A 144,179-nucleotide genomic window follows, 5' to 3' on the forward strand; every position below is an offset into this window, starting at 1 on the left:
AACACATAGTACTCGTATTTCATAGCGACGCAATTTCCGTGTGAATTCGTCAATGTGTGGGAGTGAGGGATGCAGTAAAGAAAGATTAGTGGATCGGAAATGAGATTGTCGTATCCCAAAAGAAAATCCTGTCGTTTCCATAGAAACGTTACTCGATTTAGAAGGAAATGTCTTAGAACACATAGTACTCGTATTTCATAGCGACGCAATTTCCGTGTGAATTCGTCAATGTGTGGGAGTGGGGGATGCAGTAAAGAAGGATTAGTGGATCGGAATTGAGATTGTCGTATCCCAAAAGAAAATCCTGTCGTTTCCATAGAAACGTTACTCGATTTAGAAGGAAATGTCTTAGAACACATAGTACTCGTATTTCATAGCGACGCAATTTCCGTGTGAATTCGTCAATGTGTGGGAGTGAGGGATGCAGTAAAGAAGGATTAGTGGATCGGAAATGAGATTGTCGTATCCCAAAAGAAAATCCTGTCGTTTCCATAGAAACGTTACTCGATTTAGAAGGAAATGGCTTAGAACACATAGTACTCGTATTTCATAGCGACGCAATTTCCGTGTGAATTCGTTAATGTGTGGGAGTGAGGAATGCAGTAAAGAAGGATTAGTGGATCAGAAATGTGATTGTCGTATCCCAAAAGAAAATCCTGTCGTTTCCATAGAAACGTTACTCGATTTAGAAGGAAATGTCTTAGAATACATAGTACTCGTATTTCATAGCGACGCAATTACCGTGTGAATTCGTCAATGTGTGGGAGTGAGGGATGCAGTAAAGAAGGATTAGTGGATCGGAAATGAGATTGTCGTATCTCAAAAGAAAATCCTGTCGTTTCCATAGAAACGTTACTCGATTTAGAAGGAAATGTCTTAGAATACATAGTACTCGTATTTCATAGCGACGCAATTTCCGTGTGAATTCGTCAATGTGTGGGAGTGAGGGATGCAGTAAAGAAGGATTAGTGGATCGGAAATGAGATTGTCGTATCCCAAAAGAAAATCCTGTCGTTTTCATAGAATCGTTACTCGATTTAGAAGGAAATGTCTTACAACACATAGTACTCGTATTTCATAGCGACGCAATGTCCGTGTGAATTCTTCAATGTGTGGGAGTGAGGGATGCAGTAATGTAGGATTAGTGGATCGGAAATGTGATTGTCGTATTCCAAGAGAAAATCCTGTCGTTTCCATAGAAACGTTACTCGATTTAGAAGGAAATGTCTTAGAACACATAGTACTCGTATTTCATAGCGACGCAATTTCCGTGTGAATTCGTCAATGTGTGGGAGTGAGGGATGCAGTAAAGAAAGATTAGTGGATCGGAAATGAGATTGTCGTATCCCAAAAGAAAATCCTGTCGTTTCCATAGAAACGTTACTCGATTTAGAAGGAAATGTCTTAGAACACATAGTACTCGTATTTCATAGCGACGCAATTTCCGTGTGAATTCGTCAATGTGTAGGAGTGAGGGATGCAGTAAAGAAGGTTTAGTGGGTCGGAAATAAGATTGTCGTATCCCAAAAGAAAATCCTGTCGTTTCCATAGAAACGTTACTCGATTTAGAAGGAAATGTCTTAGAACACATAGTACTCGTATTTCATAGCGACGCAATTTCCGTGTGAATTCGTCAATGTGTGGGAGTGAGGGATGCAGTAAAGAAGGATTAGTGGATCGGAAATGAGATTGTCGTATCCCAAAAGAAAATCCTGTCGTTTCCATAGAAACGTTACTCGATTTAGAAGGAAATGTCTTAGAACACATAGTACTCGTATTTCATAGCGACGCAATTTCCGTGTGAATTCGTCAATGTGTGGGAGTGAGGGATGCAGTAAGGAAGGATTAGTGGATCGGAAATGAGATTGTCGTATCCCAAAAGAAAATCCTGTCGTTTCCATAGAAACGTTACTCGATTTAGAAGGAGAAGTCATAGAACCCATAGTAATTCATAGCGACGCAATTTCCGTGTGAATTCGTCAATGTTTGGGAGTGAGGGATGCAGTAAAGAAGGATTAGTGGATCGGAAATGAGATTGTCGGATCCCAAAAAAATGTCCTGTCGTTTCCATAGAAACGTTACTTGACTTAGAAGGAGAAGTCATAGAACCCACAGTAATTCATAGCGACGCAATTTCCGTGTGAATTCGTCAATGTGTGTTAGTGAGGGATGAAGTAAAGTAGGATTAGTGGATCGGAAATGTGATTGTCGTATCCCAAAAGAAAATCCTGTCGTTTCCATAGAAACGTTACTCGATTTAGAAGGAAATGTCTTAGAATACATAGTACTCGTATTTCATAGCGACGCAATTTCCGTGTGAATTCCTCAATGTGTGGGAGTGAGGCATGCAGTAAAGAAGGATTAGTGGATCGGAAATGAGATTGTCGTATCCCAAAAGAAAATCCTGTCGTTTCCATAGAAACGTTAATCGATTTAGAAGGAAATGTCTTAGAACACATAGTACTCGTATTTCATAGCGACGCAATTTCCGTGTGAATTCGTCAATGTGTGGGAGTGAGGGATGCAGTAAAGAAGGGTTAGTGGATCGGAAATGAGATTGTCGTATCCCAAAAGAAAATCCTGTCGTTTCCATAGAAACGTTACTCGATTTGGAAGGAATTGTCTTAGAACACATAGTACTCGTATTTCATAGCGACGCAATTTCCGTGTGAATTCGTCAATGTGTGGGAGTGAGGGATGCAGTAAAGAAGGATTAGTGGATCGGAAATGAGATTGTCGTATCTCAAAAGAAAATCCTGTCGTTTCCATAGAAACGTGACTCGATTTAGAAGGAAATGTCTTAGAACACATAGTACTCGTATTTCATAGCGACGCAATTTCCGTGTGAATTCGTCAATGTGTGGGAGTGAGGGATGCAGTAAAGAAGGATTAGTGGATCGGAAATGAGATTGTCGTATCTCAAAAGAAAGTCCTGTCGTTTCCAAAGAAACGTTACTCGATTTAGAAGGAAATGTCTTAGAACACATAGTACTCGTATTTCATAGCGACGCAGTTTCCGTGTGAATTCGTCAATGTGTGGGAGTGAGGGATGCAGTAAAGAAGGATTAGTGGAACCGAAATGAGATTGTCGTATCCCAAAAGAAAATCCTGTCGTTTCCATAGAAACGTTACTCGATTTAGAAGGAAATGTCTTCTATCACATAGCATTTCATAGCGACGCAATTTCCGTGTGAATTCGTCAATGTTTGGGAGTGAGGGATGCAGTAAAGAGGGATTAGTGGATCGGAAATGTGATTGTCGTATCCCAAAAGAAAATCCTGTCGTTTCCACAGAAACGGTACTCGATTTAGAAGGAAATGTCTTAGAACACATAGTAATTCATAGCGACGCAATTTCCGTGTGAATTCGTCGATGTTTGGGAGTGAGGGATGCAGTAAAAAAGGATTAGTGGATCGGAAATGAGATTGTCGGATCCCAAAAAAATGTCCTGTCGTTTCCATAGAAACGTTACTTGATTTAGAAGGAGAAGTCATAGAACCCACAGTAACTCATAGCGACGCAATTTCCGTGTGAATTCGTCAATGTGTGGGAGTGAGGGATGCAGTAAAGTAGGATTAGTGGATCGGAAATGTGATTGTCGTATCCCAAAAGAAAATCCTGTCTTTTAAATAGAAACGTTACTCGATTTAGAAGGAAATGTCTTAGAACACATAGTACTCGTATTTCATAGCGACGGAATTTCCGTGTGAATTCGTCAATGTGTGGGAGTGAGGGATGCAGTAAAGAAGGATTAGTGGAACCGAAATGAGATTGTCGTATCCCAAAAGAAAATCCTGTCGTTTCCATAGAAACGTTACTCGATTTGGAAGGAAATGTCTTCTATCACATAGCATTTCATAGCGACGCAATTTCCGTGTGAATTCGTCAATGTGTGGGAGTGAGGGATGCAGTAAAGAAGGATTAGTGGATCGGAAATGAGATTGTCGTATCCCAAAAGAAAATCCTGTCGTTTCCATAGAAACGTTACTCGATTTAGAAGGAAATGTCTTAGAACACATAGAATTTCATAGCGACGCTATTTCCGTGTGAATTCGTCAATGTTTGGGAGTGAGGGATGCAGTACAGAAGGATTAGTGGATCGGAAATGTGATTGTCGTATCCCAAAAGAAAATCCTGTCGTTTCCATAGAAACGTTACTCGATTTAGAAGGAAATGTCTTAGAACCCATAGTATTCGTATTTCATAGCGACGGAATTTCCGTGTGAATTCGTCAATGTGTGGGAGTGAGGGATGCAGTAAAGAGGGATTAGTGGATCGGAAATGAGATTGTCGTATCCCAAAAGAAAATCCTGTCGTTTCCATAGAAACGTTACTCGATTTAGAAGGAAATGTCTTAGAACACATAGTACTCGTATTTCATAGCGACGCAATTTCCGTGTGAATTCGTCAATGTGTGGGAGTGAGGGATGCAGTAAAGAAGGATTAGTGGATCGGAAATGAGATTGTCGTATCTCAAAAGAAAGTCCTGTCGTTTCCATAGAAACGTTACTCGATTTAGAAGGAATTGTCTTAGAACACATAGTACTCGTATTTCATAGCGACGCAATTTCCGTGTGAATTCGTCTATGTGTGGGAGTGAGGGATGCAGTAAAGAAGGATTAGTGGATCGGAAATGAGATTGTCGTATCCCAAAGGAAATTCCTGTCGTTTCCATAGAAACGTTACTCGATTTAGAAGGAGAAGTCATAGGACCCATAGTAATTCATAGCGACGCAATTTCCGTATGAATTCGTCAATGTTTGGGAGTGAGGGTTGCAGTAAAGAAGGATTAGTGGATCGGAAATGAGACTGTCGTATCCCAAAAAAATGTCCTGTGTTTTCCATAGAAACGTTACTTGATTTAGAAGGAGAAGTCATACGACCCACAGTAATTCATAGCGACGCAATTTCCGTGTGAATTCGTCAATGTTTGGGAGTGAGGGATGCAGTAAAGAAGGATTAGTGGATCGGAAATGTGATTATTGTATCCTAAAAGAAAATCCTGTCGTTTCCATAGAAACGTTACTCGATTTAGAAGGAAATGTCTTAGAACAAATAGTATTTCATAGCGACGAAGTTTCCGTGTGAATTCGTCAATGTTTGGGAGTGAGGGATGCAGTAAAGAAGTATTAGTGGATCGGAAATGTGATTGTTGTATCCTAAAAGAAAATCCTGTCGTTTCCATAGAAACGTTACTCGATTTAGAAGGCGAAGTCATAGAACCCATAGTAATTCATAGCGACGCAATTTCCGTGTGAATTCGTCGATGTTTGGGAGTGAGGGATGCAGTAAAGAAGGATTAGTGGATCGGAAATGAGATTGTCGGATCCCAAAAAAATGTCCTGTCGTTTCCATAGAAACGTTACTTGATTTAGAAGGAGAAGTCATAGAACCCACAGTAATTCATAGCGACGCAATTTCCGTGTGAATTCGTCAATGTGTGGGAGTGAGGGATGCAGTAAAGTAGGATTAGTGGATCGGAAATGTGATTGTCGTATCCCAAAAGAAAATCCTGACTTTTAAATAGAAACGTTACTCGATTTAGAAGGAAATGTCTTAGAACACATAGTACTCGTATTTCATAGCGACGGAATTTCCGTGTGAATTCGTCAATGTGTGGGAGTGAGGGATGCAGTAAAGAAGGATTAGTGGAACCGAAATGAGATTGTCGTATCCCAAAAGAAAATCCTGTCGTTTCCATAGAAACGTTACTCGATTTAGAAGGAAATGTCTTCTATCACATAGCATTTCATAGCGACGCAATTTCCGTGTGAATTCGTCAATGTTTGGGAGTGAGGGATGCAGTAAAAAAGGATTAGTGAATCGGAAATGTGATTGTCGTATCCCAAAAGAAAATCCTGTCGTTTCCATAGAAACGTTACTCGATTTAGAAGGAAATGTCTTAGAACACATAGTACTCGTATTTCATAGCGACGGAATTTCCGTGTGAATTCGTCAATGTGTGGGAGTGAGGGATGCAGTAAAGAAGGATTAGTGGATCGGAAATGAGATTGTCGTATCCTAAAAGAAAATCCTGTCGTTTCCATAGAAACGTTACTCGATTTAGAAGGAAATGTCTTAGAACAAATAGAATTTCATAGCGACGCAATTTCCGTGTGAATTCGTCAATGTTTGGGAGTGAGGGATGCAGTAAAGAAGGATTAGTGGATAGGAAATGTGATTATTATATCCCAAAAGAAAATCCTGTCGTTTCCATAGAAACGTTACTCGATTTAGCAGGAAATGTCTTAGAACACATAGTACTCGTATTTCATAGCGACGGAATTTCCGTGTGAATTCGTCAATGTGAGGGAGTGAGGGATGCAGTAAAGAAGGATTAGTGGAACCGAAATGAGATTGTCGTATCCCAAAAGAAAATCCTGTCGTTTCCATAGAAACGTTACTCGATTTAGAAGGAAATGTCTTAGAACACATAGTACTCGTATTTCATAGCGACGGAATTTCCGTGTGAATTCGTCAATGTGTGGGAGTGAGGGATGCAGTAAAGAAGGATTAGTGGATCGGAAATGAGATTGTCGTATCCTAAAAGAAAATCCTGTCGTTTCCATAGAAACGTTACTCGATTTAGAAGGAAATGTCGTAGAACAAATAGAATTTCATAGCGACGCAATTTCCGTGTGAATTCGTCAATGTTTGGGAGTGAGGGATGCAGTAAAGAAGGATTAGTGGATCGGAAATGTGATTATTATATCCCAAAAGAAAATCCTGTCGTTTCCATAGAAACGTTACTCGATTTAGCAGGAAATGTCTTAGAACACATAGTACTCGTATTTCATAGCGACGGAATTTCCGTGTGAATTCGTCAATGTGTGGGAGTGAGGGATGCAGTAAAGAAGGATTAGTGGAACCGAAATGAGATTGTCGTATCCCAAAAGAAAATCCTGTCGTTTCCATAGAAACGTTACTCGATTTAGAAGGAAATGTCTTCTATCACATAGCATTTCATAGCGACGCAATTTCCGTGTGAATTCGTCAATGTTTGGGAGTGAGGGATGCAGTAAAGAAGGATTAGTGAATCGGAAATGTGATTGTCGTATCCCAAAAGAAAATCCTGTCGTTTCCATAGAAACGTTACTCGATTTAGAAGGAAATGTCTTAGAACACATAGTACTCGTATTTCATAGTGACGGAATTTCCGTGTGAATTCGTCAATGTGTGGGAGTGAGGGATGCAGTAAAGAAGGATTAGTGGATCGGAAATGAGATTGTCGTATCCCAAAAGAAAATCCTGTCGTTTCCATAGAAACGTTACTCGATTTAGAAGGAAATGTCTTAGAACAAATAGTATTTCATAGCGACGAAGTTTCCGTGTGAATTCGTCAATGTTTGGGAGTGAGGGATGCAGTAAAGAAGGATTAGTGGATCGGAAATGTGATTGTCGTATCCTAAAAGAAAATCATGTCGTTTCTATAGAAACGTTACTCGATTTAGAAGGAAATGTCTTCTATCACATAGTATTTCATAGCGACGCAATTTCCGTGTGAATTCGTCAATGTTTGGGACTGAGGGATGCAGTAAAGAAGGATTAGTGGATCGGAAATGTGATTGTCGTATCCCAAAAGAATATCCTGTCGTTTCCATAGAAACGTTACTCGATTTAGAAGGAAATGTTTTAGAACACATAGTACTCGTAATGCATAGCGACGGAATTTCCGTGTGAATTCGTCATTGTGTGGGAGTGAGCGATGCAGTAAAGAAGGATTAGTGGATCGGAAATGAGATTGTCGTATCCCAAAAGAAAATCCTGTCGTTTCCATAGAAACGTTACTCGATTTAGAAGGAAATGTCTTAGAACACTTACTATTTCATAGCGACGCAATTTCCGTGTGAGTACGTCAATGTTTGGGAGTGAGGGATGCAGTAAAGAAGGATTTGTGGATCGGAAATGTGATTGTCGTATCCCAAAAGAAAATCCTGTCGTTTCCATAGAAACGTTACTCGATTTAGAAGGAAATGTCTTAGAACACATAGTACTCGTATTTCATAGCGACGCAATTTCCGTGTGAGTTCGTCAATGTGTGGGAGTGAGGGATGGAGTAAAGAAGGATTAGTGGATCGGAAATGAGATTGTCGTATCCCAAAAGAAAATCCTGTCGTTTCCATAGAAACGTTACTCGATTTAGAAGGAAATGTCTTAGAAGACATAGTATTTCATAGCGACGCAATTTCCGTGTGAATTCGTCAATGTTTGGGAGTGAGGGATGCAGTAAAGAAGGATTAGTGGATCGGAAATGTGATTGTCGTATCCTAGAAGAAAATCTTGTCGTTTCCATAGAAACGTTACTCGATTTAGACGGAAATGTCTTAGAACACATATTACTCGTATTTCATAGCGACGGAATTTCCGTGTGAACTCGTCAATGTGTGGGAGTGAGGGATGCAGTAAAGAAGGATTAGTGGATCGGAAATGAGATTGTCGTATCCCAAAAGAAAATCCTGTCGTTTCCATAGAAACGTTACTCGATTTAGAAGGAAATGTCTAAGAACACATATAATTTCATAGCGACGCTATTTCCGTGTGAATTCGTCAATGTTTGGGAGTGAGGGATGCAGTACAGAAGGATTAGTGGATCGGAAATGTGATTGTCGTATCCCAAAAGAAAATCCTGTCGTTTCCATAGAAACGTTACTCGATTTAGAAGGAAATGTCTTAGAACACATAGTATTCGTATTTCATTGCGACGGAATTTCCGTGTGAAATCGTCAATGTGTGGGAGTGAGGGATGCAGTAAAGAGGGATTAGTGAATCGGAAATGTGATTGTCGTATCCCAAAAGAAAATCCTGTCGTTTCCATAGAAACGGTACTCGATTTAGAAGGAAATGTCTTAGAACACATAGTATTACATAGCGACGCAATTTCCGTGTGAATTCGTCAATGTTTGGGAGTGAGGGATGCAGTAAAGAAGGATTAGTGGATCGGAAATGTGATTGTCGTATCCCAAAAGAAAATCCTGTCGTTTCCATAGAAACGTTACTCGATGTAGAAGGAAATTTCTTAGAACACATAGTATTTCATAGCGACGCAATTTCCGTGTGAATTCGTCAATGTTTGGGAGTGAGGGATGCATAAAAGGAGGATTAGTGGATCGGAAATGAGATTGTCGTATCCCAAAAGAAAATCCTGTCGTTTCCATAGATACGTTACTCGATTTGGAAGGAAATGTCTTAGAACACATAGTATTTCATAGCGACGCAATTTCCGTGTGAATTCGTCAATGTTTGGGAGTGAGGGATGCAGTAAAGAAGGATTAGTGGATCGGAAATGTGATTGTCGTATCCCAAAAGAAAATCCAGTCGTTTCCATAGAAACTTTACTCGATTTAGAAGGAAATGTCTTAGAACACATAGTACTCGCATTTCATAGCGACACAATTTCCGTGTGAGTACGTCAATGTGTGGGAGTGAGGGATGGGGTAAAGAAGGATTAGTGTATCGGAAATGTGATTGTCGTATCCCAAAAGAAAATCCTGTCGTTTCCATAGAAACGTTACTCGATTTTGAAGGAAATGTCTTAGAACACATAGTATTTCATAGCGACGCAATTTCCGTGTGAATTCGTCGATGTTTGGGAGTGAGGGATGCAGTAAAGAAGGATTAGTGGATCGGAAATGTGATTGTCGTATCCTAAAAGAAAATCCTGTCGTTTCCATAAAAACGTTACTCGATTTAGAAGGAAATGTCTTAAAAAAAATAGTACTCGTATTTCATAGCGACGGAATTTCCGTGTGAATTCGTCAATGTGTGGGAGTGAGGGATGCAGTAAAGAAGGATTAGTGGATCGGAAATGAGATTGTCGTATCTCAAAAGAAAATCCTGTCGTTTCCACGGAAACGTTACTCGATTGAGAAGGAAATGTCTTAGAACACATAGTATTTCATAGCGACGCAATTTCCGTGTGAATTCATCAATGTTTGGGAGTGAAGGATGCAGTAAAGAAGGATTAGTGGATCGGAAATGTGATTGTCGTATCCCAAAAGAAAATCCTGTCGTTTCCATAGAAACGATACTCGATTTAGAAGGAAATGTCTTAGAACACATAGTACTCGTATTTCATAGCGACGGAATTTCCGTGTGAATTCGTCAATGTGTGGGAGTGAGGGATGCAGTAAAGAAGGATTAGTGGATCGGAAATGAGATTGTCGTATCCCAAAAGAAAATCCTGTCGTTTCCATAGAAACGTTACTCGATTTAGAAGGAAATGTCTTAGAACAAATAGTATTTCATAGCGACGCAATTTCCGTGTGAATTCGTCAATGTGTGGGAGTGAGGGATGCAGTAAAGAAGGATTAGTGGATCAGAAATGAGATTGTCGTATCCCAAAAGAAAATCCTGTCGTTTACATAGAAACGTTACTCGATTTAGAAGGAAATGTCTTAGAACACATAGTACTCGTATTTCATAGCGACGGAATTTCCGTGTGAATTCGTCAATGTGTGGGAGTGAGGGATGCAGTAAAGAAGGATTAGTGGATCGGAAATGTGATTGTCGTATCCCAAAAGAAAATCCTGTCGTTTCCATAGAAACGTTACTCGATTTAGAAGGAAATGTCTTAGAACACATAGTACTCGTATTTCATAGCGACGGAATTACCGTGTGAATTCGTCAATGTGTGCGAGTGAGGGATGCAGTAAAGAAGGATTAGTGGATCGGAAATGTGATTGTCGTTTCCCAAAAGAATATCCTGTCGTTTCCATAGAAACGTTACTCGATTTAGAAGGAAATGTCTTAGAACACATAGTATTTCATAGCGACGCAATTTCCGTGTGAATTCGTCAATGTTTGGGAGTGAGGGATGCAGTAAAGAAGGATTAGTGGATCGGAAATGTGATTGTCGTATCCCAAAAGAAAATTCTGTCGTTTCCATAAAAACGTTACCCGATTTAGAAGGAAATGTCTTAGAACACATAGTACTCGTATTTCATAGCGACGGAATTTCCGTGTGAATTCGTCAATGTTTGGGAGTGAGGGATGCAGTAAAGAAGGATTAGTGGATCGGAAATGAGATTGTCGTATCCCAAAAGAAAATCCTGTCGTTTCCATAGAAACGTTACCCGATTTGGAAGGAAATGTCTTAGAACACATAGTATTTCATAGCGACGCAATTTCCGTGTGATTTCGTCAATGTTTGGGAGTGAGGGATGCAGTAAAGAAGGATTAGTGGATCGGAAATGTGATTGTCGTATTCCAAAAGAAAATCCTGTCGTTTCCATAGAAACGTTACTCGATTTAGAAGGAAATGTCTTAGAACACATAGTACTCGTATTTCATAGCAACGGAATTTCCGTGTGAATTCGTCAATGTGTGGGAGTGAGGGATGCAGTAAAGAAGGATTAGTGGATCAGAAATGAGATTGTCGTATCCCAAAAGAAAATCCTGTCGTTTCCATAGAAACGTTACTCGATTTAGAAGGAAATGTCTTAGAACACATAGTACTCGTATTTCATAGCGACGGAATTTCCGTGTGAATTCGTCAATGTGTGGGAGTGAGGGATGCAGTAAAGAAGGATTAGTGGATCGGAAATGTGACTGTCGTATCCCAAAAGAAAATCCTGTCGTTTCCATAGAAACGTTACTCGATTTAGAAGGAAATGTCTTAGAACACATAGTACTCGTATTTCATAGCGACGGAATTACCGTGTGAATTCGTCAATGTGTGCGAGTGAGAGATGCAGTAAAGAAGGATTAGTGGATCGGAAATGTGATTGTCGTTTCCCAAAAGAATATCCTGTCGTTTCCATAGAAACGTTACTCGATTTAGAAGGAAATGTCTTAGAACACATAGTATTTCATAGCGACGCAATTTCCGTGTGAATTCGTCAATGTTTGGGAGTGAGGGATGCAGTAAAGAAGGATTAGTGGATCGGAAAAGTGATTGTCGTATCCCAAAAGAAAATTCTGTCGTTTCCATAAAAACGTTACCCGATTTAGAAGGAAATGTCTTAGAACACATAGTACTCGTATTTCATAGCGACGGAATTTCCGTGTGAATTCGTCAATGTGTGGGAGTGAGGGATGCAGTAAAGAAGGATTAGTTGATCGGAAATGAGATTGTCGTATCCCAAAAGAAAATCCTGTCGTTTCCATAGAAACGCTACTCGATTTAGAAGGAAATGTCTTAGAACAAATAGCATTTCATAGCGACGCAATTTCCGTGTGAATTCGTCAATGTGTGGGAGTGAGGGATGCAGTAAAGAAGGATTAGTGGATGGGATATGTGATTGTCGTATCCCAAAAGAAAATCCTGTCGTTTCCATAGAAACGTTACTCGATTTAGAAGGAAATGTCTTAGAACACATAGTATTTCATAGCGACTCAATTTCCGTGTGAATTCGTCAATGTGTGGGAGTGAGGGATGCAGTAAAGAAGGATTAGTGGATCTGAAATGTGATTGTCGTATCCCAAAAGAAAATCCTGTCGTTTCCATAGAAACGTTACTCGATTTAGAAGGAAATGTATTAGAACACATAGTATTTCATAGCGACGCAATTTCCGTGTGAATTCGCCAATGTTTGGGAGTGAGGGATGCAGTAAAGAAGGATTAGTGGATCGGAAATGTGATTGTCGTATCCCAAAAGAAAATCCTGTCGTTTCCATAGAAACGTTACTCGATTTCGAAGGAAATGTATTAGAACACATAGTATTTCATAGCGACGCAATTTCCGTGTGAATTCGTCAATGTTTGGGAAAGAGGGATGGAGTAAAGAAGGATTAGTGGATCGGAAATGTGATTGTCGTATCCCAAAAGAAAATCCTGTCGTTTCCATAGAAACGTTACTCGATTTCGAAGGAAATGTCTTAGAACACATAGTATTTCATAGCGACGCAATTTCCGTGTGAATTCGTCAATGTTTGGGAGTGAGGGATGCAGTAAAGAAGGATTAGTGGATCGGAAATGAGATTGTCGTATCCCAAAAGAAAATCCTGTCGTTTCCATAGAAACGTTACTCGATTTAGAAGGAAATGTCTTAGAACAAATAGTATTCCATAGCGACGCTATTTCCGTGTGAATTCGTCAATGTTTGGGAGTGTGGGATGCAGTAAAGAAGGATTAGTGGATCGGAAATGTGATTGTCGTATTCCAAAAGAAAATTCTGTCGTTTCCATAGAAACGTTACTCGATTTAGAAGGAAATGTCTTAGAACACATAGTACTCGTATTTCATAGCAACACAATTTCCGTGTGAGTACGTCAATGTGTGGGAGTGAGGGATGGAGTAAAGAAGGATTAGTGGATTGGAAATGTGATTGTCGTATCCCAAAAGAAAATCCTGTCGTTTCCATAGAAACGTTACTCGATTTAGAAGGAAATGTCTTAGAACACATAGTACTCGTATTTCATAGCAACGGAATTTCCGTGTGAATTCGTCAATGCGTGGGAGATCGGGATGCAGTAAAGAAGGATTAGTGGATCGGAAATGAGATTGTCGTATCCCAAAAGAAAATCCTGTCGTTTCCATAGAAACGTTACTCGATTTAGAAGGAAATGTCTTAGAACACATAGTACTCGTATTACATAGCGACGGAATTTCCGTGTGAATTCGTCAATGTGTGGGAGTGAGGGATGCAGTAAAGAAGGATTAGTGGATCGGAAATGTGATTGTCGTATCCCAAAAGAAAAAACCTTTCGTTTCTATAGAAACGTTACTCGATTTAGAAGGAAATGTCTTAGAACACATAGTACTCGTATTTCATAGCGACACAGTTTCCGTGTGAGTACGTCAATGTGTGGGAGTGAGGGATGGAGTAAAGAAGGATTAGTGGATCGGAAATGAGATTGTCGTATCCCAAAAGAAAATCCTGTCGCTTCCATAGAAACGTTACTCGATTTAGAAGGAAATGTCTTAGAACACATAGTATTTCATAGCGACGCAATTTCCGTGTGAATTCGTCAACGTTTGGGAGTGAGGGATGCAGTAAAGAAGGATTAGTGGATCGGAAATGTGATTGTCGTATCCCAAAAGAAAATCCTGTCGTTTCCATAGAAACGTTTCTCGATTTAGAAGGAAATGTCTTAGAACACATAGTACTCGTATTTCATAGCGACACAATTTCCGTGTGAGTACGTCAATGTGTGGGAGTGAGGGATGGAGTAAAGAAGGATTAGTGGATCGGAAATGTGATTGTCGTATCCCAAAAGAAAATCCTGTCGTTTCCATAGAAACGTTACTCGATTTAGAAGGAAATGTCTTAGAACACATAGTATTTCGTAGCGACGCTATTTCCGTGTGAATTCGTCAATGTTTGGGAGTGAGGGATGCAGTAAAGAAGGATTAGTGGATCGGAAATGAGATTGTCGTATCCCAAAAGAAAATCCTGTCGTTTCCATAGAAACGTTACTCGATTTAGAAGGAAATGTCTTAGAACACATAGTACTCGTATTTCATAACGACGGAATTTCCGTGTGAATTCGTCAGTGTGTCGGAGTGAGGGATGCAGTAAAGAAGGATTAGTGGATCGGAAATGAGATTGTCGTTTCAAAAAGAAAATCCTGTCGCTTCCATATAAAACGTTACTCGATTTAGAAGGAAATGTCTTAGAACACATAGTATTTCATAGCGACGCAATTTCCGTGTGAATTCGTCAATGTTTGGGAGTGAGGGATGCAGTAAAGAAGGATTAGTGGATCGGAAATGTGATTGTCGTATCCCAAAAGAAAATCCTGTCGTTTCCATAGAAACGTTACTCGATTTAGAAGGAAATGTCTTAGGACACATAGTACTCGTATTTCATAGCGACGGAATTTCCGTGTGAATTCGTCAAAGTGTGGGAGTGAGGGATGCAGTAAAGAAGGATTAGTGGATCGGAAATGTGATTGTCGTATCCCAAAAGAAAATTCTGTCGTTTCCATAAAAACGTTACCCGATTTAGAAGGAAATGTCTTAGAACACATAGTACTCGTATTTCATAGCGACGGAATTTCCGTGTGAATTCGTCAATGTGTGGGAGTGAGGGATGCAGTAAAGAAGGATTAGTTGATCGGAAATGAGATTGTCGTATCCCAAAAGAAAATCCTGTCGTTTCCATAGAAACGCTACTCGATTTAGAAGGAAATGTCTTAGAACAAATAGCATTTCATAGCGACGCAATTTCCGTGTGAATTCGTCAATGTGTGGGAGTGAGGGATGCAGTAAAGAAGGATTAGTGGATGGGATATGTGATTGTCGTATCCCAAAAGAAAATCCTGTCGTTTCCATAGAAACGTTACTCGATTTAGAAGGAAATGTCTTAGAACACATAGTATTTCGTAGCGACGCTATTTCCGTGTGAATTCGTCAATGTTTGGGAGTGAGGGATGCAGTAAAGAAGGATTAGTGGATGGGAAATGAGATTGTCGTATCCCAAAAGAAAATCCTGTCGTTTCCATAGAAACGTTACTCGATTTAGAAGGAAATGTCTTAGAACACATAGTACTCGTATTTCATAACGACGGAATTTCCGTGTGAATTCGTCAGTGTGTCGGAGTGAGGGATGCAGTAAAGAAGGATTAGTGGATCGGAAATGAGATTGTCGTTTCAAAAAGAAAATCCTTTCGCTTCCATATAAAACGTTACTCGATTTAGAAGGAAATGTCTTAGAACACATAGTATTTCATAGCGACGCAATTTCCGTGTGAATTCGTCAATGTTTGGGAGTGAGGGATGCAGTAAAGAAGGATTAGTGGATCGGAAATGTGATTGTCGTATCCCAAAAGAAAATCCTGTCGTTTCCATAGAAACGTTACTCGATTTAGAAGGAAATGTCTTAGGACACATAGTACTCGTATTTCATAGCGACGCAATTTCCGTGTGAATTCGTCAATGTTTGGGAGTGAGGGATGCAGTAAAGAAGGATTAGTGGATCGGAAATGTGATTGTCGTATCCCAAAAGAAAATTCTGTCGTTTCCATAAAAACGTTACCCGATTTAGAAGGAAATGTCTTAGAACACATAGTACTCGTATTTCATAGCGACGGAATTTCCGTGTGAATTCGTCAATGTGTGGGAGTGAGGGATGCAGTAAAGAAGGATTAGTTGATCGGAAATGAGATTGTCGTATCCCAAAAGAAAATCCTGTCGTTTCCATAGAAACGCTACTCGATTTAGAAGGAAATGTCTTAGAACAAATAGCATTTCATAGCGACGCAATTTCCGTGTGAATTCGTCAATGTGTGGGAGTGAGGGATGCAGTAAAGAAGGATTAGTGGATGGGATATGTGATTGTCGTATCCCAAAAGAAAATCCTGTCGTTTCCATAGAAACGTTACTCGATTTAGAAGGAAATGTCTTAGAACACATAGTATTTCATAGCGACTCAATTTCCGTGTGAATTCGTCAATGTGTGGGAGTGAGGGATGCAGTAAAGAAGGATTAGTGGATCTGAAATGTGATTGTCGTATCCCAAAAGAAAATCCTGTCGTTTCCATAGAAACGTTACTCGATTTAGAAGGAAATGTATTAGAACACATAGTATTTCATAGCGACGCAATTTCCGTGTGAATTCGCCAATGTTTGGGAGTGAGGGATGCAGTAAAGAAGGATTAGTGGATCGGAAATGTGATTGTCGTATCCCAAAAGAAAATCCTGTCGTTTCCATAGAAACGTTACTCGATTTCGAAGGAAATGTCTTAGAACACATAGTATTTCATAGCGACGCAATTTCCGTGTGAATTCGTCAATGTTTGGGAAAGAGGGATGGAGTAAAGAAGGATTAGTGGATCGGAAATGTGATTGTCGTATCCCAAAAGAAAATCCTGTCGTTTCCATAGAAACGTTACTCGATTTCGAAGGAAATGTCTTAGAACACATAGTATTTCATAGCGACGCAATTTCCGTGTGAATTCGTCAATGTTTGGGAGTGAGGGATGCAGTAAAGAAGGATTAGTGGATCGGAAATGAGATTGTCGTATCCCAAAAGAAAATCCTGTCGTTTCCATAGAAACGTTACTCGATTTAGAAGGAAATGTCTTAGAACAAATAGTATTCCATAGCGACGCTATTTCCGTGTGAATTCGTCAATGTTTGGGAGTGTGGGATGCAGTAAAGAAGGATTAGTGGATCGGAAATGTGATTGTCGTATTCCAAAAGAAAATTCTGTCGTTTCCATAGAAACGTTACTCGATTTAGAAGGAAATGTCTTAGAACACATAGTACTCGTATTTCATAGCAACACAATTTCCGTGTGAGTACGTCAATGTGTGGGAGTGAGGGATGGAGTAAAGAAGGATTAGTGGATTGGAAATGTGATTGTCGTATCCCAAAAGAAAATCCTGTCGTTTCCATAGAAACGTTACTCGATTTAGAAGGAAATGTCTTAGAACACATAGTACTCGTATTTCATAGCAACGGAATTTCCGTGTGAATTCGTCAATGCGTGGGAGATCGGGATGCAGTAAAGAAGGATTAGTGGATCGGAAATGAGATTGTCGTATCCCAAAAGAAAATCCTGTCGTTTCCATAGAAACGTTACTCGATTTAGAAGGAAATGTCTTAGAACACATAGTACTCGTATTACATAGCGACGGAATTTCCGTGTGAATTCGTCAATGTGTGGGAGTGAGGGATGCAGTAAAGAAGGATTAGTGGATCGGAAATGTGATTGTCGTATCCCAAAAGAAAAAACCTTTCGTTTCTATAGAAACGTTACTCGATTTAGAAGGAAATGTCTTAGAACACATAGTACTCGTATTTCATAGCGACACAGTTTCCGTGTGAGTACGTCAATGTGTGGGAGTGAGGGATGGAGTAAAGAAGGATTAGTGGATCGGAAATGAGATTGTCGTATCCCAAAAGAAAATCCTGTCGCTTCCATAGAAACGTTACTCGATTTAGAAGGAAATGTCTTAGAACACATAGTATTTCATAGCGACGCAATTTCCGTGTGAATTCGTCAACGTTTGGGAGTGAGGGATGCAGTAAAGAAGGATTAGTGGATCGGAAATGTGATTGTCGTATCCCAAAAGAAAATCCTGTCGTTTCCATAGAAACGTTTCTCGATTTAGAAGGAAATGTCTTAGAACACATAGTACTCGTATTTCATAGCGACACAATTTCCGTGTGAGTACGTCAATGTGTGGGAGTGAGGGATGGAGTAAAGAAGGATTAGTGGATCGGAAATGTGATTGTCGTATCCCAAAAGAAAATCCTGTCGTTTCCATAGAAACGTTACTCGATTTAGAAGGAAATGTCTTAGAACACATAGTATTTCGTAGCGACGCTATTTCCGTGTGAATTCGTCAATGTTTGGGAGTGAGGGATGCAGTAAAGAAGGATTAGTGGATCGGAAATGAGATTGTCGTATCCCAAAAGAAAATCCTGTCGTTTCCATAGAAACGTTACTCGATTTAGAAGGAAATGTCTTAGAACACATAGTACTCGTATTTCATAACGACGGAATTTCCGTGTGAATTCGTCAGTGTGTCGGAGTGAGGGATGCAGTAAAGAAGGATTAGTGGATCGGAAATGAGATTGTCGTTTCAAAAAGAAAATCCTGTCGCTTCCATATAAAACGTTACTCGATTTAGAAGGAAATGTCTTAGAACACATAGTATTTCATAGCGACGCAATTTCCGTGTGAATTCGTCAATGTTTGGGAGTGAGGGATGCAGTAAAGAAGGGTTAGTGGATCGGAAATGTGATTGTCGTATCCCAAAAGAAAATCCTGTCGTTTCCATAGAAACGTTACTCGATTTAGAAGGAAATGTCTTAGGACACATAGTACTCGTATTTCATAGCGACGGAATTTCCGTGTGAATTCGTCAAAGTGTGGGAGTGAGGGATGCAGTAAAGAAGGATTAGTGGATCGGAAATGTGATTGTCGTATCCCAAAAGAAAATTATGTCGTTTCCATAGAAACGTTACTCGATTTAGAAGGAAATGTCTTAGAACACATAGTATTTCATAGCGACGCAATTTCCGTGTGAATCCGTCAATGTTTGGGAGTGAGGGATGCAGTAAAGAAGGATTAGTGGATCGGAAATGTGATTGTCGTATTCCAAAAGAAAATCCTGTCGTTTCCATAGAAACGTTACTCGATTTAGAAGGAAATGTCTTAGAACACATAGTATTTCATAGCGACGCAATTTCTGTGTGAATTCGTCAAAGTTTGGGAGTGAGGGATGGAGTAAAGAAGGATTAGTGGATCGGAAATGTGATTGTCGTATCCCAAAAGAAAATCCTGTCGTTTCCATAGAAACGTTACTCGATTTAGAAGGAAATGTCTTAGAACACATAGTATTTCATAGCGACGCAATTTCTGTGTGAATTCGTCAATGTTTGGGAGTGAGGGATGCAGTAAAGAAGGATTAGTGGATCGGAAATGAGATTGTCGTATCCCAAAAGAAAATCCTGTCGTTTCCATAGAAACGTTACTCGATTTAGAAGGAAATGTCTTAGAACACATAGTATTTCATAGCGACGCAATTTCCGTGTGAATTCGTCAATGTTTGGGAGTGAGGGATGCAGTAAAGAAGGATTAGTGGATCGGAAATGTGATTGTCGTATCCCAAAAGAAAATCCTGTCGTTTCCATAGAAACGTTACTCGATTTAGAAGGAAATGTCTTAGAACACATAGTACTCGTATTTCATAGCACCACAATTTCCGTGTGAGTACGTCAATGTGTGGGAGTGAGGGATGGAGTAAAGAAGGATTAGCGGATCGGAAATGTGATTGTCGTATCCCAAAAGAAAATCCTGTCGTTGCCATAGAAACGTTACTCGATTTAGAAGGAAATGTCTTAGAACACATAGTACTCGTATTTCATAGCGACACAATTTCCGTGTGAAATCGTCAATGTGTGGGAGTGAGGGATGCAGTAAAGAAGGATTAGTGGATCGGAAATGTGATTGTCGTATCCCAAAAGAAAATCCTGTCGTTTCCATAGAAACGTTACTCGATTTAGAAGGAAATGTCTTACAACACGTAGTACACGTATTTCATAGCGACGGAATTTCCGTGTGAATTCTTCAATGTGTGGGAGTGAGGGATGCAGTAAAGAAGGATTAGTGGATCGGAAATGAGATTGTCGTATCCCAAAAGAAAATCCTGTCGTTTCCATAGAAACGTTACTCGATTTAGAAGGAAATGTCTTAGAACACATAGTATTTCATAGCGACGCAATTTCCGTGTGAATTCGTCAATGTTTGGGAGTGAGGGATGCAGTAAAGAAGGATTAGTGGATCGGAAATGTGATTGTCGTATCCCTAAAGAAAATCCTGTCGTTTCCATAGAAACGTTACTCGATTTAGAAGGAAATGTCTTAGAACACATAGTACTCGTATTTCATAGCGACACAATTTCCATGTGAGTACGTCAATGTGTGGGAGTGAGGGATGGAGTAAAGAAGGATTAGTGAATCGGAAATGTGATTGTCGTATCCCAAAAGAAAATCCTGTCGTTTCCAGAGAAACGTTACTCGATTTAGAAGGAAATGTCTTAGAACACATAGTACTCGTATTTCAAAGCGACACAATTTCCGTGTGAAATCGTCAATGTGTGGGAGTGAGGGATGCAGTAAAGAAGGATTAGTGGATCGGAAATGTGATTTTCGTATCCCAAAAGAAAATCCAGTCGTTTCCATAGAAACGTTACTCGATTTAGAAGGAAATGTCTTAGAACACATAGTACACGTATTTCATAGCGACGGAATTTCCGTGTGAATTCGTCAATATGTGGGAGTGAGGGATGCAGTAAAGAAGGATTAGTGGATCGGAAATGAGATTGTCGTATCCCATAAGAAAATCCTGTCGTTTCCATAGAAACGTTACTCGATTTAGAAGGAAATGTCTTAGAACACATAGTACTCGTATTTCATAGCGACGGAATTACCGAGTGAATTCGTCAATGTGTGGGAGTGAGGGATGCAGTAAAGAAGGATTAGTGGATCGGAAATGTGATTGTCGTTTCCCAAAAGAAAATCCTGTCGTTTCCATAGAAACGATACTCGATTTAGAAGGAAATGTCTTAGAACACATAGTACTCGTATTTCATAGCGACACAATTTCCGTGTGAGTACGTCAATGTGTGGGAGTGAGGGATGGAGTAAAGAAGGATTAGTGGATCGGAAATGAGATTGTCGTATCCCAAAAGGAAATCCTGTCGTTTCCTAAGAAACGTTTCTCGTTTTAGAAGGAAATGTCTTAGAACACATAGTATTTCATAGCGACGCAATTTCCGTGTGAATTCGTCAATGTTTGGGAGTGAGGGATGCAGTAAAGAAGGATTAGTGGATCGGAAATGTGATTGTCGTATCCCAAAAGAGAATCCTGTCGTTTCCATAGAAACGATACTCGATTTAGAAGGAAATGTCTTAGAACACATAGTACTCGTATTTCATAGCGACGGAATTTCCGTGTGAATTCGTCAGTGTGTCGGAGTGAGGGATGCAGTAAAGAAGGATTAGTGGATCGGAAATGAGATTGTCGTTTCAAAAAGAAAATCCTGTCGCTTCCATATAAAACGTTACTCGATTTAGAAGGAAATGTCTTAGAACACATAGTATTTCATAGCGACGCAATTTCCGTGTGAATTCGTCAATGTTTGGGAGTGAGGGATGCAGTAAAGAAGGATTAGTGGATCGGAAATGTGATTGTCGTATCCCAAAAGAAAATCCTGTCGTTTCCATAGAAACGTTACTCGATTTAGAAGGAAATGTCTTAGGTCACATAGTACTCGTATTTCATAGCGACGGAATTTCCGTGTGAATTCGTCAAAGTGTGGGAGTGAGGGATGCAGTAAACAAGGATTAGTGGATCGGAAATGTGATTGTCGTATCCCAAAAGAAAATTATGTCGTTTCCATAGAAACGTTACTCGATTTAGAAGGAAATGTCTTAGAACACATAGTATTTCATAGCGACGCAATTTCCGTGTGAATCCGTCAATGTTTGGGAGTGAGGGATGCAGTAAAGAAGGATTAGTGGATCGGAAATGTGATTGTCGTATTCCAAAAGAAAATCCTGTCGTTTCCATAGAAACGTTACTCGATGTAGAAGGAAATGTCTTAGAACACATAGTATTTCATAGCGACGCAATTTCCGTGTGAATTCGTCAAAGTTTGGGAGTGAGGGATGGAGTAAAGAAGGATTAGTGGATCGGAAATGTGATTGTCGTATCCCAAAAGAAAATCCTGTCGTTTCCATAGAAACGTTACTCGATTTAGAAGGAAATGTCTTAGAACACATAGTATTTCATAGCGACGCAATTTCTGTGTGAATTCGTCAATGTTTGGGAGTGAGGGATGCAGTAAAGAAGGATTAGTGGATCGGAAATGAGATTGTCGTATCCCAAAAGAAAATCCTGTCGTTTCCATAGAAACGTTACTCGATTTAGAAGGAAATGTCTTAGAACACATAGTATTTCATAGCGACGCAATTTCCGTGTGAATTCGTCAATGTTTGGGAGTGAGGGATGCAGTAAAGAAGGATTAGTGGATCGGAAATGTGATTGTCGTATCCCAAAAGAAAATCCTGTCGTTTCCATAGAAACGTTACTCGATTTAGAAGGAAATGTCTTAGAACACATAGTACTCGTATTTCATAGCACCACAATTTCCGTGTGAGTACGTCAATGTGTGGGAGTGAGGGATGGAGTAAAGAAGGATTAGCGGATCGGAAATGTGATTGTCGTATCCCAAAAGAAAATCCTGTCGTTGCCATAGAAACGTTACTCGATTTAGAAGGAAATGTCTTAGAACACATAGTACTCGTATTTCATAGCGACACAATTTCCGTGTGAAATCGTCAATGTGTGGGAGTGAGGGATGCAGTAAAGAAGGATTAGTGGATCGGAAATGTGATTGTCGTATCCCAAAAGAAAATCCTGTCGTTTCCATAGAAACGTTACTCGATTTAGAAGGAAATGTCTTACAACACATAGTACACGTATTTCATAGCGACGGAATTTCCGTGTGAATTCTTCAATGTGTGGGAGTGAGGGATGCAGTAAAGAAGGATTAGTGGATCGGAAATGAGATTGTCGTATCCCAAAAGAAAATCCTGTCGTTTCCATAGAAACGTTACTCGATTTAGAAGGAAATGTCTTAGAACACATAGTATTTCATAGCGACGCAATTTCCGTGTGAATTCGTCAATGTTTGGGAGTGAGGGATGCAGTAAAGAAGGATTAGTGGATCGGAAATGTGATTGTCGTATCCCTAAAGAAAATCCTGTCGTTTCCATAGAAACGTTACTCGATTTAGAAGGAAATGTCTTAGAACACATAGTACTCGTATTTCATAGCGACACAATTTCCATGTGAGTACGTCAATGTGTGGGAGTGAGGGATGGAGTAAAGAAGGATTAGTGAATCGGAAATGTGATTGTCGTATCCCAAAAGAAAATCCTGTCGTTTCCAGAGAAACGTTACTCGATTTAGAAGGAAATGTCTTAGAACACATAGTACTCGTATTTCAAAGCGACACAATTTCCGTGTGAAATCGTCAATGTGTGGGAGTGAGGGATGCAGTAAAGAAGGATTAGTGGATCGGAAATGTGATTGTCGTATCAAAAAAGAAAATCCAGTCGTTTCCATAGAAACGTTACTCGATTTAGAAGGAAATGTCTTAGAACACATAGTACACGTATTTCATAGCGACGGAATTTCCGTGTGAATTCGTCAATATGTGGGAGTGAGGGATGCAGTAAAGAAGGATTAGTGGATCGGAAATGAGATTGTCGTATCCCAAAAGAAAATCCTGTCGTTTCCATAGAAACGTTACTCGATTTAGAAGGAAATGTCTTAGAACACATAGTACTCGTATTTCATAGCGACGGAATTACCGAGTGAATTCGTCAATGTGTGGGAGAGAGGGATGCAGTAAAGAAGGATTAGTGGATCGGAAATGTGATTGTCGTTTCCCAAAAGAAAATCCTGTCGTTTCCATAGAAACGATACTCGATTTAGAAGGAAATGTCTTAGAACACATAGTACTCGTATTTCATAGCGACACAATTTCCGTGTGAGTACGTCAATGTGTGGGAGTGAGGGATGGAGTAAAGAAGGATTAGTGGATCGGAAATGAGATTGTCGTATCTCAAAAGAAAATCCTGTCGTTTCCATAGAAACGTTACTCGATTTAGAAGGAAATGTCTTAGAACACATAGTATTTCATAGCGACGCAATTTCCGTGTGAATTCGTCAACGTTTGGGAGTGAGGGATGCAGTAAAGAAGGATTAGTGGATCGGAAATGTGATTGTCGTATCCCAAAAGAAAATCCTGTCGTTTCCATAGAAACGTTTCTCGATTTAGAAGGAAATGTCTTAGAACACATAGTACTCGTATTTCATAGCGACACAATTTCCGTGTGAGTACGTCAATGTGTGGGAGTGAGGGATGGAGTAAAGAAGGATTAGTGGATCGGAAATGTGATTGTCGTATCCCAAAAGAAAATCCTGTCGTTTCCATAGAAACGTTACTCGATTTAGAAGGAAATGTCTTAGAACACATAGTATTTCGTAGCGACGCTATTTCCGTGTGAATTCGTCAATGTTTGGGAGTGAGGGATGCAGTAAAGAAGGATTAGTGGATCGGAAATGAGATTGTCGTATCCCAAAAGAAAATCCTGTCGTTTCCATAGAAACGTTACTCGATTTAGAAGGAAATGTCTTAGAACACATAGTACTCGTATTTCATAGCGACGGAATTTCCGTGTGAATTCGTCAATGTGTGGGAGTGAGGGATGCAGTAAAAAAGGATTAGTGGATCGGAAATGAGATTGTCGTATCCCAAAAGGAAATCCTGTCGTTTCCTAAGAAACGTTTCTCGTTTTAGAAGGAAATGTCTTAGAACACATAGTATTTCATAGCGTCGCAATTTCCGTGTGAATTCGTCAATGTTTGGGAGTGAGGGATGCAGTAAAGAAGGATTAGTGGATCGGAAATGTGATTGTCGTATCCCAAAAGAAAATCCTGTCGTTTCCATAGAAACGATACTCGATTTAGAAGGAAATGTCTTAGAACACATAGTACTCGTATTTCATAGCGACGGAATTTCCGTGTGAATTCGTCAGTGTGTCGGAGTGAGGGATGCAGTAAAGAAGGATTAGTGGATCGGAAATGAGATTGTCGTTTCAAAAAGAAAATCCTGTCGCTTCCATATAAAACGTTACTCGATTTAGAAGGAAATGTCTTAGAACACATAGTATTTCATAGCGACGCAATTTCCGTGTGAATTCGTCAATGTTTGGGAGTGAGGGATGCAGTAAAGAAGGATTAGTGGATCGGAAATGTGATTGTCGTATCCCAAAAGAAAATCCTGTCGTTTCCATAGAAACGTTACTCGATTTAGAAGGAAATGTCTTAGGACACATAGTACTCGTATTTCATAGCGACGGAATTTCCGTGTGAATTCGTCAAAGTGTGGGAGTGAGGGATGCAGTAAAGAAGGATTAGTGGATCGGAAATGTGATTGTCGTATCCCAAAAGAAAATTATGTCGTTTCCATAGAAACGTTACTCGATTTAGAAGGAAATGTCTTAGAACACATAGTATTTCATAGCGACGCAATTTCCGTGTGAATCCGTCAATGTTTGGGAGTGAGGGATGCAGTAAAGAAGGATTAGTGGATCGGAAATGTGATTGTCGTATTCCAAAAGAAAATCCTGTCGTTTCCATAGAAACGTTACTCGATTTAGAAGGAAATGTCTTAGAACACATAGTATTTCATAGCGACGCAATTTCCGTGTGAATTCGTCAAAGTTTGTTAGTGAGGGATGGAGTAAAGAAGGATTAGTGGATCGGAAATGTGATTGTCGTATCCCAAAAGAAAATCCTGTCGTTTCCATAGAAACGTTACTCGATTTAGAAGGAAATGTCTTAGAACACATAGTATTTCATAGCGACGCAATTTCTGTGTGAATTCGTCAATGTTTGGGAGTGAGGGATGCAGTAAAGAAGGATTAGTGGATCGGAAATGAGATTGTCGTATCCCAAAAGAAAATCCTGTCGTTTCCATAGAAACGTTACTCGATTTAGAAGGAAATGTCTTAGAACACATAGTATTTCATAGCGACGCAATTTCCGTGTGAATTCGTCAATGTTTGGGAGTGAGGGATGCAGTAAAGAAGGATTAGTGGATCGGAAATGTGATTGTCGTATCCCAAAAGAAAATCCTGTCGTTTCCATAGAAACGTTACTCGATTTAGAAGGAAATGTCTTAGAACACATAGTACTCGTATTTCATAGCACCACAATTTCCGTGTGAGTACGTCAATGTGTGGGAGTGAGGGATGGAGTAAAGAAGGATTAGCGGATCGGAAATGTGATTGTCGTATCCCAAAAGAAAATCCTGTCGTTGCCATAGAAACGTTACTCGATTTAGAAGGAAATGTCTTAGAACACATAGTACTCGTATTACATAGCGACACAATTTCCGTGTGAAATCGTCAATGTGTGGGAGTGAGGGATGCAGTAAAGAAGGATTAGTGGATCGGAAATGTGATTGTCGTATCCCAAAAGAAAATCCTGTCGTTTCCATAGAAACGTTACTCGATTTAGAAGGAAATGTCTTACAACACATAGTACACGTATTTCATAGCGACGGAATTTCCGTGTGAATTCTTCAATGTGTGGGAGTGAGGGATGCAGTAAAGAAGGATTAGTGGATCGGAAATGAGATTGTCGTATCCCAAAAGAAAATCCTGTCGTTTCCATAGAAACGTTACTCGATTTAGAAGGAAATGTCTTAGAACACATAGTATTTCATAGCGACGCAATTTCCGTGTGAATTCGTCAATGTTTGGGAGTGAGGGATGCAGTAAAGAAGGATTAGTGGATCGGAAATGTGATTGTCGTATCCCTAAAGAAAATCCTGTCGTTTCCATAGAAACGTTACTCGATTTAGAAGGAAATGTCTTAGAACACATAGTACTCGTATTTCATAGCGACACAATTTCCATGTGAGTACGTCAATGTGTGGGAGTGAGGGATGGAGTAAAGAAGGATTAGTGAATCGGAAATGTGATTGTCGTATCCCAAAAGAAAATCCTGTCGTTTCCAGAGAAACGTTACTCGATTTAGAAGGAAATGTCTTAGAACACATAGTACTCGTATTTCAAAGCGACACAATTTCCGTGTGAAATCGTCAATGTGTGGGAGTGAGGGATGCAGTAAAGAAGGATTAGTGGATCGGAAATGTGATTGTCGTATCCCAAAAGAAAATCCAGTCGTTTCCATAGAAACGTTACTCGATTTAGAAGGAAATGTCTTAGAACACATAGTACACGTATTTCATAGCGACGGAATTTCCGTGTGAATTCGTCAATATGTGGGAGTGAGGGATGCAGTAAAGAAGGATTAGTGGATCGGAAATGAGATTGTCGTATCCCAAAAGAAAATCCTGTCGTTTCCATAGAAACGTTACTCGATTTAGAAGGAAATGTCTTAGAACACATAGTACTCGTATTTCATAGCGACGGAATTACCGAGTGAATTCGTCAATGTGTGGGAGTGAGGGATGCAGTAAAGAAGGATTAGTGGATCGGAAATGTGATTGTCGTTTCCCAAAAGAAAATCCTGTCGTTTCCATAGGAACGATACTCGATTTAGAAGGAAATGTCTTAGAACACATAGTACTCGTATTTCATAGCGACACAATTTCCGTGTGAGTACGTCAATGTGTGGGAGTGAGGGATGGAGTAAAGAAGGATTAGTGGATCGGAAATGAGATTGTCGTATCTCAAAAGAAAATCCTGTCGTTTCCATAGAAACGTTACTCGATTTAGAAGGAAATGTCTTAGAACACATTGTATTTCATTGCGATGCAATTTCCGTGTGAATTCCTCAATGTTTGGGAGTGAGGGATGCAGTAAAGAAGGATTAGTGGATCGGAAATGTGATTGTCGTATCCCAAAAGACAATCCTGTCGTTTCCATAGAAACGTTACTCGATTTAGAAGGAATTGTCTTAGAAACATAGTAGTCGTATTTCATAGCGACGGAATTTCCGTGTGAATTCGTCAATGTGTGGGGGTGAGGGATGCAGTAAAGAAGGATTAGTGGATCGGAAATGAGATTGTCGTATCCCAGAAGAAAATCCTGTCGTTTCCATAGAAACGTTACTCCATTTAGAAGGATATGTCTTAGAACACATAGTTCTCGTATTTCATAGCGACGCAATTTCCGTGCGAATTCGTCAATGTTTGGGAGTGAGAAATGCAGTAAAGAAGGATTAGTTAATCGGAAATGTGATTGTCGCATCCCAAAAGAAAATCCTGTCGTTTCCATAGAAACGTTACTCGATTTAGAAGGAAATGTCTTAGAACACATAGTATTTCGTAGCGACGCTATTTCCGTGTGAATTCGTCAATGTTTGGGAGTGAGGGATGCAGTAAAGAAAGATTAGTGGATCGGAAATGAGATTGTCGTATCCCAAAGGAAAATCCTGTCGTTTCCGTAGAAACGTTACTCGATTTAGAAGGAAATGTCTTAGAACACATAGTACTCGTATTTCATAGCGACGGAATTTCCGTGTGAATTCGTCAATGTGTGGGAGTGAGGGATACAGTAAAAAAGGATTAGTGGATCGGAAATGAGATTGTCGTATCCCAAAAGGAAATCCTGTCGTTTCCTAAGAAACGTTTCTCGTTTTAGAAGGAAATGTCTTAGAACACATAGTATTTCATAGCGACGCAATTTCCGTGTGAATTCGTCAATGTTTGGGAGTGAGGGATGCAGTAAAGAAGGATTAGTGGATCGGAAATGTGATTGTCGTATCCCAAAAGAAAATCCTGTCGTTTCCATAGAAACGATACTCGATTTAGAAGGAAATGTCTTAGAACACATAGTACTCGTATTTCATAGCGACGGAATTTCCGTGTGAATTCGTCAGTGTGTCGGAGTGAGGGATGCAGTAAAGAAGGATTAGTGGATCGGAAATGAGATTGTCGTTTCAAAAAGAAAATCTTGTCGCTTCCATAGAAACGTTACTCGATTTAGAAGGAAATGTCTTAGAACACATAGTATTTCATAGCGACGCAATTTCCGTGTGAATTCGTCAATGTTTGGGAGTGAGGGATGCAGTAAAGAAGGATTAGTGGACCGGAAATGTGATTGTCGTATCCCAAAAGAAAATCCTGTCGTTTCCATAGAAACGTTACTCGATTTAGAAGGAAATGTCTTAGGACACATAGTACTCGTATTTCATAGCGACGGAATTTCCGTGTGAATTCGTCAAAGTGTGGGAGTGAGGGATGCAGTAAAGAAGGATTAGTGGATCGGAAATGTGATTGTCGTATCCCAAAAGAAAATTATGTCGTTTCCATAGAAACGTTACTCGATTTAGAAGGAAATGTCTTAGAACACATAGTATTTCATAGCGACGCAATTTCCGTGTGAATCCGTCAATGTTTGGGAGTGAGGGATGCAGTAAAGAAGGATTAGTGGATCGGAAATGTGATTGTCGTATTCCAAAAGAAAATCCTGTCGTTTCCATAGAAACGTTACTCGATTTAGAAGGAAATGTCTTAGAACACATAGTTTTTCATAGCGACGCAATTTCCGTGTGAATTCGCCAAAGTTTGGGAGTGAGGGACGGAGTAAAGAAGGATTAGTGGATCGGAAATGTGATTGTCGTATCCCAAAAGAAAATCCTGTCGTTTCCATAGAAACGTTACTCGATTTAGAAGGAAATGTCTTAGAACACATAGTATTTCATAGCGACGCAATTTCTGTGTGAATTCGTCAATGTTTGGGAGTGAGGGATGCAGTCAAGAAGGATTAGTGGATCGGAAATGAGATTGTCGTATCCCAAAAGAAAATCCTGTAGTTTCCATAGAAACGTTACTCGATTTAGAAGGAAATGTCTTAGAACACATAGTATTTCATAGCGACGCAATTTCCGTGTGAATTCGTCAATGTTTGGGAGTGAGGGATGCGGTAAAGAAGGATTAGTGGATCGGAAATGTGATTGTCGTATCCCAAAAGAAAATCGTGTCGTTTCCATAGAAACGTTACTCGATTTAGAAGGAAATGTCTTAGAACACATAGTACTCGTATTTCATAGCACCACAATTTCCGTGTGAGTACGTCAATGTGTGGGAGTGAGGGATGGAGTAAAGAAGGATTAGCGGATCGGAAATGTGATTGTCGTATCCCAAAAGAAAATCCTGTCGTTGCCATTGAAACGTTACTCGATTTAGAAGGAAATGTCTTAGAACACATAGTACTCGTATTTCATAGCGACACAATTTCCGTGTGAAATCGTCAATGTGTGGGAGTGAGGGATGCAGTAAAGAAGGATTAGTGGATCGGAAATGTGATTGTCGTATCCCTAAAGAAAATCCTGTCGTTTCCATAGAAACGTTACTCGATTTAGAGGGAAATGTCTTAGAACACATAGTACACGTATTTCATAGCGACGGAATTTCCGTGTGAATTCTTCAATGTGTGGGAGTGAGGGATGCAGTAAAGAAGGATTAGTGGATCGGAAATGAGATTGTCGTATCCCAAAAAAAAATCCTGTCGTTTCCATAGACACGTTACTCGATTTAGAAGGAAATGTCTTAGAACACATAGTACTCGTATTTCATAGCGACACAATTTCCGTGTGAGTACGTCAATGTGTGGGAGTGAGGGATGGAGTAAAGAAGGATTAGTGGATCGGAAATGTGATTGTCGTATCCCAAAAGAAAATCCTGTCGTTTCCAGAGAAACGTTACTCGATTTAGAAGGAAATGTCTTAGAACACATAGTACTCGTATTTCAAAGCGACACAATTTCCGTGTGAAATCGTCAATGTGTGGGAGTGAGGGATGCAGTAAAGAAGGATTAGTGGATCGGAAATGTGATTGTCGTATCCCAAAAGAAAATCCTGTCGCTTCCATAATAACGTTACTCGATTTAGAAGGAAATGTCTTAGAACACATAGTACACGTATTTCATAGCGACGGAATTTCCGTGTGAATTCGTCAATATGTGGGAGTGAGGGATGCAGTAAAGAAGGATTAGTGGATCGGAAATGAGATTGTCGTATCCCAAAAGAAAATCCTGTCGTTTCCATAGAAACTTTACTCGATTTAGAAGGAAATGTCTTTGAACACATAGTATTTCATAGCGACGCAATTTCCGTGTGAATTCGTCAATGTTTGGGAGTGAGGGATGCAGTAAAGAAGGATTAGTGGATCGGAAATGTGATTGTCGTATCCCAAAAGAAAATCCTGTCGTTTCCATAGAAACGTTACTCGATTTAGAAGGAAATGTCTTAGAACACATAGTACTCGTATTTCATAGCGACACAATTTCCGTGTGAGTACGTCAATGTGTGGGAGTGAGGGATGGAGTAAAGAAGGATTAGTGGATCGGAAATGTGATTGTCGTATCCCAAAAGAAAATCCTGTCGTTTCCAGAGAAACGTTACTCGATTTAGAAGGAAATGTCTTAGAACACATAGTACTCGTATTTCAAAGCGACACAATTTCCGTGTGAAATCGTCAATGTGTGGGAGTGAGGGATGCAGTAAAGAAGGATTAGTGGATCGGAAATGTGATTGTCGTATCCCAAAAGAAAATCCTGTCGTTTCCATAGAAACGTTACTCGATTTAGAAGGAAATGTCTTAGAACACATAGTACACGTATTTCATAGCGACGGAATTTCCGTGTGAATTCGTCAATATGTGGGAGTGAGGGATGCAGTAAAGAAGGATTAGTGGATCGGAAATGAGATTGTCGTATCCCAAAAGAAAATCCTGTCGTTTCCATAGAAACGTTACTCGATTTAGAATGAAATGTCTTAGAACACATAGTATCTCATAGCGACGCAATTTCCGTGTGAATTCGTCAATGTTTGGGAGTGAGGGATGCAGTAAAGAAGGATTAGTGGTTCGGAAATGAGATTGTCGTATCCCAAAAGAAAATCCTGTCGTTTCCATAGAAACGTTACTTGATTTAGAAGGAAATGTCTTAGAACACATAGTATTTAATAGCGACGCAATTTCCGTGTGAATTCGTCAAAGTTTGGGAGTGAGGGATGCAGTAAAGGAGGATTAGTGGATCGGAAATGTGATTGTCGTATCCCAAAAGAAAGTCCTGTCGTTTCCATAGAAACGTTACTCGATTTAGCAGGAAATGTCTTAGAACACATAGTACTCGTATTTCATAGCGACACAATTTCCGTGTGAGTACGTCAATGTGTGGGAGTGAGGGATGGAGTAAAGAAGGATTAGTGGATCGGAAATGAGATTGTCGTATCTCAAAAGAGAATCCTGTCGTTTCCATAGAAACGTTACTCGATTTAGAAGGAAATGTCTTAGAACACATAGTATTTCATTGCGACGCAATTTCCGTGTGAATTCGTCAATGTTTGGGAGTGAGGGATGCAGTAAAGAAGGATTAGTGGATCGGAAATGTGATTGTCGTATCCCAAAAGAAAATCGTGTCGTTTCCATAGAAACGTTACTCGATTTAGGAGGAATTGTCTTAGAACACATAGTAGTCGTATTTCATAGCGACGGAATTTCCGTGTGAATTCGTCAATGTGTGGGGGTGAGGGATGCAGTAAAGAAGGATTAGTGGATCGGAAATGAGATTGTCGTATCCCAAAAGAAAATCCTGTCGTTTCCATAGAAACGTTACTCCATTTAGAAGGATATGTCTTAGAACACAAAGTTCTCGTATTTCATAGCGACGCAGTTTCCGTGTGAATTCGTCAATGTTTGGGAGTGAGAAATGCAGTAAAGAAGGATTAGTGGATCGGAAATGTGATTGTCGCATCCCAAAAGAAAATCCTGTCGTTTCCATAGAAACGTTACTCGATTTAGAAGGAAATGTCTTAGAACACATAGTATTTCAGAGCGACGCAATTTCCGTGTGAATTCGTCAATGTGTGGGAGTGAGGGATGCAGTAAAGAAGGATTAGTGGATCGGAAATGAGATTGTCGTATCCCAAAAGAAAATCCTTTCGTTTCCATAGAAACGTTACTCGACTTGGAAGGTAATGTCTTAGAACACATAGTATTTCATAGCGACGCAATTTCCGTGTGAATTCGTCAATGTTTGGGAGTCAGGGATGCAGTAAAGAAGGATTAGTAGATCGGAAATGTGATTGTCGAATCCCAAAAGAAAATCCTGTCGTTTCCATAGGAACGTTACTCGATTTAGAAGGAAATGTCTTAGAACACATAGTAATCGTTTTTCATAGCGACGGAATTTCCGTGTGAATTCGTCAATGTGTGGGAGTGAGGGATGCAGTAAAGAAGGATTAGTGGATCGGAAATGAGATTGTCGTATCGCCAATGAAAATCCTGTCGTTTCCATAGAAACGTTACTCGATTTAGATGGAAATGTCTTAGAACTCATAGTACTCGTATTTCATAGCGACGGAATTTCCGTGTGAGTTCGTCAATGTGTGGGAGTGATTGATACAGTAAAGAAGGACTAGTGGATCGGAAATGTGATTGTCGTATCCCAAAAGAAAATCCTGTCGTTTCCATAGAAACGTTACTCGATTTAGAAGGAAATGTCTTAGAACACATAGTACTCGTATTTCATAGCGACGCAATTTCCGTGTGAATTCGTCAATGTGTGGGAGTGAGGGATGCAGTAAAGAAGGATTAGTGGATCGGAAATGAGATTGTCGTACCCCAAAAGAAAATCCTGTCGTTTCCATAGAAACGTTACTCGATTTAGAAGGAAATGTCTTAGAACACATAGTATTTCATAGCAACGCAATATCCGTGTGAATTCGTCAATGTTTGGGAGTGAGGGATGCAGTAAAGAAGGATTAGTGGATCGGAAATGTGATTGTCGTATCCCAAAAGAAAATCCTGTCGTTTCCATAGAAACGTTACGCGATTTAGAAGGAATTGTCTTAGAACACATAGTAGTCGTATTTCATAGCGACGGAATTTCCGTGTGAATTCGACAATGTGTGGGGGTGAGGGATGCAGTAAAGAAGGATTAGTGGATCGGAATTGAGATTGTCGTATCCCAAAAGAAAATCCTGTCGTTTCCATAGGAACGTTACTCGATTTAGAATGAAATGTCTTAGAACACATAGTAATCGTTTTTCATAGCGACGGAATTTCCGTGTGAATTCGTCAATGTGTGGGAGTGAGGGATGCAGTAAAGAAGGATTAGTGGATCGGAAATGAGATTGTCGAATCCCAAAAGAAAATCCTGTCGTTTCCATAGAAACGTTACTCGATTTAGAAGGAAATGTCTTGGAACACATAGTATTTCATAGCGACGCAATTTCCGTGTGAATTCGTCAATGTTTGGGAGTGAGGGATGCAGTAAAGAAGGATTAGTGGATCGGAAATGTGATTGTCGTATCCCAAAAGAAAATCCTGTCGTTTCCATAGAAACGTTACTCGATTTAGAAGGAAATGTCTTAGAACACATAGTATTTCATAGCGACGTAATTTCCATGTGAATTCGTCAATGTGTGTTAGTGAGGGATGCAGTAAAGAAGGATTAGTGGATCGGAAATGAGATTGTCGTATCCCAAAAGAAAATCCTGTCGTTTCCATAGAAACGTTACTCGATTTGGAAGGAAATGTCTTGGAACACATAGTATTTCATAGCGACGGAATTTCCGTGTGAATTCGTCAATGTTTGGGAGTGAGGGATGCAGTAAAGAAGGATTAGTGTATCGGAAATGTGATTGTCGTATCCCAAAAGAAAATCCTGTCGTTTCCATAGAAACGTTACTCGATTTAGAAGTAAATGTCTTAGAACACATAGTACTCGTATTTCATTGCGACGGAATTTTAGTTTGAATTCGTCAATGTGTGGGAGTGAGGGATGCAGTAAAGAAGGATTAGTGGATCGGAAATGAGATTGTCGTATCCCAAAAGAAAATCCTGTCGTTTCCATAGAAACGTTACTCGATTTAGAAGGAAATGTCTTAGAACTCATAGTACTCGTTTTTCATAGCGACGGAATTTCCGTGTGAATTCGTCAATGTGTGGGAGTGAGGGATGCAGTAGAGAAGGATTAGTGGATCGGAAATGTGATTGTCGTATCCCAAAAGAAAATCCTGTCGTTTCCATAGAAACGTTACTCGATTTAGAAGGAAATGTCTTAGAACACATTGTATTTCATAGCGACGCAATTTCCGTGTGAATTCGTCAATGTTTGGGAGTGAGGAATGCAGTAAAGAAGGATTAGTGGATCGGAAATGAGATTGTCGTATCCCAAACAAAAGTCCTGTCGTTTCCATAGAAACGTTACTTGATTAGAAGGAGAAGTCATAAAACCCATAGTAATTCATAGCGACGGAATTTCCGTGTGAATTCGTCAATGTGTGGGAGTGAGGGATGCAGTAAAGAAGGATTAGTGGTTCGGAAATGTGATTGTCGTATCCCAAAAGAAAATCCTGTCGTTTCCATAGAAACGTTACTCCATTTAGACGGAAATGGCTTAGAACACATAGTACTCTTATTTCATAGCGACGGAATTTCCGTGTGAATTCGTCAATGTTTGGGAGTGAGGGATGCAGTAATGAAGGATTAGTGGATCGGAAATGTGATTGTCGTATCCCAAAAGAAAATCCTGTCGTTTCGATAGTAACGTTACTCGATTTAGAACGGAAATGTCTTAGAACACATAGTACTCGTATTTCATAGCGACGCAATTTCCGTGTGAATTCGTCAATGTGTGGGAGTGAGGGATGCAGTAAAGAACGATTAGTGGATCGGAAATGAGATTGTCGTCTCCCAAAAGAAAATCCTGTCGTTTCCATAGAAACGTTACTCGATTTAGAAGGAAATGTCTTAGAACACATAGTATTTCATAGCGACGCAATTTCCGTGTGAATTCGTCAATGTGTGGGAGTGAGGGAAATGAGATTGTCGTCTCCCAAAAGAAAATCCTGTCGTTTCCATAGAAACGTTACTCGATTTAGAAGGAAATGTCTTAGAACACATAGTATTTCATAGCGACGCAATTTCCGTGTGAATTCGTCAATGTGTGGGAGTGAGGGATGCAGTAAAGAAGGATTAGTGGATCGGAAATGAGATTGTCGTATCCCAAAAGAAAATCCTGTCGTTTCCATAGGAACGTTACTCGATTAGGAAGGAAATGTCTTAGAACACATAGTACTCGTTTTTCATAGCGACGGAATTTCGGTGTGAATACGTCAATGTGTGGGAGTGAGGGATGCAGTAAAGAAGGATTAGTGGATCGGAAATGAGATTGTCGTATCCCAAAAGAAAATCCTGTCGTTTCCATAGAAACGTTACTCGATTTAGAAGGAAATGTCTTGGAACACATAGTATTTCATAGCGACGCAATTTCCGTGTGAATTCGTCAATGTTTGGGAGTGAGGGATGCAGTAAAGAAGGATTAGTGGATCGGAAATGTGATTGTCGTATCCCAAAAGAAAATCCTGTCGTTTCCATAGAAACGTTACTCGATTTAGAAGGAAATGTCTTAGAACACATAGTATTTCATAGCGACGCAATTTCCGTGTGAATTCGTCAATGTGTGGGAGTGAGGGATGCAGTAAAGAAGGATTAGTGGATCGGAAATGAGATTGTCGTATCCCAAAAGAAAATCCTGTCGTTTCCATAGAAACGTTACTCGATTTGGAAGGAAATGTCTTGGAACACATAGTACTCTTATTTCATAGCGACGGAATTTCCGTGTGAATTCGTCAATGTTTGGGAGTGAGGGATGCAGTAAAGAAGGATTAGTGGATCGGAAATGTGATTGTCGTATCCCAAAAGAAAATCCTGTCGTTTCCATAGAAACGTTACTCGATTTAGAAGGAAATGTCTTAGAACACATAGTATTTCATAGCGACGCAGTTTCCGTGTGAATTCGTCAATGTTTGGGAGTGAGGGATGCAGTAAAGAAGGATTAGTGGATCGGAAATGTGATTGTCGAATCCCAAAAGAAAATCCTGTCGTTTCCATAGGAACGTTACTCGATTTAGAAGGAAATGTCTTAGAACACATAGTATTTCATAGCGACGCAATTTCCGTGTGAATTCGTCAATGTTTGGGAGTGAGGGATGCAGTAAAGAAGGATTAGTGGTTCGGAAATGTGATTGTCGTATCCCAAAAGAAAATCCTGTCGTTTCCATAGAAACGTTACTCGATTTAGAAGGAAATGTCTTAGAACACATAGTACCCGTATTTCATAGCGACGGAATTTCCGTGTGAATTCGTCAATGTTTGGGAGTGAGGGATGCAGTAAAGAAGGATTAGTGGATCGGAAATGTGATTGTCGTATCCCAAAAGAAAATCCTGTCGTTTCCATAGGAACGTTACTCGATTTAGAAGGAAATGTCTTAGAACACATAGTACTCGTATTTCATAGCGACGCAATTTCCGTGTGAATTCGTCAATGTTTGGGAGTGAGGGATGCAGTAAAGAAGGGTTAGTGGATCGGAAATGAGATTGTCGTATCCCAAAAGAAAATCCTGTCGTTTCCGTAGAAACGTTACTCGATTTAGAAGGAAATGTCTTAGAACACATAGTATTTCATAACGACGCAATTTCCGTGTGAATTCGTCAATGTTTGGGAGTGAGGAATGCAGTAAAGAAGGATTAGTGGATCGGAAATGAGATTGTCGTATCCCAAACAAAAGTCCTGTCGTTTCCATAGAAACGTTACTTGATTTAGAAGGAGAAGTCATAAAACCCATAGTAATTCATAGCGACGGAATTTCCGTGTGAATTCGTCAATGTGTGGGAGTGAGGGATGCAGTAAAGAAGGATTAGTGGTTCGGAAATGTGATTGTCGTATCCCAATAGAAAATCCTGTCGTTTCCATAGAAACGTTACTCGATTTAGACGGAAATGTCTTAGAACACATAGTACTCTTATTTCATAGCGACGGAATTTCCGTGTGAATTCGTCAATGTTTGGGAGTGAGGGATGCAGTAAAGAAGGATTAGTGGATCGGAAATGTGATTGTCGTATCCCAAAAGAAAATCCTGTCGTTTCCATAGAAACGTTACTCGATTTAGAAGGAAATGTCTTAGAACACATAGTTTTTCATAGCGACGCAGTTACCGTGTGAATTCGTCAATGTTTGGGAGTGAGGGATGCAGTAAAGAAGGATTAGTGGATCGGAAATGTGATTGTCGAATCCCAAAAGAAAATCCTGTCGTTTCCATAGGAACGTTACTCGATTTAGAAGGAAATGTCTTAGAACACATAGTATTTCATAGCGACGCAATTTCCGTGTGAATTCGTCAATGTTTGGGAGTGAGGGATGCAGTAAAGAAGGATTAGTGGTTCGGAAATGTGATTGTCGTATCCCAAAAGAAAATCCTGTCGTTTCCATAGAAACGTTACTCGATTTAGAAGGAAATGTCTTAGAACACATAGTATTTCATAGCGACGCAGTTTCCGTGTGAATTCGTCAATGTTTGGGAGTGAGGGATGCAGTAAAGAAGGATTAGTGGATCGGAAATGTGATTGTCGAATCCCAAAAGAAAATCCTGTCGTTTCCATAGGAACGTTACTCGATTTAGAAGGAAATGTCTTAGAACACATAGTACCCGTATTACATAGCGACGCAATTTCCGTGTGAATTCGTCAATGTGTGGTAGTGAGGGATGCAGTAAAGAAGGATTAGTGGATCGGAAATGTGATTGTCGTATCCCAAAAGAAAATCCTGTCGTTTCCATAGAAACGTTACTCGATTTAGAAGGAAATGTCTTGGAACACATAGTACTCGTATTTCATAGCGACGCAATTTCCGTGTGAATTCGTCAATGTGTGGGAGTGAGGGATGCAGTAAAGAAGGATTAGTGGATCGGAAATGAGATTGTCGTATCCCAAAAGAAAATCCTGTCGTTTCCATAGAAACGTTACTCGATTTAGAAGGAAATGTCTTAGAACACATAGTATTTCATAGCGACGCAGTTTCCGTGTGAATTCGTCAATGTTTGGGAGTGAGGGATGCAGTAAAGAAGGATTAGTGGATCGGAAATGTGATTGTCGAATCCCAAAAGAAAATCCTGTCGTTTCCATAGGAACGTTACTCGATTTAGAAGGAAATGTCTTAGAACACATAGTACTCGTTTTTCATAGCGACGGAATTTCCGTGTGAATTCGTCAATGTGTGGGAGTGAGGGATGCAGTAAAGAAGAATTAGTGGATCGGAAATGAGATTGTCGTATCCCAAAAGAAAATCCTGTCGTTTCCATAGAAACGTTACTCGATTTAGAAGGAAATGTCTTAGAACTCATAGTACTCGTATTTCATAGCGACGGAATTTCCGTGTGAATTCGTCAATGTGTGGGAGTGAGGGATACAGTAAAGAAGGACTAGTGGATCGGAAATGTGATTGTCGTATCCCAAAAGAAAATCCTGTCGTTTCCATAGAAACGTTACTCGATTTAGAAGGAAATGTCTTAGAACACATAGTACTCGTATTTCATAGCGACGCAATTTCCGTGTGAAATCGTCAACGTGTGGGAGTGAGGGATGCAGTAAAGAAGGATTAGTGGATCGGAAATGAGATTGACGTATCAAAAAAGAAAATCCTGTCGTTTCCATAGAAACGTTACTCGATTTAGAAGGAAATGTCTTAGAACACATAGTATTTCATAGCGACGCATTTTCCGTGTGAATTCGTCAATGTTTGGGAGTGAGGGATGCAGTAAAGAAGGATTAGTGGATCGGAAATGTGATTGTCGTATCCCAAAAGAAAATCCTGTCGTTTACATAGAATCGTTACTCGATTTAGAAGGAACTGTCTTAGAACACATAGTACTCGTATTTCATAGCGACGGAATTTCCGTGTGATTTCGTCAATGTTTGGGAGTGAGGGATGCAGTAAAGAAGGATTAGTGGATCGGAAATGAGATTGTCGTATCCCAAAAGAAATACCTGTCGTTTCCATAGAAACGTTACTCGATTTAGAAGGAAATGTCTTGGAACACATAGTATTTCATAGCGACGCAATTTCCGTGTGAATTCGTCAATGTTTGGGAGTGAGGGATGCAGTAAAGAAGGATTAGTGGATCGGAAATGAGATTGTCGTATCCCAAAAGAAAATCCTGTCGTTTCCATAGAAACGTTACTCGATTTGGAAGGAAATGTCTTGGAACACATAGTATTTCATAGCGACGGAATCTCCGTGTGATTTCGTCATTGTTTGGGAGTGAGGGATGCAGTAAAGAAGGATTAGTGGATCGGAAATGTGATTGTCGTATACCAAAAGAAAATCCTGTCGTTTCCATAGAAACGTTACTCGATTTAGAAGTAAATGTCTTAGAACACATAGTACTCGTATTTCATTGCGACGGAATTTCCGTGTGAATTCGTCAATGTGAGGGAGTGAGGGATGCAGTAAAGAAGGATTAGTGGATCGGAAATGAGATTGTCGTATCCCAAAAGAAAATCCTGTCGTTTCCATAGAAACGTTACTCGATTTAGAAAGAAATGTCCTAGAACTCATAGTACTCGTATTTCATATCGACGCAATTTCCGTGTGAATTCGTCAATGTGTGGGAGTGAGGGATGCAGTAAAGAAGGATTAGTGGATCGGAAATGAGATTGTCGTATCCCAAAAGAAAATCCTGTCGTTTCCATAGAAACGTTACTCGATTTAGAAGGAAATGTCTTAGAACACATAGTATTTCATAGCGACGCAGTTTCCGTGTGAATTCGTCAATGTTTGGGAGTGAGGGATGCAGTAAAGAAGGATTAGTGGATCGGAAATGTGATTGTCGAATCCCAAAAGAAAATCCTGTCGTTTCCATAGGAACGTTACTCGATTTAGAAGGAAATGTCTTAGAACACATAGTACTCGTATTTCATAGCGACGCAATTTCCGTGTGAATTCGTCAATGTGTGGTAGTGAGGGATGCAGTAAAGAAGGATTAGTGGATCGGAAATGTGATTGTCGTATCCCAAAAGAAAATCCTGTCGTTTCCATAGAAACGTTACTCGATTTAGAAGGAAATGTCTTAGAACACATAGTACTCGTATTTCATAGCGACGCAATTTCCGTGTGAAATCGTCAATGTGTGGGAGTGAGGGATGCAGTAAAGAAGGATTAGTGGATCGGAAATGAGATTGTCGTATCAAAAAAAAAATCCTGTCGTTTCCATAGAAACGTTACTCGATTTAGAAGGAAATGTCTTAGAACACATAGTATTTCATAGCGACGCAATTTCCGTGTGAATTCGTCAATGTTTGGGAGTGAGGGATGCAGTAAAGAAGGATTAGTGGATCGGAAATGTGATTGTCGTATACCAAAAGAAAATCCTGTCGTTTCCATAGAAGCGTTACTCGATTTAGAAGGAACTGTCTTAGAACACATAGTACTCGTATTTCATAGCGACGGAATTTCGGTGTGATTTCGTCAATGTGTGGGAGTGAGGGATGCAGTAAAGAAGGATTAGTGGATCGGAAATGAGATTGTCGTATCCCAAAAGAAATACCTGTCGTTTCCATAGAAACGTTACTCGATTTAGAAGGAAATGTCTTGGAACACATAGTATTTCATAGCGACGCAATTTCCGTGTGAATTCGTTAATGTTTGGGAGTGAGGGATGCAGTAAAGAAGGATTAGTGGATCGGAAATGAGATTGTCGTATCCCAAAAGAAAATCCTGTCGTTTCCATAGAAACGTTACTCGATTTGGAAGGAAATGTCTTGGAACACATAGTATTTCATAGCGACGGAATTTCCGTGTGAATTCGTCAATGTTTGGGAGTGAGGGATGCAGTAAAGAAGGATTAGTGGATCGGAAATGTGATTAACGTATACCAAAAGAAAATCCTGTCGTTTCCATAGAAACGTTACTCGATTTAGAAGTAAATGTCTTAGAACACATAGTACTCGTATTTCATTGCGACGGAATTTCCGTGTGAATTCGTCAATGTGAGGGAGTGAGGGATGCAGTAAAGAAGGATTAGTGGATCGGAAATGAGATTGTCGTATCCCAAAAGAAAATCCTGTCGTTTCCATAGAAACGTTACTCGATTTAGAAAGAAATGTCCTAGAACTCATAGTACTCGTATTTCATAGCGACGGAATTTCCGTGTGAATTCGTCAATGTGTGGGAGTGAGGGATGCAGTAAAGAAGGATTAGTGGATCGGAAATGTGATTGTCGTATCCCAAAAGAAAATCCTGTCGTTTCCATAGAATCGTTACTCGATTTAGAAGGAAATGTCTTAGAACACATAGTACCCGTATTTCATAGCGACGGAATTTCCGTGTGAATTCGTCAATGTATGGGAGTGAGGTATGCAGTAAAGAAGGTTTAGTGGATCGGAAATGAGATTGTCGTATCCCAAAAGAAAATCCTGTCGTTTCGATAGAAACGTTACTCGATTTAGAAGGAAATGTCTTAGAACACATAGTACCCGAATTTCATAGCGACGGAATTTCCGTGTGAATTCGTCAATGTTTGGGAGTGAGGGATGCAGTAAAGAAGGATTAGTGGATCGGAAATGTGATTGTCGTATCCCAAAAGAAAATCCTGTCGTTTCCATAGAAACGTTACTCGATTTAGAAGGAAATGTCTTAGAACACATAGTACCCGTATTTCATAGCGACGGAATTTCCGTGTGAATTCGTCAATGTTTGGGAGTGAGGGATGCAGTAAAGAAGGATTAGTGGATCGGAAATGAGATTGTCGTCTCCCAAAAGAAAATCCTGTCGTATCCATAGAAACGTTACTCGATTTAGAAGGAAATGTCTTAGAACACATAGTATTTCATAGCGACGCAATTTCCGTGTGAATTCGTCAATGTGTGGGAGTGAGGGATGCAGTAAAGAAGCATTAGTGGATCGGAAATGAGAATGTCGTATCCCAAAAAAAAGTCCTGTCGTTTCCATAGAAAAGTTACTTGATTTCGAAGGAGAAGTCATAGAACCCTAAGTAATTCATAGCGACGAAATTTCCGTGTGAATTCGTCAATGTGTGGGAGTGAGGGATGCAGTAAAGAAGGATTAGTGGTTCGGAAATGTGATTGTCGAATCCCAAAAGAAAATCCTGTCGTTTCCATAGGAACGTTACTCGATTTAGAAGGAAATGTCTTAGAACACATAGTATTTCATAGCGACGCAATTTCCGTGTGAATTCGTCAATGTTTGGGAGTGAGGGATGCAGTAAAGAAGGATTAGTGGATCGGAAATGTGATTGTCGAATCCCAAAAGAAAATCCTGTCGTTTCCATAGGAACGTTACTCGATTTAGAAGGAAATGTCTTAGAACACATAGTATTTCATAGCGACGCAATTTCCGTGTGAATTCGTCAATGTTTGGGAGTGAGGGATGCAGTAAAGAAGGATTAGTGGTTCGGAAATGTGATTGTCGTATCCCAAAAGAAAATCCTGTCGTTTCCATAGAAACGTTACTCGATTTAGAAGGAAATGTCTTAGAACACATAGTACCCGTATTTCATAGCGACGGAATTTCCGTGTGAATTCGTCAATGTTTGGGAGTGAGGGATGCAGTAAAGAAGGATTAGTGGATCGGAAATGTGATTGTCGTATCCCAAAAGAAAATCCTGTCGTTTCCATAGAAACGTTACTCGATTTAGAAGGAAATGTCTTAGAACACATAGTACTCGTATTTCATAGCGACGCAATTTCCGTGTGAATTCGTCAATGTTTGGGAGTGAGGGATGCAGTAAAGAAGGGTTAGTGGATCGGAAATGAGATTGTCGTATCCCAAAAGAAAATCCTGTCGTTTCCGTAGAAACGTTACTCGATTTAGAAGGAAATGTCTTAGAACACATAGTATTTCATAACGACGCAATTTCCGTGTGAATTCGTCAATGTTTGGGAGTGAGGAATGCAGTAAAGAAGGATTAGTGGATCGGAAATGAGATTGTCGTATCCCAAACAGAAGTCCTGTCGTTTCCATAGAAACGTTACTTGATTTAGAAGGAGAAGTCATAAAACCCATAGTAATTCATAGCGACGGAATTTCCGTGTGAATTCGTCAATGTGTGGGAGTGAGGGATGCAGTAAAGAAGGATTAGTGGTTCGGAAATGTGATTGTCGTATCCCAATAGAAAATCCTGTCGTTTCCATAGAAACGTTACTCGATTTAGACGGAAATGTCTTAGAACACATAGTACTCTTATTTCATAGCGACGGAATTTCCGTGTGAATTCGTCAATGTTTGGGAGTGAGGGATGCAGTAAAGAAGGATTAGTGGATCGGAAATGTGATTGTCGTATCCCAAAAGAAAATCCTGTCGTTTCCATAGAAACGTTACTCGATTTAGAAGGAAATGTCTTAGAACACATAGTTTTTCATAGCGACGCAGTTTCCGTGTGAATTCGTCAATGTTTGGGAGTGAGGGATGCAGTAAAGAAGGATTAGTGGATCGGAAATGTGATTGTCGAATCCCAAAAGAAAATCCTGTCGTTTCCATAGGAACGTTACTCGATTTAGAAGGAAATGTCTTAGAACACATAGTATTTCATAGCGACGCAATTTCCGTGTGAATTCGTCAATGTTTGGGAGTGAGGGATGCAGTAAAGAAGGATTAGTGGTTCGGAAATGTGATTGTCGTATCCCAAAAGAAAATCCTGTCGTTTCCATAGAAACGTTACTCGATTTAGAAGGAAATGTCTTAGAACACATAGTATTTCATAGCGACGCAGTTTCCGTGTGAATTCGTCAATGTTTGGGAGTGAGGGATGCAGTAAAGAAGGATTAGTGGATCGGAAATGTGATTGTCGAATCCCAAAAGAAAATCCTGTCGTTTCCATAGGAACGTTACTCGATTTAGAAGGAAATGTCTTAGAACACATAGTACTCGTATTACATAGCGACGCAATTTCCGTGTGAATTCGTCAATGTGTGGTAGTGAGGGATGCAGTAAAGAAGGATTAGTGGATCGGAAATGTGATTGTCGTATCCCAAAAGAAAATCCTGTCGTTTCCATAGAAACGTTACTCGATTTAGAAGGAAATGTCTTAGAACACATAGTACTCGTATTTCATAGCGACGCAATTTCCGTGTGAATTCGTCAATGTGTGGGAGTGAGGGATGCAGTAAAGAAGGATTAGTGGATCGGAAATGAGATTGTCGTATCCCAAAAGAAAATCCTGTCGTTTCCATAGAAACGTTACTCGATTTAGAAGGAAATGTCTTAGAACACATAGTATTTCATAGCGACGCAGTTTCCGTGTGAATTCGTCAATGTTTGGGAGTGAGGGATGCAGTAAAGAAGGATTAGTGGATCGGAAATGTGATTGTCGAATCCCAAAAGAAAATCCTGTCGTTTCCATAGGAACGTTACTCGATTTAGAAGGAAATGTCTTAGAACACATAGTACTCGTTTTTCATAGCGACGGAATTTCCGTGTGAATTCGTCAATGTGTGGGAGTGAGGGATGCAGTAAAGAAGAATTAGTGGATCGGAAATGAGATTGTCGTATCCCAAAAGAAAATCCTGTCGTTTCCATAGAAACGTTACTCGATTTAGAAGGAAATGTCTTAGAACTCATAGTACTCGTATTTCATAGCGACGGAATTTCCGTGTGAATTCGTCAATGTGTGGGAGTGAGGGATACAGTAAAGAAGGACTAGTGGATCGGAAATGTGATTGTCGTATCCCAAAAGAAAATCCTGTCGTTTCCATAGAAACGTTACTCGATTTAGAAGGAAATGTCTAAGAACACATAGTACTCGTATTTCATAGCGACGCAATTTCCGTGTGAAATCGTCAATGTGTGGGAGTGAGGGATGCAGTAAAGAAGGATTAGTGGATCGGAAATGAGATTGACGTATCAAAAAAGAAAATCCTGTCGTTTCCATAGAAACGTTACTCGATTTAGAAGGAAATGTCTTAGAACACATAGTATTTCATAGCGACGCATTTTCCGTGTGAATTCGTCAATGTTTGGGAGTGAGGGATGCAGTAAAGAAGGATTAGTGGATCGGAAATGTGATTGTCGTATCCCAAAAGAAAATCCTGTCGTTTCCATAGAAGCGTTACTCGATTTAGAAGGAACTGTCTTAGAACACATAGTACTCGTATTTCATAGCGACGGAATTTCCGTGTGATTTCGTCAATGTTTGGGAGTGAGGGATGCAGTAAAGAAGGATTAGTGGATCGGAAATGAGATTGTCGTATCCCAAAAGAAATACCTGTCGTTTCCATAGAAACGTTACTCGATTTAGAAGGAAATGTCTTGGAACACATAGTATTTCATAGCGACGCAATTTCCGTGTGAATTCGTCAATGTTTGGGAGTGAGGGATGCAGTAAAGAAGGATTAGTGGATCGGAAATGAGATTGTCGTATCCCAAAAGAAAATCCTGTCGTTTCCATAGAAACGTTACTCGATTTGGAAGGAAATGTCTTGGAACACATAGTATTTCATAGCGACGGAATTTCCGTGTGATTTCGTCAATGTTTGGGAGTGAGGGATGCAGTAAAGAAGGATTAGTGGATCGGAAATGTGATTGTCGTATACCAAAAGAAAATCCTGTCGTTTCCATAGAAACGTTACTCGATTTAGAAGTAAATGTCTTAGAACACATAGTACTCGTATTTCATTGCGACGGAATTTCCGTGTGAATTCGTCAATGTGAGGGAGTGAGGGATGCAGTAAAGACGGATTAGTGGATCGGAAATGAGATTGTCGTATCCCAAAAGAAAATCCTGTCGTTTCCATAGAAACGTTACTCGATTTAGAAAGAAATGTCCTAGAACTCATAGTACTCGTATTTCATATCGACGCAATTTCCGTGTGAATTCGTCAATGTGTGGGAGTGAGGGATGCAGTAAAGAAGGATTAGTGGATCGGAAATGAGATTGTCGTATCCCAAAAGAAAATCCTGTCGTTTCCATAGAAACGTTACTCGATTTAGAAGGAAATGTCTTAGAACACATAGTATTTCATAGCGACGCAGTTTCCGTGTGAATTCGTCAATGTTTGGGAGTGAGGGATGCAGTAAAGAAGGATTAGTGGATCGGAAATGTGATTGTCGTATACCAAAAGAAAATCCTGTCGTTTCCATAGAAGCGTTACTCGATTTAGAAGGAACTGTCTTAGAACACATAGTACTCGTATTTCATAGCGACGGAATTTCGGTGTGATTTCGTCAATGTGTGGGAGTGAGGGATGCAGTAAAGAAGGATTAGTGGATCGGAAATGAGATTGTCGTATCCCAAAAGAAATACCTGTCGTTTCCATAGAAACGTTACTCGATTTAGAAGGAAATGTCTTGGAACACATAGTATTTCATAGCGACGCAATTTCCGTGTGAATTCGTTAATGTTTGGGAGTGAGTTATGCAGTAAAGAAGGATTAGTGGATCGGAAATGAGATTGTCGTATCCCAAAAGAAAATCCTGTCGTTTCCATAGAAACGTTACTCGATTTGGAAGGAAATGTCTTGGAACACATAGTATTTCATAGCGACGGAATTTCCGTGTGAATTCGTCAATGTTTGGGAGTGAGGGATGCAGTAAAGAAGGATTAGTGGATCGGAAATGTGATTAACGTATACCAAAAGAAAATCCTGTCGTTTCCATAGAAACGTTACTCGATTTAGAAGTAAATGTCTTAGAACACATAGTACTCGTATTTCATTGCGACGGAATTTCCGTGTGAATTCGTCAATGTGAGGGAGTGAGGGATGCAGTAAAGAAGGGTTAGTGGATCGGAAATGAGATTGTCGTATCCCAAAAGAAAATCCTGTCGTTTCCATAGAAACGTTACTCGATTTAGAAAGAAATGTCCTAGAACTCATAGTACTCGTATTTCATAGCGACGGAATTTCCGTGTGAATTCGTCAATGTGTGGGAGTGAGGGATGCAGTAAAGAAGGATTAGTGGATCGGAAATGTGATTGTCGTATCCCAAAAGAAAATCCTGTCGTTTCCATAGAATCGTTACTCGATTTAGAAGGAAATGTCTTAGAACACATAGTACCCGTATTTCATAGCGACGGAATTTCCGTGTGAATTCGTCAATGTATGGGAGTGAGGTATGCAGTAAAGAAGGTTTAGTGGATCGGAAATGAGATTGTCGTATCCCAAAAGAAAATCCTGTCGTTTCGATAGAAACGTTACTCGATTTAGAAGGAAATGTCTTAGAACACATAGTACCCGAATTTCATAGCGACGGAATTTCCGTGTGAATTCGTCAATGTTTGGGAGTGAGGGATGCAGTAAAGAAGGATTAGTGGATCGGAAATGTGATTGTCGTATCCCAAAAGAAAATCCTGTCGTTTCCATAGAAACGTTACTCGATTTAGAAGGAAATGTCTTAGAACACATAGTACCCGTATTTCATAGCGACGGAATTTCCGTGTGAATTCGTCAATGTTTGGGAGTGAGGGATGCAGTAAAGAAGGATTAGTGGATCGGAAATGAGATTGTCGTCTCCCAAAAGAAAATCCTGTCGTATCCATAGAAACGTTACTCGATTTAGAAGGAAATGTCTTAGAACACATAGTATTTCATAGCGACGCAATTTCCGTGTGAATTCGTCAATGTGTGGGAGTGAGGGATGCAGTAAAGAAGCATTAGTGGATCGGAAATGAGAATGTCGTATCCCAAAAAAAAGTCCTGTCGTTTCCATAGAAAAGTTACTTGATTTCGAAGGAGAAGTCATAGAACCCTAAGTAATTCATAGCGACGAAATTTCCGTGTGAATTCGTCAATGTGTGGGAGTGAGGGATGCGGTAAAGAAGGATTAGTGGATCGGAAATGAGTTTGTCGTATCCCAAAAGAAAATCCCGTCGTTTCCATAGAAACGTTACTCGATTTGGAAGGAAATGTCTTGGAACACATAGTATTTCATAGCGACGGAATTTCCGTGTGAATTCGTCAATGTTTGGGAGTGAGGGATGCAGTAAAGAAGGATTAGTGGATCGGAAATGTGATTAACGTATACCAAAAGAAAATCCTGTCGTTTCCATAGAAACGTTACTCGATTTAGAAGTAAATGTCTTAGAACACATAGTACTCGTATTTCATTGCGACGGAATTTCCGTGTGAATTCGTCAATGTGAGGGAGTGAGGGATGCAGTAAAGAAGGATTAGTGGATCGGAAATGAGATTGTCGTATCCCAAAAGAAAATCCTGTCGTTTCCATAGAAACGTTACTCGATTTAGAAAGAAATGTCCTAGAACTCATAGTACTCGTATTTCATAGCGACGGAATTTCCGTGTGAATTCGTCAATGTGTGGGAGTGAGGGATGCAGTAAAGAAGGATTAGTGGATCGGAAATGTGATTGTCGTATCCCAAAAGAAAATCCTGTCGTTTCCATAGAATCGTTACTCGATTTAGAAGGAAATGTCTTAGAACACATAGTACCCGTATTTCATAGCGACGGAATTTCCGTGTGAATTCGTCAATGTATGGGAGTGAGGTATGCAGTAAAGAAGGTTTAGTGGATCGGAAATGAGATTGTCGTATCCCAAAAGAAAATCCTGTCGTTTCGATAGAAACGTTACTCGATTTAGAAGGAAATGTCTTAGAACACATAGTACCCGAATTTCATAGCGACGGAATTTCCGTGTGAATTCGTCAATGTTTGGGAGTGAGGGATGCAGTAAAGAAGGATTAGTGGATCGGAAATGTGATTGTCGTATCCCAAAAGAAAATCCTGTCGTTTCCATAGAAACGTTACTCGATTTAGAAGGAAATGTCTTAGAACACATAGTACCCGTATTTCATAGCGACGGAATTTCCGTGTGAATTCGTCAATGTTTGGGAGTGAGGGATGCAGTAAAGAAGGATTAGTGGATCGGAAATGAGATTGTCGTCTCCCAAAAGAAAATCCTGTCGTATCCATAGAAACGTTACTCGATTTAGAAGGAAATGTCTTAGAACACATAGTATTTCATAGCGACGCAATTTCCGTGTGAATTCGTCAATGTGTGGGAGTGAGGGATGCAGTAAAGAAGCATTAGTGGATCGGAAATGAGAATGTCGTATCCCAAAAAAAAGTCCTGTCGTTTCCATAGAAAAGTTACTTGATTTCGAAGGAGAAGTCATAGAACCCTAAGTAATTCATAGCGACGAAATTTCCGTGTGAATTCGTCAATGTGTGGGAGTGAGGGATGCAGTAAAGAAGGATTAGTGGTTCGGAAATGTGATTGTCGAATCCCAAAAGAAAATCCTGTCGTTTCCATAGGAACGTTACTCGATTTAGAAGGAAATGTCTTAGAACACATAGTATTTCATAGCGACGCAATTTCCGTGTGAATTCGTCAATGTTTGGGAGTGAGGGATGCAGTAAAGAAGGATTAGTGGATCGGAAATGTGATTGTCGAATCCCAAAAGAAAATCCTGTCGTTTCCATAGGAACGTTACTCGATTTAGAAGGAAATGTCTTAGAACACATAGTATTTCATAGCGACGCAATTTCCGTGTGAATTCGTCAATGTTTGGGAGTGAGGGATGCAGTAAAGAAGGATTAGTGGTTCGGAAATGTGATTGTCGTATCCCAAAAGAAAATCCTGTCGTTTCCATAGAAACGTTACTCGATTTAGAAGGAAATGTCTTAGAACACATAGTACCCGTATTTCATAGCGACGGAATTTCCGTGTGAATTCGTCAATGTTTGGGAGTGAGGGATGCAGTAAAGAAGGATTAGTGGATCGGAAATGTGATTGTCGTATCCCAAAAGAAAATCCTGTCGTTTCCATAGAAACGTTACTCGATTTAGAAGGAAATGTCTTAGAACACATAGTACTCGTATTTCATAGCGACGCAATTTCCGTGTGAATTCGTCAATGTTTGGGAGTGAGGGATGCAGTAAAGAAGGGTTAGTGGATCGGAAATGAGATTGTCGTATCCCAAAAGAAAATCCTGTCGTTTCCGTAGAAACGTTACTCGATTTAGAAGGAAATGTCTTAGAACACATAGTATTTCATAACGACGCAATTTCCGTGTGAATTCGTCAATGTTTGGGAGTGAGGAATGCAGTAAAGAAGGATTAGTGGATCGGAAATGAGATTGTCGTATCCCAAACAAAAGTCCTGTCGTTTCCATAGAAACGTTACTTGATTTAGAAGGAGAAGTCATAAAACCCATAGTAATTCATAGCGACGGAATTTCCGTGTGAATTCGTCAATGTGTGGGAGTGAGGGATGCAGTAAAGAAGGATTAGTGGTTCGGAAATGTGATTGTCGTATCCCAATAGAAAATCCTGTCGTTTCCATAGAAACGTTACTCGATTTAGACGGAAATGTCTTAGAACACATAGTACTCTTATTTCATAGCGACGGAATTTCCGTGTGAATTCGTCAATGTTTGGGAGTGAGGGATGCAGTAAAGAAGGATTAGTGGATCGGAAATGTGATTGTCGTATCCCAAAAGAAAATCCTGTCGTTTCCATAGAAACGTTACTCGATTTAGAAGGAAATGTCTTAGAACACATAGTTTTTCATAGCGACGCAGTTTCCGTGTGAATTCGTCAATGTTTGGGAGTGAGGGATGCAGTAAAGAAGGATTAGTGGATCGGAAATGTGATTGTCGAATCCCAAAAGAAAATCCTGTCGTTTCCATAGGAACGTTACTCGATTTAGAAGGAAATGTCTTAGAACACATAGTATTTCATAGCGACGCAATTTCCGTGTGAATTCGTCAATGTTTGGGAGTGAGGGATGCAGTAAAGAAGGATTAGTGGATCGGAAATGTGATTGTCGTATCCCAAAAGAAAATCCTGTCGTTTCCATAGAAACGTTACTCGATTTAGAAGGAAATGTCTTAGAACACATAGTATTTCATAGCGACGCAGTTTCCGTGTGAATTCGTCAATGTTTGGGAGTGAGGGATGCAGTAAAGAAGGATTAGTGGATCGGAAATGTGATTGTCGAATCCCAAAAGAAAATCCTGTCGTTTCCATAGGAACGTTACTCGATTTAGAAGGAAATGTCTTAGAACACATAGTACTCGTATTACATAGCGACGCAATTTCCGTGTGAATTCGTCAATGTGTGGTAGTGAGGGATGCAGTAAAGAAGGATTAGTGGATCGGAAATGTGATTGTCGTATCCCAAAAGAAAATCCTGTCGTTTCCATAGAAACGTTACTCGATTTAGAAGGAAATGTCTTAGAACACATAGTACTCGTATTTCATAGCGACGCAATTTCCGTGTGAATTCGTCAATGTGTGGGAGTGAGGGATGCAGTAAAGAAGGATTAGTGGATCGGAAATGAGATTGTCGTATCCCAAAAGAAAATCCTGTCGTTTCCATAGAAACGTTACTCGATTTAGAAGGAAATGTCTTAGAACACATAGTATTTCATTGCGACGCAGTTTCCGTGTGAATTCGTCAATGTTTGGGAGTGAGGGATGCAGTAAAGAAGGATTAGTGGATCGGAAATGTGATTGTCGAATCCCAAAAGAAAATCCTGGCGTTTCCATAGGAACGTTACTCGATTTAGAAGGAAATGTCTTAGAACACATAGTACTCGTTTTTCATAGCGACGGAATTTCCGTGTGAATTCGTCAATGTGTGGGAGTGAGGGATGCAGTAAAGAAGAATTAGTGGATCGGAAATGAGATTGTCGTATCCCAAAAGAAAATCCTGTCGTTTCCATAGAAACGTTACTCGATTTAGAAGGAAATGTCTTAGAACTCATAGTACTCGTATTTCATAGCGACGGAATTTCCGTGTGAATTCGTCAATGTGTGGGAGTGAGGGATACAGTAAAGAAGGACTAGTGGATCGGAAATGTGATTGTCGTATCCCAAAAGAAAATCCTGTCGTTTCCATAGAAACGTTACTCGATTTAGAAGGAAATGTCTAAGAACACATAGTACTCGTATTTCATAGCGACGCAATTTCCGTGTGAAATCGTCAATGTGTGGGAGTGAGGGATGCAGTAAAGAAGGATTAGTGGATCGGAAATGAGATTGACGTATCAAAAAAGAAAATCCTGTCGTTTCCATAGAAACGTTACTCGATTTAGAAGGAAATGTCTTAGAACACATAGTATTTCATAGCGACGCATTTTCCGTGTGAATTCGTCAATGTTTGGGAGTGAGGGATGCAGTAAAGAAGGATTAGTGGATCGGAAATGTGATTGTCGTATCCCAAAAGAAAATCCTGTCGTTTCCATAGAAGCGTTACTCGATTTAGAAGGAACTGTCTTAGAACACATAGTACTCGTATTTCATAGCGACGGAATTTCCGTGTGATTTCGTCAATGTTTGGGAGTGAGGGATGCAGTAAAGAAGGATTAGTGGATCGGAAATGAGATTGTCGTATCCCAAAAGAAATACCTGTCGTTTCCATAGAAACGTTACTCGATTTAGAAGGAAATGTCTTGGAACACATAGTATTTCATAGCGACGCAATTTCCGTGTGAATTCGTCAATGTTTGGGAGTGAGGGATGCAGTAAAGAAGGATTAGTGGATCGGAAATGAGATTGTCGTATCCCAAAAGAAAATCCTGTCGTTTCCATAGAAACGTTACTCGATTTGGAAGGAAATGTCTTGGAACACATAGTATTTCATAGCGACGGAATTTCCGTGTGATTTCGTCAATGTTTGGGAGTGAGGGATGCAGTAAAGAAGGATTAGTGGATCGGAAATGTGATTGTCGTATACCAAAAGAAAATCCTGTCGTTTCCATAGAAACGTTACTCGATTTAGAAGTAAATGTCTTAGAACACATAGTACTCGTATTTCATTGCGACGGAATTTCCGTGTGAATTCGTCAATGTGAGGGAGTGAGGGATGCAGTAAAGACGGATTAGTGGATCGGAAATGAGATTGTCGTATCCCAAAAGAAAATCCTGTCGTTTCCATAGAAACGTTACTCGATTTAGAAAGAAATGTCCTAGAACTCATAGTACTCGTATTTCATATCGACGCAATTTCCGTGTGAATTCGTCAATGTGTGGGAGTGAGGGATGCAGTAAAGAAGGATTAGTGGATCGGAAATGAGATTGTCGTATCCCAAAAGAAAATCCTGTCGTTTCCATAGAAACGTTACTCGATTTAGAAGGAAATGTCTTAGAACACATAGTATTTCATAGCGACGCAGTTTCCGTGTGAATTCGTCAATGTTTGGGAGTGAGGGATGCAGTAAAGAAGGATTAGTGGATCGGAAATGTGATTGTCGTATACCAAAAGAAAATCCTGTCGTTTCCATAGAAGCGTTACTCGATTTAGAAGGAACTGTCTTAGAACACATAGTACTCGTATTTCATAGCGACGGAATTTCGGTGTGATTTCGTCAATGTGTGGGAGTGAGGGATGCAGTAAAGAAGGATTAGTGGATCGGAAATGAGATTGTCGTATCCCAAAAGAAATACCTGTCGTTTCCATAGAAACGTTACTCGATTTAGAAGGAAATGTCTTGGAACACATAGTATTTCATAGCGACGCAATTTCCGTGTGAATTCGTTAATGTTTGGGAGTGAGGGATGCAGTAAAGAAGGATTAGTGGATCGGAAATGAGATTGTCGTATCCCAAAAGAAAATCCTGTCGTTTCCATAGAAACGTTACTCGATTTGGAAGGAAATGTCTTGGAACACATAGTATTTCATAGCGACGGAATTTCCGTGTGAATTCGTCAATGTTTGGGAGTGAGGGATGCAGTAAAGAAGGATTAGTGGATCGGAAATGTGATTAACGTATACCAAAAGAAAATCCTGTCGTTTCCATAGAAACGTTACTCGATTTAGAAGTAAATGTCTTAGAACACATAGTACTCGTATTTCATTGCGACGGAATTTCCGTGTGAATTCGTCAATGTGAGGGAGTGAGGGATGCAGTAAAGAAGGATTAGTGGATCGGAAATGAGATTGTCGTATCCCAAAAGAAAATCCTGTCGTTTCCATAGAAACGTTACTCGATTTAGAAAGAAATGTCCTAGAACTCATAGTACTCGTATTTCATAGCGACGGAATTTCCGTGTGAATTCGTCAATGTGTGGGAGTGAGGGATGCAGTAAAGAAGGATTAGTGGATCGGAAATGTGATTGTCGTATCCCAAAAGAAAATCCTGTCGTTTCCATAGAATCGTTACTCGATTTAGAAGGAAATGTCTTAGAACACATAGTACCCGTATTTCATAGCGACGGAATTTCCGTGTGAATTCGTCAATGTATGGGAGTGAGGTATGCAGTAAAGAAGGTTTAGTGGATCGGAAATGAGATTGTCGTATCCCAAAAGAAAATCCTGTCGTTTCGATAGAAACGTTACTCGATTTAGAAGGAAATGTCTTAGAACACATAGTACCCGAATTTCATAGCGACGGAATTTCCGTGTGAATTCGTCAATGTTTGGGAGTGAGGGATGCAGTAAAGAAGGATTAGTGGATCGGAAATGTGATTGTCGTATCCCAAAAGAAAATCCTGTCGTTTCCATAGAAACGTTACTCGATTTAGAAGGAAATGTCTTAGAACACATAGTACCCGTATTTCATAGCGACGGAATTTCCGTGTGAATTCGTCAATGTTTGGGAGTGAGGGATGCAGTAAAGAAGGATTAGTGGATCGGAAATGAGATTGTCGTCTCCCAAAAGAAAATCCTGTCGTATCCATAGAAACGTTACTCGATTTAGAAGGAAATGTCTTAGAACACATAGTATTTCATAGCGACGCAATTTCCGTGTGAATTCGTCAATGTGTGGGAGTGAGGGATGCAGTAAAGAAGCATTAGTGGATCGGAAATGAGAATGTCGTATCCCAAAAAAAAGTCCTGTCGTTTCCATAGAAAAGTTACTTGATTTCGAAGGAGAAGTCATAGAACCCTAAGTAATTCATAGCGACGAAATTTCCGTGTGAATTCGTCAATGTGTGGGAGTGAGGGATGCAGTAAAGAAGGATTAGTGGATCGGAAATGAGTTTGTCGTATCCCAAAAGAAAATCCCGTCGTTTCCATAGAAACGTTACTCGATTTAGAAGGAAATGTCTTAGAACACATAGTATCTTATAGCGACGCAATTTCCGTGTGAATTTGTCAGTGTTTGGGAGTGAGGGATGCAGTAAAGAAGGATTAGTGGATCGGAAACGTGATTGTCGTATCCCAAAAGAAAATCCTGTCGTTTCCATAGAAACGTTACTCGATTTAGAAGGAAATGTCTTAGAACACGTAGTATTTCATAGCGACGCAATTTCCGTGTGAATTCGTCAATGTTGGGGGGTGAGGGATGGAGTAAAGAAGGATTAGTGGATCGGAAATGTGATTGTCGTATCCCAAAAGAAAATCCTGTCGTTTCCATAGAAACGTTACTCGATTTAGAAGTAAATGTCTTAGAACACATAGTACTCGTATTTCATTGCGACGGAATTTCCGTGTGCATTCGTCAATGTGTGGGAGTGAGGGATGCAGTAAAGAAGGATTAGTGGATCGCAAATGAGATTGTCGTATCCCAAAAGAAAATCCTGTCGTTTCCATAGAAACGTTACTCGATTTAGAAGGAAATGTCTTAGAACTCATAGTACTCGTATTTCATGGCGACGGAATTTCCGTGTGATTTCGTCAATGTGTGGGAGTGGGGGATGCAGTAAAGAAGGATTAGTGGATCGGAAATGTGATTGTCGTATCCCAAAAGAAAATCCTGTCGTTTCCATAGAAACGTTACTCGATTTAGAAGGAAATGTCTTAGAACACATAGTACCCGTATTTCATAGCGACGGAATTTCCGTGTGAATTCGTCAATGTTTGGGAGTGAGGGATGCAGTAAAGAAGGATTAGTGGATCGGAAATGTGATTGTCGTATCCCAAAAGAAAATCCTGTCGTTTCCATAGAAACGTTACTCGATTTAGAAGGAAATGTCTTAGAACACATAGTACTCGTATTTCATAGCGACGGAATTTCCGTGTGAATTCATCAATGTGTGGGAGTGAGGGATGCAGTAAAGAAGGATTAGTGGATCGGAAATGTGATTGTCGTATCCCAAAAGAAAATTATGTCGTTTCCATAGAAACGTTACTCGATTTAGAAGGAAATGTCTTAGAACACATTGTATTTCATAGCGATGCAATTTCCGTGTGAATTCGTCAATGTTTGGGAGTGAGGGATGCAGTAAAGAAGGATTAGTGGATCGGAAATGAGATTGTCGTATCCCAAAAGAAAATCCTGTCGTTTCCATAGAAACGGTACTCGATTTAGAAGGAAATGTCTTAGAACACATAGTATTTCATAGCGACGCAATTTCCGTGTGAATTCGTCAATGTGTGGGAGTGAGGGATGCAGTAAAGAAGCATTAGTGGATCGGAAATGAGATTGTCGTATCCCAAAAAAAAGTCCTGTCGTTTCCATAGAAAAGTTACTTGATTTCGAAGGAGAAGTCATAGAACCCTAAGTAATTCATAGCGACGAAATTTCCGTGTGAATTCGTCAATGTGTGGGAGTGAGGGATGCAGTAAAGAAGGATTAGTGGATCGGGAATGAGTTTGTCGTATCCCAAAAGAAAATCCCGTCGTTTCCATAGAAACGTTACTCGATTTAGAAGGAAATGTCTTAGAACACATAGTACTCGTATTTCATAGCGACGGAATTTCCGTGTGAATTCGTCAATGTTTGGGAGTGAGGGATGCAGTAAAGAAGGATTAGTGGATCGGAAATGTGATTGTCGTATACCAAAAGAAAATCCTGTCGTTTCCATAGAAACGTTACTCGATTTAGAAGTAAATGTCTTAGAACACATAGTACTCGTATTTCATTGCGACGGAATTTCCGTGTGAATTCGTCAATGTGAGGGAGTGAGGGATGCAGTAAAGAAGGATTAGTGGATCGGAAATGAGATTGTCGTATCCCAAAAGAAAATCCTGTCGTTTCCATAGAAACGTTACTCGATTTAGAAAGAAATGTCCTAGAACTCATAGTACTCGTATTTCATAGCGACGGAATTTCCGTGTGAATTCGTCAATGTGTGGGAGTGAGGGATGCAGTAAAGGAGGATTAGTGGATCGGAAATGTGATTGTCGTATCCCAAAAGAAAATCCTGTCGTTTCCATAGAATCGTTACTCGATTTAGAAGGAAATGTCTTAGAACACATAGTACCCGTATTTCATAGCGACGGAATTTCCGTGTGAATTCGTCAATGTATGGGAGTGAGGTATGCAGTAAAGAAGGTTTAGTGGATCGGAAATGAGATTGTCGTATCCCAAAAGAAAATCCTGTCGTTTCGATAGAAACGTTACTCGATTTAGAAGGAAATGTCTTAGAACACACAGTACCCGTATTTCATAGCGACGGAATTTCCGTGTGAATTCGTCAATGTTTGGGAGTGAGGGATGCAGTAAAGAAGGATTAGTGGATCGGAAATGAGATTGTCGTCTCCCAAAAGAAAATCCTGTCGTATCCATAGAAACGTTACTCGATTTAGAAGGAAATGTCTTAGAACACATAGTATTTCATAGCGACGCAATTTCCGTGTGAATTCGTCAATGTGTGGGAGTGAGGGATGCAGTAAAGAAGCATTAGTGGATCGGAAATGAGAATGTCGTATCCCAAAAAAAAGTCCTGTCGTTTCCATAGAAAAGTTACTTGATTTCGAAGGAGAAGTCATAGAACCCTAAGTAATTCATAGCGACGAAATTTCCGTGTGAATTCGTCAATGTGTGGGAGTGAGGGATGCAGTAAAGAAGGATTAGAGGATCGGAAATGAGTTTGTCGTATCCCAAAAGAAAATCCCGTCGTTTCCATAGAAACGTTACTCGATTTAGAAGGAAATGTCTTAGAACACATAGTATCTTATAGCGACGCAATTTCCGTGTGAATTTGTCAATGTTTGGGAGTGAGGGATGCAGTAAAGAAGGATTAGTGGATCGGAAACGTGATTGTCGTATCCCAAAAGAAAATCCTGTCGTTTCCATAGAAACGTTACTCGATTTAGAAGGAAATGTCTTAGAACACATAGTATTTCATAGCGACGCAATTTCCGTGTGAATTCGTCAATGTTGGATGGTGAGGGATGGAGTAAAGAAGGATTAGTGGATCGGAAATGTGATTGTCGTATCCCAAAAGAAAATCCTGTCGTTTCCATAGAAACGTTACTCGATATAGAAGTAAATGTCTTAGAACACATAGTACTCGTATTTCATTGCGACGGAATTTCCGTGTGCATTCGTCAATGTGTGGGAGTGAGGGATGCAGTAAAGAAGGATTAGTGGATCGCAAATGAGATTGTCGTATCCCAAAAGAAAATCCTGTCGTTTCCATAGAAACGTTACTCGATTTAGAAGGAAATGTCTTAGAACTCATAGTACTCGTATTTCATGGCGACGGAATTTCCGTGTGATTTCGTCAATGTGTGGGAGTGGGGGATGCAGTAAAGAAGGATTAGTGGATCGGAAATGTGATTGTCGTATCCCAAAAGAAAATCCTGTCGTTTCCATAGAAACGTTACTCGATTTAGAAGGAAATGTCTTAGAACACATAGTACCCGTATTTCATAGCGACGGAATTTCCGTGTGAATTCGTCAATGTTTGGGAGTGAGGGATGCAGTAAAGAAGGATTAGTGGATCGGAAATGTGATTGTCGTATCCCAAAAGAAAATCCTGTCGATTCCATAGAAACGTTACTCGATTTAGAAGGAAATGTCTTAGAACACATAGTACTCGTATTTCATAGCGACGGAATTTCCGTGTGAATTCATCAATGTGTGGGAGTGAGGGATGCAGTAAAGAAGGATTAGTGGATCGGAAATGTGATTGTCGTATCCCAAAAGAAAATTATGTCGTTTCCATAGAAACGTTACTCGATTTAGAAGGAAATGTCTTAGAACACATTGTATTTCATAGCGATGCAATTTCCGTGTGGATTCGTCAATGTTTGGGAGTGAGGGATGCAGTAAAGATGGATTAGTGGATCGGAAATCAGATTGTCGTCTCCCAAAAGAAAATCCTGTCGTTTCCATAGAAACGTTACTCGATTTAGAAGGAAATGTCTTAGAACACATAGTATTTCATAGCGACGCAATTTCCGTGTGAATTCGTCAATGTGTGGGAGTGAGGGATGCAGTAAAGAAGCATTAGTGGATCGGAAATGAGATTGTCGTATCCCAAAAAAAGTCCTGTCGTTTCCATAGAAAAGTTACTTGATTTCGAAGGAGAAGTCATAGAACCCTAAGTAATTCATAGCGACGAAATTTCCGTGTGAATTCGTCAATGTGTGGGAGTGAGGGATGCAGTAAAGAAGGATTAGTGGATCGGGAATGAGTTTGTCGTATCCCAAAAGAAAATCCCGTCGTTTCCATAGAAACGTTACTCGATTTAGAAGGAAATGTCTTAGAACACATAGTACTCGTATTTCATAGCGACGGAATTTCCGTGTGAATTCGTCAATGTTTGGGAGTGAGGGATGCAGTAAAGAAGGATTAGTGGATCGGAAATGTGATTGTCGTATACCAAAAGAAAATCCTGTCGTTTCCATAGAAACGTTACTCGATTTAGAAGTAAATGTCTTAGAACACATAGTACTCGTATTTCATTGCGACGGAATTTCCGTGTGAATTCGTCAATGTGAGGGAGTGAGGGATGCAGTAAAGAAGGATTAGTGGATCGGAAATGAGATTGTCGTATCCCAAAAGAAAATCCTGTCGTTTCCATAGAAACGTTACTCGATTTAGAAAGAAATGTCCTAGAACTCATAGTACTCGTATTTCATAGCGACGGAATTTCCGTGTGAATTCGTCAATGTGTGGGAGTGAGGGATGCAGTAAAGAAGGATTAGTGGATCGGAAATGTGATTGTCGTATCCCAAAAGAAAATCCTGTCGTTTCCATAGAATCGTTACTCGATTTAGAAGGAAATGTCTTAGAACACATAGTACCCGTATTTCATAGCGACGGAATTTCCGTGTGAATTCGTCAATGTATGGGAGTGAGGTATGCAGTAAAGAAGGTTTAGTGGATCGGAAATGAGATTGTCGTATCCCAAAAGAAAATCCTGTCGTTTCGATAGAAACGTTACTCGATTTAGAAGGAAATGTCTTAGAACACATAGTACCCGTATTTCATAGCGACGGAATTTCCGTGTGAATTCCTCAATGTTTGGGAGTGAGGGATGCAGTAAAGAAGGATTAGTGGATCGGAAATGTGATTGTCGTATCCCAAAAGAAAATCCTGTCGTTTCCATAGAAACGTTACTCGATTTAGAAGGAAATGTCTTAGAACACATAGTACCCGTATTTCACAGCGACGGAATTTCCGTGTGAATTCGTCAATGTTTGGGAGTGAGGGATGCAGTAAAGAAGGATTAGTGGATCGCAAATGAGATTGTCGTCTCCCAAAAGAAAATCCTGTCGTTTCCATAGAAACGTTACTCGATTTAGAAGGAAATGTCTTAGAACACATAGTATTTCATAGCGACGCAATTTCCGTGTGAATTCGTCAATGTGTGGGAGTGAGGGATGCAGTAAAGAAGCATTAGTGGATCGGAAATGAGATTGTCGTATCCCAAAAAAAAGTCCTGTCGTTTCCATAGAAAAGTTACTTGATTTCGAAGGAGAAGTCATAGAACCCTAAGTAATTCATAGCGACGAAATTTCCGTGTGAATTCGTCAATGTGTGGGAGTGAGGGATGCAGTAAAGAAGGATTAGTGGATCGGAAATGAGTTTGTCGTATCCCAAAAGAAAATCCCGTCGTTTCCATAGAAACGTTACTCGATTTAGAAGGAAATGTCTTAGAACACATAGTATCTTATAGCGACGCAATTTCCGTGTGAATTTGTCAATGTTTGGGAGTGAGGGATGCAGTAAAGAAGGATTAGTGGATCGGAAACGTGATTGTCGTATCCCAAAAGAAAATCCTGTCGTTTCCATAGAAACGTTACTCGATTTAGAAGGAAATGTCTTAGAACACATAGTATTTCATAGCGACGCAATTTCCGTGTGAATTCGTCAATGTTGGGGGGTGAGGGATGGAGTAAAGAAGGATTAGTGGATCGGAAATGTGATTGTCGTATCCCAAAAGAAAATCCTGTCGTTTCCATAGAAACATTACTCGATTTAGAAGTAAATGTCTTAGAACACATAGTACTCGTATTTCATTGCGACGGAATTTCCGAGTGCATTCGTCAATGTGTGGGAGTGAGGGATGCAGTAAAGAAGGATTAGTGGATCGGAAATGAGATTGTCGTATCCCAAAAGAAAATCCTGTCGTTTCCATAGAAACGTTACTCGATTTAGAAGGAAATGTCTTAGAACTCATAGTACTCGTATTTCATGGCGACGGAATTTCCGTGTGATTTCGTCAATGTGTGGGAGTGGGGGATGCAGTAAAGAAGGATTAGTGGATCGGAAATGTGATTGTGTATCCCAAAAGAAAATCCTGTCGTTTCCATAGAAACGTTACTCGATTTAGAAGGAAATGTCTTAGAACACATAGTACCCGTATCTCATAGCGACGGAATTTCCGTGTGAATTCGTCAATGTTTGGGAGTGGGGGATGCAGTAAAGAAGGATTAGTGGATCGGAAATGAGATTGTCGTCTCCCAAAAGAAAATCCTGTCGTTTCCATAGAAACGATACTCGATTTAGAAGGAAATGTCTTAGAACACATAGTACTCGTATTTCATAGAGACGGAATTTCCGTGTGAATTCGTCAATGTGTGGGAGTGAGGGATGCAGTAAAGAAGGATTAGTGGATCGGAAATGAGATTGTCGTTTCAAAAAGAAAATCCTGTCGTTTCCATAGAAACGTTACTCGATTTAGAAGGAAATGTCTTAGAACAAATAGTATTTCATAGCGACGCAATTTCCGTGTGAATTCGTCAATGTTTGGGAGTGAGGGATGCAGTAAAGAAGGATTAGTGGATCGGAAATGTGATTGTCGTATACCAAAAGAAAATCCTGTCGTTTCCATAGAAACGTTACTCGATTTAGAAGGAAATGTCTTAGAACACATAGTACTCGTATTTCATAGCGACGGAATTTCCGTGTGAATTCATCAATGTGTGGGAGTGAGGGATGCAGTAAAGAAGGATTAGTGGATCGGAAATGTGATTGTCGTATCCCAAAAGAAAATTATGTCGTTTCCATAGAAACGTTACTCGATTTAGAAGGAAATGACTTAGAACACATAGTATTTCATAGCGACGCAATTTCCGTGTGAATTCGTCAATGTTTGGGAGTGCGGGATGCAGTAAAGAAGGATTAGTGGATCGGAAATGTGATTGTTGTATCCCAAAAGAAAATCGAGTCGTTTCCATAGAAACGTTACTCGATTTAGAAGGAAATGTCTTAGAACTCATAGTATTTCATAGCGACGCAATTTCCGTGTGAATTCGTCAATGTTTGGGAGTGAGGGATGGAGTAAAGAAGGATTAGTGGATCGGAAATGTGATTGTCGTATCCCAAAAGAAAATCCTGTCGTTACCATAGAAACGTTACTTGATTTAGAAAGAAATGTATTAGAAAAGATAGTATTTCATAGCGACGCAATTTCCGTGTGAATTCGTCAATGTTTGGGAGTGAGGGATGCAGTAAAGAAGGATTAGTGTATCGGAAATGAGATTGTCGTATCCCAAAAGAAAATCCTGTCGTTTCCATAGAAACGTTACTCGATTTAGAAGGAAATGTTTTAGAACACATAGTATTTCATAGCGACGCAATTTCCGTGTGAATTCGTCAATGTTTGGGAGTGAGGGATGCAGTAAAGAAGGATTAGTGGATCGGAAATGTGATTGTCGTATCCCAAAAGAAAATCCTGTCGTTTCCATAGAAACGTTACTCGATTTAGAAGGAAATGTCTTAGAACACATAGTACTCGTATTTCTTAGCGACACAATTTCCGTGTGAGTACGTCAATGTGTGGGAGTGAGGGATGGAGTAAAGAAGGATTAGTGGATCGGAAATGAGATTGTCGTATCCCAAAAGAAAATCCTGTCGTTTCCATAGAAACGTTACTCGATTTAGAAGGAAATGTCTTAGAACACATAGTACTCGTATTTCATAGCGACGGAATTACCGTGTGAATTCGTCAATGTGTGGGAGTGAGGTATGCAGTAAAGAAGGATTAGTGGATCGGAAATGTAATCGTCGTTTCCCAAAAGAAAATCCTGTCGTTTCCATAGAAACGTTACTCGATGTAGAATGAAATGTCTTAGAACACATAGTATTTCATAGCGGCGCAATTTCCTTGTGAATTCGTCAATGTTTGGGAGTGAGGGATGCAGTAAAGAAGGATTAGTGGTTCGGAAATGAGATTGTCGTATCCCAAAAGAAAATCCTGTCGTTTCCATAGAAACGTTACTTGACTTAGAAGGAAATGTCTTAGAACACATAGTATTTCATAGCGACGCAATTTCCGTGTGAATTCGTCAATGTTTGGGAGTGAGGGATGCAGTAAAAGAGGATTAGTGGATCGGAAATGTGATTGTCGTATCCCAAAAGAAAATCATGTCGTTTCCATAGAAACGTTACTCGATTTAGAAGGAAATGTCTTAGAACACATAGTACTCGTATTTCATAGCATCACAATTTCCGTGTGAGTACGTCAGTGTGTGGGAGTGAGGGATGGAGTAAAGAAGGATTAGTGGATCGGAAATGAGATTGTCGTATCCCAAAAGAAAATCCTGTCGTTTCCATAGAAACGTTACTCGATTTAGAAGGAAATGTCTTAGAACACATAGTATTTCATTGCGACGCAATTTCCGTGTAAATTCGTCAATGTTTGTTAGTGAGGGATGCAGTAAAGAAGGATTAGTGGATCGGAGATGTGATTGTCGTATCCCAAAAGAAAATCCTGTCGTTTCCATAGAAACGTTACTCGATTTAGAAGGAATTGTCTTAGAACACATAGTACTCGTATTTCATAGCGACGGAATTTCCGTGTGAATTCGTCAATGTGTGGGAGTGAGGGATGCAGTAAAGAAGGATTAGTGGATCGGAAATGAGATTGTCGTATCCGAAAAGAAAATCCTGTCGTTTCCATAGAAACGTTACTCGATTTAGAAGGAAATGTCGTAGAACACATAGTACTCGTATTTCATATCGACGCAATTCCCGTGTGAATTCGTCAATGTTTGGGAGTGAGGGATGCAGTAAAGAAGGATTAGTGGATCGGAAATGGGATTGTCGTATCCCAAAAGAAAATCCTGTCGTTTCCATAGAAACGTTACTCGATTTAGAAGGAAATGTCTTAGAACACATAGTATTTCATAGCGACGCAATTTCCGTGTTAATTCGTCAATGTGTGGGAGTGAGGGATGCAGTAAAGATGGATTAGTGGATCGGAAATGAGATTGTCGTATCCCAAAAGAAAATCCTATCGTTTCCATAGAAACGTTACTCGATTTGGAAGGAAATGTCTTAGAACACATAGTATTTCATAGCGACGCAATTTCCGTGTGAATTCGTCAATGTTTGGGAGTGAGGGATGCAGTAAAGAAGGATTAGTGGATCGGAAATGTGCTTGTCGAATCCCAAAAGAAAATCCTGTCGTTTCCATAGGAACGTTACTCGAATTAGAAGGAAATGTCTTAGAACACATAGTACTCGTTTTTCATGGCGACGGAATTTCCGTGTGAATTCGTCAATGTGTGGGATTGAGGGATGCAGTAAAGGAGGATTAGTGGTTCGGAAATGAGATTGTCGTATCCCAAAAGAAAATCCTGTCGTTTCCATAGAAACGTTACTCGATTTAGAAGGAAATGTCTTAGAACACATAGTACTCGTTTTTCATGGCGACGGAATTTCCGTGTGAATTCGTCAATGTGTGGGAGTGAGGGATGCAGTAAAGAAGGATTAGTGGATCGGAAATGAGATTGTCGTATCCCAAAAGAAAATCCTGTCGTTTCCATAGAAACGTTACTCGATTTAGAAGGAAATGTCTTAGAACACATAGTACTCGTATTTCATAGGGACGGAATTTCCGTGTGAATTCGTCAATGTGTGGGAGTGAGGGATACAGTAAAGAAGGACTAGTGGATCGGAAATGTGATTGTCGTATCCCAAAAGAAAATCCTGTCCTTTCCATAGAAACGTTACTCGATTTAGAAGGAAATGTCTTAGAACACATAGTATTACATAGCGACGCAATTTCCGTGTGAATTCGTCATTGTTTGGGAGTGAGGGATGCAGTAAAGAAGGATTAGTGGATCGGAAATGTGATTGTCGTATCCCAAAAGAAAATCCTGTCGTTTCCATAGAAGCGTTACTCGATTTAGAAGGAACTGTCTTAGAACACATAGCGACGGAATTTCCGTGTGAATTCGTCAATGTGTGGGAGTGAGGGATGCAGTAAAGAAGGATTAGTGGATCGGAAATGAGATTGTCGTATCCCAAAAGAAAATCCTGTCATTTCCATAGAAACGTTACTCGATTTGGAAGGGAATGTCTTGGAACACATAGTATTTCATAGCGACGGAATTTCCGTGTGAATTCGTTAATGTTTGGGAGTGAGGGATGCAGTAAACAAGGATTAGTGGATCGGAAATGTGATTGTCGTATCCCAAAAGAAAATCCTGTCGTTTCCATAGAAACGTTACTCGATTTAGAAGTAAATGTCTTAGAACACATAGTACTCGTATTTCATTGCGACGGAATTTCCGTGTGAATTCGTCAATGTGTGGGAGTGAGGGATGCAGTAAAGAAGGATTAGTGGATCGGAAATGAGATTGTCGTATCCCAAAAGAAAATCCTGTCGTTTCCATAGAAACGTTACTCGATTTAGAAGGAAATGTCTTAGAACACACAGTACCCGTATTTCATAGCGACGGAATTTCCGTGTGAATTCGTCAATGTAAGGGTGTGAGGTATGCAGTAAAGAAGGTTTAGTGGATCGGAAATGTGATTGTCGTATCCCAAAAGAAAATCCTGTCATTTCGATAGAAACGTTACTCGATTTAGAAGGAAATGTCTTAGAACACATAGTACCCGTATTTCATAGCGACGGAATTTCCGTGTGAATTCGTCAATGTTTGGGAGTGAGGGATGCAGTAAAGAAGGATTAGTGGATCGGAAATGTGATTGTCGTATCCCAAAAGAAAATCCTGTCGTTTCCATAGAAACGTTACTCTATTTAGAAGGAAATGTCTTAGAACACATAGTACTCGTATTTCATAGGGACTCAATTTCCGTGTGAATTCGTCAATGTTTGGGAGTGTGGGATGCAGTAAAGAAGGGTTAGTGGATCGGAAACGAGATTGTCGTATCCCAAAAGAAAATCCTGTCGTTTCCATAGAAAAGTTACTCGATTTAGAAGGAAATGTCTTAGAACACATAGTATTTCATAGCGACGCAATTTCCGTGTGAATTCGTCAATGTTTGGGAGTGAGGGATGCCGTAAAGAAGGATTAGTGGATCGGAAATGAGATTGTCGCATCCCAAACAAAAGTCCTGTCGTTTCCATAGAAACGTTACTTGATTTAGAAGGAGAAGTCATAGAACCCATAGTAATTCATAGCGACGGAATTTCCGTGTGAATTCGTCAATGTGTGGGAGTGAGGGATGCAGTAAAGAAGGATTAGTGGTTCGGAAATGTGATTGTCGTATCCCAAAAGAAAATCCCGTCGTTTCCATAGAAACGTTACTCGATTTAGAAGGAAATGTCTTAGAACACATAGTACTCGTATTTCATAGCGACGGAATTACCGTGTGAATTCGTCAATGTGTGGGAGTGAGGGATGCAGTAAAGAAGGATAGTGAATCGGAAATGTAATCGTCGTTTCCCAAAAGAAAATCCTGTCGTTTCCATGGAAACGTTACTCGATGTAGAATGAAATGTCTTAGAACACATAGTATTTCATAGCGGCGCAATTTCCTTGTGAATTCGTCAATGTTCGGGAGTGAGGGATGCAGTAAAGAAGGATTAGTGGTTCGGAAATGAGATTGTCGTATCCCAAAAGAAAATCCTGTCGTTTCCATAGAAACGTTACTTGACTTAGAAGGAAATGTCTTAGAACACATAGTATTTCATAGCGACGCAATTTCCGTGTGAATTCGTCAATGTGTGGGAGTGAGGGATGCAGTAAAGAAGGATTAGTGGATCGGAAATGAGATTGTCGTATCCCAAAAGAAAATCCTATCGTTTCCATAGAAACGTTACTCGATTTGGAAGGAAATGTCTTAGAACACATAGTATTTCATAGCGACGCAATTTCCGTGTGAATTCGTCAATGTTTGGGAGTGAGGGATGCAGTAAAGAAGGATTAGTGGATCGGAAATGTGCTTGTCGAATCCCAAAAGAAAATCCTGTCGTTTCCATAGGAACGTTACTCGAATTAGAAGGAAATGTCTTAGAACACATAGTACTCGTTTTTCATGGCGACGGAATTTCCGTGTGAATTCGTCAATGTGTGGGATTGAGGGATGCAGTAAAGGAGGATTAGTGGTTCGGAAATGAGATTGTCGTATCCCAAAAGAAAATCCTGTCGTTTCCATAGAAACGTTACTCGATTTAGAAGGAAATGTCTTAGAACACATAGTACTCGTTTTTCATGGCGACGGAATTTCCGTGTGAATTCGTCAATGTGTGGGAGTGAGGGATGCAGTAAAGAAGGATTAGTGGATCGGAAATGAGATTGTCGTATCCCAAAAGAAAATCCTGTCGTTTCCATAGAAACGTTACTCGATTTAGAAGGAAATGTCTTAGAACACATAGTACTCGTATTTCATAGCGACGGAATTTCCGTGTGAATTCGTCAATGTGTGGGAGTGAGGGATACAGTAAAGAAGGACTAGTGGATCGGAAATGTGATTGTCGTATCCCAAAAGAAAATCCTGTCGTTTCCATAGAAACGTTACTCGATTTAGAAGGAAATGTCTTAGAACACATAGTATTACATAGCGACGCAATTTCCGTGTGAATTCGTCATTGTTTGGGAGTGAGGGATGCAGTAAAGAAGGATTAGTGGATCGGAAATGTGATTGTCGTATCCCAAAAGAAAATCCTGTCGTTTCCATAGAAGCGTTACTCGATTTAGAAGGAACTGTCTTAGAACACATAGCGACGGAATTTCCGTGTGAATTCGTCAATGTGTGGGAGTGAGGGATGCAGTAAAGAAGGATTAGTGGATCGGAAATGAGATTGTCGTATCCCAAAAGAAAATCCTGTCATTTCCATAGAAACGTTACTCGATTTGGAAGGGAATGTCTTGGAACACATAGTATTTCATAGCGACGGAATTTCCGTGTGAATTCGTTAATGTTTGGGAGTGAGGGATGCAGTAAACAAGGATTAGTGGATCGGAAATGTGATTGTCGTATCCCAAAAGAAAATCCTGTCGTTTCCATAGAAACGTTACTCGATTTAGAAGTAAATGTCTTAGAACACATAGTACTCGTATTTCATTGCGACGGAATTTCCGTGTGAATTCGTCAATGTGTGGGAGTGAGGGATGCAGTAAAGAAGGATTAGTGGATCGGAAATGAGATTGTCGTATCCCAAAAGAAAATCCTGTCGTTTCCATAGAAACGTTACTCGATTTAGAAGGAAATGTCTTAGAACACACAGTACCCGTATTTCATAGCGACGGAATTTCCGTGTGAATTCGTCAATGTAAGGGTGTGAGGTATGCAGTAAAGAAGGTTTAGTGGATCGGAAATGTGATTGTCGTATCCCAAAAGAAAATCCTGTCATTTCGATAGAAACGTTACTCGATTTAGAAGGAAATGTCTTAGAACACATAGTACCCGTATTTCATAGCGACGGAATTTCCGTGTGAATTCGTCAATGTTTGGGAGTGAGGGATGCAGTAAAGAAGGATTAGTGGATCGGAAATGTGATTGTCGTATCCCAAAAGAAAATCCTGTCGTTTCCATAGAAACGTTACTCTATTTAGAAGGAAATGTCTTAGAACACATAGTACTCGTATTTCATAGGGACTCAATTTCCGTGTGAATTCGTCAATGTTTGGGAGTGTGGGATGCAGTAAAGAAGGGTTAGTGGATCGGAAACGAGATTGTCGTATCCCAATAGAAAATCCTGTCGTTTCCATAGAAATGTTACTCGATTTAGAAGGAAATGTCTTAGAACACATAGTATTTCATAGCGACGCAATTTCCGTGTGAATTCGTCAATGTTTGGGAGTGAGGGATGCAGTAAAGAAGGATTAGTGGATCGGAAATGAGATTGTCGCATCCCAAACAAAAGTCCTGTCGTTTCCATAGAAACGTTACTTGATTTAGAAGGAGAAGTCATAGAACCCATAGTAATTCATAGCGACGGAATTTCCGTGTGAATTCGTCAATGTGTGGGAGTGAGGGATGCAGTAAAGAAGGATTAGTGGTTCGGAAATGTGATTGTCGTATCCCAAAAGAAAATCCCGTCGTTTCCATAGAAACGTTACTCGATTTAGAAGGAAATGTCTTAGAACACATAGTACTCGTATTTCATAGCGACGGAATTTCCGTGTGAATTCGTCAATGTTTGGGAGTGAGGGATGCAGTAAAGAAGGATTAGTGGATCGGAAATGTGATTGTCGTATCCCAAAAGAAAATCCTGTCGTTTCGATAGAAACGTTACTCGATTTAGAAGGAAATGTCTTAGAACACATAGTACTCGTATTTCATAGCGACGCAATTTCCGTGTGAATTCGTCAATGTGTGGGAGTGAGGGATGCAGTAAAGAAGGATTAGTGGATCGGAAATGAGATTGTCGTATCCCAAAAAAAAGTCCTGTCGTTTCCATAGGAACGTTACTTTATTTCGAAGGAGAAGTCATAGAACCCATAGTAATTCATAGCGACGAAATTTCCGTGTGAATTCGTCAATGTGTGGGAGTGAGGGATGCAGTAAAGATGGATTAGTGGATCGGAAATGAGTTTGTCGTATCCCAAAAGAAAATCCCGTCGTTTCCATAGAAACGTTACTCGATTTAGAAGGAAATGTCTTAGAACACATAGTACTCGTATTTCATAGCGACGGAATTTCCGTGTGAATTCGTCAATGTTTGGGACTGAGGGATGCAGTAAAGAAGGATTAGTGGATCGGAAATGTGAATGTCGTATCCCAAAAGAAAATCCTGTCGTTTCCATAGAAACGTTACTCGATTTAGAAGGAAATGTCTTAGAACACATAGTACTCGTATTCCATAGCGACGGAATTTCCGTGTGAATTCGCCAATGATTGGGAGTGAGGGATGCAGTAAAGAAGGATTAGTGGATCGGAAATGTGAATGTCGTATCCCAAAAGAAAATCCTGTCCTTTCCATAGAAACGTTACTCGATTTAGAAGGAAATGTCTTAGAACATATAGTACTCGTATTTCATAGCGACGGAATTTCCGTGTGAATTCGTCAATGTTTGGGAGTGTGGGATGCAGTAAAGAAGGATTAGTGGATCGGAAATGAGATTGTCGTATCCCAAAAGAAAATCCTGTCGTTTCCATAGAAACGTTACTCCATTTAGAAGGAAATGTCTTAGAACACATAGTACCCGTATTTCATAGCGACGGAATTTCCGTGTGAAATCGTCAATGTTTGGGAGTGAGGGATGCAGTAAAGAAGGATTAGTGGATCGGAAATGTGATTGTCGTATCCCAAAAGAAAATCTTGTCGTTCCGATAGAAACGTTACTCGATTTAGAAGGAAATGTCTTAGAACACATAGTACTCGTATTTCATAGCGACGCAATTTCCGTGTGAATTCGTCAATGTGTGGGAGTGAGGGATGCAGTAAAGAAGGATTAGTGGATCGGAAACGAGATTGTCGTCTCCCAAAAGAAAATCCTGTCGTTTTCATAGAAACGTTACTCGATTTAGAAGGAAATGTCTTAGAACACATAGTATTTCATAGCGACGCAATTTCCGTGTGAATTCGTCAATGTGTGGGAGTGAGGGATGCAGTAAAGAAGGATTAGTGGATCGGAAATGAGATTGTCGTATCCCAAAAAAAAGTCCTGTCGTTTCCATAGAAACGTTACTTTATTTCGAAGGAGAAGTCATAGAACCCATAGTAATTCATAGCGACGAAATTTCCGTGTGAATTCGTCAATGTGTGGGAGTGAGGGATGCAGTAAAGATGGATTAGTGGATCGGAAATGAGTTTGTCGTATCCCAAAAGAAAATCCCGTCGTTTCCATAGAAACGTTACTCGATTTAGAAGGAAATGTCTTAGAACACATAGTACTCGTATTTCATAGCGACGGAATTTCCGTGTGAATTCGTCAATGTTTGGGAGTGAGGGATGCAGTAAAGAGGGATTAGTGGATCGGAAATGTGAATGTCGTATCCCAAAAGAAAATCCTGTCGTTTCCATAGAAACGTTACTCGATTTAGAAGGAAATGTCTTAGAACACATAGTACTCGTATTCCATAGCGACGGAATTTCCGTGTGAATTCGCCAATGTTTGGGAGTGAGGGATGCAGTAAAGAAGGATTAGTGGATCGGAAATGTGAATGTCGTATCCCAAAAGAAAATCCTGTCGTTTCCATAGAAACGTTACTCGATTTAGAAGGAAATGTCTTAGAACATATAGTACTCGTATTTCATAGCGACGGAGTTTCCGTGTGAATTCGTCAATGTTTGGGAGTGTTGGATGCAGTAAAGAAGGATTAGTGGATCGGAAATGAGATTGTCGTATCCCAAATGAAAATCCTGTCGTTTCCATAGAAACGTTACTCGATTTAGAAGGAAATGGCTTAGAACACATAGTACTCGTATTTCATAGCGACGGAATTTCCGTGTGAATTCGTCAATGTGTGGGAGTGAGGGATGCAGTAAAGAAGGATTAGTGGATCGGAAATGAGATTGTCGTATCCCAAAAGAAAATCCTGTCGTTTCCATAGAAACGTTACTCGATTTAGAAGGAAATGTCTTAGAACACATAGTACTCGTATTTCATAGCAACGCAATTTCCGTGTGAATTCGTCAATGTTTGGGAGTGAGGGATGCAGTAAAGAAGGATTAGTGGATCGGAAATGGGATTGTCGTATCCCAAAAGAAAATCCTGTCGTTTCCATAGAAACGTTACTCGATTTAGAAGGAGATGTCTCAGAACACATAGTATTTCATAGCGACGCAATTTCCGTGTGAATTCGTCAATGTGTGGGAGTGAGGGATGCAGTAAAGAAGGATTAGTGGATCGGAAATGAGATTGTCGTATCCCAAAAGAAAATCCTGTCGTTTCCATAGAAACGTTACTCGATTTGGAAGGAAATGTCTTAGAACACATAGTATTTCATAGCGACGCAATTTCCGTGTGAATTCGTCAATGTTTGGGAGTGAGGGATGCAGTAAAGAAGGATTAGTGGATCGGAAATGTGATTGTCGAATCCCAAAGAAAATCCTGTCGTTTCCATAGGAACGTTACTCGATTTAGAAGGAAATGTCTTAGAACACATAGTACTCGTTTTTCATAGCGACGGAATTTCCGTGTGAATTTGTCAATGTGTGGGAGTGAGGGATGCAGTAAAGAAGGATTAGTTGATCGGAAATGAGATTGTCGTATCTTAAAAGAAAATCCTGTCGTTTCCATAGAAACGTTACTCGATTTAGAAGGAAATGTCTTAGAACACATAGTACTCGTATTTCATAGCGACGGAATTTCCGTGTGAATTCGTCAATGTGTGGGAGTGAGGGATCCAGTAAAGAAGGACTAGTGGATCGGAAATGTGATTGTCGTATCCCAAAAGAAAATCCTGTCGTTTCCATAGAAACGTTACTCGATTTAGAAGGAAATGTCTTAGAACACATAGTACTCGTAATTCATAGCGACGTAATTTCCGAATGAATTCGTCAATGTATGGGAGTGAGGGATGCAGTAAAGAAGGATTAGTGGATCGGAAATGTGATTGTCGTATCCCAAAAGAAAATCCTGTCGTTTCCATTGAAGCGTTACTCGATTTAGAAGGAACTGTCTTAGAACACATAGCGACGGAATTTCCGTGTGAATTCGTCAATGTGTAAGAGTGAGGGATGCAGTAAAGAAGGATTAGTGGATCGGAAATGAGATTGTCGTATCCCAAAAGAAAATCCTGTCGTTTCCATAGATACGTTACTCGATTTAGAAGGAAATGTCTTGGAACACATAGTATTTCATAGCGACGCAATTTCCGTGTGAATTCGTCAATGTTTCGGAGTGAGGGATGCAGTAAAGAAGGATTAGTGGATCGGATATGTGATTGTCGTATCCCAAAAGAAAATCCTGTCGTTTCCATAGAAACGTTACTCGATTTAGAAGGAAATGTCTTAGAACACATAGTATTTCATAGCGACGCAATTTCCGTGTGAATTCGTCAATGTGTGGGAGTGAGGGATGCAGTAAAGAAGGATTAGTGGATCGGAAATGAGATTGTCGTATCCCAAAAGAAAATCCTGTCGTTTCCATAGAAACGTTACTCGATTTGGAAGGGAATGTCTTGGAACACATAGTATTTCATAGCGACGGAATTTCCGTGTGAATTCGTCAATGTAAGGGTGTGTGGTATGCAGTAAAGAAGGTTTAGTGGATCGGAAATGTGATTGTCGTATCCCAAAAGAAAATCCTGTCGTTTCGATAGAAACGTTAATCGATTTAGAAGGAAATGTCTTAGAACACATAGTACCCGTATTTCATAGCGACGGAATTTCCGTGTGAATTCGTCAATGTTTGGGAGTGAGGGATGCAGTAAAGAAGAATTAGTGGATCGGAAATGTGATTGTCGTATCCCAAAAGAAAATCCTGTCGTTTCCATAGAAACGTTACTCGATTTAGAAGGAAATGTCTTAGAACACATAGTACTTGTATTTCATAGGGACGCAATTTCCGTGTGAATTCGTCAATGTTTGGGAGTGAGGGATGCAGTAAAGAAGGGTTAGTGGATCGGAAATGTGATTGTCGTATCCCAAAAGAAAATCCTGTCGTTTCCATAGAAACGTTACTCGATTTAGAAGGAAATGTCTTAGAACACATAGTAATTCATAGCGACGCAATTTCCGTGTGAATTCGTCAATGTTTGGGAGTGAGGGATGCAGTAAAGAAGGATTAGTGGATCGGAAATGAGATTGTCGTATCCCAAACAAAAGTCCTGTCGTTTCCATAGAAACGTTACTTGACTTAGAAGGAGAAGTCATAGAACCCATAGTAATTCATAGCGACGGAATTTCCGTGTGAATTCGTCAATGTGTGGGAGTGAGGGATGCAGTAAAGAAGGATTAGTGGTTCGGAAATGTGATTGTCGTATCCCAAAAGAAAATCCCGTCGTTTCCATAGAAACGTTACTCGATTTAGAAGGAAATGTCTTAGAACACACAGTACTCGTATTTCATAGCGACGGAATTTCCGTGTGAATTCGTCAATGTTTGGGAGTGAGGGATGCAGTAAAGAAGGATTAGTGGATCGGAAATGTGATTGTCGTATCCCAAAAGAAAATCCTGTCGTTTCGATAGAAACGTTACTCGATTTAGAAGGAAATGTCCTAGAACACATAGTACTCCAATTTCATAGCGACGCAATTTCCGTGTGAATTCGTCAATGTGTCGGAGTGAGGGATGCAGTAAAGATGGATTAGTGGATCGGAAATGAGATTGTCGTATCCCAAAAAAAAGTCCTGTCGTTTCCATAGAAACGTTACTTGATTTCGAAGGAGAAGTCATAGAACCCATAGTAATTCATAGCGACGAAATTTCCGTGTGAATTCGTCAATGTGTGGGAGTGAGGGATGCAGTATAGAAGGATTAGTGGATCGGAAATGAGTTTGTCGTATCCCAAAAGAAAATCCCGTCGTTTCCATAGAAACGTTACTCGATTTATAAGGAAATGTCTTAGAAGACATAGTACTCGTATTTCATAGCGACGGAATTTCCGTGTGAATTCGTCAATGTTTGGGAGTGAGGGATGCAGTAAAGAAGGATTAGTGGATCGGAAATGTGAATGCCGTATCCCAAAAGAAAATCCTGTCGTTTCCATAGAAACGTTACTCGATTTAGAAGGAAATGTCTTAAAACACATAGTACTCGTATTTCATAGCGACGGAATTTCCGTGTGTATTCGTCAATGTTTGGGAGTGTGGGATGCAGTAAAGAAGGATTAGTGGATCGGAAATGTGATTGTCGTATCCCAGAAGAAAATTCTGTCGTTTCCATAGAAACGTTACTCGATTTAGAAGGAAATGTCTTAGAACACATAGTACTCGTAATTCATAGCGACGCAATTTCCGTGTGAATTCGTCAATGTTTGGGAGTGAGGGATGCAGTAAAGAAGGATTAGAGGATCGGAAATGAGATTGTCGTATCCCAAAAGAAAATCCTGTCGTTTCCATAGAAACGTTACTCGATTTAGAAGGAAATGTCATAGAACACATAGTACTCGTATTTCATAGCGACGCAATTTCCGTGTGAATTCGTCAATGTGTGGGAGTGAGGGATGCAGAAAAGAAGGATTAGTGGATCGGAAATGAGATTGTCGCATCCCAAAAGAAAATCCTGTCGTTTCCATAGAAACGTTACTCGATTTAGAAAGAAGTGTCTTAGAACACATAGTACTCGTATTTCATAGCGACGCAATTTCCGTGTGAATTCGTCAATGTGTGGGAGTGAGGGATGCAGTAAAGAAGGATTAGTGGATCGGAATTGACATTGTCGTATCCCAAGAGAAAATCCTGTCGTTTCGATAGAAACGTTACTCGATTTAGAAGGAAATGTCTTAGAACACATAGTACTCGTATTTCATAGCGACGGAATTTCCGTGTGAATTCGTCAATGTTTGGGAGTGTGGGATGCAGTAAAGAAGGATTAGTGGATCGGAAATGAGATTGTCGTATCCCAAAAGAAAATCCTGTCGTTTCCATAGAAACGTTACTCGATTTAGAAGGAAATGTCTTAGAACACATAGTACTCGTATTTCATAGCGACGCAATTTCCGTGTGAATTCGTCAATGTGTGGGAGTGAGGGATGCAGTAAAGAAGGATTAGTGGATCGGAAATGTGATTGTCGTATCCCAAAAGAAAATCCTGTCGTTTCCATAGAAACGTTACTCGATTTAGAAGGAAATGTCTTAGAACACATAGTACTCGTATTTCATAGCGACGCAATTTCCGTGTGAATTCGTCAATGTTTGGGAGTGAGGGATGCAGTAAAGAAGGATCAGAGGATCGGAAATGAGATTGTCGTATCCCAAAAGAAAATCCTGTCGTTTCCATAGAAACGTTACTCGATTTAGAAGGAAATGTCTTAGAACACATAGTATTTCATAGCGACGCAATTTCCGTGTGAATTCGTCAATGTTTGGGAGTGAGGGATGCAGTAAAGAAGGATTAGTGGATCGGAAATGAGATTGTCGTATCCCAAACAAAAGTCCTGTCGTTTCCATAGAAACGATACTTGATTTAGAAGGAGAAGTCATAGAACCCATAGTAATTCACAGCGACGGAATTTCCGTGTTAATTCGTCAATGTGTGGGAGTGAGGGATGCAGTAAAGAAGGATTAGTGGTTCGGAAATGTGATTGTCGTATCCCAAAAGAAAATCCCGTCGTTTCCATAGAAACGTTACTCGATTTAGAAGGAAATGTCTTAGAACACATAGTACTCGTAATTCATAGCGACGGAATTTCCGTGTGAATTCGTCAATGTTTGGGTCTGAGGGATGCAGTAAAGAAGGATTAGTGGATCGGAAATGTGATTGTCGTATCCCAAAAGAAAATCCTGTCGTTTCGATAGAAACGTTACTCGATTTAGAAGGAAATGTCTTAGAACACATAGTACTCGTATTTCATAGCGACGCAATTTCCGCGTGAATTCGTCAATGTGTGGGAGTGAGGGATGCAGTAAAGAAGGATTAGTGGATCGGAAATGAGATTGTCGTCTCCCAAAAGAAAATCCTGTCGTTTCCATAGAAACGTTACTCGATTTAGAAGGAAATGTCTTAGAACACATAGTATTTCATAGCGACGCAATTTCCGTGTGAATTCGTCAATGTGTGGGAGTGAGGGATGCAGTAAAGAAGGATTAGTGGATCGGAAATGAGATTGTCGTATCCCAAAAAAAAGTCCTGTCGTTTCAATAGAAACGTTACTTGATTTCGAAGGAGAAGTCATAGAACCCATAGTAATTCATAGCGACGAAATTTCCGTGTGAATTCGTCAATGTGTGGGAGTGAGGGATGCAGTAAAGAAGAAATAGTGGATCGGAAATGAGTTTGTCGTATCCCAAAAGAAAATCCCGTCGTTTCCATAGAAACGTTACTCGATTTAGAAGGAAATGTCTTAGAACACATAGTACTCGTATTTCATAGCGACGGAATTTCCGTGTGAATTCGTCAATGTTTGGGAGTGAGGGATGCAGTAAAGAAAGATTAGTGGATCGGAAATGTGAATGTCGTATCCCAAAAGAAAATCCTGTCGTTTCCATAGAAACGTTACTCGATTTATAAGGAAATGTCTTAGAACACATAGTACTCGTATTCCATAGCGACGGAATTTCCGTGTGAATTCGCCAATGTTTGGGAGTGAGGGATGCAGTAAAGAAGGATTAGTGGATCGGAAATGTGAATGTCGTATCCCAAAAGAAAATCCTGTCGTTTCCATAGAAACGTTACTCGATTTAGAAGGAAATGTCTTACAACACATAGTACTCGTATTTCATAGCGACGGAATTTCCGTGTGAATTCGTCAATGTTTGGGAGTGTGGGATGCAGTAAAGAAGGATTAGTGGATCGGAAATGAGATTGTCGTATCCCAAAAGAAAATCCTGTCGTTTCCATAGAAACGTTACTCGATTTAGAAGGAAATGTCTTAGAACACATAGTACTCGTATTTCATAGCGACGCAATTTCCGTGTGAATTCGTCAATGTGTGGGAGTGAGGGATGCAGTAAAGAAGGATTAGTGGATCGGAAATGTGATTGTCGTATCCCAAAAGAAAATCCTGTCGTTTCCATAGAAACGTTACTCGATTTAGAAGGAAATGTCTTAGAACACATAGTACTCGTATTTCATAGCGACGCAATTTCCGTGTGAATTCGTCAATGTTTGGGAGTGAGGGATGCAGTAAAGAAGGATCAGAGGATCGGAAATGAGATTGTCGTATCCCAAAAGAAAATCCTGTCGTTTCCATAGAAACGTTACTCGATTTAGAAGGAAATGTCTTAGAACACATAGTATTTCATAGCGACGCAATTTCCGTGTGAATTCGTCAATGTTTGGGAGTGAGGGATGCAGTAAAGAAGGATTAGTGGATCGGAAATGAGATTGTCGTATCCCAAACAAAAGTCCTGTCGTTTCCATAGAAACGATACTTGATTTAGAAGGAGAAGTCATAGAACCCATAGTAATTCACAGCGACGGAATTTCCGTGTTAATTCGTCAATGTGTGGGAGTGAGGGATGCAGTAAAGAAGGATTAGTGGTTCGGAAATGTGATTGTCGTATCCCAAAAGAAAATCCCGTCGTTTCCATAGAAACGTTACTCGATTTAGAAGGAAATGTCTTAGAACAAATAGTACTCGTAATTCATAGCGACGGAATTTCCGTGTGAATTCGTCAATGTTTGGGAGTGAGGGATGCAGTAAAGAAGGATTAGTGGATCGGAAATGTGATTGTCGTATCCCAAAAGAAAATCCTGTCGTTTCGATAGAAACGTTACTCGATTTAGAAGGAAATGTCTTAGAACACATAGTACTCGTATTTCATAGCGACGCAATTTCCGCGTGAATTCGTCAATGTGTGGGAGTGAGGGATGCAGTAAAGAAGGATTAGTGGATCGGAAATGAGATTGTCGTCTCCCAAAAGAAAATCCTGTCGTTTCCATAGAAACGTTACTCGATTTAGAAGGAAATGTCTTAGAACACATAGTATTTCATAGCGACGCAATTTCCGTGTGAATTCGTCAATGTGTGGGAGTGAGGGATGCAGTAAAGAAGGATTAGTGGATCGGAAATGAGATTGTCGTATCCCAAAAAAAAGTCCTGTCGTTTCCATAGAAACGTTACTTGATTTCGAAGGAGAAGTCATAGAACGCATAGTAATTCATTGCGACGAAATTTCCGTGTGAATTCGTCAATGTGTGGGAGTAAGGGATGCAGTAAAGAAGGAGTAGTAGATCGGAAATGAGTTTGTCGTATCCCAAAAGAAAATCCCGTCGTTTCCATAGAAACGTTACTCGATTTAGAAGGAAATGTCTTAGAACACATAGTACACGTATTTCATAGCGACGGAATTTCCGTGTGAATTCGTCAATGTGTGGGAGTGAGGGATGCAGTAAAGAAGGATTAGTGGATCGGAAATGTGAATGTCGTATCCCAAAAGAAAATCCTGTCGTTTCCATAGAAACGTTACTCGATTTAGAAGGAAATGTCTTAGAACACATAGTACTCGTATTTCATAGCGACTGAATTTCCGTGTGAATTCGTCAATGTGTGGGAGTGAGTGATGCAGTAAAGAAGGATTTGTGGATCGGAAATGTGATTGTCGTATCCCAAAAGAAAATCCTGTCGTTTCCATAGAAACGTTACTCGATTTAGAAGGAAATGTCATAGAACACATAGTACTCGTATTTCATAGCGACGCAATTTCCGTGTGAATTCGTCAATGTTTGGGAGTGGGGGATGCAGTAAAGAAAGATTAGTGGATCGGAAATGAGATTGTCGTATTCCAAAAGAAAATGCTGTCGTTTCCATAGAAACGTTACTCGATTTAGAAGGAAATGTCTTAGAACACATAGTACTCGTATTTCATAGCGACGCAATTTCCGTGTGAATTCGTCAATGTGTGGGAGTGAGGGATGCAGTAAAGAAGGATTAGTGGATCGGGAATGAGATTGTCGTATCCCAAAAGAAAATCCTGTCGTTTCCATAGAAACGTTACTCGATTTAGAAAGAAGTGTCTTAGAACACATAGTACTAGTATTTCATAGCGACGCAATTTCCGTGTGAATTCGTCAATGTGTGGGAGTGAGGGATGCAGTAAAGAAGGATTAGTGGATCGGAATTGAGATTGTCGTATCCCAAGAGAAAATCCTGTCGTTTCCATAGAAACGTTACTCGATTTAGAGAGAAGTGTCTTAGAACACATAGTACTCGTATTTCATAGCGACGCAATTTCCGTGTGAATTCGTCAATGTGTGGGAGTGAGGGATGCAGTAAAGAAGGATTAATGGATCGGAAATGAGATTGTCGTATCCCAAAAGAAAATCCTGTCGTTTCCATAGAAACGTTACTCGATTTAGAAGGAAATGTCTTAGAACACATAGTACTCGTATTTCATAGCGACGCAATTTCCGTGTGAATTCGTCAATGTGTGGGAGTGAGGGAGGCAGTAATGAAGGATTAGTGAATCGGAAATGAGATTGCCGTATCCCAAAAGAAAATCCTGTCGTTTCCATAGAAACGTTACTCGATTTAGAAGGAAATGTCTTAGAACACATAGTACTCGTATTTCATAGCGACGCAATTTCCGTGTGAATTCGTCAATGTTTGTGAGTGAGGGATGCAGTAAAGAAGGATTAGTGGATCGGAAGTGAGATTGTCGTATCCCAAAAGAAAATCCTGTCGTTTCCATAGAAACGTTACTCGATTTAGAAGGAAATGTCTTAGAACACATAGTACTCGTATTTCATAGCGACGGAATTCCCGTGTGAATTCATCAATGTTTGGGAGTGAGGGATGCAGTAAAGAAGGATTAGTGGATCGGAAATGTGAATGTCGTATCCCAAAAGAAAATCCTGTCGTTTCCATAGAAACGTTACTCGATTTAGAAGGAAATGTCTTAGAACACATAGTACTCGTATTTCATAGCGACGCAATTTCCGTGTGAATTCGTCAATGTGTGGGAGTGAGGGATGCAGTAAAGAAGGATTAGTGGATCGGAAATGAGATTGTCGTATCCCAAAAAAAAGTCCTGTCGTTTCCATAGGAACGTTACTTTATTTCGAAGGAGAAGTCATAGAACCCATAGTAATTCATAGCGACGAAATTTCCGTGTGAATTCGTCAATGTGTGGGAGTGAGGGATGCAGTAAAGATGGATTAGTGGATCGGAAATGAGTTTGTCGTATCCCAAAAGAAAATCCCGTCGTTTCCATAGAAACGTTACTCGATTTAGAAGGAAATGTCTTAGAACACATAGTACTCGTATTTCATAGCGACGGAATTTCCGTGTGAATTCGTCAATGTTTGGGAGTGAGGGATGCAGCAAAATAGGATTAGTGGATCGGAAATGTGAATGTCGTATCCCAAAAGAAAATCCTGTCGTTTCCATAGAAACGTTACTCGATTTAGAAGGAAATGTCTTAGAACACATAGTACTCGTATTCCATAGCGTCGGAATTTCCGTGTGAATTCGAAAATGTTTGGGAGTGAGGGATGCAGTAAAGAAGGATTAGTGGATCGGAAATGTGAATGTCGTATCCCAAAAGAAAATCCTGTCGTTTCCATAGAAACGTTACTCGATTTAGAAGGAAATGTCTTGGAACATATAGTACTCGTATTTCATAGCGACGGAATTTCCGTGTGAATTCGTCAATGTTTGGGAGTGTGGGATGCAGTAAAGAAGGATTAGTGGATCGGAAATGAGATTGTCGTATCCCAAAAGAAAATCCTGTCGTTTCCATAGAAACGTTACTCGATTTAGAAGGAAATGTCTTAGAACACATAGTACCCGTATTTCATAGCGACGGAATTTCCGTGTGAATTCGTCAATGTTTGGGAGTGAGGAATGCAGTAAAGAAGGATTAGTGGATCGGAAATGTGATTGTCGTATCCCAAAAGAAAATCTTGTCGTTTCGATAGAAACGTTACTCGATTTAGAAGGAAATGTCTTAGAACACATAGTACTCGTATTTCATAGCGACGCAATTTCCGTGTGAATTCGTCAATGTGTGGGAGTGAGGGATGCAGTAAAGAAGGATTAGTGGATCGGAAACGAGATTGTCGTCTCCCAAAAGAAAATCCTGTCGTTTTCATAGAAACGTTACTCGATTTAGAAGGAAATGTCTTAGAACACATAGTATTTCATAGCGACGCAATTTCCGTGTGAATTCGTCAATGTGTGGGAGTGAGGGATGCAGTAAAGAAGGATCAGTGGATCGGAAATGTGATTATTATATCCCAAAAGAAAATCCTGTCGTTTCCATAGAAACGTTACTCGATTTAGCAGGAAATGTCTTAGAACACATAGTACTCGTATTTCATAGCGACGGAACTTCCGTGTGAATTCGTCAATGTGTGGGAGTGAGGGATGCAGTAAAGAAGGATTAGTGGAACCGAAATGAGATTGTCGTATCCCAAAAGAAAATCCTGTCGTTTCCATAGAAACGTTACTCGATTTAGAAGGAAATGTCTTCTATCACATAGCATTTCATAGCGACGCAATTTCCGTGTGAATTCGTCAATGTTTGGGAGTGAGGGATGCAGTAAAGAAGGATTAGTGAATCGGAAATGTGATTGTCGTATCCCAAAAGAAAATCCTGTCGTTTCCATAGAAACGTTACTCGATTTAGAAGGAAATGTCTTAGAACACATAGTACTCGTATTTCATAGTGACGGAATTTCCGTGTGAATTCGTCAATGTGTGGGAGTGAGGGATGCAGTAAAGAGGGTTAGTGGATCGGAAATGAGATTGTCGTATCCCAAAAAAAAGTCCTGTCGTTTCCATAGAAACGTTACTTTATTTCGAAGGAGAAGTCATAGAACCCATAGTAATTCATAGCGACGAAATTTCCGTGTGAATTCGTCAATGTGTGGGAGTGAGGGATGCAGTAAAGATGGATTAGTGGATCGGAAATGAGTTTGTCGTATCCCAAAAGAAAATCCCGTCGTTTCCATAGAAACGTTACTCGATTTAGAAGGAAATGTCTTAGAACACATAGTACTCGTATTTCATAGCGACGGAATTTCCGTGTGAATTCGTCAATGTTTGGGAGTGAGGGATGCAGTAAAGAAGGATTAGTGGATCGGAAATGTGAATGTCGTATCCCAAAAGAAAATCCTGTCGTTTCCATAGCAACGTTACTCGATTTAGAAGGAAATGTCTTAGAACACATAGTACTCGTATTCCATAGCGACGGAATTTCCGTGTGAATTCGCCAATGTTTGGGAGTGAGGGATGCAGTAAAGAAGGATTAGTGGATCGGAAATGTGAATGTCGTATCCCAGAAGAAAATCCTGTCGTTTCCATAGAAACGTTACTCGATTTAGAAGGAAATGTCTTAGAACATATAGTACTCGTATTTCATAGCGACGGAGTTTCCGTGTGAATTCGTCAATGTTTGGGAGTGTGGGATGCAGTAAAGAAGGATTAGTGGATCGGAAATGAGATTGTCGTATCCCAAAAGAAAATCCTGTCGTTTCCATAGAAACGTTACTCGATTTAGAAGGAAATGGCTTAGAACACATAGTACTCGTATTTCATAGCGACGAAATTTCCGTGTGAATTCGTCAATGTGTGGGAGTGAGGGATGCAGTAAAGAAGGATTAGTGGATCGGAAATGAGATTGTCGTATCCCAAAAGAAAATCCTGTCGTTTCCATAGAAACGTTACTCGATTTAGAAGGAAATGTCTTAGAAAACATAGTACTCGTAATTCATAGCGACGCAATTTCCGAATGAATTCGTCAATGTATGGGAGTGAGGGATGCAGTAAAGAAGGATTAGTGGATCGGAAATGAGATTGTCGTATCTCAAAAGAAAATCCTGTCGTTTCCATAGAAACGTTACTCGATTTAGAAGGAAATGTCATAGAACACATAGTATTTCATAGCGACGCAATTTCCGTGTGAATTCGTCAATGTTTGGGAGTGAGGGATGCAGTAAAGAAGGATTAGTGGATCGGAAATGTGATTGTCGTATCCCAAAAGAAAATCCTGTCTTTTCCATTGAAGCGTTACTCGATTTAGAAGGAACTGTCTTAGAACACATAGCGACGGAATTTCCGTGTTAATTCGTCAATGTGTAAGAGTGAGGGATGCAGTAAAGAAGGATTAGTGGATCGGAAATGAGATTGTCGTATCCCAAAAGAAAATCCTGTCGTTTCCATAGAAACGTTACTCGATTTAGAAGGAAATGTCTTGGAACACATAGTATTTCATAGAGACGCAATTTCCGTGTGAATTCGTCAATGTTTCGGAGTGAGGGATGCAGTAAAGAAGGATTAGTGGATCGGATATGTGATTGTCGTATCCCAAAAGAAAATCCTGTCGTTTCCATAGAAACGTTACTCGATTTAGAAGGAAATGTCTTAGAACACATAGTATTTCATAGCGACGCAATTTCCGTGTGAATTCGTCAATGTGTGGGAGTGAGGTATGCAGTAAAGAAGGATTAGTGGATCGGAAATGAGATTGTCGTATCCCAAAAGAAAATCCTGTCGTTTCCATAGAAACGTTACTCGATTTGGAAGGGAAAGTCTTGGAACACATAGTATTTCATAGCGACGGAATTTCCGTGTGAATTCGTCAATGTAAGGGTGTGTGGTATGCAGTAAAGAAGGTTTAGTGGATCGGAAATGTGATTGTCGTATCCCAAAAGAAAATCCTGTCGTTTCGATAGAAACGTTACTCGATTTAGAAGGAAATCTCTTAGAACACATAGTACCCGTATTTCATAGCGACGGAATTTCCGTGTGAATTCGTCAATGTTTGGGAGTGAGGGATGCAGTAAAGAAGGATTAGTGGATCGGAAATGTGATTGTCGTATCCCAAAAGAAAATCATGTCGTTTCCATAGAAACGTTACTCGATTTAGAAGGAAGTGTCTTAGAACACATAGTACTCGTATTTCATAGGGACGCAATTTCCGTGTGAATTCGTCAATGTTTGGGAGTGAGGGATGCAGTAAAGAAGGGTTAGTGGATCGGAAATGTGATTGTCGTATCCCAAAAGAAAATCCTGTCGTTTCCATAGAAACGTTACTCGATTTAGAAGGAAATGTCTTAGAACACATAGTAATTCATAGCGACGCAATTTCCGTGTGAATTCGTCAATGTTAGGGAGTGAGGGATGCAGTAAAGAAGGATTAGTGGATCGGAAATGAGATTGTCGTATCCCAAACAAAAGTCCTGTCGTTTCCATAGAAACGTTACTTGATTTAGAAGGAGAAGTCATAGAACCCATAGTAATTCATAGCGACGGAATTTCCGTGTGAATTCGTCAATGTGTGGGAGTGAGGGATGCAGTAACGAAGGATTAGTGGTTCGGAAATGTGATTGTCGTATCCCAAAAGAAAATCCCGTCGTTTCCATAGAAACGTTACTCGATTTAGAAGGAAATGTCTTAGAACACATAGTACTCGTATTTCATAGCGACGGAATTTCCGTGTGAATTCGTCAATGTTTGGGAGTGAGGGATGCAGTAAAGAAGGATTAGTGGATCGGAAATGTGATTGTCGTATCCCAAAAGAAAATCCTGTCGTTTCGATAGAAACGTTACTCGATTTAGAAGGAAATGTCCTAGAACACATAGTACTCCAATTTCATAGCGACGCAATTTCCGTGTGAATTCGTCAATGTGTGGGAGTGAAGGATGCAGTAAAGAAGGATTAGTGGATCGGAAATGAGATTGTCGTCTCCCAAAAGAAAATCCTGTCGTTTCCATAGAAACGTTACTCGATTTAGAAGGAAATGTCTTAGAACACATAGTATTTCATAGCGACGCAATTTCCGTGTGAATTCGTCAATGTGTGGGAGTGAGGGATGCAGTAAAGAAGGATTAGTGGATCGGAAATGAGTTTGTCGTATCCCAAAAGAAAATCCCGTCGTTTCCATAGAAACGTTACTCGATTTATAAGGAAATGTCTTAGAAGACATAGTACTCGTATTTCATAGCGACGGAATTTCCGTGTGAATTCGTCAATGTTTGGGAGTGAGGGATGCAGTAAAGAAGGATTTGTGGATCGGAAATGTGAATGCCGTATCCCAAAAGAAAATCCTGTCGTTTCCATAGGAACGTTACTCGATTTAGAAGGAAATGTCTTAGAACACATAGTACTCGTATTTCATAGCGACGGAATTTCCGTGTGTATTCGTCAATGTTTGGGAGTGTGGGATGCAGTAAAGAAGGATTAGTGGATCGGAAATGTGATTGTCGTATCCCAAAAGAAAATTCTGTCGTTTCCATAGATACGTTACTCGATTTAGAAGGAAATGTCTTAGAACACATAGTACTCGTAATTCATAGCGACGCAATTTCCGTGTGAATTCGTCAATGTTTGGGAGTGAGGGATGCAGTAAAGAAGGATTAGAGGATCGGAAATGAGATTGTCGTATCCCAAAAGAAAATCCTGTCGTTTCCATAGAAACGTTACTCGATTTAGAAGGAAATGTCTTAGAACACATAGTACTCGTATTTCATAGCGACGGAATTTCCGTGTGAATTCGTCAATGTGTGGGAGTGAGGGATCCAGTAAAAAAGGACTAGTGGATCGGAAATGTGATTGTCGTATCCCAAAAGAAAATCCTGTCGTTTCCATAGAAACGTTACTCGATTTAGAAGGAGATGTCTTAGAACACATAGTACTCGTAATTCATAGCGACGCAATTTCCGAATGAATTCGTCAATGTATGGGAGTGAGGGATGCAGTAAAGAAGGATTAGTGGATCGGAAATGAGATTGTCGTATCTCAAAAGAAAATCCTGTCGTTTCCATAGAAACGTTACTCGATTTAGAAGGAAATGTCTTAGAACACATAGTATTTCATAGCGACGCAATTTCCGTGTGAATTCGTCAATGTTTGGGAGTGAGGGATGCAGTAAAGAAGGATTAGTGGATCGGAAATGTGATTGTCGTATCCCAAAAGAAAATCCTGTCTTTTCCATTGAAGCGTTACTCGATTTAGAAGGAACTGTCTTAGAACACATAGCGACGGAATTTCCGTGTTAATTCGTCAATGTGTAAGAGTGAGGGATGCAGTAAAGAAGGATTAGTGGATCGGAAATGAGATTGTCGTATCCCAAAAGAAAATCCTGTCGTTTCCATAGAAACGTTACTCGATTTAGAAGGAAATGTCTTGGAACACATAGTATTTCATAGAGACGCAATTTCCGTGTGAATTCGTCAATGTTTCGGAGTGAGGGATGCAGTAAAGAAGGATTAGTGGATCGGATATGTGATTGTCGTATCCCAAAAGAAAATCCTGTCGTTTCCATAGAAACGTTACTCGATTTAGAAGGAAATGTCTTAGAACACATAGTATTTCATAGCGACGCAATTTCCGTGTGAATTCGTCAATGTGTGGGAGTGAGGTATGCAGTAAAGAAGGATTAGTGGATCGGAAATGAGATTGTCGTATCCCAAAAGAAAATCCTGTCGTTTCCATAGAAACGTTACTCGATTTGGAAGGGAAAGTCTTGGAACACATAGTATTTCATAGCGACGGAATTTCCGTGTGAATTCGTCAATGTAAGGGTGTGTGGTATGCAGTAAAGAAGGTTTAGTGGATCGGAAATGTGATTGTCGTATCCCAAAAGAAAATCCTGTCGTTTCGATAGAAACGTTACTCGATTTAGAAGGAAATCTCTTATAACACATAGTACCCGTATTTCATAGCGACGGAATTTCCGTGTGAATTCGTCAATGTTTGGGAGTGAGGGATGCAGTAAAGAAGGATTAGTGGATCGGAAATGTGATTGTCGTATCCCAAAAGAAAATCATGTCGTTTCCATAGAAACGTTACTCGATTTAGAAGGAAGTGTCTTAGAACACATAGTACTCGTATTTCATAGGGACGCAATTTCCGTGTGAATTCGTCAATGTTTGGGAGTGAGGGATGCAGTAAAGAAGGGTTAGTGGATCGGAAATGTGATTGTCGTATCCCAAAAGAAAATCCTGTCGTTTCCATAGAAACGTTACTCGATTTAGAAGGAAATGTCTTAGAACACATAGTAATTCATAGCGACGCAATTTCCGTGTGAATTCGTCAATGTTTGGGAGTGAGGGATGCAGTAAAGAAGGATTAGTGGATCGGAAATGAGATTGTCGTATCCCAAACAAAAGTCCTGTCGTTTCCATAGAAACGTTACTTGATTTAGAAGGAGAAGTCATAGAACCCATAGTAATTCATAGCGACGGAATTTCCGTGTGAATTCGTCAATGTGTGGGAGTGAGGGATGCAGTAACGAAGGATTAGTGGTTCGGAAATGTGATTGTCGTATCCCAAAAGAAAATCCCGTCGTTTCCATAGAAACGTTACTCGATTTAGAAGGAAATGTCTTAGAACACATAGTACTCGTATTTCATAGCGACGGAATTTCCGTGTGAATTCGTCAATGTTTGGGAGTGAGGGATGCAGTAAAGAAGGATTAGTGGATCGGAAATGTGATTGTCGTATCCCAAAAGAAAATCCTGTCGTTTCGATAGAAACGTTACTCGATTTAGAAGGAAATGTCCTAGAACACATAGTACTCCAATTTCATAGCGACGCAATTTCCGTGTGAATTCGTCAATGTGTGGGAGTGAGGGATGCAGTAAAGAAGGATTAGTGGATCGGAAATGAGATTGTCGTCTCCCAAAAGAAAATCCTGTCGTTTCCATAGAAACGTTACTCGATTTAGAAGGAAATATCTTAGAACACATAGTATTTCATAGCGACGCAATTTCCGTGTGAATTCGTCAATGTGTGGGAGTGAGGGATGCAGTAAAGATGGATTAGTGGATCGGAAATGAGATTGTCGTATCCCAAAAAAAAGTCCTGTCGTTTCCATAGAAACGTTACTTGATTTCGAAGGAGAAGTGATAGAACCCATAGTAATTCATAGCGACGAAATTTCCGTGTGAATTCGTCAATGTGTGGGAGTGAGGGATGCAGTAAAGAAGGATTAGTGGATCGGAAATGAGTTTGTCGTATCCCAAAAGAAAATCCCGTCGTTTCCATAGAAACGTTACTCGATTTATAAGGAAATGTCTTAGAACACATAGTACTCGTATTTCATAGCGACGGAATTTCCGTGTGAATTCGTCAATGTTTGGGAGTGAGGGATGCAGTAAAGAAGGATTAGTGGATCGGAAATGTGAATGTCGTATCCCAAAAGAAAATCCTGTCGTTTCCATAGAAACGTTACTCGATTTAGAAGGAAATGTCTTAGAACACATAGTACTCGTATTCCATAGCGACGGAATTTCCGTGTGAATTCGTCAATGTTTGGGAGTGAGGGATGCAGTAAAGAAGGATTAGTGGATCGGAAATGTGAATGTCGTATCCCAAAAGAAAATCCTGTCGTTTCCATAGAAACGTTACTCGATTTAGAAGGAAATGTCTTACAACACATAGTACTCGTATTTCATAGCGACGGAATTTCCGTGTGAATTCGTCAATGTTTGGGAGTGTGGGATGCAGTGAAGCAGGATTAGTGGATCGGAAATGAGATTGTCGTATCCCAAAAGAAAATCCTGTCGTTTCCATAGAAACGTTACTCGATTTAGAACGAAATGTCTTAGAACACATAGTACTCGTATTTCATAGCGATGGAATTTCCGTGTGAATTCGTCAATGTTTGGGAGTGAGGGATGCAGTAAAGAAGGATTAGTGGATCGGAAATGTGATTGTCGTATCCCAAAAGAAAATCCTGTCGTTTCGATAGAAACGTTACTCGATTTAGAAGGAAATGTCCTAGAACACATAGTACTCCAATTTCATAGCGACGCAATTTCCGTGTGAATTCGTCAATGTGTGGGCGTGAGGGATGCAGTAAAGAAGGATTAGAGGATCGGAAATGAGATTGTCGTCTCCCAAAAGAAAATCCTGTCGTTTCCATAGAAACGTTACTCGATTTAGAAGGAAATGTCTTAGAACACATAGTTTTTCATAGCGACGCAATTTCCGTGTGAATTCGTCAATGTGTGGGAGTGAGGGATGCAGTAAAGATGGATTAGTGGATCGGAAATGAGATTGTCGTATCCCAAAAAAAAGTCCTGTCGTTTCCATAGAAACGTTACTTGATTTCGAAGGAGAAGTCATAGAACCCATAGTAATTCATAGCGACGAAATTTCCGTGTGAATTCGTCAATGTGTGGGAGTGAGGGATGCAGTAAAGAAGGATTAGTGGATCGGAAATGAGTTTGTCGTATCCCAAAAGAAAATCCCGTCGTTTCCATAGAAACGTTACTCGATTTATAAGGAAATGTCTTAGAAGACATAGTACTCGTATTTCATAGCGACGGAATTTCCGTGTGAATTCCTCAATGTTTGGGAGTGAGGGATGCAGTAAAGAAGGATTAGTGGATCGGAAATGTGAATGCCGTATCCCAAAAGAAAATCCTGTCGTTTCCATAGAAACGTTACTCGATTTAGAAGGAAATGTCTTAGAACACATAGTACTCGTATTTCATAGCGACGGAATTTCCGTGTGTATTCGTCAATGTTTGGGAGTGTGGGATGCAGTAAAGAAGGATTAGTGGATCGGAAATGTGATTGTCGTATCCCAAAAGAAATTTCTGTCGTTTCCATAGAAACGTTACTCGATTTAGAAGGAAATGTCTTAGAACACATAGTACTCGTAATTCATAGCGACGCAATTTCCGTGTGAATTCGTCAATGTTTGGGAGTGAGGGATGCAGTAAAGAAGGATTAGAGGATCGGAAATGAGATTGTCGTATCCCAAAAGAAAATCCTGTCGTTTCCATAGAAACGTTACTCGATTTAGAAGGAAATGTCATAGAACACGTAGTACTCGTATTTCATAGCGACGCAATTTCCGTGTGAATTCGTCAATGTTTGGGAGTGAGGGATGCAGTAAAGAAAGATTAGTGGATCGGAAATGAGATTGTCGTATTCCAAAAGAAAATGCTGTCGTTTCCATAGAAACGTTACTCGATTTAGAAGGAAATGTCTTAGAACACATAGTACTCGTATTTCATAGCGACGCAATTTCCGTGTTAATTCGTCAATGTGTGGGAGTGAGGGATGCAGAAAAGAAGGATTAGTGGATCGGAAATGAGATTGTCGTATCCCAAAAGAAAATCCTGTCGTTTCCATAGAAACGTTACTCGATTTAGAAAGAAGTGTCTTAGAACACATAGTACTCGTATTTCATAGCGACGCAATTTCCGTGTGAATTCGTCAATGTGTGGGAGTGAGGGATGCAGTAAAGAAGGATTAGTGGATCGGAATTGAGATTGTCGTATCCCAAGAGAAAATCCTGTCGTTTCGATAGAAACGTTACTCGATTTAGAAGGAAATGTCTTAGAACACATAGTACTCGTATTTCATAGCGACGCAATTTCCGTGTGAATTCGTCAATGTGTGGGAGTGAGGGATGCAGTAAAGAAGGATTAGTGGATCGGAAATAAGATTGTCGTCTCCCAAAAGAAAATCCTGTCGTTTCCATAGAAACGATACTCGATTATGAAGGAAATGTCTTAGAACACATAGTATTTCATAGCGACGCAATTTCCGTGTGAATTCGTCAATGTGTGGGAGTGAGAGATGCAGTAAAGAAGGATTAGTGGATCGGAAATGAGATTGTCGTATCCCAAAAAAAAGTCCTGTCGTTTCCATAGAAACGTTACTTGATTTCGAAGGAGAAGTCATAGAACCCATAGTAATTCATAGCGACGAAATTTCCGTGTGAATTCGTCAATGTGTGGGAGTGAGGGATGCAGTAAAGAAGAAATAGTGGATCGGAAATGAGTTTGTCGTATCCCAAAAGAAAATCCCGTCGTTTCCATAGAAACGTTACTCGATTTAGAAGGAAATGTCTTAGAACACATAGTACTCGTATTTCATAGCGACGGAATTTCCGTGTGAATTCGTCAATGTTTGGGAGTGAGGGATGCAGTAAAGAAGGATTAGTGGATCGGAAATGTGAATGTCGTATCCCAAAAGAAAATCCTGTCGTTTCCATAGAAACGTTACTCGATTTAGAAGGAAATGTCTTAGAACACATAGTACTCGTATTCCATAGCGACGGAATTTCCGTGTGAATTCGCCAATGTTTGGGAGTGAGGGATGCAGTAAAGAAGGATTAGTGGATCGGAAATGTGAATGTCGTATCCCAAAAGAAAATCCTGTCGTTTCCATAGAAACGTTACTCGATTTAGAAGGAAATGTCTTACAACACATAGTACTCGTATTTCATAGCGACGGAATTTCCGTGTGAATTCGTCAATGTTTGGGAGTGTGGGATGCAGTAAAGAAGGATTAGTGGATCGGAAATGAGATTGTCGTATCCCAAAAGAAAATCCTGTCGTTTCCATAGAAGCGTTACTCGATTTAGAAGGAAATGTCTTAGAACACATAGTACTCGTATTTCATAGCGACTGAATTTCCGTGTGAATTCGTCAATGTGTGGGAGTGAGGGATGCAGTAAAGAAGGATTAGTGGATCGGAAATGTGATTGTCGTATCCCAAAAGAAAATCCTGTCGTTTCCATAGAAACGTTACTCGATTTAGAAGGAAATGTCTTAGAACACATAGTACTCGTATTTCATAGCGACGCAATTTCCGTGTGAATTCGTCAATGTTTGGGAGTGAGGGATGCAGTAAAGAAGGATTAGAGGATCGGAAATGAGATTGTCGTATCCCAAAAGAAAATCCTGTCGTTTCCATAGAAACGTTACTCGATTTAGAAGGAAATGTCTTAGAACACATAGTATTTCATAGCGACGCAATTTCCGTGTGAATTCGTCAATGTTTGGGAGTGAGGGATGCAGTAAAGAAGGATTAGTGGATCGGAATTGAGATTGTCGTATCCCAAGAGAAAATCCTGTCGTTTCGATAGAAACGTTACTCGATTTAGAAGGAAATGTCTTAGAACACATAGTACTCGTATTTCATAGCGACGCAATTTCCGTGTGAATTCGTCAATGTGTGGGAGTGAGGGATGCAGTAAAGAAGGATTAGTGGATCGGATATAAGATTGTCGTCTCCCAAATGAAAATCCTGTCGTTTCCATAGAAACGTTACTCGATTATGAAGGAAATGTCTTAGAACACATAGTATTTCATAGCGACGCAATTTCCGTGTGAATTCGTCAATGTGTGGGAGTGAGAGATGCAGTAAAGAAGGATTAGTGGATCGGAAATGTGAATGTCGTATCCCAAAAAAAAGTCCTGTCGTTTCCATAGAAACGTTACTTGATTTCGAAGGAGAAGTCATAGATTCCATAGTAATTCATAGCGACGAAATTTCCGTGTGAATTCGTCAATGTGTGGGAGTGAGGGATGCAGTAAAGAAGAAATAGTGGATCGGAAATGAGTTTGTCGTATCCCAAAAGAAAATCCCGTCGTTTCCATAGAAACGTTACTCGATTTAGAAGGAAATGTCTTAGAACACATAGTACTCGTATTTCATAGCGACGGAATTTCCGTGTGAATTCGTCAATGTTTGGGAGTGAGGGATGCAGTAAAGAAGGATTAGTGGATCGGAAATGTGAATGTCGTATCCCAAAAGAAAATCCTGTCGTTTCCATAGAAACGTTACTCGATTTAGAAGGAAATGTCTTAGAACACATAGTACTCGTATTCCATAGCGACGGAATTTCCGTGTGAATTCGCCAATGTTTGGGAGTGAGGGATGCAGTAAAGAACGATTAGTGGATCGGAAATGAGAATGTCGTATCCCAAAAGAAAATCCTGTCGTTTCCATAGAAACGTTACTCGATTTAGAAGGAAATGTCTTACAACACATAGTACTCGTATTTCATAGCGACGGAATTTCCGTGTGAATTCGTCAATGTTTGGGAGTGTGGGATGCAGTAAAGAAGGATTAGTGGATCGGAAATGAGATTGTCGTATCCCAAAAGAAAATCCTGTCGTTTCCATAGAAACGTTACTCGATTTAGAAGGAAATGTCTTAGAACACATAGTACTCGTAATTCATAGCGACGCAATTTCCGAATGAATTCGTCAATGTATGGGAGTGAGGGATGCAGTAAGGAAGGATTAGTGGATCGGAAATGAGATTGTCGTATCTCAAAAGAAAATCCTGTCGTTTCCATAGAAACGTTACTCGATTTAGAAGGAAATGTCTTAGAACACATAGTATTTCATAGCGACGCAATTTCCGTGTGAATTCGTCAATGTTTGGGAGTGAGGGATGCAGTAAAGAAGGATTAGTGGATCGGAAATGAGATTGTCGTCTCCCAAAAGAAAATCCTGTCGTTTCCATAGAAACGTTACTCGATTTAGAAGGAAATGTATTAGAACACATAGTATTTCATAGCGACGCAATTTCCGTGTGAATTCGTCAATGTTTGGGAGTGAGGGATGCAGTAAAGAAGGATTAGTGGATCGGAAATGAGTTTGTCGTATCCCAAAAGAAAATCCCGTCGTTTCCATAGAAACGTTACTCGATTTATAAGGAAATGTCTTAGAAGACATAGTACTCGTATTTCATAGCGACGGAATTTCCGTGTGAATTCGTCAATGTTTGGGAGTGAGGGATGCAGTAAAGAAGGATTAGTGGATCGGAAATGTGAATGCCGTATCCCAAAAGAAAATCCTGTCGTTTCCATAGAAACGTTACTCGATTTAGAAGGAAATGTCTTAGAACACATAGTACTCGTATTTCATAGCGACGGAATTTCCGTGTGTATTCGTCAATGTTTGGGAGTGTGGGATGCAGTAAAGAAGGATTAGTGGATCGGAAATGTGATTGTCGTATCCCAAAAGAAAATTCTGTCGTTTCCATAGAAACGTTACTCGATTTAGAAGGAAATGTCTTAGAACACATAGTACTCGTAATTCATAGCGACGCAATTTCCGTGTGAATTCGTCAATGTTTGGGAGTGAGGGATGCAGTAAAGAAGGATTAGAGGATCGGAAATGAGATTGTCGTATCCCAAAAGAAAATCCTGTCGTTTCCATAGAAACGTTACTCGATTTAGAAGGAAATGTCATAGAACACGTAGTACTCGTATTTCATAGCGACTCAATTTCCGTGTGAATTCGTCAATGTTTGGGAGTGAGGGATGCAGTAAAGGAAGATTAGTGTATCGGAAATGAGATTGTCGTATTCCAAAAGAAAATGCTGTCGTTTCCATAGAAACGTTACTCGATTTAGAAGGAAATGTCTTAGAACACATAGTACTCGTATTTCATAGCGACGCAATTTCCGTGTTAATTCGTCAATGTGTGGGAGTGAGGGATGCAGAAAAGAAGGATTAGTGGATCGGAAATGAGATTGTCGTATCCCAAAAGAAAATCCTGTCGTTTCCATAGAAACGTTACTCGATTTAGAAAGAAGTGTCTTAGAACACATAGTACTCGTATTTCATAGCGACGCAATTTCCGTGTGAATTCGTCAATGTGTGGGAGTGAGGGATGCAGTAAAGAAGGATTAGTGGATCGGAATTGAGATTGTCGTATCCCAAGAGAAAATCCTGTCGTTTCGATAGAAACGTTACTCGATTTAGAAGGAAATGTCTTAGAACACATAGTACTCGTATTTCATAGCGTCGCAATTTCCGTGTGAATTCGTCAATGTGTGGGAGTGAGGGATGCAGTAAAGAAGGATTAGTGGATCGGAAATAAGATTGTCGTCTCCCAAAAGAAAATCCTGTCGTTTCCATAGAAACGATACTCGATTATGAAGGAAATGTCTTAGAACACATAGTATTTCATAGCGACGCAATTTCCGTGTGAATTCGTCAATGTGTGGGAGTGAGAGATGCAGTAAAGAAGGATTAGTGGATCGGAAATGAGATTGTCGTATCCCAAAAAAAAGTCCTGTCGTTTCCATAGAAACGTTACTTGATTTCGAAGGAGAAGTCATAGAACCCATAGTAATTCATAGCGACGAAATTTCCGTGTGAATTCGTCAATGTGTGGGAGTGAGGGATGCAGTAAAGAAGAAATAGTGGATCGGAAATGAGTTGGTCGTATCCCAAAAGAAAATCCCATCGTTTCCATAGAAACGTTACTCGATTTAGAAGGAAATGTCTTAGAACACATAGTACTCGTATTTCATAGCGACGGAATTTCCGTGTGAATTCGTCAATGTTTGGGAGTGAGGGATGCAGTAAAGAAGGATTAGTGGATCGGAAATGTGAATGTCGTATCCCAAAAGAAAATCCTGTCGTTTCCATAGAAACGTTACTCGATTTAGAAGGAAATGTCTTAGAACACATAGTACTCGTATTCCATAGCGACGGAATTTCCGTGTGAATTCGCCAATGTTTGGGAGTGAGGGATGCAGTAAAGAAGGATTAGTGGATCGGAAATGTGAATGTCGTATCCCAAAAGAAAATCCTGTCGTTTCCATAGAAACGTTACTCGATTTAGAAGGAAATGTCTTACAACACATAGTACCCGTATTTCATAGCGACGGAATTTCCGTGTGAATTCGTCAATGTTTGGGAGTGTGGGATGCAGTAAAGAAGGATTAGTGGATCGGAAATGAGATTGTCGTATCCCAAAAGAAAATCCTGTCGTTTCCATAGAAACGTTACTCGATTTAGAAGGAAATGTCTTAGAACACATAGTACTCGTATTTCATAGCGACTGAATTTCCGTGTGAATTCGTCAATGTGTGGGAGTGAGGGATGCAGTAAAGAAGGATTAGTGGATCGGAAATGTGATTGTCGTATCCCAAAAGAAAATCCTGTCGTTTCCATAGAAACGTTACTCGATTTAGAAGGAAATGTCTTAGAACACATAGTACTCGTATTTCATAGCGACGCAATTTCCGTGTGAATTCGTCAATGTTTGGGAGTGAGGGATGCAGTAAAGAAGGATTAGAGGATCGGAAATGAGATTGTCGTATCCCAAAAGAAAATCCTGTCGTTTCCATAGAAACGTTACTCGATTTAGAAGGAAATGTCTTAGAACACATAGTATTTCATAGCGACGCAATTTCCGTGTGAATTCGTCAATGTTTGGGAGTGAGGGATGCAGTAAAGAAGGATTAGTGGATCGGAATTGAGATTGTCGTATCCCAAGAGAAAATCCTGTCGTTTCGATAGAAACGTTACTCGATTTAGAAGGAAATGTCTTAGAACACATAGTACTCGTATTTCATAGCGACGCAATTTCCGTGTGAATTCGTCAATGTGTGGGAGTGAGGGATGCAGTAAAGAAGGATTAGTGGATCGGAAATAAGATTGTCGTCTCCCAAAAGAAAATCCTGTCGTTTCCATAGAAACGTTACTCGATTATGAAGGAAATGTCTTAGAACACATAGTATTTCATAGCGACGCAATTTCCGTGTGAATTCGTCAATGTGTGGGAGTGAGAGATGCAGTAAAGAAGGATTAGTGGATCGGAAATGTGAATGTCGTATCCCAAAAAAAGTCCAGTCGTTTCCATAGAAACGTTACTTGATTTCGAAGGAGAAGTCATAGATTCCATAGTAATTCATAGCGACGAAATTTCCGTGTAAATTCGTCAATGTGTGGGAGTGAGGGATGCAGTAAAGGAGAAATAGTGGATCGGAAATGAGTTTGTCGTATCCAAAAAGAAAATCCCGTCGTTTCCATAGAAACGTTACTCGATTTAGAAGGAAATGTCTTAGAACACATAGTACTCGTATTTCATAGCGACGGAATTTCCGTGTGAATTCGTCAATGTTTGGGAGTGAGGGATGCAGTAAAGAAGGATTAGTGGATCGGAAATGTGAATGTCGTATCCCAAAAGAAAATCCTGTCGTTTCCATAGAAACGTTACTCGATTTAGAAGGAAATGTCTTAGAACACATAGTACTCGTATTCCACAGCGACGGAATTTCCGTGTGAATTCGCCAATGTTTGGGAGTGAGGGATGCAGTAAAGAAGGATTAGTGGATCGGAAATGTGAATGTCGTATGCCAAAAGAAAATCCTGTCGTTTCCATAGAAACGTTACTCGATTTAGAAGGAAATGTCTTACAACACATAGTACTCGTATTTCATAGCGACGGAATTTCCGTGTGAATTCGTCAATGTTTGGGAGTGTGGGATGCAGTAAAGAAGGATTAGTGGATCGGAAATGAGATTGTCGTATCCCAAAAGAAAATCCTGTCGTTTCCATAGAAACGTTACTCGATTTAGAAGGAAATGTCTTAGAACACATAGTACTCGTAATTCATAGCGACGCAATTTCCGAATGAATTCGTCAATGTATGGGAGTGAGGGATGCAGTAAAGAAGGATTAGTGGATCGGAAATGAGATTGTCGTATCTCAAAAGAAAATCCTGTCGTTTCCATAGAAACGTTACTCGATTTAGAAGGAAATGTCTTAGAACACATAGTATTTCATAGCGACGCAATTTCCGTGTGAATTCGTCAATGTTTGGGAGTGAGGGATGCAGTAAAGAAGGATTAGTGGACCGGAAATGTGATTGTCGTATCCCAAAAGAAAATCCTGTCTTTTCCATTGAAGCGTTACTCGATTTAGGAGGAACTGTCTTAGAACACATAGCGACGGAATTTCCGTGTGAATTCGTCAATGTGTAAGAGTGAGGGATGCAGTAAAGAAGGATTAGTGGATCGGAAATGAGATTGTCGTATCCCAAAAGAAAATCCTGTCGTTTCCATAGAAACGTTACTCGATTTAGAAGGAAATGTCTTGGAACACATAGTATTTCATAGCGACGCAATTTCCGTGTGAATTCGTCAATGTTTCGGAGTGAGGGATGCAGTAAAGAAGGATTAGTGGATCGGATATGTGATTGTCGTATCCCAAAAGAAAATCCTGTCGTTTCCATAGAAACGTTACTCGATTTAGAAGGAAATGTCTTAGAACACATAGTATTTCATAGCGACGCAATTTCCGTGTGAATTCGTCAATGTGTGGGAGTGAGGGATGCAGTAAAGAAGGATTAGTGGATCGGAAATGAGATTGTCGTATCCCAAAAGAAAATCCTGTCGTTTCCATAGAAACGTTACTCGATTTGGAAGGGAATGTCTTGGAACACATAGTATTTCATAGCGACGGAATTTCCGTGTGAACTCGTCAATGTAAGGGTGTGTGGTATGCAGTAAAGAAGGTTTAGTGGATCGGAAATGTGATTGTCGTATCCCAAAAGAAAATCCTGTCGTTTCGATAGAAACGTTACTCGATTTAGAAGGAAATCTCTTAGAACACATAGTACCCGTATTTCATAGCGACGGAATTTCCGTGTGAATCCGTCAATGTTTGGGAGTGAGGGATGCAGTAAAGAAGGTTTAGTGGATCGGAATGTGATTGTCGTATCCCAAAAGAAAATCATGTCGTTTCCATAGAAACGTTACTCGATTTAGAAGGAAATGTCTTAGAACACATAGTACTCGTATTTCATAGGGACGCAGTTTCCGTGTGAAATCGTCAATGTTTGGGAGTGAGGGATGCAGTAAAGATGGGTTAGTGGATCGGAAATGTGATTGTCGTATCCCAAAAGAAAATCCTGTCGTTTCCATAGAAACGTTACTCGATTTAGAAGGAAATGTCTTAGAACACATAGTAATTCATAGCGACGCAATTTACGTGTGAATTCGTCAATGTTTGGGAGTGAGGGATGCAGTAAAGAAGGATTAGTGGATCGGAAATGAGAGTGTCGTATCCCAAACAAAAGTCCTGTCGTTTCCATAGAAACGTTACTTGATTTAGAAGGAGAAGTCATAGAACCCATAGTAATTCATAGCGACGGAATTTCCGTGTGAATTCGTCAATGTGTGGGAGTGAGGGATGCAGTAAAGAAGGATTAGTGGTTCGGAAATGTGATTGTCGTATCCCAAAAGAAAATCCCGTCGTTTCCATAGAAACGTTACTCGATTTAGAAGGAAATGTCTTAGAACACATAGTACTCGTATTTCATAGCGACGGAATTTCCGTGTGAATTCGTCAATGTTTGGGAGTGAGGGATGCAGTAAAGAAGGATTAGTGGATCGGAAATGTGATTGTCGTATCGCAAAAGAAAATCCTGTCGTTTCGATAGAAACGTTACTCGATTTACAAGGAAATGTCCTAGAACACATAGTACTCCAATTTCATAGCGACGCAATTTCCGTGTGAATTCGTCAATGTGTGGGAGTGAGGGATGCAGTAAAGAAGGATTAGTGGATCGGAAATGAGATTGTCGTCTCCCAAAAGAAAATCCTGTCGTTTCCATAGAAACGTTACTCGATTTAGAAGGAAATGTCTTAGAACACATAGTATTTCATAGCGACGCAATTTCCGTGTGAATTCGTCAATGTGTGGGAGTGAGGGATGCAGTAAAGATGGATTAGTGGATCGGAAATGAGATTGTCGCATCCCAAAAAAAAGTCCTGTCGTTTCCATAGAAACGTTACTTGATTTCGAAGGAGAAGTCATAGAACCCATAGTAATTCATAGCGACGAAATTTCCGTGTGAATTCGTCAATGTGTGGGAGTGAGGGATGCAGTAAAGAAGGATTAGTGGATCGGAAATGAGTTTGTCGTATCCCAATAGAAAATCCCGTCGTTTCCATAGAAACGTTACTCGATTTATAAGGAAATGTCTTAGAAGACATAGTACTCGTATTTCATAGCGACGGAATTTCCGTGTGAATTCGTCAATGTTTGGGAGTGAGGGATGCAGTAAAGAAGGATTAGTGGATCGGAAATGTGAATGCCGTATCCCAAAAGAAAATCCTGTCGTTTCCATAGAAACGTTACTCGATTTAGAAGGAAATGTCTTAGAACACATAGTACTCGTATTTCATAGCGACGGAATTTCCGTGTGTATTCGTCAATGTTTGGGAGTGTGGGATGCAGTAAAGAAGGATTAGTGGATCGGAAATGTGATTGTCGTATCATAAAAGAAAATTCTGTCGTTTCCATAGAAACGTTACTCCATTTAGAAGGAAATGTCTTAGAACACATAGTACTCGTATTTCATAGCGACGGAATTTCCGTGCGAATTCGTCAATGTTTGGGAGTGAGGGATGCTATAAAGAAGGATTAGTGGATCGGAAATGTGAATGTCGTATCCCAAAAGAAAATCCTGTCGTTTCCATAGAAACGTTACTCGATTTAGAAGGAAATGTCTTAGAACACATAGTACTCGTATTCCATAGCGACGGAATTTCCGTGTGAATTCGCCAATGTTGGGGAGTGAGGGATGCAGTAACGAAGGATTAGTGGATCGGAAATGTGAATGTCGTATCCCAAAAGAAAATCCTGTCGTTTCCATAGAAACGTTACTCGATTTAGAAGGAAATGTCTTACAACACATAGTACTCGTATTTCATAGCGACGGAATTTCCGTGTGAATTCGTCAATGTTTGGAAGTGTGGGATGCAGTAAAGAAGGATTAGTGGATCGGAAATGAGATCGTCGTATCCCAAAAGAAAATCCTGTCGTTTCCATAGAAACGTTACTCGATTTAGAAGGAAATGTCTTAGAACACATAGTACTCGTATTTCATAGCGACTGAATTTCCGTGTGAATTCGTCAATGTGTGGGAGTGAGGGATGCAGTAAAGAAGGATTAGTGGATCGGAAATGTGATTGTCGTATCCCAAAAGAAAATCCTGTCGTTTCCATAGATACGTTACTCGATTTAGAAGGAAATGTCTTAGAACACATAGTACTCGTATTTCATAGCGACGCAATTTCCGTGTGAATTCGTCAATGTTTGGGAGTGAGGGATGCAGTAAAGAAGGATTAGAGGATCGGAAATGAGATTGTCGTATCCCAAAAGAAAATCCTGTCGTTTCCATAGAAACGTTACTCGATTTAGAAGGAAATGTCTTAGAACACATAGTATTTCATAGCGACGCAATTTCCGTGTGAATTCGTCAATGTTTGGGAGTGAGGGATGCAGTAAAGAAGGATTAGTGGATCGGAAATGAGATTGTCGAATCCCAAACAAAAGTCCTGTCGTTTCCATAGAAACGTTACTTGATTTAGAAGGAGAAGTCATAGAACCCATAGTAATTCATAGCGACGGAATTTCCGTGTGAATTCGTCAATGTGTGGGAGTGAGGGATGCAGTAAAGAAGGATTAGTGGTTCGGAAATGTGATTGTCGTATCCCAAAAGAAAATCCCGTCGTTTCCATAGAAACATTACTCGATTTAGAAGGAAATGTCTTAGAACACATAGTACTCGTATTTCATAGCGACGGAATTTCCGTGTGAATTCGTCAATGTTTGGGAGTGAGGGATGCAGTAAAGAAGGATTAGTGGATCGGAAAAGTGATTGTCGTATCCCAAAAGAAAATCCTGTCGTTTCGATAGAAACGTTACTCGATTTAGAAGGAAATGTCTTAGAACACATAGTACTCGTATTTCATAGCGACGCAATTTCCGTGTGAATTCGTCAATGTGTGGGAGTGAGGGATGCAGTAAAGAAGGATTAGTGGATCGGAAATGAGATTGTCGTATCCCAAAAAAAAGTCCTGTCGTTTCCATAGAAACGTTACTTGATTTCGAAGGAGAAGTCATAGAACCCATAGTAATTCATAGCGACGAAATTTCCGTGTGAATTCGTCAATGTGTGGAAGTAAGGGATGCAGTAAAGAAGGAGTAGTAGATCGGAAATGAGTTTGTCGTATCCCAAAAGAAAATCCCGTCGTTTCCATAGAAACGTTACTCGATTTAGAAGGAAATGTCTTAGAACACATAGTACACGTATTTCATAGCGACGGAATTTCCGTGTGAATTCGTCAATGTGTGGGAGTGAGGGATGCAGTAAAGAAGGATTAGTGGATCGGAAATGTGAATGTCGTATCCCAAAAGAAAATCCTGTCGTTTCCATAGAAACGTTACTCGATTTAGAAGGAAATGTCTTAGAACACATAGTACTCGTATTCCATAGCGACGGAATTTCCGTGTGAATTCGCCAATGTTTGGGAGTGAGGGATGCAGTAAAGAAGGATTAGTGGATCGGAAATGTGAATGTCGTATCCCAAAAGAAAACCCTGTGGTTTCCATAGAAACGTTACTCGATTTAGAAGGAAATGTCTTAGAACACATAGTACTCGTATTTCATAGCGACGGAATTTCCGTGTGAATTCGTCAATGTTTGGGAGTGTGGGATGCAGTAAAGAAGGATTAGTGGATCGGAAATGAGATTGTCGTATCCCAAAAGAAAATCCTGTCGTTTCCATAGAAACGTTACTCGATTTAGAAGGAAATGTCTTAGAACACATAGTACTCGTATTTCATAGCGACTGAATTTCCGTGTGAATTCGTCAATGTGTGGGAGTGAGGGATGCAGTAAAGAAGGATTAGTGGATCGGAAATGAGTTTGTCGTATCCCAAAAGAAAATCCTGTCGTTTCCATAGAAACGTTACTCGATTTAGAAGGAAATGTCTTAGAACACTCAGTACTCGTATTTCATAGCGACGCAATTTCCGTGTGAATTCGTCAATGTTTGGGAGTGAGGGATGCAGTAAAGAAGGATTAGAGGATCGGAAATGATATTGTCGTATCCCAAAATAAAATCCTGTCGTTTCCATAGAAACGTTACTCGATTTAGAAGGAAATGTCATAGAACACATAGTACTCGTATTTCATAGCGACGCAATTTCCGTGTGAATTCGTCAATGTTTGGGAGTGGGTAATGCAGTAAAGAAAGATTAGTGGATCGGAAATGAGATTGTCGTATTCCAAAAGAAAATGCTGTCGTTTCCATAGAAACGTTACTCGATTTAGAAGGAAATGTCTTAGAACACATAGTACTCGTATATCATAGCGACGCAATTTCCGTGTGAATTCGTCAATGTGTGGGAGTGAGGGATGCAGTGAAGAAGGATTAGTGGATCGGAAATGAGATTGTCGTATCCCAAAAGAAAATCCTGTCGTTTCCATAGAAACGTTACTCGATTTAGAAAGAAGTGTCTTAGAACACATAGTACTAGTATTTCATAGCGACGCAATTTCCGTGTGAATTCGTCAATGTGTGGGAGTGAGGGATGCAGTAAAGAAGGATTAGTGGATCGGAATTGAGATTGTCGTATCCCAAGAGAAAATCCTGTCGTTTCCATAGAAACGTTACTCGATTTAGAAAGAAGTGTCTTAGAACACATAGTACTCGTATTTCATAGCGACGCAATTTCCGTGTGAATTCGTCAATGTGTGGGAGTGAGGGATGCAGTAAAGAAGGATTAGTGGATCGGAAATGAGATTGTCGTATCCCAAAAGAAAATCCTGTCGTTTCCATAGAAACGTTACTCGATTTAGAAGGAAATGTCTTAGAACACATAGTACTCGTATTTCATAGCGACGCAATTTCCGTGTGAATTCGTCAATGTTTGTGAGTGAGGGATGCAGTAAAGAAGGATTAGTGGATCGGAAATGAGATTGTCGTATCCCAAAAGAAAATCCTGTCGTTTCCATAGAAACGTTACTCGATTTAGAAGGAAATGTCTTAGAACACATTGTACTCGTATTTCATAGCGACGGAATTCCCGTGTGAATTCATCAATGTTTTGGAGTGAGGGATGCAGTAAAGAAGGATTAGTGGATCGGAAATGTGAATGTCGTATCCCAAAAGAAAATCCTGTCGTTTCCATAGAAACGTTACTCGATTTAGAAGGAAATGTCTTAGAACACATAGTACTCGTATTTCATAGCGACGAAATTTCCGTGTGAATTCGAAAATGTTTGGGACTGTGGGATGCAGTAAAGAAGGATTAGTGGATCGGAAATGAGATTGTCGTATCCCAAAAGAAAATCCTGTCGTTTCCATAGAAACGTTACTCCAATTAGAAGGAAATGTCTTAGAACACATAGTACTCGTATTTCATAGCGACGGAATCTCCGTGTGAATTCGTCTATGTGTGGGAGTGAGGGATGCAGTAAAGAAGGATTAGTGGATCGGAAATGTGATTGTCGTATCCCAAAAGAAAATCCTGTCGTTTCCATAGAAACGTTACTCGATTTAGAAGGAAATGTCTTAGAACACATAGTACTCGTATTTCATAGCGACGCAATTTCCGTGTGAATTCGTCAATGTGTGGGAGTGGGGGATGCAGTAAAGAAGGATTAGTGGATCGGAAATGTGATTGTCGTATCCCAAAAGAAAATCCTGTCGTTTCCATAGAAACGTTACTCGATTTAGAAGGAAATGTCTTACAACACATAGTACTCGTATTTCATAGCGACGGAATTCCCGTGTGAATTCGTCAATGTTTGGGAGTGAGGGATGCAGTAAAGATGGATTAGTGGATCGGAAATGTGATTGTCGTATCCCAAAAGAAAATCCTGTCGTTTCCATAGAAACGTTACTCGATTTAGAAGGAAATGTCTTAGAACACATAGTACTCGTATTTCATAGCGACGCAATTTCCGTGTGAATTCGTCAATGTGTGGGAGTGAGGGATGCAGTAAAGAAGGAGTAGTGGATCGGAATTGAGATTGTCGTATCCCAAAAGAAAATCCTGTCGTTTCCATAGAAACGTTACTCGATTTAGAAAGAAGTGTCTTAGAACACATAGTACTCGTATTTCATAGCGACGCAATTTCCGTGTGAATTCGTCAATGTGTGGGAGTGAGGGATGCAGTAAAGAAGGATTAGTGGATCGGAAATGTGATTATCGTATCCTAAAGGAAAATCGTGTCGTTTCCATAGAAACTTTACTCGATTTAGAAGGAAATGTCTTAGAACACATAGTACTCGTATTTCATAGCGACGCAATTTCCGTGTGAATTCGTCAATGTTTGGGAGTGAGGGATGCAGTAAAGAAGGATTGGAGGATCGGAAATGAGATTGTCGTATCCCAAAAGAAAATCCTGTCACTTCCATAGAAACGTTACTCGATTTAGAAAGAAATGTCATAGAACACATAGTACTCGTATTTCATAGCGACGCAATTTCCGTGTGAATTCGTCAATGTTTGGGAGTGAGGGATGCAGTAAAGAAGGATTTGCGGATCGGAAATGAGATTGTCGTATCCCAAAAGAAAATCCTGTCGTTTCCATAGAAACGTTACTCGATTTAGAAGGAAATGTCTTAGAACACATAGTACTCGTATTTCATAGCGACGCAATTTCCGTGTGAATTCGTCTATGTGTGGGAGTGAGGGATGCAGTAAAGAAGGATTAGTGGATCGGAAATGAGATTGTCGTATCCCAAAAGAAAATCCTGTCGATTCCATAGAAACGTTACTCGATTAACAAGGAAATGTCTTAGAACACATAGTACTCGTATTTCATAGCGACGGAATTTCCGTGTGAAATCGTCAATGTGTGGGAGTGAGGGATGCAGTAAAGAAGGATTAGTGGATCGGAAATGTGATTGTCGTATCCCAAAAGAAAATCCTGTCGTTTCCATAGAAACGTTACTCGATTTAGAAGGAAATGTCTTAGAACACATAGTACTCGTATTTCATAGCGACGCAATTTCCGTGTGAATTAGTCAATGTTTGGGAGTGTGGGATGTAGTAAAGAAGGATTAGTGGATCGGAAATGAGATTGTCGTATCCCAAAAGAAAATCCCGTCGTTTCCATAGAAACGTTACTCGATTTAGAAGGAAATGTCTTAGAACACATAGTACTCGTATTTCATAGCGACTGAATTTCCGTCAGAATTCGTCAAAGTGTGGGAGTGAGGGATGCAGTAAAGAAGGATTAGTGGATCGGAAATGTGATTGTCGTATCCCAAAAGAAAATCCTGTCGTTTCCATAGAAACGTTACTCGATTTAGAAGGAAATGTCTTAGAACACATAGTACTCGTATTTCATAGCGACGCAATTTCCGTGTGAATTCATCAATGTTTGGGAGTGAGGGATGCAGTAAAGAGGGATTAGAGGATCGGAAATGAGATTGTCGTATCCCAAAAGAAAATCCTGTCGTTTCCATAGAAACGTTACTCGATTTAGAAGGAAATGTCATAGAACACATAGTACTCGTATTTCATAGCGACGCAATTTCCGTGTGAATTCGTCAATGTGTGGGAGTGAGGGATGCAGTAAAGAAGGATTAGTGGATCGGAAATGAGATTGTCGTATCCCAAAAGAAAATCCTGTCGTTTCCATAGAAACGTTACTCGATTTAGAAAGAAGTGTCTTAGAACACATAGTACCCGTATTTCATAGCGACACAATTTCCGTGTGAATTCGTCTATGTGTGGGAGTGAGGGATGCAGTAAAGAAGGATTAGTGGATCGGAAATGAGATTGTCGTATCCCAAAAGAAAATCCTGTCGATTCCATAGAAACGTTACTCGATTAACAAGGAAATGTCTTAGAACACATAGTACTCGTATTTCATAGCGACGGAATTTCCGTGTGAAATCGTCAATGTGTGGGAGTGAGGGATGCAGTAAAGAAAGATTAGTGGATCGGAAATGTGATTGTCGTATCCCAAAAGAAAATCCTGTCGTTTCCATAGAAACGTTACTCGATTTAGAAGGAAATGTCTTAGAACACATAGTACTCGTATTTCATAGCGACGCAATTTCCGTGTGAATTCGTCTATGTGTGGGAGTGAGGGATGCAGTAAAGAAGGATTAGTGGATCGGAAATGAGATTGTCGTATCCCAAAAGAAAATCCTGTCGATTCAATAGAAACGTTACTCGATTAACAAGGAAATGTCTTAGAACACATAGTACTCGTATTTCATAGCGACGGAATTTCCGTGTGAAATCGTCAATGTGTGGGAGTGAGGGATGCAGTAAAGAAGGATTAGTGGATCGGAAATGTGATTGTCGTATCCCAAAAGAAAATCCTGTCGTTTCCATAGAAACGTTACTCGATTTAGAAGGAAATGTCTTAGAACACATAGTACTCGTATTTCATAGCGACGCAATTTCCGTGTGAATTAGTCAATGTTTGGGAGTGTGGGATGTAGTAAAGAAGGATTAGTGGATCGGAAATGAGATTGTCGTATCCCAAAAGAAAATCCCGTCGTTTCCATAGAAACGTTACTCGATTTAGAAGGAAATGTCTTAGAACACATAGTACTCGTATTTCATAGCGACTGAATTTCCGTCAGAATTCGTCAAAGTGTGGGAGTGAGGGATGCAGTAAAGAAGGATTAGTGGATCGGAAATGTGATTGTCGTATCCCAAAAGAAAATCCTGTCGTTTCCATAGAAACGTTACTCGATTTAGAAGGAAATGTCTTAGAACACATAGTACTCGTATTTCATAGCGACGCAATTTCCGTGTGAATTCATCAATGTTTGGGAGTGAGGGATGCAGTAAAGAGGGATTAGAGGATCGGAAATGAGATTGTCGTATCCCAAAAGAAAATCCTGTCGTTTCCATAGAAACGTTACTCGATTTAGAAGGAAATGTCATAGAACACATAGTACTCGTATTTCATAGCGACGCAATTTCCGTGTGAATTCGTCAATGTGTGGGAGTGAGGGATGCAGTAAAGAAGGATTAGTGGATCGGAAATGAGATTGTCGTATCCCAAAAGAAAATCCTGTCGTTTCCATAGAAACGTTACTCGATTTAGAAAGAAGTGTCTTAGAACACATAGTACTCGTATTTCATAGCGACACAATTTCCGTGTGAATTCGTCATTGTGTGGGAGTGAGGGATGCAGTAAAGAAGGATTAGTGGATCGGAATTGAGATTGTCGTATCCCAAGAGAAAATCCTGTCGTTTCCATAGTAACGTTACTCGATTTAGAAAGAAGTGTCTTAGGACACATAGTACTCGTATTTCATAGCGACGCAATTTCCGTGTGAATTCGTCAATGTGTGGGAGTGAGGGATGCAGTAAAGAAGGATTAGTGGATCGGAAATGAGATTGTCGTATCCCAAAAGAAAATCCTGTCGTTTCCATAGAAACGTTACTCGATTTTGAAGGAAATGTCTTAGAACACATAGTACTCGTATTCCATAGCGACGGAATTTCCGTGTGAATTCGCCAATGTTTGGGAGTGAGGGATGCAGTAAAGAAGGATTAGTGGATCGGAAATGTGAATGTCGTATCCCAAAAGAAAATCCTGTCGTTTCCATAGAAACGTTACTCGATTTAGAAGGAAATGTCATAGAACACATAGTACTCGTATTTCATAGCGACGGAATTTCCGTGTGAATTCGTCAATGTTTGGGAGTGTGGGATGCAGTAAAGAAGGATTAGTGGATCGGAAATGAGATTGTCGTATCCCAAAAGAAAATCCTGTCGTTTCCATAGAAACGTTACTCGATTTAGAAGGAAATGTCTTAGAACACATAGTACTCGTATTTCATAGCGACTGAATTTCCGTGTGAATTCGTCAATGTGTGGGAGTGAGGGATGCAGTAAAGAAGGATTAGTGGATCGGAAATGAGTTTGTCGTATCCCAAAAGAAAATCCTGTCGTTTCCATAGAAACGTTACTCGATTTAGAAGGAAATGTCTTAGAACACACAGTACTCGTATTTCATAGCGACGCAATTTCCGTGTGAATTCGTCAATGTTTGGGAGTGAGGGATGCAGTAAAGAAGGATTAGAGGATCGGAAATGATATTGTCGTATCCCAAAATAAAATCCTGTCGTTTCCATAGAAACGTTACTCGATTTAGAAGGAAATGTCATAGAACACATAGTACTCGTATTTCATAGCGACGCAATTTCCGTGTGAATTCGTCAATGTTTGGGAGTGGGTAATGCAGTAAAGAAAGATTAGTGGATCGGAAATGAGATTGTCGTATTCCAAAAGAAAATGCTGTCGTTTCCATAGAAACGTTACTCGATTTAGAAGGAAATGTCTTAGAACACATAGTACTCGTATATCATAGCGACGCAATTTCCGTGTGAATTCGTCAATGTGTGGGAGTGAGGGATGCAGTGAAGAAGGATTAGTGGATCGGAAATGAGATTGTCGTATCCCAAAAGAAAATCCTGTCGTTTCCATAGAAACGTTACTCGATTTAGAAAGAAGTGTCTTAGAACACATAGTACTAGTATTTCATAGCGACGCAATTTCCGTGTGAATTCGTCAATGTGTGGGAGTGAGGGATGCAGTAAAGAAGGATTAGTGGATCGGAATTGAGATTGTCGTATCCCAAGAGAAAATCCTGTCGTTTCCATAGAAACGTTACTCGATTTAGAAAGAAGTGTCTTAGAACACATAGTACTCGTATTTCATAGCGACGCAATTTCCGTGTGAATTCGTCAATGTGTGGGAGTGAGGGATGCAGTAAAGAAGGATTAGTGGATCGGAAATGAGATTGTCGTATCCCAAAAGAAAATCCTGTCGTTTCCATAGAAACGTTACTCGATTTAGAAGGAAATGTCTTAGAACACATAGTACTCGTATTTCATAGCGACGCAATTTCCGTGTGAATTCGTCAATGTTTGTGAGTGAGGGATGCAGTAAAGAAGGATTAGTGGATCGGAAATGAGATTGTCGTATCCCAAAAGAAAATCCTGTCGTTTCCATAGAAACGTTACTCGATTTAGAAGGAAATGTCTTAGAACACATTGTACTCGTATTTCATAGCGACGGAATTCCCGTGTGAATTCATCAATGTTTTGGAGTGAGGGATGCAGTAAAGAAGGATTAGTGGATCGGAAATGTGAATGTCGTATCCCAAAAGAAAATCCTGTCGTTTCCATAGAAACGTTACTCGATTTAGAAGGAAATGTCTTAGAACACATAGTACTCGTATTTCATAGCGACGAAATTTCCGTGTGAATTCGAAAATGTTTGGGACTGTGGGATGCAGTAAAGAAGGATTAGTGGATCGGAAATGAGATTGTCGTATCAAAAAAGAAAATCCTGTCGTTTCCATAGAAACGTTACTCCAATTAGAAGGAAATGTCTTAGAACACATAGTACTCGTATTTCATAGCGACGGAATCTCCGTGTGAATTCGTCTATGTGTGGGAGTGAGGGATGCAGTAAAGAAGGATTAGTGGATCGGAAATGTGATTGTCGTATCCCAAAAGAAAATCCTGTCGTTTCCATAGAAACGTTACTCGATTTAGAAGGAAATGTCTTAGAACACATAGTACTCGTATTTCATAGCGACGCAATTTCCGTGTGAATTCGTCAATGTGTGGGAGTGGGGGATGCAGTAAAGAAGGATTAGTGGATCGGAAATGTGATTGTCGTATCCCAAAAGAAAATCCTGTCGTTTCCATAGAAACGTTACTCGATTTAGAAGGAAATGTCTTACAACACATAGTACTCGTATTTCATAGCGACGGAATTCCCGTGTGAATTCGTCAATGTTTGGGAGTGAGGGATGCAGTAAAGATGGATTAGTGGATCGGAAATGTGATTGTCGTATCCCAAAAGAAAATCCTGTCGTTTCCATAGAAACGTTACTCGATTTAGAAGGAAATGTCTTAGAACACATAGTACTCGTATTTCATAGCGACGCAATTTCCGTGTGAATTCGTCAATGTGTGGGAGTGAGGGATGCAGTAAAGAAGGAGTAGTGGATCGGAATTGAGATTGTCGTATCCCAAAAGAAAATCCTGTCGTTTCCATAGAAACGTTACTCGATTTAGAAAGAAGTGTCTTAGAACACATAGTACTCGTATTTCATAGCGACGCAATTTCCGTGTGAATTCGTCAATGTGTGGGAGTGAGGGATGCAGTAAAGAAGGATTAGTGGATCGGAAATGTGATTATCGTATCCTAAAGGAAAATCGTGTCGTTTCCATAGAAACTTTACTCGATTTAGAAGGAAATGTCTTAGAACACATAGTACTCGTATTTCATAGCGACGCAATTTCCGTGTGAATTCGTCAATGTTTGGGAGTGAGGGATGCAGTAAAGAAGGATTGGAGGATCGGAAATGAGATTGTCGTATCCCAAAAGAAAATCCTGTCACTTCCATAGAAACGTTACTCGATTTAGAAAGAAATGTCATAGAACACATAGTACTCGTATTTCATAGCGACGCAATTTCCGTGTGAATTCGTCAATGTTTGGGAGTGAGGGATGCAGTAAAGAAGGATTTGCGGATCGGAAATGAGATTGTCGTATCCCAAAAGAAAATCCTGTCGTTTCCATAGAAACGTTACTCGATTTAGAAGGAAATGTCTTAGAACACATAGTACTCGTATTTCATAGCGACGCAATTTCCGTGTGAATTCGTCTATGTGTGGGAGTGAGGGATGCAGTAAAGAAGGATTAGTGGATCGGAAATGAGATTGTCGTATCCCAAAAGAAAATCCTGTCGATTCCATAGAAACGTTACTCGATTAACAAGGAAATGTCTTAGAACACATAGTACTCGTATTTCATAGCGACGGAATTTCCGTGTGAAATCGTCAATGTGTGGGAGTGAGGGATGCAGTAAAGAAGGATTAGTGGATCGGAAATGTGATTGTCGTATCCCAAAAGAAAATCCTGTCGTTTCCATAGAAACGTTACTCGATTTAGAAGGAAATGTCTTAGAACACATAGTACTCGTATTTCATAGCGACGCAATTTCCGTGTGAATTAGTCGATGTTTGGGAGTGTGGGATGTAGTAAAGAAGGATTAGTGGATCGGAAATGAGATTGTCGTATCCCAAAAGAAAATCCCGTCGTTTCCATAGAAACGTTACTCGATTTAGAAGGAAATGTCTTAGAACACATAGTACTCGTATTTCATAGCGACTGAATTTCCGTCAGAATTCGTCAAAGTGTGGGAGTGAGGGATGCAGTAAAGAAGGATTAGTGGATCGGAAATGTGATTGTCGTATCCCAAAAGAAAATCCTGTCGTTTCCATAGAAACGTTACTCGATTTAGAAGGAAATGTCTTAGAACACATAGTACTCGTATTTCATAGCGACGCAATTTCCGTGTGAATTCATCAATGTTTGGGAGTGAGGGATGCAGTAAAGAGGGATTAGAGGATCGGAAATGAGATTGTCGTATCCCAAAAGAAAATCCTGTCGTTTCCATAGAAACGTTACTCGATTTAGAAGGAAATGTCATAGAACACATAGTACTCGTATTTCATAGCGACGCAATTTCCGTGTGAATTCGTCAATGTGTGGGAGTGAGGGATGCAGTAAAGAAGGATTAGTGGATCGGAAATGAGATTGTCGTATCCCAAAAGAAAATCCTGTCGTTTCCATAGAAACGTTACTCGATTTAGAAAGAAGTGTCTTAGAACACATAGTACTCGTATTTCATAGCGACACAATTTCCGTGTGAATTCGTCTATGTGTGGGAGTGAGGGATGCAGTAAAGAAGGATTAGTGGATCGGAAATGAGATTGTCGTATCCCAAAAGAAAATCCTGTCGATTCCATAGAAACGTTACTCGATTAACAAGGAAATGTCTTAGAACACATAGTACTCGTATTTCATAGCGACGGAATTTCCGTGTGAAATCGTCAATGTGTGGGAGTGAGGGATGCAGTAAAGAAAGATTAGTGGATCGGAAATGTGATTGTCGTATCCCAAAAGAAAATCCTGTCGTTTCCATAGAAACGTTACTCGATTTAGAAGGAAATGTCTTAGAACACATAGTACTCGTATTTCATAGCGACGCAATTTCCGTGTGAATTAGTCAATGTTTGGGAGTGTGGGATGTAGTAAAGAAGGATTAGTGGATCGGAAATGAGATTGTCGTATCCCAAAAGAAAATCCCGTCGTTTCCATAGAAACGTTACTCGATTTAGAAGGAAATGTCTTAGAACACATAGTACTCGTATTTCATAGCGACTGAATTTCCGTCAGAATTCGTCAAAGTGTGGGAGTGAGGGATGCAGTAAAGAAGGATTAGTGGATCGGAAATGTGATTGTCGTATCCCAAATGAAAATCCTGTCGTTTCCATAGAAACGTTACTCGATTTAGAAGGAAATGTCTTAGAACACATAGTACTCGTATTTCATAGCGACGCAATTTCCGTGTGAATTCATCAATGTTTGGGAGTGAGGGATGCAGTAAAGAGGGATTAGAGGATCGGAAATGAGATTGTCGTATCCCAAAAGAAAATCCTGTCGTTTCCATAGAAACGTTACTCGATTTAGAAGGAAATGTCATAGAACACATAGTACTCGTATTTCATAGCGACGCAATTTCCGTGTGAATTCGTCAATGTGTGGGAGTGAGGGATGCAGTAAAGAAGGATTAGTGGATCGGAAATGAGATTGTCGTATCCCAAAAGAAAATCCTGTCGTTTCCATAGAAACGTTACTCGATTTAGAAAGAAGTGTCTTAGAACACATAGTACTCGTATTTCATAGCGACACAATTTCCGTGTGAATTCGTCATTGTGTGGGAGTGAGGGATGCAGTAAAGAAGGATTAGTGGATCGGAATTGAGATTGTCGTATCCCAAGAGAAAATCCTGTCGTTTCCATAGTAACGTTACTCGATTTAGAAAGAAGTGTCTTAGGACACATAGTACTCGTATTTCATAGCGACGCAATTTCCGTGTGAATTCGTCAATGTGTGGGAGTGAGGGATGCAGTAAAGAAGGATTAGTGGATCGGAAATGAGATTGTCGTATCCCAAAAGAAAATCCTGTCGTTTCCATAGAAACGTTACTCGATTTTGAAGGAAATGTCTTAGAACACATAGTACTCGTATTTCATAGCGACGCAATTTCCGTGTGAATTCGTCAATGTGTGGGAGTGAGGGAGGCAGTAAAGAAGGATTAGTGGATCGGAAATGAGATTGTCGTATCCCAAAAGATAATCCTGTCGTTTCCATAGAAACGTTACTCGATTTAGAAGGAAATGTCTTAGAACACATAGTACTCGTATTTCATAGCGACGCAATTTCCGTGTGAATTCGTCAATGTTTGGGAGTGAGGGATGCAGTAAAGAAGGATTAGTGGATCGGAAATGAGATTGTCGTATCCCAAAAGAAAATCCTGTCGTTTCCATAGAAACGTTACTCGATTTAGAAGGAAATGTCTTAGAACACATAGTACTCGTATATCATAGCGACGGAATTCCCGTGTGAATTCATCAATGTTTGGGAGTGAGGGATGCAGTAAAGAAGGATTAGTGGATCGGAAATGTGAATGTCGTATCCCAAAAGAAAATCCTGTCGTTTCCATAGAAACGTTAGTCGATTTAGAAGGAAATGTCTTAGAACACATAGTACTCGTATTTCATAGCGACGCAATTTCCGTGTGAATTCGTCAATGTGTGGGAGTGAGGGATGCAGTAAAGAAGGAGTAGTGGATCGGAATTGAGATTGTCGTATCCCAAAAGAAAATCCTATCGTTTCCATAGATACGTTACTCGATTTAGAAAGAAGTGTCTTAGAACACATAGTACTCGTATTTCATAGCGACGCAATTTCCGTGTGAATTCGTCAATGTGTGGGAGTGTGGGATGCAGTAAAGAAGGATTAGTGGATCGGAAATGTGATTATCGTATCCTAAAGGAAAATCGTGTCGTTTCCATAGAAACGTTACTCGATTTAGAAGGAAATGTCTTAGAACACATAGTACTCGTATTTCATAGCGACGCAATTTCCGTGTGAATTCGTCAATGTTTGGGAGTGAGGGATGCAGTAAAGAAGGATTAGAGGATCGGAAATAAGATTGTCGTATCCCAAAAGAAAATCCTGTCACTTCCATAGAAACGTTACTCGATTTAGAAAGAAATGTCATAGAACACATAGTACTCGTATTTCATAGCGACGCAATTTCCGTGTGAATTCGTCAATGTGTGGGAGTGAGGGATGCAGTAAAGAAGGATTAGTGGATCGGAAATGAGATTGTCGTATCCCAAAAGAAAATCCTGTCGTTTCCATAGAAACGTTACTCGATTTAGAAAGAAGTGTCTTAGAACACATAGTACTCGTATTTCATAGCGACACAATTTCCGTGTGAATTCGTCATTGTGTGGGAGTGAGGGATGCAGTAAAGAAGGATTAGTGGATCGGAATTGAGATTGTCGTATCCCAAGAGAAAATCCTGTCGTTTCCATAGTAACGTTACTCGATTTAGAAAGAAGTGTCTTAGGACACATAGTACTCGTATTTCATAGCGACGCAATTTCCGTGTGAATTCGTCAATGTGTGGGAGTGAGGGATGCAGTAAAGAAGGATTAGTGGATCGGAAATGAGATTGTCGTATCCCAAAAGAAAATCCTGTCGTTTCCATAGAAACGTTACTCGATTTTGAAGGAAATGTCTTAGAACACATAGTACTCGTATTTCATAGCGACGCAATTTCCGTGTGAATTCGTCAATGTGTGGGAGTGAGGGAGGCAGTAAAGAAGGATTAGTGGATCGGAAATGAGATTGTCGTATCCCAAAAGATAATCCTGTCGTTTCCATAGAAACGTTACTCGATTTAGAAGGAAATGTCTTAGAACACATAGTACTCGTATTTCATAGCGACGCAATTTCCGTGTGAATTCGTCAATGTTTGGGAGTGAGGGATGCAGTAAAGAAGGATTAGTGTATCGGAAATGAGATTGTCGTATCCCAAAAGAAAATCCTGTCGTTTCCATAGAAACGTTACTCGATTTAGAAGGAAATGTCTTAGAACACATAGTACTCGTATATCATAGCGACGGAATTCCCGTGTGAATTCATCAATGTTTGGGAGTGAGGGATGCAGTAAAGAAGGATTAGTGGATCGGAAATGTGAATGTCGTATCCCAAAAGAAAATCCTGTCGTTTCCATAGAAACGTTAGTCGATTTAGAAGGAAATGTCTTAGAACACATAGTACTCGTATTTCATAGCGACGCAATTTCCGTGTGAATTCGTCAATGTGTGGGAGTGAGGGATGCAGTAAAGAAGGAGTAGTGGATCGGAATTGAGATTGTCGTATCCCAAAAGAAAATCCTATCGTTTCCATAGATACGTTACTCGATTTAGAAAGAAGTGTCTTAGAACACATAGTACTCGTATTTCATAGCGACGCAATTTCCGTGTGAATTCGTCAATGTGTGGGAGTGTGGGATGCAGTAAAGAAGGATTAGTGGATCGGAAATGTGATTATCGTATCCTAAAGGAAAATCGTGTCGTTTCCATAGAAACGTTACTCGATTTAGAAGGAAATGTCTTAGAACACATAGTACTCGTATTTCATAGCGACGCAATTTCCGTGTGAATTCGTCAATGTTTGGGAGTGAGGGATGCAGTAAAGAAGGATTAGAGGATCGGAAATGAGATTGTCGTATCCCAAAAGAAAATCCTGTCACTTCCACAGAAACGTTACTCGATTTAGAAAGAAATGTCATAGAACACATAGTACTCGTATTTCATAGCGACGCAATTTCCGTGTGAATTCGTCAATGTTTGGGAGTGAGGGATGCAGTAAAGAAGGATTTGTGGATCGGAAATGATATTGTCGTATCCCAAAAGAAAATCCTGTCGTTTCCATAGAAAAGTTACTCGATTTAGAAGGAAATGTCTTAGAACACATAGTACTCGTATTTCATAGCGACGCAATTTCCGTGTGAATTCGTCTATGTGTGGGAGTGAGAGATGCAGTAAAGAAGGATTAGTGGATCGGAAATGAGATTGTCGTATCCCAAAAGAAAATCCTGTCGTTTCCATAGAAACGTTACTCGATTAAGAAGGAAATGTCTTAGAACACATAGTACTCGTATTTCATAGCGACGGAATTTCCGTGTGAAATCGTCAATGTGTGGGAGTGAGGGATGCAGTAAAGAAGGATTAGTGGATCGGAAATGTGATTGTCGTATCCCAAAAGAAAATCCTGTCGTTTCCATAGAAACGTTACTCGATTTAGAAGGAAATGTCTTAGAACACATAGTACTCGTATTTCATAGCGGCGCAATTTCCGTGTGAATTCGTCAATGTTTGGGAGTGAGGGATGCAGTAAAGAATGGATTAGTGGATCGGAAATGAGATTGTTGTATCCCAATAGAATATCCTGTCGTTTCCATAGAAACGTTACTCGATTTAGAAGGAAATGCCTTAGAACACATAGTACTCGTATTTCATAGCGCCGCAATTTCCGTGTGAATTCGTCAATGTTTTTGAGTGAGGGATGCAGTAAAGAAGGATTAGTGGATCGGAAATGTGATTGTCGTATCCCAAAAGAAAATCCTGTCGTTTCCATAGAAACGCTACTCGATTTAGAAGGAAATGTCTTAGAACACATAGTACTCGTATTTCATAGCGACGCAATTTCCGTGTGAATTCGTCAGTAGTTTTGAGTGAGGGATGCAGTAAAGAAGGATTAGTCGATCGGAAATGTGATTGTCGTATCCCAAAAGAAAATCCTGTCGTTTCCATAGAAACGTTACTCGATTTAGAAGGAAATGTCTTAGAACACATAGTACTCGTATTTCATAGCGACGCAATTTCCGTGTGAATTCGTCAATGTGTGGGAGTGAGGGATGCAGTAAAGAAGGAGTAGTGGATCGGAATTGAGATTGTCGTATCCCAAAAGAAAATCCTGTCGTTTAAATAGAAACGTTACTCGATTTAGAAAGAAGTGTCTTAGAACACATGGTACTCGTATTTCATAGCGACGCAATTTCCGTGTGAATTCGTCAATGTGTGGGAGTGAGGGATGCAGTAAAGAAGGATTAGTGGATCGGAAATGTGATTATCGTATCCTAAAGGAAAATCGTGTCGTTTCCATAGAAACTTTACTCGATTTAGAAGGAAATGTCTTAGAACACATAGTACTCGTATTTCATAGCGACGCAATTTCCGTGTGAATTCGTCAATGTTTGGGAGTGAGGGATGCAGTAAAGAAGGATTGGAGGATCGGAAATGAGATTGTCGTATCCCAAAAGAAAATCCTGTCACTTCCATAGAAACGTTACTCGATTTAGAAAGAAATGTCATAGAACACATAGTACTCGTATTTCATAGCGACGCAATTTCCGTGTGAATTCGTCAATGTTTGGGAGTGAGGGATGCAGTAAAGAAGGATTTGCGGATCGGAAATGAGATTGTCGTATCCCAAAAGAAAATCCTGTCGTTTCCATAGAAACGTTACTCGATTTAGAAGGAAATGTCTTAGAACACATAGTACTCGTATTTCATAGCGACGCAATTTCCGTGTGAATTCGTCTATGTGTGGGAGTGAGGGATGCAGTAAAGAAGGATTAGTGGATCGGAAATGAGATTGTCGTATCCCAAAAGAAAATCCTGTCGTTTCCATAGAAACGTTACTCGATTAACAAGGAAATGTCTTAGAACACATAGTACTCGTATTTCATAGCGACGGAATTTCCGTGTGAAATCGTCAATGTGTGGGAGTGAGGGATGCAGTAAAGAAGGATTAGTGGATCGGAAATGTGATTGTCGTATCCCAAAAGAAAATCCTGTCGTTTCCATAGAAACGTTACTCGATTTAGAAGGAAATGTCTTAGAACACATTGTACTCGTATTTCATAGCGACGCAATTTCCGTGTGAATTAGTCAATGTTTGGGAGTGTGGGATGTAGTAAAGAAGGATTAGTGGATCGGAAATGAGATTGTCGTATCCCAAAAGAAAATCCCGTCGTTTCCATAGGCACGTTACTCGATTTAGAAGGAAATGTCTTAGAACACATAGTACTCGTATTTCATAGCGACTGAATTTCCGTCAGAATTCGTCAAAGTGTGGGAGTGAGGGATGCAGTAAAGAAGGATTAGTGGATCGGAAATGTGATTGTCGTATCCCAAAAGAAAATCCTGTCGTTTCCATAGAAACGTTACTCGATTTAGAAGGAAATGTCTTAGAACACATAGTACTCGTATTTCATAGCGACGCAATTTCCGTGTGAATTCATCAATGTTTGGGAGTGAGGGATGCAGTAAAGAGGGATTAGAGGATCGGAAATGAGATTGTCGTATCCCAAAAGAAAATCCTGTCGTTTCCATAGAAACGTTACTCGATTTAGAAGGAAATGTCATAGAACACATAGTACTCGTATTTCATAGCGACGCAATTTCCGTGTGAATTCGTCAATGTTTGGGAGTGAGGGATGCAGTAAAGAAAGATTAGTGGATCGGAAATGAGATTGTCTTATTCCAAAAGAAAATGCTGTCGTTTCCATAGAAACGTTACTCGATTTAGAAGGAAATGTCTTAGAACACATAGTACTCGTATTTCATGGCGACGCAATTTCCGTGTGAATTCGTCAATGTGTGGGAGTGAGGGATGCAGTAAAGAAGGATTAGTGGATCGGAAATGAGATTGTCGTATCCCAAAAGAAAATCCTGTCGTTTCCATAGAAACGTTACTCGATTTAGAAAGAAGTGTCTTAGAACACATAGTACTCGTATTTCATAGCGACACAATTTCCGTGTGAATTCGTCATTGTGTGGGAGTGAGGGATGCAGTAAAGAAGGATTAGTGGATCGGAATTGAGATTGTCGTATCCCAAGAGAAAATCGTGTCGTTTCCATAGTAACGTTACTCGATTTAGAAAGAAGTGTCTTAGAACACATAGTACTCGTATTTCATAGCGACGCAATTTCCGTGTGAATTCGTCAATGTTTGGGAGTGAGGGATGCAGTAAAGAAGGATTAGTGGATCGGAAATGAGATTGTCGTATCCCAAAAGAAAATCCTGTCGTTTCCATAGAAACGTTACTCGATTTAGAAGGAAATGTCTTAGAACACATAGTACTCGTATATCATAGCGACGGAATTCCCGTGTAAATTCATCAATGTTTGGGAGTGAGGGATGCAGTAAAGAAGGATTAGTGGATCGGAAATGTGAATGTCGTATCCCAAAAGAAAATCCTGTCGTTTCCATAGAAACGTTAGTCGATTTAGAAGGAAATGTCTTAGAACACATAGTACTCGTATTTCATAGCGACGCAATTTCCGTGTGAATTCGTCAATGTGTGGGAGTGAGGGATGCAGTAAAGAAGGAGTAGTGGATCGGAATTGAGATTGTCGTATCCCAAAAGAAAATCCTATCGTCTCCATAGAAACGTTACTCGATTTAGAAAGAAGTGTCTTAGAACACATAGTACTCGTATTTCATAGCGACGCAATTTCCGTGTGAATTCGTCAATGTGTGGGAGTGTGGGATGCAGTAAAGAAGGATTAGTGGATCGGAAATGTGATTATCGTATCCTAAAGGAAAATCGTGTCGTTTCCATAGAAACGTTACTCGATTTAGAAGGAAATGTCTTAGAACACATAGTACTCGTATTTCATAGCGACGCAATTTCCGTGTGAATTCGTCAATGTTTGGGAGTGAGGGATGCAGTAAAGAAGGATTAGAGGATCGGAAATGAGATTGTCGTATCCCAAAAGAAAATCCTGTCACTTCCATAGAAACGTTACTCGATTTAGAAAGAAATGTCATAGAACACATAGTACTCGTATTTCATAGCGACGCAATTTCCGTGTGAATTCGTCAATGTTTGGGAGTGAGGGATGCAGTAAAGAAGGATTTGTGGATTGGAAATGATATTGTCGTATCCCAAAAGAAAATCCTGTCGTTTCCATAGAAAAGTTACTCGATTTAGAAGGAAATGTCTTAGAACACATAGTACTCGTATTTCATAGCGACGCAATTTCCGTGTGAATTCGTCTATGTGTGGGAGTGAGGGATGCAGTAAAGAAGGATTAGTGGATCGGAAATGAGATTGTCGTATCCCAAAAGAAAATCCTGTCGTTTCCATAGAAACGTTACTCGATTAAGAAGGAAATGTCTTAGAACACATAGTACTCGTATTTCATAGCGACGGAATTTCCGTGTGAAATCGTCAATGTGTGGGAGTGAGGGATGCAGTAAAGAAGGATTAGTGGATCGGAAATGAGATTGTCGTATCCCAAAAGAAAATCCTGTCGTTTCCATAGAAACGTTTCTCGATTTAGAAGGAAATGTCTTAGAACACATAGTACTCGTATTTCATAGCGGCGCAATTTCCGTGTGAATTCGTCAATGTTTGGGAGTGAGGGATGCAGTAAAGAATGGATTAGTGGATCGGAAATGAGATTGTTGTATCCCAAAAGAAAATCCTGTCGTTTCCATAGAAACGTTACTCGATTTAGAAGGAAATGCCTTAGAACACATAGTACTCGTATTTCATAGCGCCGCAATTTCCGTGTGAATTCGTCAATGTTTTTGAGTGAGGGATGCAGTAAAGAAGGATTAGTGGATCGGAAATGTGATTGTCGAATCCCAAAAGAAAATCCTGTCGTTTCCATAGAAACGTTACTCGATTTAGAAGGAAATGTCTTAGAACACATAGTACTCGTATTTCATAGCGACGGAATTTCCGTGCGAATTCGTCAATGTGTGGGAGTGAGGGATGCAGTAAAGAAGGATTAGTGGATCGGAAATGTGATTGTCGTATCCCAAAAGAAAATCCCGTCGTTTCTATAGAAACGTTACTCGATTTAGAAGGAAATGTCTTAGAACACATAGTACTCGTATTTCATAGCGACGCAATTTCCGTGTGAATTCGTCAATGTGTGGGAGTGAGGGATGCAGTAAAGAAGGATTAGTGGATCGGAAATATGATTATCGTATCCTAAAGGAAAATCCTGTCGTTTCCATAGAAACGTTACTCGATTTAGAAGGAAATGTCTTAGAACACATAGTACTCGTATTTCATAGCGACGCAATTTCCGTGTGAATTCGCCAATGTGTGGGAGTGAGGGATGCAGTAAAGAAGGATTAGTGGATCGGAAATGTGATTGTCGTATCCCAAAAGAAAATCCTGTCGTTTCCATAGAAACGTTACTCGATTTAGAAGGAAATGTCTTAGAACACATAGTACTCGTATTTCATAGCGACGCAATTTCCGTGTGAATTCGCCAATGTGTGGGAGTGAGGGATGCAGTAAAGAAGGATTAGTGGATCGGAAATGAGATTGTCGTATCCCAAAAGAAAATCCTGTCGTTTCCATAGAAACGTTACTCGATTTAGAAAGAAGTGTCTTAGAACACATAGTACTCGTATTTCATAGCGACGCAATTTCCGTGTGAATTCGTCAATGTGTGGGAGTGAGGGATGCAGTAAAGAAGGATTAGTGGATCGGAATTGAGATTGTCGTATCCCAAGAGAAAATCCTGTCGTTTCCATAGTAACGTCACTCGATTTAGAAAGAAGTGTCTTAGAACACATAGTACTCGTATTTCATAGCGACGCAATTTCCGTGTGAATTCGTCAATGTGTGGGAGTGAGGGATGCAGTAAAGAAGGATTAGTGGATCGGAAATGAGATTGTCGTATCCCAAAAGAAAATCCTGTCGTTTCCATAGATACGTTACTCGATTTTGAAGGAAATGTCTTAGAACACATAGTACTCGTATTTCATAGCGACGCAATTTCCGTGTGAATTCGTCAATGTGTGGGAGTGAGGGAGGCAGTAAAGAAGGATTAGTGGATCGGAAATGAGATTGTCGTATCCCAAAACATAATCCTGTCGTTTCCATAGAAACGTTACTCGATTTAGAAGGAAATGTCTTAGAACACATAGTACTCGTATTTCATAGCGACGCAATTTCCGTGTGAATTCGTCAATGTGTGGGAGTGAGGGAGGCAGTAAAGAAGGAGTAGTGGATCGGAAATGAGATTGTCGTATCCCAAAAGAAAATCCTATCGTTTCCATAGAAACGTTACTCGATTTAGAAAGAAGTGTCTTAGAACACATAGTACTCGTATTTCATAGCGACGCAATTTCCGTGTGAATTCGTCAATGTGTGGGAGTGTGGGATGCAGTAAAGAAGGATTAGTGGATCGGAAATGTGATTATCGTATCCTAAAGGAAAATCGTGTCATTTCCATAGAAACGTTACTCGATTTAGAAGGAAATGTCTTAGAACACATAGTACTCGTATTTCATAGCGACGCAATTTCCGTGTGAATTCGTCAATGTTTGGGAGTGAGGGATGCAGTAAAGAAGGATTAGAGGATCGGAAATGAGATTGTCGTATCCCAAAAGTAAATCCTGTCACTTCCATAGAAACGTTACTCGATTTAGAAAGAAATGTCATAGAACACATAGTACTCGTATTTCATAGCGACGCAATTTCCGTGTGAATTCGTCAATGTTTGGGAGTGAGGGATGCATTAAAGAAGGATTTGTGGATCGGAAATGATATTGTCGTATCCCAAAAGAAAATCCTGTCGTTTCCATAGAAAAGTTACTCGATTTAGAAGGAAATGTCTTAGAACACATAGTACTCGTATTTCATAGCGACGCAATTTCCGTGTGAATTCGTCTATGTGTGGGAGTGAGGGATGCAGTAAAGTAGGATTAGTGGATCGGAAATGAGATTGTCGTATCCCAAAAGAAAATCCTGTCGTTTCCATAGAAACGTTACTCGATTAAGAAGGAAATGTCTTAGAACACATAGTACTCGTTTTTCATAGCGACGGAATTTCCGTGTGAAATCGTCAATGTGTGGGAGTGAGGGATGCAGTAAAGAAGGATTAGTGGATCGGAAATGTGATTGTCGTATCCCAAAAGAAAATCCTGTCGTTTCCATAGAAACGTTACTCGATTTAGAAGGAAATGTCTTAGAACACATAGTACTCGTATTTCATAGCGGCGCAATTTCCGTGTGAATTCGTCAATGTTTGGGAGTGAGGGATGCAGTAAAGAATGGATTAGTGGATCGGAAATGAGATTGTTGTATCCCAAAAGAAAATCCTGTCGTTTCCATAGAAACGTTACTCGATTTAGAAGGAAATGCCTTAGAACACATAGTACTCGTATTTCATAGCGCCGCAATTTCCGTGTGAATTCGTCAATGTTTTTGAGTGAGGGATGCAGTAAAGAAGGATTAGTGGATCGGAAATGTGATTGTCGAATCCCAAAAGAAAATCCTGTCGTTTCCATAGAAACGTTACTCGATTTAGAAGGAAATGTCTTAGAACACATAGTACTCGTATTTCATAGCGACGGAATTTCCGTGCGAATTCGTCAATGTGTGGGAGTGAGGGATGCAGTAAAGAAGGATTAGTGGATCGGAAATGTGATTGTCGTATCCCAAAAGAAAATCCCGTCGTTTCTATAGAAACGTTACTCGATTTAGAAGGAAATGTCTTAGAACACATAGTACTCGTATTTCATAGCGACGCAATTTCCGTGTGAATTCGTCAATGTGTGGGAGTGAGGGATGCAGTAAAGAAGGATTAGTGGATCGGAAATATGATTATCGTATCCTAAAGGAAAATCCTGTCGTTTCCATAGAACCGTTACTCGATTTAGAAGGAAATGTCTTAGAACACATAGTACTCGTATTTCATAGCGACGCAATTTCCGTGTGAATTCGCCAATGTGTGGGAGTGAGGGATGCAGTAAAGAAGGATTAGTGGATCGGAAATGTGATTGTCGTATCCCAAAAGAAAATCCTGTCGTTTCCATAGAAACGTTACTCGATTTAGAAGGAAATGTCTTAGAACACATAGTACTCGTATTTCATAGCGACGCAATTTCCGTGTGAATTCGCCAATGTGTGGGAGTGAGGGATGCAGTAAAGAAGGATTAGTGGATCGGAAATGAGATTGTCGTATCCCAAAAGAAAATCCTGTCGTTTCCATAGAAACGTTACTCGATTTAGAAAGAAGTGTCTTAGAACACATAGTACTCGTATTTCATAGCGACGCAATTTCCGTGTGAATTCGTCAATGTGTGGGAGTGAGGGATGCAGTAAAGAAGGATTAGTGGATCGGAATTGAGATTGTCGTATCCCAAGAGAAAATCCTGTCGTTTCCATAGTAACGTCACTCGATTTAGAAAGAAGTGTCTTAGAACACATAGTACTCGTATTTCATAGCGACGCAATTTCCGTGTGAATTCGTCAATGTGTGGGAGTGAGGGATGCAGTAAAGAAGGATTAGTGGATCGGAAATGAGATTGTCGTATCCCAAAAGAAAATCCTGTCGTTTCCATAGATACGTTACTCGATTTTGAAGGAAATGTCTTAGAACACATAGTACTCGTATTTCATAGCGACGCAATTTCCGTGTGAATTCGTCAATGTGTGGGTGTGAGGGAGGCAGTAATGAAGGATTAGTGGATCGGAAATGAGATTGTCGTATCCCAAAACATAATCCTGTCGTTTCCATAGAAACGTTACTCGATTTAGAAGGAAATGTCTTAGAACACATAGTACTCGAATTTCATAGCGACGCAATTTCCGTGTGAATTCGTCAATGTGTGGGAGTGAGGGAGGCAGTAAAGAAGGAGTAGTGGATCGGAAATGAGATTGTCGTATCCCAAAAGAAAATCCTATCGTTTCCATAGAAACGTTACTCGATTTAGAAAGAAGTGTCTTAGAACACATAGTACTCGTATTTCATAGCGACGCAATTTCCGTGTGAATTCGTCAATGTGTGGGAGTGTGGGATGCAGTAAAGAAGGATTAGTGGATCGGAAATGTGATTATCGTATCCTAAAGGAAAATCGTGTCGTTTCCATAGAAACGTTACTCGATTTAGAAGGAAATGTCTTAGAACACATAGTACTCGTATTTCATAGCGACGCAATTTCCGTGTGAATTCGTCAATGTTTGGGAGTGAGGGACGCAGTAAAGAAGGATTAGAGGATCGGAAATGAGATTGTCGTATCCCAAAAGTAAATCCTGTCACTTCCATAGAAACGTTACTCGATTTAGAAAGAAATGTCATAGAACACATAGTACTCGTATTTCATAGCGACGCAATTTCCGTGTGAATTCGTCAATGTTTGGGAGTGAGGGATGCAGTAAAGAAGGATTTGTGGATCGGAAATGATATTGTCGTATCCCAAAAGAAAATCCTGTCGTTTCCATAGAAAAGTTACTCGATTTAGAAGGAAATGTCTTAGAACACATAGTACTCGTATTTCATAGCGACGCAATTTCCGTGTGAATTCGTCTATGTGTGGGAGTGAGGGATGCAGTAAAGTAGGATTAGTGGATCGGAAATGAGATTGTCGTATCCCAAAAGAAAATCCTGTCGTTTCCATAGAAACGTTACTCGATTAAGAAGGAAATGTCTTAGAACACATAGTACTCGTTTTTCATAGCGACGGAATTTCCGTGTGAAATCGTCAATGTGTGGGAGTGAGGGATGCAGTAAAGAAGGATTAGTGGATCGGAAATGTGATTGTCGTATCCCAAAAGAAAATCCTGTCGTTTCCATAGAAACGTTACTCGATTTAGAAGGAAATGTCTTAGAACACATAGTACTCGTATTTCATAGCGGCGCAATTTCCGTGTGAATTCGTCAATGTTTGGGAGTGAGGGATGCAGTAAAGAATGGATTAGTGGATCGGAAATGAGATTGTTGTATCCCAAAAGAAAATCCTGTCGTTTCCATAGAAACGTTACTCGATTTAGAAGGAAATGCCTTAGAACACATAGTACTCGTATTTCATAGCGCCGCAATTTCCGTGTGAATTCGTCAATGTTTTTGACTGAGGGATGCAGTAAAGAAGGATTAGTGGATCGGAAATGTGATTGTCGTATCCCAAAAGAAAATCCTGTCGTTTCCATAGAAACATTACTCGATTTAGAAGGAAATGTCTTAGAACACATAGTACTCGTATTTCATAGCGACGGAATTTCCGTGCGAATTCGTCAATGTGTGGGAGTGAGGGATGCAGTAAAGAAGGATTAGTGGATCGGAAATGTGATTGTCGTATCCCAAAAGAAAATCCCGTCGTTTCTATAGAAACGTTACTCGATTTAGAAGGAAATGTCTTAGAACACATAGTACTCGTATTTCATAGCGACGCAATTTCCGTGTGAATTCGTCAATGTGTGGGAGTGAGGGATGCAGTAAAGAAGGATTAGTGGATCGGAAATATGATTATCGTATCCTAAAGGAAAATCCTGTCGTTTCCATAGAAACGTTACTCGATTTAGAAGGAAATGTCTTAGAACACATAGTACTCGTATTTCATAGCGACGCAATTTCCGTGTGAATTCGCCAATGTGTGGGAGTGAGGGATGCAGTAAAGAAGGATTAGTGGATCGGAAATGTGGTTGTCGTATCCCAAAAGAAAATCCTGTCGTTTCCATAGAAACGTTACTCGATTTAGAAGGAAATGTCTTAGAACACATAGTACTCGTATTTCATAGCGACGCAATTTCCGTGTGAATTCGTCAATGTTTGGGAGTGAGGGATGCAGTAAAGAAGGATTAGTGGATCGGAAATGAGATTGTCGTATCCCAAAAGGAAATCCTGTCGTTTCCATAGAAACGTTACTCGATTTAGAAGGAAATGTCTTAGAACACATAGTACTCGTATTTCATAGCGACGGAATTTCCGTGTGAATTCGTCAATGTGTGGGAGTGAGGGATGCAGTAAAGAAGGATTAGTGGTTCGGAAATGTGATTGTCGTATCCCAAAAGAAAATCCTGTCGTTTCCATAGAAACGTTACTCGATTTAGAAGGAAATGTCTTAGAACACATAGTACTCGTATTTCATAGCGACGCAATTTCCGTGTGAATTCGTCAATGTTTGGAAGTGAGGGATGCTGTAAAGAAGGATTAGAGGATCGGAAATGAGATTGTCGTATCCCAACAGAAAATCCGGTCGTTTCCATAGAAACGTTACTCGATTTAGAGGGAAATGTCATAGAACACATAGTACTCGTATTTCATAGCGACGCAATTTCCGTGTGAATTCGTCAATGTTTGGGAGTGAGGGATGCAGTAAAGAAGGATTAGTGGATCGGAAATGAGATTGTCGTATCCCTAAAGAAAATCCTGTCATTTCCATAGAAACGTTACTCGATTTAGAAGGAAATGTCTTAGAACACATAGTACTCGTATTTCATAGCGACGTTATTTCCGTGTGAATTCGTCAATGTGTGGTAGTGAGGGATGCAGTAAATAAGGATTAGTGGATCGGAAATGAGATTGTCGTATCCCAAAAGAAAATCCTGTCGTTTCCATAGAAACGTTACTCGATTAAGAAGGAAATGTCTTAGAACACATAGTACTCGTATTTCATAGCGACGGAATTTCCGTGTGAATTCGTCAATGTGTGGGAGTGAGGGATGCAGTAAAGAAGGATTAGTGGATCGGAAATGTGATTGTCGTATCCCAAAAGAAAATCCTGTCGTTTCCATAGAAACGTTACTCGATTTAGAAGGAAATGTCTTAGAACACATAGTACTCGTATTTCATAGCGACGCAATATCCGTGTGAAATCGTCAATGTGTGGGAGTGAGGGATGCAGTAAAGAAGGATTAGTGGGTCGGAAATGTGATTGTCGTATCCCAAAAGAAAATCCTGTCGTTTCCATAGAAACGTTACTCGATTTACAAGGAAATGTCTTAGAACTCATAGTACTCGTATTTCATAGCGACGCAATTTCCGTGTGAATTCTTCAATGTGTGGGAGTGAGGGATGCAGTAAAGAAGGATTAGTGGATCGGAAATGAGATTGTCGTATCCCAAAAGAAAATCCTGTCGAATCCATAGAAACGTTACTCGATTTCGAAGGAAATGTCTTAGAACACATAATACTCGTATTTTGTAGCGACGGAATTTCCGTGTGAATTCGTCAATGTTTGGGAGTGAGGGATGCAGTAAAGAAGGATTAGTGGATCTTAAATGTGATTGTCGTATCCCAAAAGAAAATCTTGTCGTTTCCATAGAAACGTTACTCGATTTAGAAGGAAATGTCTTAGAACACATAGTACTCGTATTTCATAGCGACGCAATTTCCGTGTGAATTCGTCAATGTTTGGGAGTGAGGGATGCAGTAAAGAAGGATTAGTGGATCGGAAATGAGATTGTCGTATCCCAAAAGAAAATCCTGTCGTTTCCATAGAAACGTTACTCGATTTAGAAGGAAATGTCTTAGAACACATAGTACTCGTATTTCATAGCGAAGCAATTTCCGTGTGAATTCGTCGATGTGTGGGAGTGAGGGATGCAGTAAAGAAGGATTAGTGGATCGGAAATGTGATTATCGTATCCTAAAGGAAAATCCGGTCGTTTCCATAGAAACGTTACTCGATTTAGAAGGAAATGTCTTAGAACACATAGTACTCGTATTTCATAGCGACGCAATTTCCGTGTGAATTCGCCAGTGTGTGGGAGTGAGGGATGCAGTAAAGAAGGATTAGTGGATCGGAAATGTGATTGTCGTATCCCAAAAGATAATCCTGTCGTTTCCATAGAAACGTTACTCGATTTACAAGGAAATGTCTTAGAACAGATATTACTCGTATTTCATAGCGACGCAATTTCCGTGTGAATTCTTCAATGTGTGGGAGTGAGGGAGGCAGTAAAGAAGGATTAGTGGATCGGAAATGAGATTGTCGTATCCCAAAAGAAAATCCTGTCGTTTCCATAGAAACGTTATTCGATTTAGAAGGTAATGTCTTAGAACACATAATACTCGTATTTCGTAGCGACGGAATTTCCGTGTGAATTCGTCAATGTGTGGGAGTGAGGGATGCAGTAAAGAAGGATAAGGGGATCGGAAATGAGATTGTCGTATCCCAAAAGAATATTCTGTCGTTTCCATAGAAACGTTACTCGATTTAGAAGGAAATGTCTTAGAACACATAGTACTCGTATTTCATACCGACGCAATTTCCGTGTGAAGTTAACAATGTGTGGGAGTGAGGGATGCAGTGAAGAAGGATTAGTGGATCGGAAATGTGATTGTCGTATCCCAAAAGAAAATCCTGTCGTTTCCATAGAAACGTTACTCGATTTAGAAGGAAATGTCTTAGAACACATAGTACTCGTATTTCATAGCGACGCAATTTCCGTGTGAATTCGCCAATGTGTGGGAGTGAGGGATGCAGTAAAGAAGGATTAGTGGATCGGAAATGAGATTGTCGTATCCCAAAAGAAATTCCTGTCGTTTCCATAGAAACGTTACTCGATTTAGAAGGAAATGTCTTAGAACACATAGTACTCGTATTTCGTAGCGACGCAATTTCCGTGTGAATTCGTCAATGTTTGGGAGTGAGGGATGCAGTAAAGAAGGATTAGTGGATCGGAAATGAGATTGTCGTATCCCAAAAGAAAATCCTGTCGTTTCCATAGAAACGTTACTCGATTTAGAAGGAAATGTCTTAGAACACATAGTACTCGTATTTCATAGCGACGGAATTTCCGTGTGAATTCGTCAATGTGTGGGAGTGAGGTATGCAGTAAAGAAGGATTAGTGGATCGGAAATGTGATTGTCGTATCCCAAAAAAAAATCCTGTCGTTTCCATAGAAACGCTACTCGATTTAGAAGGGAATGTCTTAGAACACATAGTACTGGTATTTCATAGCGACACAATTTCCGTGTGAATTCGTCAATGTTTGGGAGTGAGGGATGCAGTAAAGAAGGATTAGAGGATCGGAAATGAGATTGTCGTATCCCAAAAGAAAATCCTGTCGTTTCCATAGAAACGTTACTCGATTTAGAAGGAAATGTCATAGAACACATAGTACTCGTATTTCATAGCGACGCAATTTCCGTGTGAATTCGTCAATGTTTGGGAGTGAGGGATGCAGTAAAGAAGGATTAGTGGATCGGAAAAGAGATTGTCGTATCCCAAAAGAAAATCCTGTCATTTCCATAGAAACGTTACTCGATTTAGAAGGAAATGTCTTAGAACACATAGTACTCGTATTTCATAGCGACGCAATTTCCGTGTGAATTCGTCAATGTGTGGTAGTGAGGGATGAAGTAAATAAGGATTAGTGGATCGGAAATGAGATTGTCGTATCCCAAAAAAAATCCTGTCGTTTCCATAGAAACGTTACTCGATTAAGAAGGAAATGTCTTAGAACACATAGTACTCGTATTTCATAGCGACGGAATTTCCGTGTGAATTCGTCAATGTGTGGGAGTGAGGGATGCAGTAAAGAAGGATTAGTGGATCGGAAATGTGATTGTCGTATCCCAAAAGAAAATCCTGTCGTTCCCATAGAAACGTAACTCGATTTAGAAGGAAATGTCTTAGAACACATAGTACTCGTATTTCATAGCGACGCAATTTCCGTGTGAATTCGTCAATGTTTGGGAGTGAGGGATGCTGTAAAGAAGGATTAGTGGATCGGAAATGAGATTGTCGTATCCCAAAAGAAAATCCTGTCGTTTCCATAGAAACGTTACTCGATTTAGAAGGAAATGTCTTAGAGCTCATAGTACTCGTATTTCATAGCGACGCAATTTCCGTGTGAATTCGTCAATGTGTGGTAGTGAGGGATGAAGTAAATAAGGATTAGTGGATCGGAAATGAGATTGTCGTATCCCAAAAGAAAATCCAGTCGTTTCCATAGAAACGTTACTCGATTAAGAAGGAAATGTCTTAGAACACATAGTACTCGTATTTCATAGCGACGGAATTTCCGTGTGAATTCGTCAATGTGTGGGAGTGAGGGATGCAGTAAAGAAGGATTAGTGGATCGGAAATGTGATTGTCGTATCCCAAAAGAAAATCCTGTCGTTCCCATAGAAACGTAACTCGATTTAGAAGGAAATGTCTTTGAACACATAGTACTCGTATTTCATAGCGACGCAATTTCCGTGTGAATTCGTCAATGTTTGGGAGTGAGGGATGCTGTAAAGAAGGATTAGTGGATCGGAAATGAGATTGTCGTATCCCAAAAGAAAATCCTGTCGTTTCCATAGAAACGTTACTCGATTAAGAAGGAAATGTCTTAGAACACATAGTACTCGTATTTCATAGCGACTTAATTTCCGTGTGAATTCGTCAATGTGTGGGAGTGAGGGATGCAGTAAAGAAGGATTAGTGGATCGGAAATGTGATTGTCGTATCCCAAAAGAAAATCCTGTCGTTCCCATAGAAACGTAACTCGATTTAGAAGGAAATGTCTTAGAACACATAGTACTCGTATTTCATAGCGACGCAATTTCCGTGTGAATTCGTCAATGTGTGGGAGTGAGGGATGCAGTGAAGAAGGATTAGTGGATCGGAAATGTGATTGTCGTATTCCAAAAGAAAATCCTTTCGTTTCCATAGAAACGTTACTCGTTTTAGAAGGAAATGTCTTAGAACACATAGTACTCGTATTTCATAGCGACGCAATATCCGTGTGAATTCCTCAATGTTTGGGAGTGAGGGATGCAGTGAAGAAGGATTAGTGGATCGGAAATGAGATTGTCGTATCCCAAAAGAAAATCCTGTCGTTTCCATAGAAACGTTACTCGATTTAGAAGGAAATGTCTTAGAACACATAGTACTCGTATTTCATAGCGAAGCAATTTCCGTGTGAATTCGTCAATGTGTGGGAGTGAGGGATGCAGTTAAGAAGGATTAGTGGATCGGAAATGTGATTGTCGTATCCCAAAAGAAAATCCTGTCGTTTCCATAGAAACGTTACTCGATTTACAAGGAAATGTCTCAGAACAGATATTACTCGTATTTCATAGCGACGCAATTACCGTGTGAATTCTTCAATGTGTGGGAGTGAGGGATGCAGGAAAGAAGGATTAGTGGATGGGAAATGAGATTGTCGTATCCCAAAAGAAAATCCTGTCGTTTCCATAGAAACGTTAATCGATTTAGAAGGAAATGTCTTAGAACACATAATACTCGTATTTCGTAGCGACGGAATTTCCGTGTGAATTCGTCAATGTGTGGGAGTGAGGGATGCAGTAGAGAAGGATTAGTGGATCGGAAATGAGATTGTCGTATCCCAAAAGAAAATCATGTCGTTTCCATAGAAACGTTACTCGATTTAGCAGGAAATGTCTTAGAACACATAGTACTCGTATTTCATACCGACGCAATTTCTGTGTGAAGTCGTCAATGTGTGGGGGTGAGGGATGCAGTAAAGAAGGATTAGTGGATCGGAAATGTGATTGTCGTATCCCAAAAGAAAATCCTGTCGTTTCAATAGAAACGTTACTCGATTTAGAAGGAAATGTCTTCGAACACATAGTACTCGTATTTCATAGCGACGCAATAACCGTGTGAATTCGTCAGTGTGTGGGAGTGAGGGATGCAGTAAAGAAGGATTAGTGGATCGGAAATGAGATTGTCGTATCCCAAAAGAAAATCCTGTCGTTTCCATAGAAACGTTACTCGATGTAGAAGCAAATGTCTTAGAACACATAGTACTCGTATTCATACCGACACAATTTCCGTGTGAATTCGTCAATGTGTGGGATGAGGGATGCAGTAAAGAAGGCTTAGTGGATCGGAAATGTGATTGTCGTATCCCAAAAGAAAATCTTGTCGTTTCCGTAGAAACGTTACTCGATTTAGAAGGAAATGTCTTAGAACACATAGTACTCGTATTTCATAGCGACGCAATTTTCGTGTGAATTCGTCAATGTTTGGGAGTGAGGGATGCAGTAAAGAAGGATTAGTGGATCGGAAATGAGATTGTCGTATCCCAAAAGAAAATCCTGTCGTTTCCATAGAAACGTTACTCTATTTAGAAGGAAATGTCGTACAACACATAGTACTCGTATTTCATAGCGACGCAATTTCCGTGTGAATTCGTCAATGTGTGGGAGTGGGGGATGCAGTAAAGAAGGATTAGTGGATCGGAAATGCGATTGTCGTATCCCAAAAGAAAATCCTGTCCTTTCCATAGAAACGTTACTCGATTTAGAAGGAAATGTCTTAGAACACATAGTACTCGTATTTCATAGCGACGCAATTTCCGTGTGAATTCTTCAATGTGTGGGAGTGAGGGATGCAGTAAAGAAGGATTAGTGGTTCGGTAATGAGATTGCCGTATCACAAAAGAAAATTCTGTCGTTTTCATAGAAGCGTTACTCGATTTAGAAGGAAATGTCTTAGAACACATAATTCGCGTATTTCGTAGCGACGGAATTTCCGTGTGAATTCGTCAATGTGTGGGAGTGAGGGATGCAGTAACGAAGGATTGATGGATCGGAAATGTGATTGTCGTATCACAAAAGAAAATCCTGTCGTGTCCATAGAAACGTTACTCGATTTAGAAGGAAATGTCTTAGAACACATAGTACTCGTATTTCATAGCGACGCAATTTCCGTGTGAATTCGTCAATGTGTGGGAGTGAGTAATGCAGTAAAGAAGCATTAGTGGATCGGAAATGTGATTGTCGTATCCCAAAAGAAAATCCTGTCGTTTCCATAGAAACGTTACTCGATTTAGAAGGAAATGTCTTAGAACACATTGTACTCGTATTTCATAGCGATGCAATTTTCGTGTGAATTCTTCAATGTGTGGGAGTGAGGGATGCAGTAAAGAAGGATTAGTGGTTCGGTAATGAGATTGTCGTTTCCCAAAAGAAAATCCTGTCGTTTCCATAAAAGCGTTACTCGATTTAGAAGGAAATGTCTTAGAACACATAATTCGCGTATTTCGTAGCGACGGAATTTCCGTGTGAATTCGTCAATGTGTGGGAGTGAGGGATGCAGTAACGAAGGATTGCTGGATCGGAAATGTGATTGTCGTATCACAAAAGAAAATCCTGTCGTGTCCATAGAAACGTTACTCGATTTAGAAGGAAATGTCTTAGAACACATAGTACTCGTATTTCATAGAGACGCAATTTCCGTGTGAATTCGTCAATGTGTGGGAGTGAGGGATGCAGTAAAGAATGATTAGTGGATTGCAAATGTGATTGTCGTATCCCAATGGAATATCCTGTCGTTTCCATACAAACGTTACTCGATTTAGAAGGAAATGTCTTAGAACACATAGTACTCGTATTTCATAGAGACGCAATTTCCGTGTGAATTCTTCAATGTTTGGGAGTGAGGGATGCAGTATAGAATGATTAGTGGATCGGAAATGAGATTGTCGTATCCCAAAAGAAAATCCTGTCGTTTCCATACAAACGTTACTCGATTTAGAAGGAAATGTCTTAGAACACATAGTACTCGTATTTCATAGCGACGCAAATTCCGTGTGAATTCGTCAATGTGTGGGAGTGAGGGATGCAGTAAAGAAGGATTAGTGGATTGCAAATGTGATTGTCGTATCCCAAAAGAATATCCTGTCGTTTCCATACAAACGTTACTCGATTTAGAAGGAAATGTCTTCGAACACATAGTACTCGTATTTCATAGCGACGCAAATTCCGTGTGAATTCGTCAACGTGTGGGAGAGAGGGATGCAGTAAAGAAGGATTAGTGGATTGCAAATGTGATTGTCGTATCCCAAAAGAAAATCCTGTCGTGTCCAATAAAACGTTACTCGATTTAGAAGGAAATGTCTTAGAACACATAGTACTCGTATTTCATAGAGACGCAATTTCCGTGTGAATTCTTCAATGTTTGGGAGTGAGGGATGCAGTAAAGAAGGATTAGTGGATCGGAAATGAGATTGTCGTATCCCAAAAGAAAATCCTGTCGTTTCCATACAAACGTTACTCGATTTAGAAGGAAATGTCTTAGAACACATAGTACTCGTATTTCATAGCGACGCAAATTCCGTGTGAATTCGTCAATGTGTGGGAGTGAGGGATGCAGTAAAGAAGGATTAGTGGATTGCAAATGTGATTGTCGTATCCCAAAGGAATATCCTGTCGTTTCCATACAAACGTTACTCGATTTAGAAGGAAATGTCTTAGAACACATAGTACTCGTATTTCATAGAGACGCAATTTCCGTGTGAATTCTTCAATGTTTGGGAGTGAGGGATGCAGTAAAGAAGGATTAGTGGATCGGAAATGTGATTGTCGTATCACAAAAGAAAATCCTGTCGTGTCCATAGAAACGTTACTCGATTTAGAAGGAAATGTCTTAGAACACATAGTACTCGTATTTCATAGCGACGCAAATTCCGTGTGAATTCGTCAATGTGTGGGAGTGAGGGATGCAGTAAAGAAGGATATGTGGATTGCAAGTGTGATTGTCGTATCCCAAAAGAATATCCTGTCGTTTCCATACAAACGTTACTCGATTTAGAAGGAGATGTCTTAGAACACATAGTACTCGTATTTCATAGCGACGCAATTTCCGTGTGAATTCGTCAATGTGTGGGAGTGAGGGATGCAGTAAAGAAGCATTAGTGGATCGGAAATGTGATTGTCGTATCCCAAAAGAAAATCCTGTCGTTTCCATAGAAACGTTACTCGATTTAGAAGGAAATGTCTTAGAACACATAGTACTCGTATTTCATAGCGACGCAAATTCCGTGTGAATTCGTCAATGTGTGGGAGTGAGGGATGCAGTAAAGAAGGATATGTGGATTGCAAATGTGATTGTCGTATCCCAAAAGAATATCCTGTCGTTTCCATACAAACGTTACTCGATTTAGAAGGAGATGTCTTAGAACACATAGTACTCGTATTTCATAGAGACGCAATTTCCGTGTGAATTCGTCAATGTGTGGGAGTGAGGGATGCAGTAAAGAAGGATTAGTGGATTGCAAATGTGATTGTCGTATCCCAAAAGAATATCCTGTCGTTTCCATAGAAACGTTACTCGATTAAGAAGGAAATGTCTTAGAACACATAGTACTCGTATTTCATAGCGACGGAATTTCCGTGTGAATTCGTCAATGTGTGGGAGTGAGGGATGCAGTAAAGAAGGATTAGTGGATCGGAAATGTGATTGTCGTATCCCAAAAGAAAATCCTGTCGTTCCCATAGAAACGTAACTCGATTTAGAAGGAAATGTCTTAGAACACATAGTACTCGTATTTCATAGCGACGCAATTTCCGTGTGAATTCGTCAATGTGTGGGAGTGAGGGATGCAGTGAAGAAGGATTAGTGGATCGGAAATGTGATTGTCGTATTCCAAAAGAAAATCCTTTCGTTTCCATAGAAACGTTACTCGTTTTAGAAGGAAATGTCTTAGAACACATAGTACTCGTATTTCATAGCGACGCAATATCCGTGTGAATTCCTCAATGTTTGGGAGTGAGGGATGCAGTAAAGAAGGATTAGTGGATCGGAAATGAGATTGTCGTATCCCAAAAGAAAATCCTGTCGTTTCCATAGAAACGTTACTCGATTTAGAAGGAAATGTCTTAGAACACATAGTACTCGTATTTCATAGCGAAGCAATTTCCGTGTGAATTCGTCAATGTGTGGGAGTGAGGGATGCAGTTAAGAAGGATTAGTGGATCGGAAATGTGATTGTCGTATCCCAAAAGAAAATCCTGTCGTTTCCATAGAAACGTTACTCGATTTACAAGGAAATGTCTCAGAACAGATATTACTCGTATTTCATAGCGACGCAATTACCGTGTGAATTCTTCAATGTGTGGGAGTGAGGGATGCAGGAAAGAAGGATTAGTGGATGGGAAATGAGATTGTCGTATCCCAAAAGAAAATCCTGTCGTTTCCATAGAAACGTTAATCGATTTAGAAGGAAATGTCTTAGAACACATAATACTCGTATTTCGTAGCGACGGAATTTCCGTGTGAATTCGTCAATGTGTGGGAGTGAGGGATGCAGTAGAGAAGGATTAGTGGATCGGAAATGAGATTGTCGTATCCCAAAAGAAAATCATGTCGTTTCCATAGAAACGTTACTCGATTTAGCAGGAAATGTCTTAGAACACATAGTACTCGTATTTCATACCGACGCAATTTCTGTGTGAAGTCGTCAATGTGTGGGGGTGAGGGATGCAGTAAAGAAGGATTAGTGGATCGGAAATGTGATTGTCGTATCCCAAAAGAAAATCCTGTCGTTTCAATAGAAACGTTACTCGATTTAGAAGGAAATGTCTTAGAACACATAGTACTCGTATTTCATAGCGACGCAATAACCGTGTGAATTCGTCAATGTGTGGGAGTGAGGGATGCAGTAAAGAAGGATTAGTGGATCGGAAATGAGATTGTCGTATCCCAAAAGAAAATCCTGTCGTTTCCATAGAAACGTTACTCGATGTAGAAGCAAATGTCTTAGAACACATAGTACTCGTATTCATACCGACACAATTTCCGTGTGAATTCGTCAATGTGTGGGATGAGGGATGCAGTAAAGAAGGATTAGTGGATCGGAAATGTGATTGTCGTATCCCAAAAGAAAATCTTGTCGTTTCCGTAGAAACGTTACTCGATTTAGAAGGAAATGTCTTAGAACACATAGTACTCGTATTTCATAGCGACGCAATTTTCGTGTGAATTCGTCAATGTTTGGGAGTGAGGGATGCAGTAAAGAAGGATTAGTGGATCGGAAATGAGATTGTCGTATCCCAAAAGAAAATCCTGTCGTTTCCATAGAAACGTTACTCTATTTAGAAGGAAATGTCGTACAACACATAGTACTCGTATTTCATAGCGACGCAATTTCCGTGTGAATTCGTCAATGTGTGGGAGTGGGGGATGCAGTAAAGAACTATTAGTGGATCGGAAATGCGATTGTCGTATCCCAAAAGAAAATCCTGTCCTTTCCATAGAAACGTTACTCGATTTAGAAGGAAATGTCTTAGAACACATAGTACTCGTATTTCATAGCGACGCAATTTCCGTGTGAATTCTTCAATGTGTGGGAGTGAGGGATGCAGTAAAGAAGGATTAGTGGTTCGGTAATGAGATTGCCGTATCACAAAAGAAAATTCTGTCGTTTTCATAGAAGCGTTACTCGATTTAGAAGGAAATGTCTTAGAACACATAATTCGCGTATTTCGTAGCGACGGAATTTCCGTGTGAATTCGTCAATGTGTGGGAGTGAGGGATGCAGTAACGAAGGATTGATGGATCGGAAATGTGATTGTCGTATCACAAAAGAAAATCCTGTCGTGTCCATAGAAACGTTACTCGATTTAGAAGGAAATGTCTTAGAACACATAGTACTCGTATTTGATAGCGACGCAATTTCCGTGTGAATTCGTCAATGTGTGGGAGTGAGTAATGCAGTAAAGAAGCATTAGTGGATCGGAAATGTGATTGTCGTATCCCAAAAGAAAATCCTGTCGTTTCCATAGAAACGTTACTCGATTTAGAAGGAAATGTCTTAGAACACATTGTACTCGTATTTCATAGCGATGCAATTTTCGTGTGAATTCTTCAATGTGTGGGAGTGAGGGATGCAGTAAAGAAGGATTAGTGGTTCGGTAATGAGATTGTCGTTTCCCAAAAGAAAATCCTGTCGTTTCCATAAAAGCGTTACTCGATTTAGAAGGAAATGTCTTAGAACACATAATTCGCGTATTTCGTAGCGACGGAATTTCCGTGTGAATTCGTCAATGTGTGGGAGTGAGGGATGCAGTAACGAAGGATTGCTGGATCGGAAATGTGATTGTCGTATCACAAAAGAAAATCCTGTCGTGTCCATAGAAACGTTACTCGATTTAGAAGGAAATGTCTTAGAACACATAGTACTCGTATTTCATAGAGACGCAATTTCCGTGTGAATTCGTCAATGTGTGGGAGTGAGGGATGCAGTAAAGAATGATTAGTGGATTGCAAATGTGATTGTCGTATCCCAATGGAATATCCTGTCGTTTCCATACAAACGTTACTCGATTTAGAAGGAAATGTCTTAGAACACATAGTACTCGTATTTCATAGAGACGCAATTTCCGTGTGAATTCTTCAATGTTTGGGAGTGAGGGATGCAGTATAGAATGATTAGTGGATCGGAAATGTGATTGTCGTATCCCAAAAGAAAATCTTGTCGTTTCCGTAGAAACGTTACTCGATTTAGAAGGAAATGTCTTAGAACACATAGTACTCGTATTCATACCGACACAATTTCCGTGTGAATTCGTCAATGTGTGGGATGAGGGATGCAGTAAAGAAGGATTAGTGGATCGGAAATGTGATTGTCGTATCCCAAAAGAAAATCTTGTCGTTTCCGTAGAAACGTTACTCGATTTAGAAGGAAATGTCTTAGAACACATAGTACTCGTATTTCATAGCGACGCAATTTTCGTGTGAATTCGTCAATGTTTGGGAGTGAGGGATGCAGTAAAGAAGGATTAGTGGATCGGAAATGAGATTGTCGTATCCCAAAAGAAAATCCTGTCGTTTCCATAGAAACGTTACTCTATTTAGAAGGAAATGTCGTACAACACATAGTACTCGTATTTCATAGCGACGCAATTTCCGTGTGAATTCGTCAATGTGTGGGAGTGGGGGATGCAGTAAAGAACTATTAGTGGATCGGAAATGCGATTGTCGTATCCCAAAAGAAAATCCTGTCCTTTCCATAGAAACGTTACTCGATTTAGAAGGAAATGTCTTAGAACACATAGTACTCGTATTTCATAGCGACGCAATTTCCGTGTGAATTCTTCAATGTGTGGGAGTGAGGGATGCAGTAAAGAAGGATTAGTGGTTCGGTAATGAGATTGCCGTATCACAAAAGAAAATTCTGTCGTTTTCATAGAAGCGTTACTCGATTTAGAAGGAAATGTCTTAGAACACATAATTCGCGTATTTCGTAGCGACGGAATTTCCGTGTGAATTCGTCAATGTGTGGGAGTGAGGGATGCAGTAACGAAGGATTGATGGATCGGAAATGTGATTGTCGTATCACAAAAGAAAATCCTGTCGTGTCCATAGAAACGTTACTCGATTTAGAAGGAAATGTCTTAGAACACATAGTACTCGTATTTCATAGCGACGCAATTTCCGTGTGAATTCGTCAATGTGTGGGAGTGAGTAATGCAGTAAAGAAGCATTAGTGGATCGGAAATGTGATTGTCGTATCCCAAAAGAAAATCCTGTCGTTTCCATAGAAACGTTACTCGATTTAGAAGGAAATGTCTTAGAACACATTGTACTCGTATTTCATAGCGATGCAATTTTCGTGTGAATTCTTCAATGTGTGGGAGTGAGGGATGCAGTAAAGAAGGATTAGTGGTTCGGTAATGAGATTGTCGTTTCCCAAAAGAAAATCCTGTCGTTTCCATAAAAGCGTTACTCGATTTAGAAGGAAATGTCTTAGAACACATAATTCGCGTATTTCGTAGCGACGGAATTTCCGTGTGAATTCGTCAATGTGTGGGAGTGAGGGATGCAGTAACGAAGGATTGCTGGATCGGAAATGTGATTGTCGTATCACAAAAGAAAATCCTGTCGTGTCCATAGAAACGTTACTCGATTTAGAAGGAAATGTCTTAGAACACATAGTACTCGTATTTCATAGAGACGCAATTTCCGTGTGAATTCGTCAATGTGTGGGAGTGAGGGATGCAGTAAAGAATGATTAGTGGATTGCAAATGTGATTGTCGTATCCCAATGGAATATCCTGTCGTTTCCATACAAACGTTACTCGATTTAGAAGGAAATGTCTTAGAACACATAGTACTCGTATTTCATAGCGACGCAAATTCCGTGTGAATTCGTCAATGTGTGGGAGTGAGGGATGCAGTAAAGAAGGATTAGTGGATTGCAAATGTGATTGTCGTATCCCAAAAGAATATCCTGTCGTTTCCATACAAACGTTACTCGATTTAGAAGGAAATGTCTTCGAACACATAGTACTCGTATTTCATAGCGACGCAAATTCCGTGTGAATTCGTCAACGTGTGGGAGTGAGGGATGCAGTAAAGAAGGATTAGTGGATTGCAAATGTGATTGTCGTATCCCAAAAGAAAATCCTGTCGTGTCCAATAAAACGTTACTCGATTTAGAAGGAAATGTCTTAGAACACATAGTACTCGTATTTCATAGAGACGCAATTTCCGTGTGAATTCTTCAATGTTTGGGAGTGAGGGATGCAGTAAAGAAGGATTAGTGGATCGGAAATGAGATTGTCGTATCCCAAAAGAAAATCCTGTCGTTTCCATACAAACGTTACTCGATTTAGAAGGAAATGTCTTAGAACACATAGTACTCGTATTTCATAGCGACGCAAATTCCGTGTGAATTCGTCAATGTGTGGGAGTGAGGGATGCAGTAAAGAAGGATTAGTGGATTGCAAATGTGATTGTCGTATCCCAAAGGAATATCCTGTCGTTTCCATACAAACGTTACTCGATTTAGAAAGAAATGTCTTAGAACACATAGTACTCGTATTTCATAGAGACGCAATTTCCGTGTGAATTCTTCAATGTTTGGGAGTGAGGGATGCAGTAAAGAAGGATTAGTGGATCGGAAATGTGATTGTCGTATCACAAAAGAAAATCCTGTCGTGTCCATAGAAACGTTACTCGATTTAGAAGGAAATGTCTTAGAACACATAGTACTCGTATTTCATAGCGACGCAAATTCCGTGTGAATTCGTCAATGTGTGGGAGTGAGGGATGCAGTAAAGAAGGATATGTGGATTGCAAATGTGATTGTCGTATCCCAAAAGAATATCCTGTCGTTTCCATACAAACGTTACTCGATTTAGAAGGAGATGTCTTAGAACACATAGTACTCGTATTTCATAGCGACGCAATTTCCGTGTGAATTCGTCAATGTGTGGGAGTGAGGGATGCAGTAAAGAAGCATTAGTGGATCGGAAATGTGATTGTCGTATCCCAAAAGAAAATCCTGTCGTTTCCATAGAAACGTTACTCGATTTAGAAGGAAATGTCTTAGAACACATAGTACTCGTATTTCATAGCGACGCAAATTCCGTGTGAATTCGTCAATGTGTGGGAGTGAGGGATGCAGTAAAGAAGGATATGTGGATTGCAAATGTGATTGTCGTATCCCAAAAGAATATCCTGTCGTTTCCATACAAACGTTACTCGATTTAGAAGGAGATGTCTTAGAACACATAGTACTCGTATTTCATAGAGACGCAATTTCCGTGTGAATTCGTCAATGTGTGGGAGTGAGGGATGCAGTAAAGAAGGATTAGTGGATTGCAAATGTGATTGTCGTATCCCAAAAGAATATCCTGTCGTTTCCATACAAACGTTACTCGATTTAGAAGGAAATGTCTTAGAACACATAGTACTAGTATTTCATAGAGACGCAATTTCCGTGTGAATTCTTCAATGTTTGGGAGTGAGGGATGCAGTAAAGAAGGATTAGTGGATCGGAAATGAGATTGTCGTATCCCAAAAGAAAATCCTGTCGTTTCCATACAAACGTTACTCGATTTAGAAGGAAATGTCTGAGAACACAAAGTACTCGTATTTCATAGCGAAGCAATTTCCGTGTGAATTCGTCAATGTTTGGGAGTGAGGGATGCAG

Source organism: Schistocerca americana, chromosome 5 (assembly GCF_021461395.2).
Source record: "Schistocerca americana isolate TAMUIC-IGC-003095 chromosome 5, iqSchAmer2.1, whole genome shotgun sequence".
NCBI lineage: Eukaryota > Metazoa > Arthropoda > Insecta > Orthoptera > Acrididae > Schistocerca > Schistocerca americana.